The sequence below is a fragment of the Homalodisca vitripennis genome, chromosome 1 (genome assembly GCF_021130785.1).
Source record: "Homalodisca vitripennis isolate AUS2020 chromosome 1, UT_GWSS_2.1, whole genome shotgun sequence".
In the NCBI taxonomy this organism is placed as follows: Eukaryota; Metazoa; Arthropoda; class Insecta; order Hemiptera; family Cicadellidae; genus Homalodisca; species Homalodisca vitripennis.
Window position 1 is genome coordinate 153464227 of NC_060207.1, and position 121896 is coordinate 153586122.

At 33.8% G+C, this 121896-nt stretch overlaps 1 protein-coding gene across 1 annotated transcript; it reads right to left on the reverse strand.

Moving 5' to 3' along the window:
* Window positions 1-70417: 70417 nt before the first annotated feature.
* Window positions 70418-120790, reverse strand: LOC124374137 (claspin-like). The gene is made up of 21 exons (XM_046832416.1): window positions 120575-120790; window positions 116862-117230; window positions 115880-115948; window positions 113558-113623; window positions 111621-111704; window positions 108602-108798; window positions 107135-108322; window positions 106108-106340; window positions 105680-105892; window positions 104075-104194; window positions 101563-101705; window positions 100285-100360; window positions 97245-97369; window positions 95053-95132; window positions 93897-94006; window positions 91149-91446; window positions 89201-89319; window positions 88915-89039; window positions 86692-86862; window positions 83760-83933; window positions 70418-71030 (listed from the first exon to the last, which is right to left on the reverse strand). The coding sequence occupies exons 2-21, from the start codon at window positions 117222-117224 to the stop codon at window positions 70908-70910; spliced, it is 4077 nt and encodes a 1358-aa protein (XP_046688372.1). The 5' UTR covers window positions 117225-117230; window positions 120575-120790; the 3' UTR covers window positions 70418-70907.
* Window positions 120791-121896: the final 1106 nt, after the last annotated feature.

The following is a 121896-nucleotide window of genomic DNA, read 5'->3' on the forward strand; positions in this document are numbered from 1 at the left end:
ATCGCTGAAACTTCAAGTTCAAAGATGTCGCAAGCTACAGAAACTATAACAGAAGATTCTTCCAGGCCGTTTGGAGGCTACGGACACAGCCTGAAAAAATCTCTTCATACAATATAACTTCTTATCATTATATAACTATGACAAAAAGTATTCTAAATATACCATTCAATTATATACATGGCGTTTTATTAAACGTTTAATGTGTGAATGAGAAATAAAAGAATTGTGAATTGGTTCTTAGAATTTCCCCCAGTGACTTACAATAATGTGTCAGTGTATTAAACAATGCATCGAAAGAAAAGAATTATAGGTTAGTTAAAGATGTTAACTTCACACGCATAAAACTAAGTAAAACATAACATTTCAGGTTTGCAGCATATACAAATTATCATTATATATTTTGAATAGTATTCATGCGAGGAAGAGACTCATACATACAGAACTAATAATAAATAATATTTAATAATGATTAGTTTGTTGAAGTACATGGAACCCAAAGTTACACTCTTTAACCAAAACAGCTTGAAATCAAATGGTCTAAGTTATTGTAATTCGTCACTGTGTTGAGCACTACGTATATTTACGTTTCCCTTATTAAAGTGTCAAATATTTCAGCCTAGAGATGTACAGTTCAGGTCTATCTAATTGGTTGGTTACATCAAGGGTTTTTGTTGGCTTCCTACGGACAATCCTCCTAATTCGAGTTTCTACTTTGGTAGTTGGTACCCAAGTAATTATTACTTATGAGCTTAAAGGAAATACCGAGGAGTATAACAAGTATGAAGTATTGATAGTACTAAACATCTACACATTCATAGAGGTGTAGGTATACTCCCTTAAGCTCGCTACCGTTCATTGATGCTGGCCCAGGCTTCCCCAAAGTGTTTCTACAGCATATCAACACAACAATGAAACCAATAAATAAAAATCATATTGAATTACTAAGCAATAAAAACAAACCACACGACTAAAAGACTGGAGATAACTGTTCCTATCTCGATGTAAAAACACTTGGAGCAGCATCTTCCGCCAACCTACCAAGCCTTTTTTTTTCTTATTTTTAATTATTTGTCTTTAACCTTTAACGTTACATATCTGAGAATACTCAGTTTTACTTGTGGATACGTACTCCAAGGACGTAGCCAGCGAGGGGATCCGAGAGGTACGGATCTCCCCCCCAAATTGTCAATTACTTTTGTAGTAAACGATTATTATTATTTCAATAATTCGGTATTACTGATATGCACTGCTAAAAGATAGAAACGGGTCAAGAACTTTTTAAGGAACAAAATGGGGCCTTTCTCTGTCCACTACAGCAAAATATTAGTTGTCTGGACCCATCCCCCAACATTTTTTCCTGCCTACGTTCTTGAAGTAATCCTTTATTTTGTAAGAAATCAACAGGACCTGTACTTGTAACATATTGACTCTCCTTGTATTTCCGTATGTGTTTGCATTTATACAGAATTTCCAGTAAGTCGTGTAAGTACAAGGGAAGCTTAATTGTATAATTTCATATAAATCGAGTAATACAAATAAAATGAATAATTTGTCCGCAGTCCATCGTGTGTGTAAACCAGTAAACCATAGTGGGTGGCATCACCAAAATAAAAGTTTCAATTTTCAAGGTGTAAATCAAATATAGGCGAACATTGTAGCGTGTCTAGAGGTGGTACGATGTCTGTCGCCAGCCTGCAGCCAGCCGGCTAGTCGCCTCGCCACCCTACGCTGCCGCCGCGCTGCCGCGCTGGTCAATTATTTACCTACACCGGGCTGTCATTAACAATCCGCTCTACTATTTATCAAAATTAGGGGTTTTCCAATGCATAACTACTTTCCACGTCTTTATATGACCAGTCTGTTGTAGCGGTACAAAGTCTAAGTAATACATATAGAAAATGGTCAGAAAATCAATAACGAAAAATAAAGAAATATTGTAGATCTTATCATATGACAGTGAGGATCTGTGGAGCAGGACTATACAAGTGTTACGGACTTTGAACTACTGATTGTTGTAGATTTCGCCTTAATAATTTTGTTTGCATCTCCTTTTGTACCTTAAATGTACCTTAGACGTCTGATTTCAAGAGATATTGGCTCTTACTACGACATGATTTGCATTGTGGGTTTGTTTTGTCAACAGCATTTTCACTTTCTCCCTTCCTATAGAGGAATAAGAAAATTTGCAAATAAAATATTTTTTACTATTTCTTACAAAAAGTGAGTGGCAGGTCTCCTTTTTGGCCTATTTATGCCTCTCCTCGTGGGCCATAGGCTTTTATGATGATCTTATCAAACAGAAGAAACGGTACGATGTCACAATCACTGATAAAATGTGCACAGACAGAATTTAAATTTGCGTTTTCTCCCACTAACGTCTGAAGTAAGGTACGACTCTTTGAACCGTGAACACCGACTCTTTAAAAACACAGCTGCAATCTAGTGTATTGTTGGTTGACACTGCACCAAATCAATTTCTCCCAAAGAAGTGAAACGGTGATTGTCACAAAACTACGAACGATCAACCCTCACCGAACTAATGACTCAGTAACTGCGTGACTCACAGATACAGGTGAAAGAGTCGCGACGCCAGGTATTGCCCTTGACGCGGACAGGTGACGCCCTTGTGTCCAGACGCTGAGGTGCCACCGCTCTTCTCACTACTGGACCTTCCCCTGAGTGTCACCGCCGGGCCGCCCCAATGTAACTAATGTAAATGGTGTGGCCTTACTGTCCAGGTTTGTGGAGGGTCAAATATTTAGGCTTAATTCCCTCTATCTATTATCATTTAATAATATAATATAATAATGCATATCTTCTTTATTTATTTATTTGTTGAGTACATTAAAATAGCTGCATATTTAACAATATTTTAATTGGAATAAAAATATAATTGATTCTAAAGCCAATCAGAAGTGTCTATAGTGACAGGGCACTTTATCTTGTTGTGTAAGTGTTATTTTGCAAATCGTAATAAGTATTTTCGAGACTTAATCCATAAAATATACAGAAAATGTCTCAGTCAGAAATTAGCTAAAGTTAGTGCCACACATTAAGGCTATTTTTTTTTAAATTGCTGTAAATTCAAAGAAATTTAACACAGAAAACGTAAATCACTCAAGGACTACAGCAACACAGGTCACATAGCTGTCTACGGCGAGACCTAGAGACTACCATTATATTGGATATACCGCGATACTAGTAAATGTTGTTTACTAACACAGGCCTTAGTGAGGCATCTAGGACTGGATTGGTTTTAAACGGCTGCAATGCTTGTTTTGATAGTCTTAGCAGTTACACAATAATTAGACAATTTGAAATATATGGTACTATAAACAACCATTTTGACCAATTCACCATTACAAAAATCCATCAGTTTGGTAGAAACTTAAGATTTCCGTCTGTAATATCACCTTTGATTCTGATGTATTAGAATAAGTATTATTAAATGAGTGCATTTTCAATAGTTCTTACAGAAAAGTGTTATTCCGAAGTTTCTGGCCCTAGGTCTACTACGCCCGAAGGTGCTCTTAGTATGACGTGCGTGAGTGATGATGACGTCACGGTGAGTCACCACGCACACCTGCCCCTCCCCTCCCCCACAGCAGAGTAGCTCCCCCACATTACACACCGGTATTCAACACTTCCCCCGTACCTGCCCTGCTGGCCGCTTTATTGCACCGATTCCGATCCCTTATTACCTCGCCCCTTGGCGAAGCCTTCCTTCTTTGTGATGTAAGTAAGATACCGAGGGCGGGGTGGGGTCGGGGTTAATCAAATAAACCGGATGGGGCCAGGTGGATGATTGTTGCACACGGTCAAAGGTATTCAAATAATTACTCGGTTATCAAAGGCCTTTGAGCCCCTGAATGATTTTTACATGTTACTGATTTCTTTATAAATAATGGTTCGCAAATTTGGAACATAACAAATCACATTTTGAAATACTCAGGTGTTATTGTATGAGTGTTGGCTTTCTGATATTGTTAGAGTATACTTTGCTTGCATTTATACAATACTAACCTATTCAGTAGCAAACTAACGCTGAAATTATATACGGTGTTGCAAAAGACTTACTTAATACTACTGATTATTCAAATAATAAGCTCATGTGGATAATTCAAGCTTATAGCGATGCAAAAACGTTTATACTAAAGTTCTCGTTCGAAGCATCTATAAAGCTATACTCTGTTTTGCAAATACTTATCAATATCTCACACATGTATGTACTTACCACACATTCCTTTTGCATATACAGTTTTGGAAAACAATGTTTCTGACATGTGAAGATCGGTAGACATGATGAGATAGTAACCATAGTTAATATATTCCGTTTGAATAATAAGATAAAATATATATTTTCAACTGAAATTCTCCAAATATATCACATAGTTTTCTTTTTTCTTTGACTGTGAGAATGAGGTGCAGTATTTGGGTTAATTTTGCAGAACGTTGCAGTTTTAGTGAATTTGTTTGTTTGAAAGTTTTCTAATGAACCTTTTTAAATAGAAAATAAACATACCTTTTAAGACTTGAAGTGCATTTCTGGGAGGTATGATTTTGTAAAAATTTAAGTTAAATTTTATAACGGAAAACATAATATTGTCTTCTTCACGCTAGACATCTTGTTCGCATTACCCATCTGTGATGGTAAATAATTATTAATAACACTACATTAAATTTTGAACAGTTTTTCTGTCCCTTAGTCCGATACTACTTGGAAGATAGTGTTCATACATAACCAATATGTTTCAAAATTTGCTCAATTCACGTCAGTGTTTCTCAGCTACAAATCGAATTATTTGTTGAGTTGCACTTGAAAATTCCTACTTGTTACATACAAATTTACATAGTATTACTATGTTTTTGTACCAGTATTTTAATATGGGCGATACTTTTTAGTATTTCCCAATTACGTTTACTGAACATAATACAATAATAAATAAATATCTCCTGGAAAAATGCATAACAATGATTTTGGGTTATACTAAGAAATAATTGTAAAGTAATTGGAGAGAGCTACAACTATATCTTAATAATATATTCTTCAAGGTGTAAGTATTCTTTAGTCGCAGTTTTATTACTTCCTTGAACGTAGCTTTGGTAGGAAAGGTTGATTAAATTGTTTTGTTGAATTTAGCTCCAGTTTACCTTTCTTTTATTTCAGCGCCTGCTATATGACTATGTTTCAGACTTGACTACTGTAATCTGGAGTAATGCTCGACTGAAGAGACCCAAAGAAAGTCGGCGACGAAGAAGCTCAAAACGGACCTTTACATCGTTTCGACATCAGAGACACTTATAAATAGACAGTAACAGAGACGTGCGCGGAGCCTTGCAACCGTCACGTATGCAATACTGTGAGACACATTTGTACTCATTTTGTCTTAGCGCCTGCTAACTTAGCGTGTGCAGTAAGTAAGCAGATAAGTAAATGTCTCACACACATCATACTTCGACAACATAGGTCTTCACTGAACAAGTTATGTTGACTCCTTTCGCCTGGCCTTAAATAGTTCAAGAGTGAAATCTCAAGAAAGAAACCAATCAATTACATTGAAACTTTCAAAAGCAATTCAAGTTCTCATCCCAGCAACTCTGCCACAGTTGTCTAAGATACAGTGGATTGTATTATTAGTAGATCTAGATATTATATATTATAAGGCAAGTAAACGCAAGAGAAGAATATTCTAAGTGAAGCGTTGGTTAGTAAAAGTAAGACGGCGTTCATACATTAATAGCGTATGCTAATTGAGTTGTAAAACCGACGACTCGTGATTTAAGTAACAAAATAAATGTTTTATATGTAATTAATGGACATGACAACTCCTATTATCTGAAAAAAGGTAATAGCAACAATTACTCCTAATGAAAGACTCATTGCAACACCAAGATATATGAGGCATTCTGTTACATATTCTAGGGATACGTTTTCAGACATAAATTCTCTGAAAAAAGTTTTGTTCGTGATTCCGACATATATTTCTTAAATTAAATATCCAATTAATTTAAAGTGGTTCCGGAATATATTTCAGTGAGTATCACTTACCTCAGGAGTGTACTGCATGCTACTGCAAGCCACAGATAACAGCTATAGTGTTGCAAACTAACATTGTTTATTTGTATTTTATTTGTTATAAAATTGATGTTATTAATACAAAAACAGAATTTACCGTTATTACATTGGCGAACGAATGTTAAGTCAAGGATATAAGTACCCCATGGCAAGATGTGTTAAAAAAAAGAAATAAAGCTGTATTTAGGAAGCTGAAAATAGTGTATAAACTAATAGATTGTAGAGACAATTACTTAATACGTGAAATATGCCAGGCATTAAATGTTTAGTAAAACATATTTATGTCCGCTAATTTATTTGATTTTAATTCCTCAACGTTGCTGAACACAAAATGTTGAGCAGGCGTTAATCGGCAATATAAGTACATGGCTGTGTCACGAGTGTTGCATATCTAACACTAACACGGCGCACGTCTCACTGAGATAACTACTGCCAGACATCAAATTACTCTAAATAGCTAGGTATAGTCCTAGCTCTCTAATTAGTTCTGTTTACCTCATAGTCTAAGCAAAGTGTGTAAATATAAAAAAGTCAATATAATTTTACATGATATACAAATATATGATTGAAGTCATATATTTAAATAATTGTGCTCACTCTGGAATATTATTCAGGATTATGGAGAAGTATGGAATAAAACAAACTTTTTGGTCGAGTAGTTAATGTTGCGTTTTAAATACAGTAACAAAAATAAATAACATTATAATTCAGTATACTGGCTGTTACCCGCGGTTCCGCATACATTTTGGACTACTGAAAAATAGAGACATATATTCTTTTAAAATGATATTCTAAACACTCCTGAGATAAGTGATAGTCACTGAAAAATATACCAATATTTTGGTAAACTTAGGATTTAAATTTAAAGATCAATATTTTGGGACTCAAGTCCGTGGTTTTGAGCTTCAGTTGGTAATAGAGATTGCGAATGACTTATTTTAAACTTTTCGCGTTCAGTACTCCTAGTTTGAATGAATTTTTTTCCCCGACGCCATATCACGGTAAAATAATGGTGATTGTCCGAGTGACGTCACTATTGGAGGTAATATTAAAAACTCTATTCTGTGGTAACGGGAGAGGGTTAAGTGTGGGGATTGGAATTTTCCCAATCATCATAAGATTCTACATTAGGATTCCAGATAATACTAATGTAGGAACCACAGTTTTTCGTATGACCTTAATTTATCTTATAAATGCTAGGGAATATATTGTCATTCATAGTAATGGTCCAAGTAACTTGCCTGATAGAGCCAATGTTGAATCCGTCTGTAGCAATAAAAGAGGGTTTAGTGTTTAGACAGGAATTTTTCAAATCAACATTTGACACGTCAGAGTTGCTGTAGGAAGCTTCTCAAGTTACATCGGGATTCCAAATGAAGTTTATCTAGGAATGCTTTGAATTACCGTCGTTCATACATACTAACATCTTGAGTGACGTTTCTATTGGAAGCGATGTGGAATCTGTCTTAAAAAGTAAGATAGGCGAGAGTCCAGAAAATACACTTCTCGAGTAAACATAGCTGTGGGGTAAGCTCCACAGACACTTGGGATATATTTCTACTTCCACTAGGATCCCTCCTAGAGGCGTTTGAAACTTGCCAAAAAGGGCAACGAGATGAAATAAGTTGTAGAGAAGTACGTTTTCAGCAATTACTGTCATTTATCTCATGGATGCCGAGAAATACCTCAGTACAACAGCAACGAATAATATTAAAGATTCTTTGTAGTTTCGGAACATATGTATTTGTTTTCCTAATTACAGGAGAAAATACACACCATCAGTAACTGAATATTAAAACAAAAACATAGTTTTCAAAATAAAACCAAACCGACTTCCATGCTTGTACTAAAATCAAGGAACTAAAAAGGAAAGTTGCTTCAAGCTGATATCACACAATGTTGTTGGGGCGGCCTCAAATTTGTCTTTTGTCTGTCGAGGGACGTAAAAATTTCTCTTTTTTGTACGATACATGTCTGTCTATCTTTCCGCAGGACGATTCGAGAATAAAATGAGCTATACCCTTGAAATGTAGCATGCAAGCTCAGCAACACCCAGTAACGTGACACGATGTGTGGCGATGTCCTAACCTTTTTTTTCTTCATTTTTTTTTCTTCACGTTTTTGGACTACGCTAATAACATTTTAATTTAAAGTAGTAAATATTATTCCGTATGTGTAGGTATTGAATGCACAATCATATCACACGAAGCTTAATAAAAGAATGGCGTTGGCTTATTTTCAGTATAATTTTTAACTTTTTACATGTATGATCGGTCTCTGGGAAAAAGCACGAGACTTCAGTTATCCCTCATTTCGATACTTCAGTAATTTTCTTACTGATAAGAAATTATCTATGTCTGCCATGTTATGATGCAATTTGTTTAGCCTATATTATCTATTAACCAACGCAGTACATTGTATAACAATTTCCTACAAAATTGACTAAGCCAAGGCTTCATGACTGAAGGGTAGTGCGTAATGTTTATTGCAGACCGGTGGCGCGGCGCGGCGGCTAACGGTCCGACACTAGAGGTTCACCGGTGACGCTATTACAAAGCTTTAGCCTGCCTGCGCGTTACGTCCCTCGGCACTATTTGTCTACACCCTCTCAGCACTATTCAGTTGTGTGCCGGCGTCGCGACGCGTGTTCCATCCCCTACACAAAGCTCCGTGCGAGCACTCGCGTTCCCACACCCCCACCTACCAGGGGTGCGTCTCCGACCGTTCGTTGTGGTATTTGTGTTGTGCACGGTGCCTTATCGGTGGGGGTGAGGGGAGGTATCTAAATGGTTTCTTTGTTTGAAGGTTAAATGGTTTCATGGCTTTTGCCTGAAAATCTACAGAATTTAACGAATATATTCTTATTTTAACTGTTTGAAATACACATCTTTACTTTGCTTGTGGAATGTGTGCGACATGTCAAATTCAAGCTGGTATTTACAGCTGGACACTTAAATATTAAAAAAAAACTTGTTATCTCTCTCCTTTATCACACATATTTAACTAATAGTCGAAGATGTTAAGACAATTCGAAACGCTCTCAAACCTGAAATTCTTATATTTAATGCTGTAACTATAAAATAATTCACAAATACAATAATGCAGTGAACAGAATGATCTTTCATTCAAAGCACCTCTTGGTTTAGTCTTTGATTTATATTTTTGAGGAATGTAGGATTCTAGAACTAAAGTATTAAGTAGATTATTACTTTATATAAATCTGACTACTACAATGCCTGCCACATCCGTATGTCCAAGTCAAAATACAATCATTCAACAACTCATCACTTTTTATAGACCAGTGCGTAGACAAATTGAGTTTAAGATCCATGGTATTAAGTTTTCAAACTTAAAGAAGAGAGTGTCTGTAAGATCACACAAAAACATAGACAAATACGACATAAGGCTTAGTAGAAAATGATAAAATTGGTCACCATGGCCGATCTGAAATGTGTTCGCTTATTCCTACTCTCCTCCGAACCCTCGCCATCTTGACTTTTGTATGTTGAGATCAACGAATATTGTTGGTTGAGATGCCGCCTCGAGTCGACCCCTGAGATTTTACGCGAAATTGTGAATGGATTTTATTATGTACCTTGCGCGTGTTTGATCACGTCTGGTTCGAATAATTTATATTTCAAAGTCTTTAGTTGAGTTTTCCAAGTTGCTCCGATAAAGAAATATATACATACGCAAGTGTGAGGAGCCTACTTCGGTCAAAAAGAATATACTTATGTCAACTGTAACTTACTCTGGTCTAAGGTATTTCTGGTGACATAGTTGAGTTTGCTTTGTGCACAAGCCAAGAAAATTTTTACATTCGCAGGTCTGAAAATTCCTACTTCTGCGAAAAAAAAATTCAATGGGTTTAAAACAGTCTTTTAATCTATAGCAAATTAAGATAGTAATTTTGAGTGAATGTTGAGTTCAGCCTCATTTCACCTTCCGCTGAAATCTAAGCGTCTTGACTCCTGGAATTTGGAGCCCATGTCCGTCTGAAGAGTAACTCTGAACTCAACATTGGCATTTCACAATGAATCAACCCTTCCCGCCATAGCTAAGTATTTTTTTGTCTGATATCTGTGTTACTCTACTGATAAAGCATTTCATACTTAATATTTAAAATGTACAGATAAAAGTGTATTTTAGCTCAAACTTTTTATTACAATTTTAGGTACTTATGCACTTTACGGACCCCACCTATTTTTTTACAAATTAGGCACAGTTAGAAGGAAAAAAACATGTTTAGCATGAATATGAATATATTTACAACAAAGAACAGGGAGAAAAAATAATTACTGTGCATTGGCATCATAAAAGAAGGCCGCGATGTCCGCTAGCAACGCATCAAATCTATCGCCTCCGGTCTTCGCTACTGCCGACCGCCACATTATTCCGCCAAGTAGGTAACCAGATGATACCGAGCATTTCCCCTTTGGACCTTATTGCGCCACTTCGCACTATCCGACATTCCTTCTACACGCTGCGTGTTGGTCCCAGTTTCGGGATCTACGAAGTAGTAGCTGTGGTTGACCGAAAAATTTTAAAATCCAGCACTATCCAGTTCACCGGTTTTGTATCCTTTCCAGCAGTCAGACATAATCATACGTTCAATATGCTCTAGAATATAAGCCATAAGTGTAGCTGCACAACGGTTCGGTACTTTAACCAAAAATCCCGCATTAGTTTCCCTGCAGAGTCCGCCAAGCACCCATTGTTCAGACAGAACACGACCAACATTGCTCTTACGTCTGGTAAACAAGCTCTCGTCTATTTCAACTATTTTATTGGTACCACCAATGTTCCCAACATTATTATTTATAATAGATTCAATACGTACCTCTAATTGAAAAATCAACCTTGGTGTTGGAAATATAATAGAACCAGAGGTACGTATACACGCAAAGCCTAAAATAAGAGCCATTAGAAATCTTTTATTATCTGAAACTGTTAACCACAACCACTAACATAATATGTATCAAAGATATAACCACATCCATTCCTTCACTACACAGAACTCTACCATCACATAATTAAATGCTAATGCCTTTAACTTAGAGACTCCTCCACATTGGCAATAAAATTCGATTGTTGTTGAAATCGTCGAAGAAATTAAACAAATTATCGTGGAATGTTGTTTTAACAGGAAATTGCGTGCAAAGCCGCTGGTAACTGCCAGTGTAACCTATTGTGTAGTCGCTTATTAATGATAACTAAAGGCAATATTATGGCATGAGATGGTTGTTTGACTGATAACATGTATGGGACCCTTTCATAACTGCGATGTGTATAAATTAATTAATGATGAATAATTAAGAGTGTATTATTTTATTCACACGCTCAAATCAACGGCATATAACGTTTAGTATCTCTGAATTACAGTACTGAGTAGAGACTAAGCCCATACAGTTTGCATAGTAAATGCAACCATCACTTGAGAGTTTGTTTAGTTATAGTATAGTAGAGCGATACAGTATGTGCGCACCTTTGAAACATGAACACAATGGATGAAGAGCCTCTTATCTGACTGCGGAACGCTGATGACAAATATTAAAGGATCTCCTTCATCAACGGCCATCAAGGGATCTCTTCACAATACCCCGGAGACGCGGAGCGCTCCAGTGAATACCCGCAATCTATTAGCGGACAGCGGCCCGGTAACGCGAGAGGGATTAGTGGGCAGAGCGAAGCGAACGAGTGTGGCGTGGCTTCGCTATTAATCGGCTCCCGGCCACACAGTCCCGAGGGACGCGTGGGAACCGGGGGGTCTTGCGGGGGACACGGGCGGCAACTCGCTGTCTGCATAGCTCGGGACACTGAAGGTAAACAGTTGGCAAAACCTAAGCACATCGCACTTCGTTTCAATTTGTATCTGCCTAGTAAAGCTTTCAAGAGTATGCTAATTCATAGTATTCAGAAAGCAACGTTAAAACAAAGTAACTCTACATCATGCGTTTAATAATGGTTTAGAATCGGGTTTTCAAACTCTACGCCTATAATTTACGTGACAACTTCACGGTACGTAAAGAATCGAATCAAAAACATTACAAGTTACCCTGCTCTGACAATCTTAGTGTCACTCTTCCTGCTAAGAGTCACTTTGGAATATGGACGACCTGAAAAATATCCTCTTAACAAAATCAAAGAGAATATTTCATGCATGTTGGCAAAGCTGCAAAATGTTTTACTCTAGCTTAGGTTAAAATTGTATATAATATACGAACTGCTTGATTTCTTTTCCGATTTCGCCAAGAAGCTGGAATTTTTAGTGCACTAATCTTCAGAGTGAGAGAATATTCAGGATGGGTAAGGTTTAGGTAGGGGCCGCCTCCTGTCGGTATCCTTCGAAAATAGATAGTGGACATTATATCTCATTCATGTCAGCTTAGAAGCAGGGTAGACCAGCTCTCTTCCTGCCGCTGCAATCAATGCGGGAAAGGTACAATGCTCCTTCACGTTCAGGCTAGCCACAGCCTTTAACACTGAGGAAGCACCACCTACTCCAACAGTCACCCACCAAAGTGGAATAGACCAATAGACCAATCAATTCGCCCTTCTACCCAAATATATCAACATTTTCGGTGCCGCTCATGGAAATCCATAAGGTTTTCAGATTTAAGTGAATCGCCGGTTTTTGCTGCACCCGGTGTAGATTAAACTGGAAGGTATGGACCAACCAGAAGTGAACCTTTCTTCTGGAGATTGAATTTCTTTGAATTCCTCCACGTATAATATGTCCTTAAATCATTAGTCTCCATATCCACTAATGAAGTATTCTTAACTTAAAAGTCTTTTATCAATATCTCGAAATGCTGTGTTTATGTCATGATTGGAGATAAGAATAAAAGTTTTTTAAATTCCTTTATTAGAAAAATTTAAAGTCATAGGCAAGAGGATTCGTCACGTATTATGGCTCAAAATAAGTCGTAAGGATAGCAGATCTCAAATATAATTTATAACTTAGACGATGAGTAAAATACTAAGTAAGCTATGTGCTTTAACACTCTGGGGTTAGATATACACACTAGTATCTTGTAGTATAGTACGATAAGTTTAACACTATAAGTTTTCATTAACATGTTTGTAGATGACTAAAAGGATTTGTGCTGAAGTACTAAATGAAGAGAAATGAATTAAGGGTCTAAATCCTTTGACCCTTTTCGATGAAAATGAGATGAGGAAAACTCAAAAAGTTAAATTTTGTGTAGTAGAACAACCGCAATAATCTACGTCTATAGTTTATATATTACAAACAAATAATTACATTTGAAACTGGGAACTTGTGTATTTCAAATGTGAATCATGATCAGCCAATCGATATTTAATCCAATTTTTTTGTTTTTACAACAAATGTTCTCCATAATACTTCCTTGTAATACCCCAAATGATATGTGTCATCTCGGCAACAAAGGGTACTTTGAGCTTTTAAATTACGAACATTCTAAAGTTTACTTAATCTCACCAGCCCGTAGGACCACTTTCTAGATTCTAGCTATGTCCTACTTGTAGGCTAAACGTTATCGAGCGTTCCTCACTCTCGACATGCGTTCCTCAAACTACCCTCTCATAATACAACTTAGGTAATAGGTTTGGGCCCTCGAAATCTAATCCTGTTGTATAATGTGTTATCAATTTCATTTCCATTTTTCACATATTATAACAAGTGGAGAGTGTACTCGTACTTGTGCTAAATCTAAGTTATCCTTTAGAAGGTTTGGGGGTGTGGTCGTTATAGAGATGGTAACCTTACAAAATTAAGAAATATATCATACAAAAATGTAGATGTTGTAGAAAAACATAAAGATAATGGCCGGGTAGTAAGTAGAATGGAGTATATGGGGGGAGAGCGCCGAAATAAGTTCTTGCACGGATTGAGTTTCTATTTCAGACTGGCTCTATTCCATGGCTTTTGGCAAAATGTGGTAATGAGGTTTCATTACTTTCTATTTAAAATCTAAATGTTAGTGGAATGTAACACTGCCAGGAAAAACAGTATCCTATCCTCATTTATAAGAAATGCCAGTGTAACACTCCACTGGTATCCTTCGTCATTGTTAAGAACTCTCTTAACATGTTAATTAGTCCAGCAGCGGTCTTAAATTGCTATAAACTTATAACATTATTTGGCCATTCATAGTTTCTTGTGGATCCCGAAATCTATGTATTCATTCTACAATCATCAAATCCATGGAAACTAATTAAGATTAATTATAAAATATTTTTTATCTTCCAATTTATTTCCAAGGATACGATTGTCCTTCAATAAATATTTGCTCTGAGTTGGTCGATTCATCTTTTGCTCCAGATTTGAGAGCATTTAGAAGAAAAAAAAACCGTATTCGAATATGAGTTACAAGTAAGTACCTGACGAAAAGTAAGGACACATTTCTGAGCATATACAGAGAAGCCAACAGCAACCACCTTTTTGTTTTATCCAGAAGAAAAAGCGAAGCTTCCGCCAAGAAAATCTCCAGTACAAGGTTCAGCCTCTTGAGTGTACAATGGAGATTTTCTTTCTAATAATACTTCGCCAGGTGACAGAGTAATGGGAGGACTTCAGATGGTGTCCCATAGATCAAGCAATCTCTCTATGTAAACACATTATTGATATGATATTGAATTAAAAATGTTATATAAATTTGATTTTGTGATTTATAGAAGCTGCCACCTATCTATCTATACATTAAAAAAGAGGAAACACCTGGAACGTGAACAGAAAGTGTTTCATAATGTTATTAAAACGTCCAAAACTGGAGTTATGCCTTCTTAATGTTTGGTAGTATAAAAACAGACGAGATATTATTAAGAGGCGCAATATTAAGAGCCATATGTACTAGCAGCTATCATACTTGTATCCCTATAAGAGCAATGCTCTTATGAGTCGTGAAAGTTTGGTAAATGTTTCATTTGAGATATAATCATAATGCATCCCGATGCTGTTTTAGATTTTTAAATATTTTATCGGCTTTTCTCAAAAAATCTCAAACATGTTTGTACTTTATTGCATACTAAGAAAGCATACACTCTAAAAGAAAAAAAGTGGATGTATATTAGTCACGTCTTTACGATTAAACACCAACAATAATTCTACAACCAAAAGTATGGACGTGCACTATTTAAGGTTTAACACGGGTCTTACGGGATGAAATTCAAGGACATTTCAGTTGTCATTACACATATTTCACATAACCTGGAATCTTAATAACCTGACGATGTCCCCTGTAGTTATTGAGCTTATTGTGCTAAAAGGAATCCCCGTCCTTCGTGCACCTCATCCTCTCTCAATATTACACGAGAGTTTTCATGTGATATCTATAGGAACAGTTTTAAATCCATTTATTCGTTAAATAAATCTGTTAATAAATCCTCAAAATTTGTTCAAGTCACCTACAGGATTACACACATCGTGCATGTAATTCTACGTATTGAGTTATGAAACTCCTCACATGAATACTATTGAAAGTTGTCGAACAATCGAATTAACTGATTATGCGTCTTACCCCGTAACAGCCCAGCTCAGTGGTACCATGTGGGCACATCGGTACACACGGCATTTTCTCTCACGTGAGTGGAACTCTAACTTCATTAACTAAAAAAACTATCTAGAAAAACTTATAATCTAAAGTAAATTTACGAAATAGTATGGTTATAGTTACAAGTAGTTATAATAATAAATGTGAAATTTAATATTTCAAGAATAAATGGTATTATTAAAAAATCTCATGAGATTAATAATCTGAAGAGGGTGTTAAATCGGTACTTTTTCAGCATATTTTGCAATTATTTTTATTAAACTATGGAGCCGTATATAGCGTTTTCAAAATATTACTACATGTTTCGTTATCAATATTTTAATGCTATTTATTTATCTTTTCTGTTAAGACAAGAGCTTATAAATTTCACATAGTTCTAAAAGGACCTTTGCGCTGCTTCTGGAATGACACGATATTCTGTATGTGTAAGGTTATGGGTAGGGACCATCTCCTGTCGAGACACTTGAGGAAAACTTTAGGGCATTAGTCTCAGCCATGTGCCTTCGGAAGAAGGACAAGCCAGCTCTGAACCAGCCTCTCCAGTCAAAGCAGGTGGCGTGACCTTATGTCTAGGCTAGCAAAAACTTTTAACTTTTAGGGAAATCCGTCAACTCCAAGAGTCATCTCCCGCAGTAAACTAGACCCTCGAACTACCCTTGCACTCCAGAATCTCGATATTTGCGGTTAGTGATGTGCCGCTCCCGAACACCCACATGGTTGCCGATATTTAAGTGACATATCGGTTTCTGCTGTGCGGTTTTAGACAAAACACAATAATAATTATGTGGATCTAACATTACATGATCATTATTTTTCTATAAATACTTAATTCCTTCGAGCAAAATTTAAATCATACTTAAGTATGATGAATACATAGTAAATTATTATGGGAAGATATAAAGAATCAAGCAGTTGAGTTGGCGATAATGTAGACATCATGTGAACCAATTTGTCATCACATCACAACTTAGTAAGTTGCACATCAATCGGTGAATGGCCTATAGTATAATTGTTTCGGAAAGCACCTGCATTACAGGCACTACCTTACTCCTGTGTTCTGAAAAAGTAGATTCGCCAATTAATTCATTTCCACCGATCCACTCTCTTCCAGCTCCCGCTTGGTCCCTGTCCGCGGTTTCAAAGTTGAAAAAATTAAAAAATACTGAAAGATCTTAATAAAATCAAACCATGTAATGCTGTGTAACTGTTGCGTCATATTCAGGAGACCTCTCCACAAATAGTTCAAAATCATAATTCAATCCTCTGACATTTATTTATTTAAAAGTGATAAGTTTAAATTACTTACTTCTATCCACAACTCTAAGAGGGATCACAACCAATAGCTTCAGCGACGAGGTTTTATGTCGTATTTCACGACTTTGGACAGTCTATATCGCCTGTGTCTGGCCTATCCCTAAATACACTGTCACTCCCGTTTTACATCTGAAGCCTAGATAGATACTTCACTATTATATGTTTATGACACATAAACTCGTGGTTATATTAAAATAAATAGGCGTTCCGATAGTTCAGGTCTCTTACTTAAATCAATTACAGAATGACAGCACGTAGAAGAGGTCAATGTTTCGTGAATGGCTAATAGAGCTTCGGCCGCGCGCTCAGATCCCTTGGCACATCCGTACGTAAACGATGAATTTTTCAAGTAAAGAGTCGTCAGAGTTTTCTGAGACCTCATTAAAATATTTTGTGTGATTTATAAGAGCACTACATGTCAAAAGAGTATTATTTTTTACATCAGCTATATCATATTTACAATATAATATTTCCAAATAGTAAAACATTACATCTCATACTATCTGTGTTTAATAAACTGGCAACGTAAAGTCAGCGTAAGCCTGCAATCAGACTATCTTAGCTTTACATTGGACACAACGCATTACGCCACATCCCAGCCTTTCTCAGTTATTTTGGGTTCGATTCTCTGAGGTTGAGGATATAGGGGAAAGTTTCCCTCGCGTTGTGCGGAATTTTTCTCTTGTTAAACATGCATTCTCTTCTTCTACTGCCAAGATACAGTCATTAACAATCTGGTTGATCAGAGCTTCCACATCAGCACTTTATTCTCCTGACATCTTTATGACAAACCTTCACTAAAGCTTATAACCAAATTTTTTTAACAACTGACACAATAATTTAACTTAAAAAATAACAAAATAAAGTATGAAATAATAGAAAATATTAACAACATTATAACTCAACATTACTATTTAAAAGTTTCCAACAGAATGATTTTCAAAAAGTCAAAAGTAAACAATAATGAATATTATGATGCTGGTCAAACTCTTATCAGCTGATCAATGTACTATGTGTACATCACTAAACTCTCTAAACGCCATGGATATTGAGTTTTTATTATGACTAGTAATTCACAATGTATTAAAAGAAATTTCTAGCAAGCTTTGACATGAAATAAGTTTAAGTTTAGAGTTAGTGAGTTAGTGAGTTTTGTTTCTGCACCTTTGTAATAAGCTATTAATACGGTATATTGTTACTTCGCAACATTTACCCCTATAGAATAATAATGATGCTTTTGTTTAATATGGAATCAATCAAATTGATATAAATTCGTGGGAATATTTGCTATTCTTTGAAATTTAAATACTTCGGGTTGCATTATTTTGAATTTTTAACACCGTAGATGCCCAAATTATTCATATAAATGTGTTATGTATAAAACTAATTTGCTTATTTATTACAAATTTGTATTTGAAACATTAAAATGTGATTTGTGTTGCAATACCAGATACTTCCTCCACTTCTAGCATACTATAACCGTGTAGTGTTCCATTATGTGAAATTGTTCTGAGTTGTCAATAACAAGTTGCTATGCTTCAACATTTTACAATACTGTGTATCAATATATGTGTAACAAGGATTCTTATTTAGCTTAAAGTACTTTGAGTGATGCAATGTTAATTGTTTGTTGTTGTCTTTGTACGCCAATCCTTCACAAGTGACAATTTTATCTGCATATTAAATGCGGTCTGTAGGTCTTCCTTGTCAGTTCCTTGAATTATATAACTACGAGGTCCAATCAAAAAGTATCCTACCTTTTGGTGCAACGTAAAACTGAAGTTACCTGAAAAAAGCTGGCATTAATTTTCTTCAAAATAAGCACCCTGAGAAGCAACACAACGATTCCAGCGACGTTTCCACTTCTGGAAGCAGTCTTGAAAATCACTTTTCGGCATCGCCATGAGATCAGCCGTCGTTTTTTTCATAATTGCTTCTCGACTTTCAAAATCTGGTGCCTTTCAATGGTTTTTTGAGGTGGGGGAAGAGCCAAAAATCGCATGGAGCCATATCTGGAGAGTACGGAGGCTGAGGCACTTGCGGAGTGCCGTGTTTTGCCAAAAAAGTTTGAATGAGCTGGGAAGAATGAGCTGGCGCATTGTCGTGGTGTAGCCGCCAATTTTGAGACGCCCACAAGTCAGGGCTGTTGCGGCGAATCGCATCTCGGAGACGACGTTGGACACTTAAATAGTACTGTGCATTCACAGTTTGACCCTCAGGGGCATATTCATGGTGCACAACTCCACGGTGGTCGAAAAAAACAGTAAGCATCATTTTGACATTGCTTCGAACTTGCCTTGCTTTTTTTGGCCGAGGATCCTGGGGAGACTGCCATTGTGATGACTGAAATTTGGTCTCAGGGTCATATCCATAGACCCAACTTTCGTCTCCAGTTATTACCGATGTCAAAAAGTCCGCATCATCCTCACAACATTGCAGCATGTCCTCGGCAACATCCAATCGCCGTTGCTTCTGCTCGTCTGTCAGCAATTTTGGCACAAATTTTGCGGCTACCCGGCGCAATCCCAAGTCATCCGTTAAAATTGCTTCAGCTGATCCGAAACTGACATCTAACTCAGTACTTACTTCCTCCACAGTCATTCGACGATTTTCACAGATCAAAACTTTTGCTTTCTCGATGATTTCCGGAGTTCGACTTGTTTTTGGTCGGCCCGAACGCGCGACACTTTCTGCCGAGGTTCGACCACTTTTGAAACGGTTATACCATTCTTTAATCTGCGTAACACTCATTGCCTCATTTTCGAATGCTAGCTGAATTTTCCGAATGGTCTCACTTTGTTTTTCTCCGAGTTTCACGCAAAATGTAATGCTATAACGTTGTTCCACTTTTTCCGTCATCTTCACAGTTAGAGAAAACCGATACGCGCACTTGACTTATCAGTACATACTGACCCGTCTCCGGCGAACCAGTCGGGGGATCAAGATAAGACTTTGTACCTTTCCTTATCATAGTAGGAACTATTGTCGCAACAAATCTTATCTCATTATTGGCAGCAGAAGCCGCGATACACAACGAGGTCGGATACTTTTTTATTGGACCTCGTATATCTTTCTGTTTGGTTTGGAGGCACAATTTATGAAGCTGATTAAAAAACCTATACCAAGGTGTTTAGTTAAATAGAATTCGAATAGTTCGAACCTATATAAATTATCTGATTATTAATTTACACACATAGAAATTCGACATGCTTTACATTACATACATAGATGTAAAGAAACTCAAACATAATAGTAACATTACATGCAACAAACAAAGCATGTAATTAATACTTGTCTTACTTTCGTGCTTATTTTGTGTGAAATGTTTTCATGAGTATGATGACGGACAAAACTCGTTCCAAAACAACAAAATCTGTTCATCATTCTCTCCATCGCATAAACTGACTCTTCAAAATTATCAGAACTTATACACAGTTCATAAACTCATATTATAAGAAACGTTCTTTACAATGTGAATATTCCGTTTTGGCAATAAATATTTATTATAAATTTAACACAACCGTCACATCGATTTTAAATTTTAGACCATTAGACCGATTAAACAAATTTTCTGACCGCGTCGATACAAATGGAAGGAGCTATTCTACTAGGAAAAAGATTCTAATAATTAGTTTTAAAAGTGTTTATGGGGTGATAGGACTATCATACAAGAAAACATTTTGCACTATTGAAAAATCATCTTTAAGATTGGGGGCGTAAGAAAAGGTTTAAATAAAAGCACGACTACGAGGTAAAAAATTTATATTTGTTGTATTTTTTATTATCTTGCTTAACGTACATCTCTAACTTTTCATAGAAAGACTGACTATACTTACGGTGCGATTTTTTATCCACTTCCAGTCTTAATAAAATATGCCACAGATAAATTGAATGTGTCGTTTTTAATTTTTGTTGTCGCTTAGGCGGGTTTTTATTTCAACCCTCCCATACAAAGGATAAATAAACGTGATCACAATAATCACAAAAACCCTGGAAATACTCATATGGTGTACCTTGTTGATGCAAATAATTATGAAAACATTAACACGATCCTGGTAGAGTGTATAGGAATAACCTTTAGGCACAAAACAACAATTAGCTTCAAAAACAGAGCTCAAAGGCTCAGACAACAGATGGCAGGGAGGTGACAACTAACCCCCCTCCCACCAGCACACTGCCAAGGGCGAGGGGCGGCTGTCAACTGCAACAGATGATTAGCGCCTGTCTTGATTGGCCTGGTGACACGAACAACAATGTAACACCCCTCACCACACCCCTCTCTCATCTACCACTCGCTCATCAGAGTATCTGCATCTTCCGTACACTTTAGTGAATGTTTTTTTCCATATGGAGATTTTTGCCTCTATAAATTACTGGAATAAACCATTGGTTATTAATGGGTGAGTTAAAAATAGTGTTTTTTTTTAATAAGGTTGCACCAGACACGAAGTATGTGGTACCGATTAATGGAAGCCTTACATTTACATGTCACTGAAGCATTACAATCTGTTATTGAGTGACATAGTGGATTTTATGTTTGTATAAATTAAATCTAACCTGTCCGCTGTTAATGCAGGAATCCGCACTCACTCTCCACGCGTTTCTGGATGAGCTTCCACCAATTGCCAGGAATAGGGTCTAGACTCAAGAGGACAGCGTATTGTAACTTGCTTTAGAATCGATGTCTAAGTAATTTGTGTTGGACAGTTTCAAGCAAGTTTAAACTCGTACAATTACTGAATTTATAATTTACATTTTTCAGAGGGAGAAAGGAAAGTGTATAATTTTCAGTACCTCTATAACATGGGCCCAGAAAATAAATCTCATTAATTTGTTAGACCTACCAAATTAATACGTTTGAACAAAATCAATTTCTTATTTTATGGTATGCAAGCGCGCTACGATTGCACTTGTCATGGACACAGATTTGACTGTTACTTTAAAATTCCACACCAATCTAACTGATTACGTTTTGAAAAATTTGGTTGTTGCGAATAATCATAGGACAATTTGAATGTTCTCAGTCCAGAAAAGTCCTCAAACAATGGGACTTGTCGGTAAAAGCGCGAAAGAGAGAATTTGGTATTTTGAATGTTGTAAGTATTAAATCAATCTTGTACTAAAATTCATTTGAGGGCTCTGAAATGTCCGTTAGAAGACAAATCACTGGCACAAAAATTTGGCAAACGTTCTTTAATGTTGAGTGTAGTTTATCAACACTACTGAAAAACTGTTTCTATTAAATGTTTATAATTTCTAAATATTCGGATATAACGTAGCCTATATTATTATGCAGAATTGTTTTAGAGGATTATACAAGTCTAGGACATACAAGGAAAGTAAGCTTTTAGAATTTTACTAGACATTTCTTTAACGTCTTAAACTGTTTTTATTTACTTCTGAGTCAAGTGGAGTTTGAAGAAAGTTGTAATAGGTATAAATATTGAATGAAGTTAGATATAAAAACAGAAGGTTAGTAGTATTATTGCTGACTGTAATCCATTATTATCTCCTGAAGTAACAAGATAATGAACTTAAAGACTGTATTTACTTTAAATCTTTAATATCTTAAACTAACGATCCAGATCCAATATTTCCGATCAGTGCTGTCGGCCTCCGAGTCCAGTCTCATAGGATGTGAAGAATTGGACACCGCGACAGTAAGAGGATTTGGGACATAAACCGGCCTATATCCCTATTGTACTGCCCCGCCTTGTCGCCTTTGACTTCCTTATTCCTTTCGAACACCTTCACATGTTGATAAAATATATTAGTCAATCCGTAAACACACCTTTTCGATTTACATCATGTGGGGCGTTGATTGACGCTGTACTTGTAGAGGCACGTTATTTGCTGTCTGCATAATATTTTGCGTTCAAATATTAATAAAAAGTAATTAAATTGTTGTAATAGCAGTTTATATCACTATTAGATATATTAATCTCACTCGTTGTGGAGTTTTACAGATAACGCTCGAAATTAGAAACATGCACGAAGCTGTCCTTTTCTTGAGGCCCGGATGTGGGTTGGTCAGTTGTGCCTACACTTTTCTTCTAGTTGGTGAGAGCTTTTTCTCCTTACATTGGACCTAGACATGGAACGTTATAGTTGTTAAAAAAAACTTAAAACCCGACTGTCATACTCTCCTTTTTTCCTCTCTTATTGGCCACAGCTGGCCTCTGCGAGGACCTTGTCAAACAGAATAAGAGTCAGTACTGTGTATGGCCGACATATACGATTTTCAGTTGCGCCATGTCATTCAGATCCGAGAGAGTCCCAAGTCCGACTCCCTAGTCTGTGCAACAACTGGTCTGTCAGCTGTAATTGCAGACAACATAGGCTAATCCTTGTAGTAGTGTCTTGTTAGGCCGTTTCCTAAGGTATTCTTTTATCATTCCTTTCAGTTATGAAGAAAATAACGTTTTTAATCTACCGTCACAGAAGATTCAGTTCTACCTAATGACTGTCTCCCCCAAATTTATCTATTAGCAGATCTCGTTCATTTATGTGTAGCACCTAGCGAGATTGAGTTTTTCAACTACAAAAGGACCTTCACAATAAGAAATCTAAATGGGGTATGCTAAGTTAATTGTCGCAAAATACGAGATGAACGAAGAGATTCTTGCCCAGAAATTCCCAAAGCGAGTATGAAATCTGGAATATGTTTGATGCCGAAGGAATATGACAAGATGGTGCTCATTTAGATCGGACCTGTCCGTTCCCTGTCCGCATCGAGGAAGTGGCTTACGACCTGGAAGCAGGAAGATAGACCTCTTCCTTTTCGTCCGATTGCTTTCAGAGTCTATCTTTGGCATAATCGTCTCTCGGATGTCACTTCTGATGAAGTTTTTTACTGGTCCCAATTACTTCATCTCACTTTTGACAGGAAAGTCCTCTAATTTGACCATACATGCTCCAAAACTGCTGCATAATTTTTCCTTCTATAATACGGTAGAAGAATAAATACCGATGTTTTTTAGTTTTATTTATTGTGTTATAAATTTATGTCGTAATTTGCTAATTAATGAAAGCCAGTGAAAACAAATTGGATAGTAGAGTGAAACGCCGCCTACCGCATCAGAATACGACGATCCAGTCAGAAATGGCAGCGCATAATGTACTTCACAATGTGTACCTAAAACATCCCGCCATTTCTGATTGGATAAACCTTTTGAGATGCGGTTTGCGGCATTCAACTCTACTAAGTGAGCTCTTTCAAATAAGGTATCACTCGACCCATGCTTCAATTTAAGATTTCCATGTTTTCCTCTATGGGCCGTCCCCCCATGGTTGGCATGTCATGGTAATATCAAGGAAAAATAGTTTACATAGCCATATGACACTGTGCAAAGTTTATAGATGTTATCTCCTATGGTTTTTAAAATATTAAGCCGTACCTATACTTTTCAAACACCCTGTATAAGTTTTGTAATATTGCACCTTTTATGAGTTATGGTTTAATACATACGTAATGAAAAATAACAAGTAAAACAAATAAAATAAAACTTTTTTTGGAGTTAGTCACATTGGCAACTGAACAGGAATAAAAAAAATCCAGATATTTTTGATAAAACCTATTTTATTGAATTAAAAACTAAGTAATAATAGCAAAATCAGGTAATAAACTCCTTCAGATCATAATACACTTAGCAAAGTAGTGTTACACTTATTTATGGCCATTTGAACAGAAAAATATAGTGATATTCACACAATGAGTGTTAAATTTTTGTTGCAATCTGTTTTTAGCATTATTTTAGCAATGAATACAAAACTGTGTATTCATTACCTTTAGTCAGAATACAAGAAACACTCATCATCAGTAGGTGGTTCTGGTGCCCCTCTCTCTCCAGCATTTAGGTTCTTGTTGTAAGTATGATGAACCGGGGGAATGTACTGTAAACAAATCCATCATATCTCTTTTTTTGCCATTTTTATGGGCTTTCCCAAGGGATATAGCTTTTCTTGAACGATGTTTGACAGATTCAATACTGGACGCCCAACATTTTGTTTCTTCTCAAAATTTACCACACTGAAGGGAATGTCAGCTGAAAAAGTGGTGTTGTACTTTACTTTTAGTGGCTCTGCTTTTCCCAGTCTTATCCACCTCATCTGTAACCAGTTGACACTATCTTTATCTTTATTTTTTTTCTCCTGGCGATAGATTGCTCTAATGATTCAGTAGAAAGAAAGTCATCATGATTCATTTCCACAAGAAAAAACTTATTCTTATTTTTACTTTCCAAAATAATATTATACCAATCACGTGGAGATAATACGTCTGTGGTTTTCTTTGCTTTCTTTTCTATTAAGGTAAAATCTGATTCATTTGGTAAGTAACTGTGACCAGACACCAAATACTTGAGCTAAATAACCTCGGCACGGATCTCTCCACTTTGCAAAAGTTTCATTAGGCTTAAAACAACTTTGATATTACGGTTTTGGCCTGTGCAGCTGTCAGAAAATGTGACAATATGCTTCACATTTTTTGCATTCTCAGTAATGTGTCTTTTCAAACAAGCTGCTATTTCTTGGGATCCCCTTGAACCCTCTGTTTCTGGCCACACATACATAAAAGCCTTCTCATTGTTGAGTAAATGACAGCCAAAATTGTACACATATAAATTACTTTTGTAATAAGCTACAGAGGTGCTTTATTTGGAGAATGCAAGAGCCTTTTGGAGGTCGCATGTGAAGACATAGTAGTCCTCGGAGCATTTGTTTTTGTCATCTGTCAGACTTTGTCGATCTTTTTCTGCTTTCCTTAGATGAAGTTCTCTTTCACATTTAATAGCCCGTTTTCCCTCTTCATTTGCTTTTAATAGCCTATTTTAAAAACTATCACAATATTGACAAGTGTCTTTTCCAGGATGCTTAAAGTGCAGATTGAACTGGCTTGAAAAAGACGTGGTAATACTGCTTGTATTCCATTGTCACTGCACCATGATTTGTACATATCAATCATTTTCTTTATGGTTAGGTTAGAATTTAAATATTTCCTTCCTGGGTTATGTGTTCAGGTGTAGTGGCTTTTGTAGGCTGGAAAAGACTTGATGTGGTTGATTACATCAATTACATCAACTTTGTTGCCTGGTGTTTGATGACCTTTTGAGTCCAGTACCAGACAATTGTTGTAGATCCTGCCATCTGAAGTCTGGTAAGTCTCTCTAAAATATTTCTTACACACACGGATGTGATTATTTTTCAAACGTATGAAAAAAAAGATAAACTACGGTCTCTGGGTGATTTTGACATATTCACAGGACGGTGTCTGTTTAATGCAGATGTTTTGATACAACCACGTAAAAATAGGTTTTGCCTAGTTTGATCTCCCAGGCTGTAGAAAGCTTTGATTGTAGCTTCTCTGTCTGAACAACTTATTTTAGCATTGCAACCCCGAGCACAGTTGCATGGTTTGTCAGAAAATATTTTGGCACCAACTAGTTTCCCTAATCTGGTTTTATATTGCTGACCTGACAGCCTTTTTTTAATTTCTCCGTTCCTAAGCCAGTTTTCTGTGTTTCTAGGGCGTTTCCGACCTTTAGGTTTCTTGGGCATACCTCTTATTTCAGAGTCTGTTTCATCTGTTGAAATATTATTTTGAACATCACTTAGGTTTGCAGTTGTACTGTTTGTAACAGCTGAGTTACTGCTGGTGCTAGGCCTGGAATCAGTTGAAAGTAGATTCACTACATTTCCTGCATTCCCAATGTAATTAGGTCCTCTACGTGTCAATGGGATATTAAGTGTAGGCCTACCTGTTTGTTGGTTGAGGTTAGGCGTATAGTCAGGATCAGAGTCCGTGTCATCAAAAACATCACTTACTTCTAAAAAGTCACTGTTACTACTTGTTTCAGAATCCATATTTATCTACAGATTCACCACCAACTAAGATAATATTTGTATAGATACACACGTGTGCAAAATTATCAAACAACATAAACAAAACAATGTTTTGAGGTTCACTGGAGTTAATCACATTGGAAACTGAAAAAACGAGCTGATTCATTCCATGTACAAACAAAGTAGAGCATTCTGGTGGCCAACTACTGAACTATGGAGTTAGTCATCTTCACCACTGAAAAATATTGCTATTCATTCCAAACCCAAGTTCAGTGTTAACTCAAATTATACAAAAAACTGAGTTAATCAGTTAGGCATCTGAACGCCTCAACTATATAACAATCGGTTGTTTTAACATAGAATAAACATTTATCGTTAATATTAATCAAGGGGATATATAGAGATATAATTTACAATTAGTTTACAAGTATAAGAACGATAACCGAACTGTCTTCGTAAAGATAAAGTAACTCAGACTACAGGCAATAGTAATGATAATCTAATCGTACTTAAACGAATCATAAACCTAGATCTCATTTAAACAGACAGATTTGACCTGTAGTCTTTATATTTTTTGTATTTTCTGTTATAAATCCCATATCAGATTTACGAAGTATTTCCATCTCGATTTGAGTTTTGGACTATTGTGGGCCTTCAATAAAAATTAGAAATATCTTTATTTCGTATTGTCTTTTATAAAAAGTTAAATATTTTACTGTATAATATCATTTAAGAAAAGCTAATGCTTAACAAATTAACTGGTTGAACAAGATCAGACTCTAGCAAATGTTGTATTTGGTTTTTTATCTTACATATTGCTTATTAAGGTTTCTGAGATAAATTTTGTCCTCATAATGAGCAAGACATACGTTTGTTTTTAATGTGTATGGTTTCTATGCGTACCTAAAAATGTGACTTAAGCAGAAATAAGACAAACACTCATCAACAACATTCAACAAACATCATCGGCGCGAGATGGGAATGTGTAGGGATGAGCACCCGTTCACACTTATAGATCATCCCTATATGACTAAGCGTTATTGGGTCATTAAAACCACCAACTCTGATGGTTGGAAAAAACTACATGTACGAACGATATATTTGAGATGAGCGTTTAAATTCAGTGCACATGTGCAAGTTGCTTCAGGTATTTTTGTTCCAGTTATAATTTATTGTATTGGGGATTGCCATTTACGTGGGAACACACTGATGTACAAAGCGTAGATCAGTGGGTATTAAATCGCGTGAGGCAATGAAATTTGACCGACATTGTACAAAAAGAGTATCTATTTAAATGTCTACGGGACATATCATATTTTATTCTATTGAATTCCATTTTGACAAAAAACTCCCCTTTCAACAAGAATTATCCAACACTTTAGTAATACATTATAGGTACATCAAATGCACAGTGTAAACAAACGAGTAAATTCATTTTTTAATTTGACTTCTTTTGCCTTGATGAAAACCACTATATTATTTTGATAATCCACTAAGAGGTCTCCTGGAGTGTGGGTATACAAAATAGGCATACGTTGAGATAACAATTAATATTTAATATAATTAATATTAATATACAAGATAGGAATACGCGTAATAGGCACATGTCGCGTAATAGGCTTCGCTGGGTTGCATGTAAACTGTCCAACCAACAGGTCATTTCATTCTCGAGATGTCCTGCGGACAGATAGACAGACGGTCAATCACAAAGAAATATTTACACGAAGGAAAAAAGAAACTGTGTCAGTCTTCTGAGTTATGACGCTCAGCCAGTCCTGAAAAAGCACTATCATAGAAAACATTCTTGTGCATGTATAAAGGAAGTTTCAAACAAAATTCAGTCAACAGATGAAATCTTATTCGAGATATCTTACCTTATGCATTCCCTTTTTTGTTCAGGTTTTATAGCAGTGTTCAAATAATAAAAGTTCCAGAGAGCTAAGGAGGATACAACAGCGAAAGAGTGCACTGAAATCAAATCTTGTCATTGAGTTTTAAGATTGACTTTATTTTTACTCTATGAATAAAATTCACATGTTGAAATCTCAAATGACTGGGTTCAGTTTATTTACAAATTTACTTATTCCGCTTTTTCTTGTTACTCAAAAGACCAATGTAAAAATATTCGCTAACGCTCAGCCAAATTCCATGGGGTGACATGTACCATCATCGAACCGAGTGTTGCTATTATACAAATGAAGTTTCATGCAAAATTTCAAGTCTGTTACTAAGTTTTCGGATATCGTCCGGGCAGACAGATAGAAATGAACTCTTTCTAGCCCCACGAGTGAAGGGCTTTGCTAAAGCTCAGCCAATAAGTATAAGTTCTTATTTTCTATTGTGGTACAACTCAGGTACAGCCGCATATTTGATGGAGTTTTAATGCATCTCGAGTCGCATCTCGCCGTAATCCGCTTACTTGAGAAAACTCCATCTCTCCACCGAGTGCTGTAAGCCGCCTGTTGCGACAGGAATATTTAATCAAACGCTGATTAGGATTTCATACAGCAAATCTCTTCCAGGACCCTGCGTCAAACTAACAGAAGAGAGGGTGGGTTTTAAAGACTTTATAATTCATGAATCTTCAAGAATAACGTGCTCTACAAATGGAGGTTGATGGCCCGGTTTAAGCGACTTTAAAATACGTTTTATCACACGTTTAGTATTAAGTTTAATATTTATTTAAAGCGCAACAAATAAATGCTCTCTACTTATGGCTAAAATAAAGATTTGTATTATCTCAAGATTACTCATTTTACAGGCACGACATACAAGGCATTTAACTGTTTTTGTAATTTAATTATTAACATTGTTTATTAAACAAATTAATTTGAAGAAAAACTCTCAACTATGAAAAGTAATTTACGTAGTCTACTCGATTAAGTACCATAGAATGTACCATGGCCGACGACTGAGATGGGAACAGTACGTTCAAAGTTTGCTTTAAGCATTTATATTGTGCTCAACATATATTTCTAACGTTAGTAATCTTGAACTATTAATCCAAGTGCGAGTTGTTCAAGGCAATAACTAGAGGTAGGATCTACTTTCGGGCTGAACAACACTTAACGACGGTGTTTGTTCACTTATCGTGCCAAGTTTGAGTGAAATATAGTATTGCTTTAAAAGTATATATTCTCTAAGGTATATACGTTAGTTAAAGAAGAATTAGATTATAACTCTTTTTACTAAAAAAAACTTCATTTCTCTTATTGTATATCAGTTCATTTCATACTTGCAGTATATGTTTAAATTACACTACTACAAATAATAGTTTAAAGTAATCTAAATACATAAAACAAAGTCGGGTTAGTTACACCATTTCAGCTCAAGAATGGCTGTACCGATTATAATGGTTTCTGGTTTGTTGAATCGCCTCCACCCCCATTAGCAGAATAACTATTAGAACATCGAAAAGTTCATAGAAAAAATCAATTAAATAGAAAAAGAAAAATAGTGTTATATAATAGAATAAATTGAAAGGGCCTGTTAAATGTAAATAACTATTATGTTTAACCATTGATTTATGACAGCATAACCTTACGTTTAATTAATGTAGCCTAACCACTGTTTTGAACTAGTATTCTTGAAAGCATATCAATTCTATTCTAATACTTGTAAGCTGGATAGTAACACACTTCTTATTACAACCTTTTCTGCAACCATTGTTTAGCACAGAGTAGGATAGTATCCTGATAGCGAAAATAAGAGTTATAAAAATATACTTTTAACTGTAAATTTTAGTAAATATTGTGTCCAGTGCTTGGTCAGAATTGTGATGCAGATATCAAAGACAACGTTTACTATAAATGTAAAGACAGTTATAAAACTCATCTTAGTTGTCTTTTTACAGAAGTAGTTGGTCGAGAACCGAGACGAAATCAGCTATGGCACAAAAAATACTAAGACCGGAATAAATTATTACAAGTGAATAAATATACACTTTTTGACATATTACTTTGATTGAGGAAACAAGTCAAAATCAACTATAGCAAAACAATAAAAAAGTGCTTAATAATAAGTTCTGTTAATACTTATATTATTTTATGGTTGATATGAAACTATCCCGGAACTGTATAATAGTAAATAGTCTAAGTTAATAGATACCACATTACCTCGGCAAGGCTGAATGATTGAATTTGCGAGTTTGAAAATGCCGTTCCTGAACCAGGATTCGAACCGGGGTTTCTGGGTTGTAAGCTACTGTAAGAGGCTAACCACTCAGATTATATGAACAGCAATAACCTATTCTTATTATTTACTAAATAAAAAGCATTAAGAATTATGATTTTCATTCCTAAGACATCACACTATTTTAACCCTGTGATATCACTATGATTTGTTCAAATATCGGAATATAGGTTTGATGACTAAACAGTTAAATTATGGGTAATACTGAAGCCTATTGTAGATATTTCATTCGGGCAGTGACAAATGCCTAAAACAAGTAAATGTTGTTATCCAAAAGCACATTTAAATGGGTGAACATCTAACGATAATTTTGTAAGCGACAATATCAAGAAGGTACAAGGAGGGACAAGGCAACGGGAGGCCTGTCGGTAGCCAAGGTGAAATATTGGACAACCATGTCAATGTAAGAGGATTTCGCTCAATCCAATATATTGTGTCCACTGCTTTGTCGCCTTTATACGAAATCAACTGGCAGAAGTATAACCTCCGTTGTTCGGATTAGTTTTCGGCAAATTAAGAGTTTCATTACAATTTATGACACAGGCGGAACCAACTGTTCAGAAGTGAACAGTAAGTTTTGAGAATTTAAAAACCAAATGTTTATTGCTTCTCCTCTTCTAAAATTATTGGAGTTTAAAAAACAATGTTGTGTTTTTTAAAACGTAGAAAATAGTCATTGGGTTATACAAGGAATCCAGCCATTATCAAGTTATCAGCAAAAAATAATGGATTAAGAATGTTTTACTCATATTTTGAAATTGTAAAGACAAAAAATGTTCTTTCCGGATTTAGTTTAAATGAAAACATAAAGGCTAATTATATTTCAACTTTTGTTTGTCAATGAATGCTTTACTGCTTTGTTTTTTCCGAAGGGATATTCAGAAAGGAAAGCACAAAAACCAAAACACTCGAGTTTTTACACATTTATATTTGTTACTTTTTAGAATTTAAAAATTAAAAATAATATAAAAACCACTTTCAGTTTTATTTCACAAATAAAAATAAAAATTAAATTAATTTCTATTATTATATCATTATTTTGGTTCTTTTTTTGCGAGGAAGAGGGCTTAATAAACCACCACCCATGGTTCTTAAAAAGATTTGGTAGTAAGATAGTAATTCAGTAATCAATGCCCTAATGCATCGTGCACATAGATTTTTAGCTGTACTACCATTTTTATATAGACGAGTTCAGTACTTCAGATCCTTATTGAAAAGATGAGATTCTTTTGGTTAATGATAAAAATGGGCCTTACTTTCTTCTCAAAAATATGATAATCGTTGTAAATTTTCATTGTTTATTTTATCAAAGAGCTGACTTTGAATGTATTGCCTAAACACACGCTCTTGTAACACTTTACACGTCTCTCAAAAAATATTAAAGCATAAAATATAGTTAAAAATTAGATCTACACCTCATCCGAAAACGAATATTCTGTGGAATGTAATTTTACATCCAAATTTAATGCAAAGAATAAATTTGGTATTTTTCTGTTTTGCAGATGAAGAGGGGAGACAGGAAAGAATTAATTTGGTGATAAATGTTGATAACCTTGGTTACTCTTGTGGGAAGGATTCGAATCCTGCCAATATCATTATTTTGTTTGTCACATTATCAAATTGCGGCACTCTCTCAAATAATCACGTTTAACCATGTAACATGGTCTTTTTTGGGTTCTCCAGGACCTATCCCTGCAGTAAAAGGGTGTAGAAGTAAATTAAAACTGGGGACTCCTCCCCTTGAAAAGTAGCCTTTAATATAAAATATTAGAAATGACAGTTAATACTAAAAGAATTCAACAAATGCTTGGAAATTTCGGACTACAATTTGTTATTTCACATACGACTTGAAAGTAGGCCCTTTCACTTAAAGAAACGGTTTTACTCTCCAACTCGAAAGGCAACGACGTGATGGATTTCCGATTCTTGTATAAATACAGTACAATACTTAATTGTGCAAATTATTCCATTCAACTGTTTATGTAAATTAACTAAATCACTCAAAATATTTTCTTGGTGGCGTGATTTTTCTATTCTTCATACTCATCAATATAATTTACTATTTAATTTATGTTGTAATTTTAGAATAATCAGTTATTACGTTATTTCATAACGCCACATTCTAGGAAATCATGGAGAGAAGAGTGAAAAGGGAAGAATCCAAGTAGTGTAGACCATTTAAAAGTTTAACGGGAACACTAGGCTTACTATACAAATTTTACCTCTTCGGGATGACACGATTTTATAAATGAATGGTTATGCAGCTCAAGTTGCAGACTTAATTAAAGATGATTTCATTGTAAGATTTGGGATTTAAAAAATAGAACGTATCCCAAATTCCGCGTCAAAGATCCACCTTTCCGAATAGCGGTGCTTTAAATCATGTAACAATTGAATCAATTCTATTACTTTGTTTTTTTCTGGATTGTTGTAAACTTTGTAACGACTTATTACTTGCAGTGAAGATTTGGTGAGTAGCCTAAGTTTATTTTGGGTATTGTCGAATAGAGGACGAAAATTGCCTCATAATATGAACAGTGGAAGTTTGTTGCGTATATTATGGAGGGCACAGAATGGGTAAATTTATCTCTAGATACAGAAGCATTAACACATTGTCCTAAAATGTATGACACTAATAGTAGTGCTCAATTTAAAATATCCGGAACACGTTCAATATAATAGGAAGCGATGAAAATGTTAAATAAAGTTCACTTGTTGAGTGAAGAAAACCGGTCGTATTATTGAGTGAGCAAAAAAAATTAAGTATATAAGTATACTTAATACACTGTATACTTAAGTACCAAGTATACATTAAATATATCTTTTTAATGGCTCTCAACTTCTATTATTCAGCATATACGTCAGGAACATCGTTTTATATTAAAATAAAGTTAAAAAGTGGGTATGGGTTTCACTCTGATCTATTTCTTGGCTTATTGGTTCCTTATTTGTATGCAAGATGGGGTGACACCACATTATGGGTAAATGTTTTGAGAGTTGCAAAATAAAAACATTCCATGAAAGTGAATTGTGTACGAGGCTGTTCACATAATTTTCCTGTAGGCCTACGGAGTCAGCATGAACCCTCACTGCACTATTTGATATTAATGTAGCGAAGGGCAACTTTACGTTTCAAATTAGGAACTTGCTATAAGAGATGTACTAATGATGTCATACTAAATTATGTTCGTAAATTTGTTGAATATGTTGAAAGGAAATAAAGAAAATGTATTATCTTATCAGGTGCTTACGTAAGGGTGTAATTTGTGTATTAAATAAATTGTAGTAATCCTTACTTAATGTTTATACTTTCTAGAACAATATAAATATATATATATATATATATATATATATATTTGTGTGTGTGTGTGTGTGTGTGTGTGTGTGTGTGTGTGTGTGTGTGTGTGTGTGTGTGTGTTTGTGTTTGTGTTTGTGTTAAAATAGGAATTTTATTAGGCCGTCTTTTGGTCTTCTAAAATGCATTGGTTGAGAACTACACTACTAATTAATTTTTTTAACTTGCTGTTGTATATTTTTTACCATATATAAATTATTAGAGATTCAACATCCTCTTTGCAACAAATAGATATAGTTCGGAGATAAAGTAATAATAGAAGGCGTTGAGGGATTCTTCCAAGGCTTCTCCCATGAGGGCAACCTCGAGCTCGTCCCATAATTGAAAAGCGGTTCCCCCGTCCACTTCTGACGACGCCTTTTTGTGCCTTTGTCCGACACAAAATTAGTTTTGACCTCCTTAAATAGCGCGATCTTTGTTCAGTAAATGGTATGAAATCGAGTTACATTTGAAAAGAAGATAAGGAATATCTAATAACAAAGGCGACACTGAACTTGTAACTGTGACGTAATGTACACGTACAGTAAATGTTTTACAAGATTTGTAGAACATTCTTCAGCCTACAACACATTTTTAAGAGAAGTATACTGTATTTTGAATTCTTAAAAAAATAAACAATTTAATTATATCAGATAAAAATGAGAAGCCTAAATCTTGAAAAACCGTTAAAAACTCGATCAAACATTGTATGTACCGTACATTAACGTAAGTAGTAAACAAATCTCCCTAAAAAACTCATAGAGTATTTTAGTAACACTGCATTAACGTAGCGCAAAGGTTTTTTTAGTTAAACATATTGTTATCCGACTTCTTTTAAGATGTCTTTGCTAAAGAAAAAACACAGAAAAAATAATTTCACGAATAATTTTAGGAATTCAACAAGTAATATGCAATACAATTATTTTGGCCGCCTTCTCATTAGAAACGGTACAGAAAAACGCGCAAGGGAAGGATATACGTTTTTACAGTTAGATCAATTAAATGTGGCAGTAGGGATTAAGCTGTTTTGTTATTTTTAAGGAACATTTAATTTTCTTAAATTAAATTGATTAAAAAAACACATGCAAATTGCCAAATGCATAGTTTATATGTACACTAAAAAACAAATATTTGTTTTTATCTTTAGAAACTTTTGTTGGGCTTTGTTACAAATTGTCCTGAATGTGCTAAGAAATGCCGAGGATTTCTTGTACAGTGATAGAAAATTCTATTTTCCCTGTCTTCGAGGAAGGTATCTATGAGTTGTAACTTGAAATAAAAAAAAAAACTAATCCAACGAAAACCCGATCACGCCACCTTAAAATGTATATACTCGTATATATAATTAATTAATGAAGAATTATTTAACAAATACTTTAAGGTGGAGTGATCGGGTTTTCGTTGGGTTAGTTTTTATTATTATTATTATTATTATTATTATATATATATATATATATATATATATATATACATATTTATTTATTTATCAATAACGCCAATGGTCTGCATAAAAACAGTTATAAAAATGTTTATTCTGATTCTGAATATGTAAAAAATTTAATCAAAAGTTAATATTGTCCGATAACTGTTATAATAATTCCCATAGAGGAAAATAAAGTATAATATCCAGAAATAACAGCACTTTTAATATTACCTGTCCGGGAAGTGACGCCTTTACTATGGGCCTAACTTAGTTCATTGTGGAAATCAGGTTAAAAATTAGCGCTAAAATATTAATATATAAATATTATATTTTTATTGATATCTTCCGAACCAAACAACACATTTACAACGTGAATTTAACACATCAAGCAATTTTGAAACTGGTATTTTGTGTTTCAAAGGATACATTACGTTGTCAAGATTGGAGAATGATATAATTCATAATCTAATAATAAACATACATATATCATAAAATCCATTTAATCTTAAATAAGTGAGTATTTTGTGGAGCAAAAGTGCTGATCTACGAATGTAAGAGATGATAGCTAAACATATCAATATAGTTTAATAATTAAACTATATTGATATGTTTAGTTGTACAATAATAATTATTATTGTACAACTAAATTCTTTTTTAAATATTACAATTACCTGTATATACATACACATATGGACTTAAAATAATGTACACATAATTAAAGGAACTTATTACCTATTAAAACCTATCTGGAACTATACACGATCAATCATCTTTTTTTAAATTCTACATTGAATTTTACAAGACTAATAATTCATTCAAGAGTGTCCCATCAATCATAGGATGTCCATTATTGTTTACCTCACTTAAGTGAGTTTAAACTTAACTCGTGTTATACTCAAATGTGATTTTCTTCCGTACTATTCGTATTATAAAAATACACAGATCTGGATTTAAAAATATACCATGACAGTTTCAGTGGTATACTTGGAGATATTTTATTGTCTATTTACTGTTTCAGGTGGTGTACCGTTTGTGACTTGCAAGAAAACAAGCTATGGAACCTCGTAGATGAGGTTTGATCCAATTACAACGAAGCCAAAGGAAAACTTCAGTTATTTGACCTGCAATAACTTTCCTGTGTGTTTAGTTTGAATACATGTTAAAAATAACCACACAAGATCTAGTTCGGTACTTTGTTACTCACTGTTTTTATTAGTATATAGCAGGTACATACATACGTACGTACGTATTACAGTTATAAAAAGTTAAAGTTAACATTTACGAGCGTTCACGTGATCTGAACTTGAATTTAGGTACCATCTCGAGGGTGACATCCAGGTCGACCAACTTTTCCGACGTCAGATCACAATAAACGATCTGATCTAGCACGTGATCTGAGGTCAGTAAAGTACAGATCGGAAATGCTCCTCGATACAGTACCCAAATCCAAGCTGAGATCATGTTAGTGCTTGTAAAGGTTAAGTTTAACTTTAGTACTACTAGTAACATATTTATGATAACCTAATTTAAATTTTGTTTTACCTGCGGGATATTTCGAAATCGAATTGAAATTTTACATGAACCTTCATTTCTACATGCAACAACTTAACAAGATCGATGGAGGTGTCTGCTCGTCATTGAGATTTTGTTAAGTGTTAATCATCTCAGGGTGGGATATTTCGATAGCGAATTTTACGTGAGATTTTATTATTTTCTTCTAAAAATATTTATAAATTGTACTATGTATTTTAAATGTCTTAATGTCGTATCCAAGTAGTAGGCGTTAACGTTATTAGTAAATTATACCAAGTATACGATGGAAGAGATATTATGTAAAAAATACAGAAGGAGTGTGTGAGGTGATAATGTATTCAATGAAGAAACTAAAGGAAGCTAAAAAAAAAATGAATTAACGTTTGAATATATCAGATTTATAAACATCTGAACCTTAGGTAACACATAAACGTTTGTTATGGGTTTACTATTCTTCATTTTAGATAAAGATAAAAATAACTGCATTGATATGTTTAAGAAATAATCGCACGCCAGAATCATTATGAAGGCAGACAGTCACAGTTAACTTCACAAAAGCTACGTGTACGTTGACTAACAAGCTAACATTTCTGGTAACGCGGCTGTTCTTTAGACAAAAATGAGGTTATGTTCTGATACAGTGTGACGCGCCAATTATTGCAAAGGCGGCAGGATTTCACAACAAAGACTAACAAACGCAAGACAAAGACATCCACAGTTACAGTCCACTGGTCAAAGCCACCCCACTTCACCACATTGTTAGCCTTATCGTTATACGCTCTGTTCACAAGTTTATTACTTTATACGCTGTTACTTTTAAAGTTACATTTATTGAGAAACATACCAAATAAAATCAAATGAAAAAGACTACTTTAGTTTTATTTTTATTACATTTGTTGGGATCAAACATAATTTTTAACAAGATTTTAATTCAGTAGCATGTCAAAGAAAGAATATGTATTATTCTCGCTTTTGTTATAAAATTAAATATGTTTAAAATTAAAAATAATCCCTTTCTAAAGGTTTACGAACAAAAATGTCAAAATAAATATTTTATTTAAGAGGCATTTTGTTTGTAGTCCAAAGACAAAGATAGCTTCATGTTTACCCCTCCCAGTAAAATGGGCCTAAGGGGATGCCCTTTATTAGGATAACTGAATTCCCCCTGTCTAGTGATTACACATTCAACACGGCGTAAATCAAAAGGGTGCTGCTTCTAGCCAATAGACTGCCGTCAGTGCATTAAATGGCAAGCGACCCGTTTAAACATCCCAGAGATTGAGAGTGGAGACTGTAATACGACCAATCAGAACCCGGCTTGTGACATTTATTGAATGAGCAAGTGATGATGATGGAAAAGCGGGTGCTGTGCGTTGGAACATGAAATACAAATTGAAATGAATATGTTTTTAGAATATGGGAATAATTGTGCATGAATTCGGCATGGTTTAACCTAATTTTAGGAATGGTAATTACCTAAAAGGCTAAGAAACACTTGCGTATTTATAAGAGTAAAGACTTTTTAGTAATTTACAACACTAATACCTCTCCCCTTCACCCACAATTTTCCTAGTGGTAAAAGCATGAGAAATTGGAGGTTTTGCTTACTCAAAATACTATTAGTGTGTAGTTGATTTGATCTAGATCAGTGAACAAAGAGTTTACCTCATCCTTCGCTCAGTTTCGTGAATCAGTCCTTAACCAGTTAAGGTGTCCTTTCATCCTAAATACCTTTATTTGTAATATCGTTCTTTTGTGAATTCCAGGTGAAAAGAAAAATTATAACACTGCGAATAAATATGCAACCACCATCATGGGAAATTATTTCACTGGTCCCTCCGTAATTCTTCCTAGTGGATAGCAAACAACTAAGCAGATGTAACTAGTAATTGTCAATAAGTCTTGCCGTGTGGAATTATTGTATATCAATATTAGCATTCTTTTAGTCTTTGGAGTAAGCTCGAATTCTTTCCTTGTTTTTAAATAATAATAGCTTTATTGCCGTAGACAATTACAATATTGCATGGCATGCGTCATATCGATTAAAATATATAAGAATATAAGTAAACTTAATAAAACAAGACAAATAATAAACAAGTACCTATCTATCAGAATATAAAATTCAATTGTATAATTGGTTGTTCCACTAAGTATAATTCCATGTATTAACGCTTTTCCGTGTATTTTAACGCTTTGTATGAATTTTTGCAATCTTAGATACCGTGCAAATTTAGAAACCGCTATAAATAGCTTAAAGAAGAATAGCATACAAAATATATAATAGAAATTCAAAGTTTTAATTATTCAACAACAGTCAATGAAAACATCTGTTGATACTTTAAACGTTGTGTTCCGCTCTTCCGCATTATCTTGCGGTAAATTAAAGAAAAAAATCATATTTCGGTAAAGATTAAAACCTGATTTATATGTGTGTGTGTCTATTCTTATTATACATTCTTTTATAATATCACTATATATATATATATATATATATATATATATATATATATATATATATATATAGTATAGTATAGTGTACACACACAAGTATTTTACAAATACTTTTTAGGAAACGACTTTTAACATTATTCCTTGATCTGTTCCATAGTATATCATATTCAAAGAACCAATATTTTGGAAAGAAACTAGATTTCCCAGAACAAAATATACAACGGACTTCATAAGGAATTGAATTTTTTTACTAATTTATGAACCTTAAAATCCAATTATTAAAACTGTAAAGACATACTGTAACAATCATTTAATGTAAATGTGTGTTTCTGTACGTACGTTGGTAAAGTGAACCGGTGGAACCTAATAACACATGAACTCAGTAAGCTATGAGCAGAGAATGAACATTAATAACTAATCAAGTGACAACCACAGCTGGTTTGATTTCCTCGCCGAGTAATTAATTATTGTCGTCTCTGCTCACTTCGTTACATGCACGATAATGATATTGCTGAATGACGCGTTTATTTGCTCACCATCTCGCTGTATTAGTTATGAACTTTAACCAAGGGTTGTCGTTGATCACGGAATCTTCAAATTACGATGATACTAATAAATCAGATAATTGTAAATCAAACTTCTATACAATTTTATGTTTATGTTACTTTGAGATAAATATACATAATTTATCTTAATGTTTGTAGTAATGTTCTTCATAACAAGTATGAAGATCAGCTCTATTTTTTTTATTTCCAGTCACCTTCCAGTCGTCCAGGCGTTGCCAACTCCTGCCAAGTGTGTTTTGTTAAAACGGTAGTTAGTACTGCTGTTTGCTTGGATTAAAAAAGCAAATTGTTGCAAAAATGGAAAGGGCGTATTTACAAGTTTGGTTTTATAAAGTTGTGCTTTGTCTTGGTTGCTTTGTTGACTAACGTTAATGCAAACCGTCCATCTAGATATAAAGATAGATATTGTTGCGCTGGCCGCTACGATCCCTTGACAACACATTTTTTTCAGATTTCATAAATTGACACTTGCCACAAATATTGACTGTAAATAAATGAAACCTTATTTTTGCACCATTATTTTTAATAACCCTATGTAATATCGTGAGTCTACAACTAAACTAATGGTTTAATAAATTATCAACAAAATTAATCATAACAAAATTGAAGTTAAGAAATATATTATACCATAATATAAATTGGAAAATTTTTAAGACTATCTATTTATAACAGAATGATGTCAAATCTGCTTACAGAGAAAAAATATTTATATTTTGTAAATTGCAGTAATATATGTTAAAATATCTTATATTCCTTTCTTGTTCATGAAACACATACACGTGTCATCAGCTTGCATTGTATGAAATTAAATAATGTCAAGCTAAATTGTTGGCTGATAATTTTTGAATACTCAATCACAGGTTTAAAGAGCTCTATAAATATTATGAAATGTACTTAGCATGTCTTCTTAAGAGTTCGGACATTTGCCACCGTTACATGTTACCGAATGTATTACACTTCGTTTCGCGTATTAAAATCTAGGCTCTTCTTCGGGTTTAAAAGAGGTATCTACCTGATGATGAAGGTATTCAAATTGAGATGAAGATATTATATTATTAGTTTCAATAAAGCAGTTCAGTATAGTAATGAATTTAATTAGTGTACTGTAATACAATAATGAACATTAGATTGTACGCTATGCAGGTGTGTACAATTTTCTCTTTTTGGAACAATGGGAATAATATATATTCGCCTGAAACTTTTACGTTTTTTTTTTAGAATGGAGATTTCCTTACTAATCTTCAAACCATTTGTGAAGACACCTCAATTGCTAGAGGAGTTGAAAAAAGTCCAGATAAGGGATAGCTAAAACATGTTTTTTGGTGAGTCAAGAAGACAAATAAAAATAATCAGTTGTAATGCTTCTTTTTAATCCAACTGAATCCACCAGAGGTTCAAATAACCGGATTTTGTGAAAAGACTTTGAATTTTATACGTATACTAATTATTAATGGAAAAGTTTACAATATTTATGATGAACAGTGGTAAGATTTGTTGTTTGCTGGAAGAAGAGGATTTAGATTTTAATATAGCAGAGTTGCCAATAATTTACTTCTGTATAAATTTCTTTGTGATCTATCATGCATAATATTCCAGCTGAGTTTCAACTCACCCACCTCATGGTCAGATGACGGAGATGGTCATTTAAAGTTGTTGATAATATTCTAGGTTGCCCTCACAGGATTGTCATCGGCAACAATCAAGTCCGTGGCATGGTTGTTTTTTACTCTAGCAATAAGTTTTAATGTTCAAACTTCTTTAATTTATAATAATTATTCAATTCTGTTGGTCACGTACCTGTAATGTATAAAAATCTTGAAGTTCTTAGTATAAACATGTGTAATGTAAGTGTAAAGTGTAATGTATAAACATTTGTTATAAGTTATCTAATGTTATGATTAAGCAACTTTAGCTTGTTATAAACTGATATTGCTTTGTAAATTTTAATTTACATTTAATGACCTATTTTTTCTACATACGTTTGATTGAAAACACAATTTCAATATTCTAATTGCAATATTTTGGTAAAGTTTTGTATAAATATCATACTACAAATATTTTATTTTTTAAGGTTTAGCATACTTTATACTGAGGAAATGCTAAATAAAGAGACTTTGTGGTTAGACAAGCAAGATGGAGAGTTTCTAAATTTTGTACCTGATACGGATTGATTGATTTATCCTATATCAGATCTCAGGTTGATGCCTGTAATAGTTTGTCTTAAAATGTATCCAAAATGAATATATAATATTGTATTCCAGTATTTGTTAAAATTACTAGTAGGATAACAATAAAATTTGCAACAAACAAAATATACTACTGTAATTTTCATTTATTTATATACCAAATCAATATGTGGTTTCTCATTATTACGGAAGTTATTTACCGATCGTTAACATGTGTTTAGTGTCGTACTTTGTGCGTGTAAGCCCGAAATTACATAAATAAAGTAACAAAATATCGTGTTTTGTAAATAATATTAACTAGCAAGCAGTTCGTATTTTCTATGTCTATGTTTGTTTATCGCCGCACCGTGCGTCTGCCACGTTTATGAATTGACGTCGATCTCTCTGTGGTAGAAAATAACGCGATTACAAAATTTCATGTTTCACAAATTAGTGTAGTTATACATACAGTAAATAGGCTATATCTTCTGTAAAAATGTATGTCGGTTTATATGCCAACATTTTTATTATATAGGTGACATGGTTTGAAATTATAAACATTTAAATGTAGGCTACAATACATAATTATTTTTTTCATCTCATTTAAGCCTCAGCGTCAGCTATGCCGGCTTCGAAGTGCACTGGCTTTTATTTTCAAAGTACAAAGTACATGATTGGACATCCCCGGGATTTGAACCCGTGATCTCTCGTTTAGAGAGCCGAGACTATAACCATTAGTCTACGGAGGAGGACCATAATTATTTAAATAGTACAAATACATGCACATTTTCAAGTAATAGACTTAACTTATAGTCAATAAGCCCATTTTAGAATCTATAAATTTAATGTAGAGGATGTGACTTGTAGTTTTTAAGGTACAACCATTTTTTAGAGCTTCTATGAATCCATTTAAAATAGCGCTCGTCGTTTTCGTATTTTTATGGGTTATCAGGTGATCTCCAAAAAGTTAAATTTTTACTTAATTTATACCAGAGTAATATGGTCTCAGAAGGCTGTCAAACTTTAAATGTTTAATATCGTTAGCATGTAAACATATTCCTGAGGGTTGCCCCTGGCCTTTGTTTGATTGGGAGGTATGGAAAATTCCATATTTTCCGGTAATGGTAAACCCCTACATTTGGTCATCCTAGGTCCTCCTATGGATGTAACGTAGCTCTAAACAGTAAATCATAAGTTAAGTTAAAATAGAACAGGATCGTCGGTAATCCAATGGTTGCCACTTCTGGAATAAAAAAGAAATTTGTTCTAGTTTTTAACACTACATTGTTTCAAAATTATATTATTACCATATTTTAAATATAGCATGTTATAAAAGATGATCCGGCTGTATAATTTCAGATTCTTCATTCAGTCATAAGTATAGCGATTACTTTTAATTCCGCTTAGTCATCCTTTTGATTACAATAATTTATGGTAGGATGTCAAAAACTATTGTTAAGGCGGCATCTTAATGTCTCATATTGGTCTATCAGTAAACACATTAATAAGACCAAGACGTAGCTATGGTAGGGAGGGCGTCTGATATCAAACGCTCTCTCAGACTTGACTCCTGGAATCTGGAGTCATGTTCGTCTGAAGAGATCCAGACAAAGTCGACGGCGAAGAAACCCAAAACGAACCTTTACATCGTTTCGATATCAGAGACATCTGTAAATATATGAAGTGGCAGTCTCATTGTCACATCAGGTGCATAGTTGAGTGCACTACTATGTTTCTGCCACGGTCTCTAAGCACAGTGTTTAAGTCAAATAAAAGGATGGTGGGCTAAAGTAAACATTAAAATTGACACAACCCTTCCTGCCATACCTACGTTATATGTCTGAAACTCGGTTGCTCCACTGAAAAGAGAATAAAGTGAATCAATGCTATAACTAGTTTTTTTAATTATTTGGTTTAAGTTAAATTATATACTATTATTTGTTTTTAAGCTTACAAGTTATTACAGAGATATATCATTGTACGTGTGCATAAACTGTGATATCGTCACTGTGAAAGCTGGCACATTCTATAAATTATCAAAACCATTTCGAATGTTGCAGAGAAATTTGTATATTTCATTGGTACTAAAAAAAATGGTTTCATTATCCGCTTCAGAGCCCCAAAAACGTTGCTGTTTAACCTAAAAAAACCCACTATTCTAAATGGATCAGGAGATCGGAATACTTTTCATATTTCATAACTGTTTTTCAGGTGTGTTTATAATCCCATTTAAAAAGGATGTGCCTGTGTCGTGCCTTTTATGCAATAGGAAATCGCGTGCAAAACCACGGGTAACTGCTTGTAGACCTATCACATTAATATAACTAAAGTATAGGAAGTTAGCGTACCAAATAAAATCAATGCGGACAATGCCGCGGAATGTCAACGTATGTGAAACAAGTACACCAAACACTCACAAGTACCTACCAGACGGGATTGTCCAGCCCCTTGTAACTGGCCGTATGCTAGTCAACGTTCAATTGAATTCAGGCCCAATTTTCCGGACTTTTAGTGAGCCATTTAGTAGGTCAAAACTAATTTTAGGGCTGTGAAAAATATTAAAAGAGCTTTGTAAGAGGTAGATTAGGGGAGAGCTTTCCAATTTGTTAGGAGCACGGGGGCCAACCCTCCAGGGACTCGCCGGAGTGTCGCCTTGGTGGGGGAGGGGGAGGGGGGGACATTTTCAGAAATCAGTCATAACTTCCATTATCCTTTCAGAAACAATATTTGGACTTTATAAGAGGGTGATTGTTTCAAGTATATAAATCTACTCAATTGTTACAGAGCTGGACAAACTTTAGAAATAATAGCGAATAAACATTACATTGACATTTCTTGTACACGTTCATTAGGTCATTTATTGTATAACATAAGTATCTCACTCTACAAATAAGCTAATATACTATATAGCCTATGCAAATTATAGTTTTATTTACCAATTACTCAATCGTCTTTATTAGTAATGTTGTATAACCTTTTACAGATAACGTTTTAACATTTTATATTTTTAATTAAACGATAATCCATGTACTTGGATATTATACATCAGAATCAGGGAAACTGAATATTATATATACGATACAGACTTAATTTATTGTTGGCAACAATGAATGTATAAACAGCTGACATGATTAGTATCAGCTATTACATCAACTCCGGGAGAGAATGAGTCAATCAAGCAGACGCGACAGCCGACCCAGCTGACTTCGTTACTAGTAACACAATTAACAACCCCTTCTATACTCTGCAGAGCTCAACGGGAAATCGGACTTAAACATAGAAGAGTATAACAGATGTAATTAGAGATTAAATAAATAATACGCATCTTTTTTAATTCCTTATATTGTTTCCCATATTGGACATAGCTTTTGAACTTTATTGAGAATTAACTGGGTACATGTTTCATACTGAATCAAAGATGGAGGCAAGAATTTAATTGTTCGGGGGGGGGGGGGGAAAACATTATTTATCTGCTTTATGGAAACTTTGTTATATTACAGTAGTCCCAGGAGGTTGGAGCCGATTTGCACCGTATAAGCATACAACCTGGTTTTCTTGAAATCTATATACAGGGTGTAAATTAAGTCTTGATACGCCTGGATATCTTAGAAACGGATTGATATATCGATGTACAACCTTTACCATTTTGAAATATATCCAGGCGTATCAGGACTTTATTTTAAACCCTTAGATGGAAGGGGTTATGTCCACAACTTTTGCTAGGATCGCCGTAGAGATATTTTGTTCATGTCATTGTGTTTCTTTTGAATTTACCTTTCAAATGATATATCACAATGTAGGGACTGCAATTTGAAAACTTCAAGTGACTCCCTTTTCCCCCCTTTGAAAGGGAGGGGGATATTTTTATCCTTCATAAAGTCCAAAAAAGTATTTTAATAGGTATGATGAAGATTTTACATCGATATCTCAATCTGTTTGGAATATACCCAGGCCTATCAGGAATTAATTTACACCCCGTATACATTACCCTAAGAAATAAATCTATTGTCAGCAGCCATTGTTGGAGGTCGAAATGGGAAGTTATGGACAGGGTTAAAAATGTAAACGATTATTTTTTTCTACATATCACACTTTTCTTCGCTTGACATACTTAAAAAACTAACGGTCAGAAACGTAAATGAATATTAAATCACAATCAGGTGACTATATAATGGCCCTTGAAGTGGTGGCTTTGTCTTATTGTCTGGCGGTGCTACAAACTATTATTTACGTGCTTGACCGTCAGTCGGTTTAATTGCATCAAGGTAGAAAGAAAATAATCCGAGAAACAAAATCAAAAACATTTTTTTATATTTTTAACGCTTTTTATACCATTCTATTTCGACCTCCTCCAACACTGACGTAGCTGACAATCTATTTCTTTCTTAGGGGAAAATTTATCTACCGATTAAAAACAAATCGGGTTGTGCTTATACAATATATATTGGCGCTTGGCTCCTAAACTATAGGTCTTGTAATCTGATGAAATTTGATAGAATAATTCATTAACACAATGTATATAGTCGATTTTATTATTAGTGAGATGAAAATTAGTATACTTGCAAACATTATGAACAATTTACAATAATTACACATGTGAACAACTTGGCAAATTAATTAGTCGTCTCTGATTCAGTCTAAAGGACACAAACAAATTCGTCTCCGAGTGTATTAAACGTCGTCAATAATACGTGTAATGGAAGTTAAATAAACAATGACAAACAACATATTTAATTTAATTGCGAAAAATTAACGTTTTCTTTGTAAAGTTTATTATTGATGATTGAGTGCGTGACTGTATTGTGCAGTGACGTGGTTTGTGCTTCTGACTCTTATCTGCACTGTCAGGGATCTGCTTAATTTTTTCTCAATATCCTGATATTTTTGTGTTTTGCTACATAACGTGGAGGTTAAGAGAAATGCTAACAGTACAATTAAACTTCCCTCTGTCAGCCAACTCGTCTGCCGAAGGCGCCACTGACGCCCGCACTGATGGTCATGGGCATTTCCGATCGGTACTTTCCCGAATTCTTCTCAGATAGTTCAACGTGAACTGACGTCGGAAAAGTTTATTTATGTTCTAGTGTATTATATTTTGTTTGGGTTTAGAGAAAATTACGAAAATGGATTTTTTAATGAATAAGCGAAATAGCTAAAGGATCAAATAAATTCTGCATTCTTTGAGCAATTCGGAAAAATATTTACAGATTGTGACTACATTCCTACCGATTTTTGAGAAACACGTTATATTTATTAGCAATTTTTTAGGAACAAAAGAGCTCTAAATTAAATAATATTAGGCTATATTTTATTTTATATGTATTTTTGTAATTCATAGAGTTTTAATTTAGCTAATTTTAGAATAATGTGTCAATTTAGGTCAGTGATTTCCAAAGTGGTCCAGGTGGACCCCCAGGGGGGTCTACGTAGGCGTGAACAAATAATGGGGGTCCATAAGATGTTAATGGGGGTCCACGAAAAATTATCTGCTTTTGATAGCAAAGAGCAAAAATGTAAGCATAGCTTTTAAAAGGGCCTACCTACATTGTTTTAAGTACCTAACTAAGCAGATAATATTTTAATAAGGCAAGTGACTGTTACTTGTCCAAACTTGCGTATTCGATATTACGTACAATTTCGTGTAGGTACATGCACAGACTTGCAAAGCGCTATCCGCCCGACAATGCTTAATGCTTATTCAGACATGAACTTGATCACCACTATTATAAATACTTGATGCCAAAGGCAAACTCATTCATTTGTTTCCGGATTTTCGAAAAAAAGGTGTGAGAAAATTATATCAGTGTTTACTAGTGCCGGAGAAAAGTAAGTACATACCTTTTTTTGTTATAGTACTTAAGTATTTTGTTTACGTGTACTAGTCGGTTGATCACAACTGCTTGTATAGATAGGTAACTTAGGAACTTACAGATATTTTAACTGTCCTCTTTCGATTTGAAGACAAACATAGCACGTTTTATTCAATCGTTTTTCGTGAGAGAAGCACTGCCTCTCTAAAAAGGCCGAATAAGCAATAGCAATTAATTTTGTAATTTTTCTTGCAAATAACTACTAATTTTATAAAACAGTAATTTCACAATCATTTTGAAGTAACTATTTTATCAAAACTATTCCTTTTCGGAAAGAGCGAGCGGTGCGCGGGCGACGGGAAAAGGGCGGGGCTAGAACTTCGATGCCAGTTTGTCACGTTTTAACAATGAAGCCGCAGACAAAAAATACGCAAATACACGGAGCGCGTGAACTCATTGATTTGATGAAATGTTAGTTATCGTTTTTATGGACAATTTTGGGATTTCGACTTTTATTTTTTCCTACACAAATATGATCAGTATTCGATACTGAGTACACCAATTTTTATTTGTACTATTACAAATTAGTGGTAAATTAGGTACTTTAAAATTGATACCGTTCTGTATTTGTCTTAGCGGTTTATTAGTTGGCCCCTTTGCAAGCCGTAATTCTATTTCCGCGTGCTGACAAAGGCTGCGGTGTGATACCGATATTCAGAAAAAAACTTGGTTAATAAAACATTTTTTTTACAGGTAAGGTAACTGACACGAAACATGGCTACAGCAAAGAAAAAATGTCGACAATATAGTGTCGATTATTTGAAATATGGTTTTGTTCCATCAGAGGCAGACAAACAATTAATTGCCCATGTGCCTATTATGCAACAAAGTTTTGAGCAATGACTCTATGAAACCATCAAGGATCGCAGATCATCTAAAAAGGTGACATACTAATAAAATAGGTAAAGATTTAAAATATTTTCAAACATTGAAGGAAAAATATGAAAAGAGGCTTTTCCCTCGTCATACCTTGTTGAAAGGAGTTTTAGTGCCGTTACAAACCTCTTAACAAAAAAAAGGGAGCAAATTAAACATCACAGAGCGGGGGGATTTGCAATTATTGCTCACAAAAATAAAGCCAAACATTGATCGTTTGCTGACACTTCATCAAATACATTACAATTACATACATATATTACATACAATACAAGGATCTTCCCATTAATTAAAATTATGACCTGAACCTATATTACCTTATTAATTTTTTCTTGTAATTATATTCTTTTAATAAATAAAGTGTTATAAAATGTAGCATTTTTAGTTTTTATTTTACCTATCGGAATATAGGGACAGAACTCAGAAGCGACACAATTTTTATTTTTTGGCGACTTTAAGAATGTGGTAGAAATGTAGCAGCGGGGGTCCACCGAAACCAGTAAAATTTTGAAAATGGTCCACGAGAAAAATAAGTTTGGGAACTACTGATTTAGGTGAACAACCAAAGCAGTGAGGAGTTGGCAACAGCTATAGATGTATTGGACTCGTTTGGGATAAAAGAGAGGCCATAGAGATGCAACATTGGTCTACCAACCTTGATAGAGATGCACGATGTTCCAAAACCGTTTCAGTTCCAGATATGTGCAAGAAATGCCTGTATAGCTCCTCCATACGTAGATTTAAAAAGTAACTAGTTATAATTGGCAATTTTAGCTCTGTGCAAAAAGTAGAGCTTCATAATTTATTAATAAAAATATTTACAGTTTGTTTTGTTTGTAAAAACATACTGAAAATTAAACACAAAAATAAAATAAGCAAAAATTTACTAATGTAGTATTTTAAGATGAATTTTACAATTTGGTGTAAAAGCATGACTAATGAAAAATTTCTCATTCTATTAATAGAGTATTTATTTAAATGTACAAGTAGTTTTAAACATTACCCCAAAAATTAAACACTTATCTTTAAAAATAAAGTTTTTAGTATTTGATTTAGAAAATATTGTAAATCTCGATTTTTAAACATATGACTAGAAAGTGTGTTGCCCTTAATAAAAGAAATGTATTGAAAATAGACTGAAAATAAAAAACTATATCAGTAAATGTTCTTCAGTTTAAAAGTACATAATAGAAAAAAAGACTATTATAGTCCACCCTTTGTATAACTTTAGCATAAGTAAACCTACTGACACTTATGAAATAATAAACAATATGGGTGAAGCTCTCTGTTTTACAAGTAGATTCCTTTTTTCTCGCCGTTTTAGCCTAGCAGCACTTTTTTTTACAGAAAGAGCAATTCAATTCTTTTTTATTTGGAAATTTGACCAATTGCTACAATTTATTATATTATCTATTTATTTCATTTATAATACATTTGACTAAATATTTTTTTTTTACGATTGGTGATTTATACATATAGATACAACAAAAATTTTCCGTTTAACTAAGTTTTGTTTTTATAATTTTATTTAGGAGACTGTGTAGCTAGTCGTTGGCACTTCTAGGTCAACATCCTTATAATCAGACATTAGCATGATTATTAGCTTGCCGATGAAGCTGTATTCACAACACTTTGTTAGACTAGTGAGCTAGGCTTGCCGATGAAGCTGTATTCACAACACTTTGTCAGACTAGTGAGCTAGGCTTGCCGATGAAGCTGTATTCACAACGCTTTGTTAGACTAGTGAGCTAGGTTTGCCGATGAAGCTGTATTCACAACACTTTGTCAGACTAGTGAGCTAGGCTTGCCGATGAAGCTGTATTCACAACACTTTGTCAGACTAGTGAGCTAGGCTTGCCGATGAAGCTGTATTCACAACGCTTTGTTAGACTAGTGAGCTAGGTTTGCCGATGAAGCTGTATTCACAACACTTTGTCAGACTAGTGAGCTAGGCTTGCCGATGAAGCTGTATTCACAACACTTTGTCAGACTAGTGAGCTAGGCTTGCCGATGAAGCTGTATTCACAACACTTTGTCAGACTAGTGAGCTAGGCTTGCCGATGAAGCTGTATTCACAACGCTTTGTTAGACTAGTGAGCTAGGTTTGCCGATGAAGCTGTATTCACAACGCTTTGTTAGACTAGTGAGCTAGGTTTGCCGATGAAGCTGTATTCACAACGCTTTGTTAGACTAGTGAGCTAGGCTTGCCGATGAAGCTGTATTCACAACGCTTTGTTAGACTAGTGAGCTAGGTTTGCCGATGAAGCTGTATTCACAACACTTTGTCAGACTAGTGAGCTAGGCTTGCCGATGAAGCTGTATTCACAACACTTTGTCAGACTAGTGAGCTAGGCTTGCCGATGAAGCTGTATTCACAACACTTTGTCAGACTAGTGAGCTAGGCTTGCCGATGAAGCTGTATTCACAACACTTTGTCAGACTAGTGAGCTAGGCTTGCCGATGAAGCTGTATTCACAACGCTTTGTTAGACTAGTGAGCTAGGTTTGCCGATGAAGCTGTATTCACAACACTTTGTTAGGGGTGCGAAGTGGCGGGGTCTTCATACCCCAACACATGTGCCAAGCCAGAGCGTCCACGAAGCACACGCACAGCCACCTTCTCTCTTCTTCAGTGCTGTACTTTTCGGCGCGTGCACCTGGGAACTGCCTGATCCAAATCTTGTCTTCTTTGATAATTCCGATCAGGCTGAGCTGATCTGGCGGGCTTTCTGTTGAACTATCCCAATTTTTAACTTTCTTTTCCTACTACTCTCACCTGTCGGGTAATCTTCCCAACAATCTATCTTAAACTATTCTAATTCTAATTTTCCTTCTGTATCCAAGCCAAGGTGGAACAGCATATGCCGAGGGCTGCGTGATCAAGGGAGAGCTTGGTCGTAAATATGCGAACTCTGGATACCTGGCGACCTCCAGTTTAAACCTAGCCTTCCCCAAGTAGAGCGGGACAATGCTTGGGGTGACCTTTAGATCTCCGCTACTCGTGGGAACACAATGAGTACAGAATTTAAAGAAAACCAAACAAAACCAGAGAGCTCTTGTAGCACTCAAAAAGTGAATGAAAATTCACGAAACACAGAGGGATTGATGATGGGCTCTGACCCTAGCAATCCTGATCAAACCCAAAAAACAGGCGGACTTCCTAGTAGAAGTCCAAAAGCCTCCGACTCGGTTAGAGTCGAAACCGATGAAGAAGATGCGATACTGGAGGGCGATCACCAGAAGGAAGAGGGAGCAAAAGTCGAGAGACAGCTCCCAGTACTGCCTAAGTTATGTGGAACCGCCAGGAAACGCATGGTCTGGTTCCAAAAAAGAGGGTATTCCCAAGAAGAAGCCAGGGAATTGGCCTTAAAACCAATCCCAGAAGAAAGAAATAGAAAAATTGAACAAACAAAAGGAGGGAAAGAAACCGAAAAGACCTCACTCTGATGGATACACTCCGGAGGCCCATCAGAGGAAGAAAACAAAGAACGAAGGAAATCAAGGGGAACACAAGGAGCAATCTGGACAACCCCAGAAACCTTCCTACAAACAAGCGGTAGCTGGTATAAGGGTAGGGGTTTTGCACTCCAACTTTCCCGAGACCCTACTCACAACCGAACAGATGGAGAAGATCCAGAGCTTCATCCTGGAAGCTATCGTGGAAGAACAGGAGGGTCCCTACTCTCCAAGATTCTACGGTATCAACAGGAGACAAGGGGTTCTAATCTTCACCTGCGAAAACACTGAAACAGCAGAATGGCTCAAAGGAAAGCAAGACTCCCTAAAGCCTTGGGAAGAGGCCAGTCTAAGGATAGTACCAGAGGAAGAAATCCCTCGTGCGAGAATTGCGACTGTCTATCTTCCTGATAGTATACTCGATACAACCGAAAAGATAATGAAGCTCTTAAAAGGACAAAACAAAGAGCTATCTGTCGGAGAATGGAATGTTCTGCGGAGAAGCGACGAGGGGAAGTCTGTCCTACTCACCCTGGCAGTCGACTGCGCTACAGCGAACAAACTTGAGAAGGAAGGTCCATGGATCGGCTACAAGTTTGGGAAAGTTCAGCTTAGACTGAAGAAGAAACATCAAGGAAACATAGAACAACCCACAAGGGAAGAGGGGACTACAGAGAAATCTGAGACGGTCACCCCAGAAAAAAGGACCGCTGAAGAGATGGAAGTGGAGGAGGCCACGAAGGTGTCAGAGCAATCTGTACATACCTTACCTAAAAGGTCTACTCCACAAGCCAGTGCAGCGGTCGAAGATGAAAGACCAACATGTTCTCTCTTCTTGAAGAGGGGACCTTCTCTCAAAGGACCATCCGTCTCGGCTCGAGGAAGAAAAGGGGACAAAGTCTCCAAGCAATCCAAAAGAAGAGACGGGGATGGACCACCTGGGGGAGGTGGAAAAAAGGCGTAAGTATGCGCCTAATACAGATAAACCTACACCATGCAAAGGGCGCAACTGACATCTTGGGAAGAAGGTTTATCACAACAGGCCTGGATATCGCCCTAATCCAGGAGCCTTGGATCAATAGAGGTTGCATCAGAGGACTGACAACTCAGGTAGGTAATCTCATTTATGATCGAACAATTGAAAACCCAAGAACTTGTATTCTAACTTCAAAACTAATAACAGTCTTTCCGATTACAGATCTAATAACAAGAGATCTGGTGGCGGCTACAGTGAAGGTGGCTTCACTGCAAGGGGACAGAGAGGTTACTATAGCCTCAGCCTACTTCCCCAACCCGTCAACAAGCTGCCCACCGAAAGAATTAGAAAGACTATTGCAGAGCTGCAGAGACAGAGGCTCGGCCCTCATTCTCAGCTGCGACTGCAATGCTCACCATACGTATTGGGGAAGTACGAACACAAACAAGAGAGGTGAGGAACTTCTACAGTTTATGTTCAGCAATGATCTAGTGTTAGAGAATAGAGGGTCAAGCCCAACCTTTATAACTAGAAATAGGAGAGAAGTCCTAGACATAACCCTATCTACAGGACTCAAAAACTTAAACATAGTAAGGTGGCACGTCTCCAAGGAGGCCTCACTATCGGACTACTGTCCAATTAGGTTCGACATAGAGGAGATAGGTGAAAGATACGTGATCCACAGGGTTCCTAAATCGACCAACTGGAGAGGTTACAGAGAGTCCCTGGCAGAAGAGTTGGAAGAAATAGGACCCTTTCAGAAAAATGAATTTGAATTAGAAAGGTCTGCACAAATAGTAGAGCAAGCTATAATAAAGGCCTACGAGAAAAACTGTCCTCCCAGGCAAAACCGGTTGAAGAGGGATGTGCCGTGGTGGACTGGGAGGTTGGAAACATTAAGAAATAAAACGAGGAAATTATTAAAATGGGCAAAAAGGACAGACGATTGGCTCCCTTATCTACAGGCCCAAAATGAATATAAAAAAGAACTTAGAACGAATAAAAGAAGAACCTGGAGGAATTTCTGCAAAAATATTAACAGTCTTCCCGAGGCATCCAGGCTTCAAAAAACTCTCCAAACGGAGCATACAAATCCTATGGGGACTCTAGTAAAGGACAATGGAGACCTAACAATGAACAGGAAGTAGACCTTAGAACTACTTCTGGAGACACACTTCCCGGGGGGTCAGCTAACTCGTAATGAGGATACGTATTCTCTATATGGGGGGGATCCAGTCAGGAGGTGGCAAAAGCCAGACAGTTGTCTAACAGACTATTCACACACGAAAGAATTAAATGGGCGATAAGATCCTTCAAGCCATTTAAATCCTGGGGCGGATGGAGTTTTTCCAGCCCTTCTTCAAGAGGGGCTGGACATTCTATTAAATACCCTTAGCATTCTATTTAGAAGCAGTTTCGCCCTAGGATATATACCAAAGAACTGGAGGATAGCACTAGTGGTGTTCTTGCGAAATAATGACAGGGATCCAACAAAACCCAGTTCGTACAGACCCATAAGCCTAACCTCCTTCATGGTGAAAACTATGGAAAAAATAATAAATAGACACATAAGGGACGTAATATTACTGGATCACCCACTTAGTCCCACACAACACGCCTACATAGAAGGAAAATCAACCACCCGAAAAAAAAGGAAGCCCTAGTCAGCGTCTTTATGGACATTGAAGGAGCTTTCGACCGAGTAGCATATCAATCCATGAAGACTGCGATGGAACGTTTTGGAGTTTCCCCAGACGTAGTCAAATGGATAGTAGCCCTCCTAAAAAGCAGACAGGTGAAAGCCAAGTATGGGGACGAATCGGCTGCGATCATGGCCCAAAGAGGCTGCCCCCAGGGGGGTCTTATCTCCTCTCCTGTGGGCGATGGTAGTGGATGATCTCCTAAGAAAAGCAGAGAAGAGGGGGATAAGGCTACTATGTTATGCGGACGACCTAGTGCTTATGATTAAAGGGAAACACATAGGCAGGCTGGAACGCCTAATACAAACAGAACTGAACTTCATAAGCAACTGGTGTCATGGGGAAGGTCTGCGGATCAACCCATCAAAAACTAATATGATTACCTTTACCAGGAAAAGGAAATTCCAGCTAGCAAAACCGGTCCTGGAGGGAATCAGCATTAACCAAACAAAAGAAGTGAAGTATCTGGGTTTAATCCTGGATGAGAAGCTCACTTGGAACTCCCATATTAGAAACAAGACATCCAAAGCAATAATGGCCCTTGGGGCCTGTAAGAGACTCTTTGGATTTAAATGGGGACTTAAACCCAAAATGATATATTGGATTTATGAAACCATAGTAAAACCAATGGTCACATATGCTGCTCTAGTGTGGTGGCCGAAGGTCGAACAAACAACAGCTGCAAGAAGGCTACAGAGTCTTCAGAGGTTAGCTTGCTTAAGCATCACGGGAGCAATGAGCTCCTGCCCAACACTAGCAATGGAAGCGGTTCTGGGTTATACTCCTCTTGGCCAGGAAGTGATGAGAACAGCTGCGATGAGCGCAATGAAGCTTCTAGGAACAAAGGTAATAAATGCTACCTCCCTAGAAGGCCACATGAAGATATTGGAAAATTTTCCTGAGGCTGAAATGCTAACCAAAGTATCTGATACTATGGTTAAGAAATACTCCTTTGAAAAACCATACACGGTCTCTATCGGAAGTAGGGAGGAATGGATTAAAAGGGAGGCCTTCCCAAAAAAAGGAGTCCTGAAGTTTTACACCGATGGTTCACTCCTAGATTCAAGGGCAGGATATGGAATACATGGACCTGGAGTTGACATGGCTGTGCCCCTACGAAGACATGCCTCAGTTTTTCAGGCGGAGGTCATGGCAATAGATTCATGTTCTAGAAGACTCACACAGTTGGGGACAAAAGGATTATCATACCTAATACTCTCTGATAGTCAGGCTGCACTGAAGGCACTGGATACCTGTTCGATTGATTCGAAAGCGGTCTGGGAATGCAGGAATGCTCTAGCAGAGCTAGCAACAAGTAACAGAGTAACACTCGGATGGGTGCCGGGTCATGAAGGAATTCATGGGAACGAAAAAGCGGACATCCTCGCCAAAAAGGGAGCAGAATCCACATTGGTGGGGCCTGAGCCAGGTTGTGGAATATCCTTCTCCAGCATTAAAGCTCTGGTTAAAGATTGGGAAAAGAGGACAAGATACAAGAATTGGAGCAGAGCCTCGGGTTTAAGAATATCCAAAATGTTTATCTCTCCTTATGCAAAAGGGTGGACAGCTCTCCTAGACCAGAATAAGGAGGATATAAGACTGATATTAGGAATGTTGACAGGACATGGCCCTCTGAGGAAGCACCTTTTGAAGGTAGGCCTTAGTCGGAGCACGAATGTAGACTCTGTGGAGAAGAGGAGGAGTCAGCAGAGCACATTTGGTTGGATTGTCCTGCCATCGTAGAGACTAGGAAAAGATACTTGGGACCATATCTCCTCAGCCCCAAGGACATCAGAGAACAGGAGCCCTTGAATCTGATTGGTTTTTGCAAAAGCCTCGGTTTTTGAGGGCACAAATAAAAGTAAGGGAGACGCAAAGGTCCTTTTAGGACTAAGTGCGGGGACAAAGTGTCCTCTTCCCTCAGAAGGAAAAAAAAAAACACTGTTAGACTAGTGAGCTAGGCTTGCCGATGAAGCTGTATTCACAACACTTTGTCAGATTAGTGAGCTAGGCTTGCCGATGAAGCTGTATTCACAACGCTTCTGTTAGACTAGTGAGCTAGGCTTGCCGATGAAGCTGTATTCACAACACTTTGTTAGACTAGTGAGCTAGGCTTGCCGATGAAGCTGTATTCACAACACTTTGTCAGACTAGTGAGCTAGGCTTGCCGATGAAGCTGTATTCACAACACTTTGTCAGACTAGTGAGCTAGGCTTGCCGATGAAGCTGTATTCACAACGCTTCTGTTAGACTAGTGAGCTAGGCTTGCCGATGAAGCTGTATTCACAACACTTTGTTAGACTAGTGAGCTAGGCTTGCCGATGAAGCTGTATTCACAACACTTTGTTAGACTAGTGAGCTAGGTTTGAGGTGAAGTTGTATTAAAAAAAAACTTTGTCAGACTATTAAGCTAGGCTTGCCGATGAAGTTGTATTCACAACACAATGCTAGCAGTTGGCCGCGGCTTTGTACGCAATTTCCTGTTGAAAAACAGTACACTATATTCACGTATTCTTTTTCTATCACATTCTAAACATTCCTGAGATAATTGATAGTCGTTCCTTCGTGAGCTTCTTGGGCGCATTATGAAGGTATGTACCATATTTCCTGCCTCTATCTTTCGTGGTTTATGCTAGTTGTTAATAAGTTATCCAGTACAATTAATGTATATGGATGAATCTCAATAAACTAATTAGGTTATAAAGAATCAAATGCGGTCTGTTAAAATTAATTTTCTGTCAGATATTTTAGAATACTGAAAATATACTGATAATAAGATTTTGCCTTGTGCTCTGATCAAGAAAATGTATCAACGAAAACTAATTTCAATCATAAAGCATCTTCTTTTGGCTTATTTCATTTACCTTCGATCTAACCAAATTCGATTACCTTATGTGCAAACATTCACGGCTTTGTACAATGCGGTTTTTATTACATTAGATAGTTTATTGATCATTAGTGCAATCTAAATTAAAAATTAGGCAATAACTTCTTCTATGCAATCTGCATTACACTACTAATCAAGCACATTACTATAATTTTCTAAATTTTAAATGTAAACAAATGTTTCTGCCTCCTTGGCGAACTTCAGCTGAAAGTATTAACAACTGTTAAGTATCAGTTCACTTTATATTACATTATTACATGTTGTAGAGCAGTCTGCCGGATCAAAGGTAATCAACAACTACTTAGAAATTAAAAATTAATAAAAAAAAAACATTCCAATGGACCAAATTGTGAATCTAAACCATTCTTGAATCCCCTTCAACACACACACAAAATTTCGTCAATATCGGTCCAGTCGTTTAGGAGTTCAGTGACACACACACACAATATATATATAAAGATATATTGTTTTGCACTTCTCCTGACTCTGGTACTGGCATATATTTGATTTTTTACTTTAAATTTCTGGTATCAACTTTAATTGGTTTTTGCTGCTGAGGCCAGTGGGTGCCACTTGAAGCTAATAAAATATTTCATAAGACTGGTGTAGGGCATACATATGGGGTAGGGAGTCTGTCCCAATGTACTAAAATCGCCAATTAGTGCTCAGGACACCTGCTGTCCCATGCTGCATTGATCTGTTCCTAATTTATTTATTTAACACCAAGCCAATAAAACTTTTTACACCAAGTTATCACTGTTTACTTGATAAAGAATTATATTTTATTTTGAAAAGTAATTACATATACTATGAGAAAACATCCAATTCAAACCAATTAACTAAGTAATAAGGAGCTAGATGCATTCACATTCAACTAGAACAATGTGGGCCGAGATTTGTGCAAAATCTAGCCGGGTCTGTACAGCTCCGCTACTCAGAGGCAGCACGTCAAATACCGCGACACCAAAGGGTTAAGGCTGGAAACATAGAGAGAGGCTTATTAAGAAAAACTAGATTTAATTAGCAGCAGTAGATGAGACCAAAAACTTTCCAGAATTTTATGTGTTACTGACTAAGGAATGGGAGAACGTTTACACCAATCATGTAGAACGTTTTTAAATAGCAAGGGATTTTAATTTCAATGAGAAGTAGAATAGACCTCGCGTTATATGAGGGTTGTGTAACATAAATACCGTGTAATGAGAGGCATTTGTGAGATGATGCTTAGATATACCTTACTCAATACTTTGCTTTGATATTTTGATTGTACAAGATCGGTTCAAAAAATATCGCAACTTTTGTTTTTTTTTTTTTTAATTATGAATTTATTCATCAATCTCAATTTTAACACCTTCAAAGTGATCCCTATTAGATATTATTCACTTGTGCCAATGTTTCTTCCAATCCGCAAAGCACTTCAAAGATTCGGTTTTTGTGATCTTGGTCAGCTCCTCCTATGATGCCATCTTTATCTCATCAATCATAGTGTAGCATTATCCTTTCATGGACTTCAGTTTTGGGAACAAGAAAAAGTCACAGGGGGCCATATCTGGGGAATGTGGTGGTTGCGGCATCATAGTGTGTTTGTTTTGGAAAAAATTGCGCACACGTACAGGGTGGTCACACTTCTGAAAATTTGAAACTCAATGACTTTTCCAGACTGATTTGAGTACAAATCCAGGTCTTTGGAGAGCCTGTTTTGACATTACGACATGTGGATATGCAACTGTATTGTAACTGAAACAAACTCTTCCACACCACTTATATCTCCAAATAATAAATAAACTTAAGATTTGAGACAAATAAGGTTTATTTCTGATAAAACTTCAACATAAAGTGAATCAACATCATCAATCTGCAAGAAACATTTTTATTAACACCTACAATAACAGTCATGGCATATAAGACAATATTCTTTGTGAATTACAATTTGTCAAAAAAAAACACTAAAATGGTAGTTATTCTTATCTAATTAAGAAATTAAGACAGCCATTTTTTGCATATCTTGACTAGATACAACGTTAATTGAGTTTTTAAATCTCAATTTCTAGCTGGAGAGCTTCAGCCTCTTGTTGTTTTTCCACTACTATCTCAGCCCTTTTTTGTTTTGTCCTGGTCTCCTTCTTATCAGCGGCTGCCACATTTGCCTTCCTTAGGTCTGTGAGGTATTCTTGACACTCGCTCCGGGCCTTGCATTTCATGATCATCTTCTTATCAATGTTGATATTATTTGCTCCACCAGCTGTCTTGATCCCCCCATAGACAATAAATAAATGGCGCTGGAAAATAAATGACCTCTGTAGAAGGTTATCATCTAAGATTTTTTTATTAATTGAAAAACCTCGCTCCACGAAAGCATTTCCATTACTTAAAATTATCTTTTTCATTAAAGCTTTAAATTTGTCGGAGGCATTGTTTTTCCAAGAGAACTCTCCTCCAGAAATTGTTTCCGTGCTCTGAGCACTTGTAAGCTTTGAGGAGTTTTTTAATGTTCCTTACTGTCTTCACCTCTTTCAGGATTCGGTCACATGTGTTTGCCTTGATCTAATTGCTACTATGCAATATTTCAAGAGCACTTTTCAGTCTCTTTAGAGCAGAGTCGGTTTTGTGACCCAGAAGGGATGGGTCACAAAGTGTTGCAGCTAGGCACAAGTCACTTAGCGGAGATTTAAGTTGAAATTTTGTGCACACTGCTTTCAGAAAGTATACACACTGACTTAAACTTAAGTAGCTCTTGCTTATCACATTTCACTTTCTTTACTTCAGCTTTCATGCCAAAACTAAACTCAAAATTGTTTGGTTCAATCAAGATGTTTTCGTGTTTTAAATCTACATTGATTGTGGAGAGGAAATCTCGGAGAGAGCTTTTTGACAAACATACTTAAAAAGCCGTGCAACAGAACTGACAAGTCGGTGTAGAAAAATGGCACCAATGGCTCAACAACTTGGTACTTCGTTAAAAATAGCTCAACAAGACTAGAGATGTAACTGAAAAATGCTAGTTTAGCAGTCAATAACTTATCATCTAGTGTCCTAGTGATAACTTTATAGCTATGAGTATTAGGTGGTTTGGGAGCACCAGCTTCTCCAAATGGGTCTTGTATTCATTCAAGCGAGGCACAATTTTGATAGCTTTTTCTGCTGCACACTCTCCACTCATCAATCACCTTATGGCACAAAATTTGAGGGGCATGATGTCTGACTGTTACTTCTACATACATCCCCTCCTGGCAGGAAAATCTTAAAAAAAGATAGATAGCCCTAAGAAATTGAACTGGATTCAACTTAGCCCCATCCTTGGCTCCTTATTTGACCACATTGTTCAGGGTGTGCAAACCACAGGTGCCCATACACAAAAATATAGGATCATCATCATTATTCTTAGTCTACTCCAGATCTTTTACAAACTTTAGATTTACATTACGTCCATCGATAGATAATGAGAAAAGTTTTTTATTCTACATCTATGTACTTTAATTGACTTCTGAAGTTCAAAATCAAGTTGCTCTCAGTGCCTTTAGTCAAAAAAGCAGAGGAGAAATATCTTGTGGTCACTTCATCACTTACAGGATCCCAATACCTTAGTGCAATATCCATTTGCTGTTTCTGGCTAACTTTATTCATGCTTTCGTCGAACATAGCTACACAGGCAAATGATTCCTTTTCCCTCTCCAGTAGGTCTCGAAATTACTCAGCAATACAAAAGTTCACCAAATAACCAATTTTGGTATGCTGAAGTAAAATTTTTCCTACAACTTGAGTATTCAGAAACATCGACTTAAACACTTTGGATGCATCTCCTGCTAGCAGGAAAACCAGCCTAAAATAGCTACTGCGAAGTTTTCCATCACCGACAATTTCAATAACTTTCTATCACCTTTTTTATTTCCATGACTTTCCAGGAATTCCTGAAGCGTAACCACCCTGAAGTAACAATGTGTGAGCAGGGGCGTTAACGTCGTTCAAAAGTCAATTTTTGTTCTTCCACAACTTCGTCAGGTATGAATGTACAGGAGACGGTTTTTTCAAATAGTAAGAAAAAAAAATAAAAATATGTGTGACCATTTTGTAAGTAATAAAACAAATCAACTCAATTATTTCACAATAAAAGGATATTATTTAAAAGAACACTTATACTTCAATATTTTTTATTATAAAAATACAAGATTCATTATATGATTGTAAGTTAAAGCTTAATTTCTCCCTTCACTTTGATACTCTTTATTTAAGTGGTAACGTTTATTTTATTTGCTGATTATAATGCTGTACGCTGGTTACATTTAACATTATACTGTTTACTATGATTCTACTGGATATCATTGGGATGTGCTTAACTAAGTTTTTAGATGCAACAACCAATCAAATTATTTCATTTTCATGACTGTAGCTAACCTAATTTTTGTTAATTGTTTGTTTTGCTTGTCATGAGCCAGCAGTTCAGCTGTGTATTGTATTGTCTGACAGTTTGTTTAGATTATGCATAATGATGAATTTTGAAAGACTGTGATTCTGAAATTTATAAAGTTTTTTATGCATTAAAATTGTGAATATAATTTAAGTGACAGTGATAGTGAACAAAGCCAAGTGCTGCTGCACCTTGAAAACATTGTTTTAATGCTTTTCATACTAAATTACTAAAGAAAGAGCCGAGAACCATGTAATGTTCCTATGTATTTACTATGAAAAGATTCACTGTGTGTTTGATAACTTTTAAAAATTCAGTGTTGTAAACTACGAATCTTGATATAGAATAAAATAGTCACTGACTTTTGTATAGAATAAATACTCGGTGAGAATAAGTGGTATTTACAATGTTTTCAATCCGAAGTTAAAATTTCAGGTATATATATAATTATTTCCCTGTGTAAGAAAACTATATGAACATACAAGATATTAACTCAAAAAAGTGTCTTACTTTTTATTTTGTTTTGTAAACATTTATTATATACATAAAACGTTTTTAAATCAAATGTGTTAGTTTAAATTTTATGCAAGGTGTCCCAAAACTCCCTTTCTTAGCATTAGATTTTCAAAATTTGGAAATTTTAAGTAATCATTATTACAACAATAGTACCATTTTTATTTCAATGATTATATACTTTATCTATTCATGAATCATGTGAATTTATGATTACAGTAATACTGTTCCTAATGCTTTAGTGATGTTCACAAAATGAGTATATTATAAAAGATTTAGAGAACCTCTGCATTAAGTCCAAAAATGGCCTTGCATTCAGAGCATTTTTAACTGCACTTCTAGGGTGAAACATGTTTTAAGTAGTTTTATCAATGTTTAAATTTGTTTGGTTTAATTTATCATACCAAAGTATCAAAATACGGAGTCATACACTTTTTTAACAAATTATAAATTAGAAACACTCGTTAAAATTAGTTTAAAGAGAGTCACAATAAATTGTAATACACAAATATTTGTATAAACCTTTTAATGTATTGCTTTTAAAGCAATTAACTTTGGATTCTATATTAACTTCTAGCAGTATAAAGGTAACTTTATTTTGACTTCTATGGCTCCTTTCTTATCTCACAATAACATTGAACCTACTACATTCAGATCATGAGAAAGTCATATTAGCCATACTAGCTCAGAAGATGTATGTTCAAAAATAAAATTTCTCTGTTATTATTGCCTAATTTGTAAATATTATCTTCTGCTTTTACTTGTGTAATTGGTGACGGGTCTTTTACACTACTAATCGTTGACTCAACGACCCTTTCTGAGAAAATAACAAATAAGACAGGGTCATTTAGTCTACAGGTCGTTGAGACAACGACCCCATTTTGATATTTAAGATTTTCTACATAGGTTCGTTGTGACAACGACCCAGTAAAATGAATGAAAAGGGTCAATTACTCAACTGGGTTCGTAGCAACAACGCCACTTTTTGCCAGTTTAGTTTAATATTTCAAAAGATGGGTCGTTGTCTCAACGACCCTAAATTATATTAAATGCTTATATTGAAAGAACCAGGTCTTTTACTCAACCATTCTTTGTGTCAACGGACCAAAATGGAGAAATGTATAAGCAATGTGAAGAAGGGTCGTAGCGACAACAACCCATTTTTAACTCAATGGATAAAATATAGTAAGAGGGTCGTTGAGACAACGACCTACTTTTAACTGTTCAGAGGTTCTTTTAGTCTACTAGGGTCTTTGTGTCAACTGCGTGCAGCCGGACATTGTGGCGAGATGTTACTGCGCACCAGTCGTACGGCGCTGAATGTTGCGCTCGTATTGATGTAGCGTACATTATTCTCTTGCCACTATAAATTTACAAATGTAATAATTTGTTTTGTATTCATTTAAAATTATATTAATATAAACCCCTTTTACCGGATACAGATATACTTTATAAGCAGTAATGATAAGACATTACCAAGTAAGAGTGATAAAAATGGAATGCAAATAAATATTAAAAATGGAAATTGTAACGATAAATAGCAATTCTAAATATCAAGAATATAGATCAAATTAATAATAGTAGATAAAAACCTGGAATAACAAAAACCTTGTTTCTTTTATTTATGGTTGGTAGTTGTTAAAATAGCCATATATATATAAACAAATAAATATATATACACACATATATATATGTATATATATATATATATATATTACATACATTTTTGGTCTGTAGTGGTTATGGATTCTGGGGGTTGTGATCGTGAAAATCCTAAATATCTCCCGGAGATTCCAGCATAAGGTAAATTGCAACTGTTTATTATTACATGCACCTAAAAGTTTCCTTACCACCATTTTGTATTCTATTATTTTGTATCAAATGTTTGGTCAAATTTTTAAACATTTGTATCTGGTTTGAAAATTTTTAAATTTTGAAATAAAGTTTACTGTGCTGTTGGTAGAACACTTTTGCAAAAAGAGTTACGGGACAGTGTTTATATGCGGCTTGATAAAAATACAAATACAATTTATAGGGAGATAAGAACTTCCCAAAATAAAAGCATTGCCTTATTATTTACAAAGATAATTATATTAATCTTTTAAATGTACATAAGTTTTCGAGTTTTATATAACTTCGTTACAAAAATACTTTCTGAATGGCAGTTGAATTGAAATATGGCGATATTCAGAGATACACTGACATTGCGAGTGACATTGGGAGTACTCAAAATAATTTAGTATATTGAAGGTAAAGGTTAGCAACTTGTAAAGGCGTGCCTTTGATCCGATTGTTTGCTTTATATGAGGAAATATTAATAAACTATCAGAAACACTCTACAACTAATGATATAATGCTCGGTGGCTCACACTGGATTTAAAATTGTAACATAAAAATCTAAAAATACAGACTGAAGGTCGTTCGGACTAGCGTGCGTTCGGATTACTGTGGACACGGATTCAAAGTGGACAGTTATTGAACGTTTAAAATGTTGATTGTGGGTGACACCATAGTGTGTACTGGCTAGCGATAGTACTAAAGATTATTTAGCAAGCAATTGGTATAAAGGTGCTAAAATTAACAGGATAGTCAACTTCTTAATTTTTTATTGTTGACATCAGTAACTATGGTTATGGAAAGTGAAACGTAATTTCATTCAAAATTTAAAGTCAGACCAAGCTACTGTAAAATTTTCAAAACTGCACTTCAATAATCATCATTTTAAATAAAAACAGTGGATCAATGTATTATCAAGTAAAATTTCATGCCTACAACTTTAAATCTTGTTTAAACAAGAATGTCATTCTCAATCTTCAGTAGGAAACAAAACTATGATTAAATCCGTACCGGCTGCCACAATGCCTTCCAAGGACCAAGTCATCAGTGGGAACAGAAGTTTTGAAGGATAAAATTCTCCGAATCCTTGTCGGTGACCAGGATATCTTCCTAAGTACCTGAAACCGTAAGTTTAAATAAACGTTTTCTGAAAACTAATAGTTGAATATTTTGCTAGCTGTCTGGATTTCATTACAAGAACCTAAACTCAAAAGTATGAAAATTTTAGTGGAAGAAAATAGTTGTGATGGATTTTCACAGCAAAATTCCTTGTCGACAGTCTAGATGTCAAGTCTGGACCTGAAATTCTCCGAGGCGGAACAACTCTGATGGACTGCCACAGCAAAATTCCTTGTCGGCGGTCTAGATGTCAAGCCTGGACCTGAAATTCTCCGGGGCGGAACAACTCTGATGGACTGCCACAGCAAAATTCCTTGCCGACGGTCTAGATGTCAAGCCTGGACCTGAAATTCTCCGAGGCGGAACAACCCTGATGGACTGCTACAGCAAAATTCCTTGTCGACAGTCTAGATGTCAAGTCTGGACTTGAAATTCTCCGAGGCGGAACAACTCTGATGGACTGCCACAGCAAAATTCCTTGTCGACAGTCTAGATGTCAAGTCTGGACCTGAAATTCTCCGAGGCGGAACAACTCTGATGGACTGCCACAGCAAAATTCCTTGTCGGCGGTCTAGATGTCAAGCCTGGACCTGAAATTCTCCGGGGCGGAACAACTCTGATGGACTGCCACAGCAAAATTCCTTGTCGGCGGTCTAGATTTCAAGCCTGGACCTGAAATTCTCCGAGGCGGAACAACTCTGATGGACTGCCACAGCAAAATTCCTTGTCGGCGGTCTAGATGTCAAGCCTGGACCTGAAATTCTCCGAGGCGGAACAACTCTGAAGGACTGCCACAGCAAAATTCCTTGTCGGCGGTCTAGATGTCAAGCCTGGACCTGAAATTCTCCGAGGCAGAACAACTCTGATGGACTGCCACAGCAAAATTCCTTGTCGGCGGTCTAGATGTCAAGCCTGGACCTAAAATTCTCCGAGGCGGAACCACTCTGATGGATTTCCACTGCAAAATTCCTTGTCGACCACAATTTCTTATCAAAGATCTAGATGAGTAGCCTGGACATTAAAGATCTCAGTGGAAGAAATCAAATTTTACGGATTGCAACAACACAGTTCCCTGTCAACGGTCGAGATGGCAAGCCATGACCTGAAATTACTAGTTGAAGAAAATAATTCTTATAAATAGAAATACCGCCATTCCTTCTTATTGGCTTGAATGCCATTGTAGGATCTGACATTCTCTTGAATTTATGAATTGATCCAACTTACAGTAGTTACAAATTCTATAACAGCTTAGTAGTCTCAGGTACTGTCTGTACTTGGGGGGGTGGCGGAGGGTCAATTGTGAAATAAAGTTGTAAATGAATATGAAAATATTTCTTTTTATTTCAATGAACGATAAAATCCTTAGTAATAGTTTAAAAAGATAACACACTATTGTGAATGAGCTGGTTTTAATGTTCAATAAAACTTACAAAACATTCTTATTCTGGCTGCATTTCACAAAGCTAAAATAGGCTGCATCTTATAATTTTGTCTTTTAGGAGACTTAAAAAACTCTATTGCACTTAAAGAAATACTGTAAAATATATAATCTCCTTTTCACCTATAACAAAATTATGCAGTGTTCAATAATATTTATCGTCACTGTGTTAAATAGAAGAAAATAAAAGAACCATTTTTCACTTTTATATTTCAGGGGATTTAATACCGTCTTCAGGAAGTTTTAAATTAAGTTAATACAAATCTATAAAACGTAAACAAGAATCATGAAATGATAAATTTAAACACAGTGCATAACATTTGATAAAGTCCAGCTGACGTAAAATTTTTCTTATTTAATCTTGTTCGAACAGTTGATTTTTAGAAAGGATGGAATAAAACTTTTAATTTTTGACAAATTTTTAATCTTTAACAATAATTTAAATTTATGTCTTTAAAAATTTGTATTAAATTTAGACCAAATGGGTTTTTTTGTCTTCAACATGATTTAATGAGTTTGCTCTACGTGCTTTAGTTTTAATCTGTTGTAATTTTCATCAGGGAATGGTGGTAGTTGGTGTATTCCTTTTAATGTAAAACACTCTTGTTTATGTTCTAGACCATGTCTTGCTAATGGTTTTTCTTTATTTTTATGGAATATATCAAACCTATGCCCTGTCATACGGATTCATAAATGGTTAGATGTTTGGCCAATGTATTGTATGGAGCATTACTTGCAATTTATTTGGTATATTAGATTTTTAGAATTACAGTCATTGTTGTCAATTATAGGATGGCTTTATATGAAAAATATATATCAAAGGGAGATGTTGCGGCAAGCCAATCAACCTTTTCACCAAAACTACTTCCTTTTAATATTAGTATTTTTAAATAATTTGTTTAACTATTTTGCTACCAGGCAACTTATTTATAGAAAGGTGTGTCTCTGATGTTAAATTTCCAAAATATACATGTACGTATATTTTATATACGTAAACTCGAGACCGGTTGCAATAAAACTATTGCATTGTCTGCTAACGACACCATTTTGAGGAAGGAACCACCTCACCCGAGCCTTTACCTGAGACTACCTCACTGTTGTTTCTGTAGTTGTAGTTAGAATATTTAAGTTTCATTCCATTGATATTTGACCATAGATTAATTTAAACTGTTAAAACTATCCAATGCAAACAAACCTCTTTTAACAACTTATACATGTAATTAACAAATCGATTACATGGTATAGTTGATACGCTAAATATTCTACAGTTACACGATGGGATTAGCTACTGAGTGGTAAGAAAGTTTTGATATCAGATGATGTATATAGTGTCGACTACAGTAACTCACCTAGACTTATAAATGAACTCAATCAGATATAATACAAATAACATACGGGTAGTGGAGCGCACAGAATTCAAGTACGTATATGTTACAATATACCTAATATATTACGCTCAGCCGAAAAAATGAGTATACATGCGCCAAAATGGAGCTCCTTCTTGTCTATGTATAAATAAAGATTCATATAAAATTTAAAGCACACAAAAAAGACATTTTTAGAAATATCTTGCGGATGGATAGGGTACTTGTGTTACCATGCCACATCTAAAAATGTCATATGACTGTACACAGTTTGCTTACAAATTTATTTCTTCTGCGATTTTCCCGTCACTGTACGGTTAACCGCAATAGCAATTTAAAAGTGATCGCTATAAATCAGTAACCATATATAAGTCAATTCGTTTTCGATATATTGTGCGGTCATACAGACATACAGAAATTAAATCTTTCGTCCTTCTCAGATGAGTGGCTTCGGCACTGTCAATCGAATTCCTCATAGTGCATGTTTGGAGTTGTAGTTGTCAAAATTTAGTATTAGTGTTTTCATTTGTTTGCAATGTTTTCATTTTAACTTTAATTTGAACGTTGGGTACTGTTTGATTAACCATTTAATAATAATTAGAAACCTCAACCTGTTTCCGACAGAAGTAGAAATATGAATGACAGTTACATTATTTCAGTTTATGTACATGAGTGAAATATATTTTAATACATAAACAAGAAATGGGAATCATAACTAGAAATGTATGTCTTAAAAATATTTCTTATATTTTATAAATACAACTGTTACCAGACTTTAAATCTAGTTCAATAATATATACGTATAATAAACAAAATATTTAGATATAATACTTATACAAAGTATTTACCCTTATATCAGATGTTAGGACTAAACTCGGCACAGACGCAGCGCCTTCATGCCTACCGGGCTAGGAGTTGACTGATTGACCCTGTTTCGTTTGAAAGTGCTTGTTTGGGACGGAGGGGCGTTGAGACAACGATCAGTTGAGTAAACGCCCTAGAATGTCTTATTTGAGGTTAGATGCATTATAGGGTCTTTGAGTCAACGACCCCTTAATACATATATTTCAACTTATTCTGAAACTAGGTTGTTGATTCTACGAACCTTTTTCTACTTTTCAACTTTTAATTTATATTTGGGCCGTTGATACAAAGATCCGTAGTGTAAACGGCCCAATTTAATGAATTAGATAAAAAATATAGAAAAAGGGTCGTTGTGTCAACGAACCCACTTGTAGTTCTATTCTTATATTCGGTATATGGGTCGTTGTGACAAAGAACCATTGGATTGAACTTTTAGTGTTCTTAGTAAATCGGGTCATTGTCACAACGCTTCGTAGAGTAAAAGACCCTCTGTTATTTGTTATTTTTTCAGAAAGGGTCGTTGAGTCAACGATTAGTAGTGTAAAAGACCCAACACTGATATTGCAAATATAAAAATAGGGTCGTTGAGACAACGATTCGTAGAGTAAAAGAGCTGCCCCCGTGTAATTGTTTCAAATGATATATCACATAACATGTGATAGTAAAAGATAAAATAATACACCTAGACCATATTTAAAGAGGTTCATATTATATTTTTCACAACTCTAATTACATGTTGGAAACAATTATACATTTTTAAACGGATAAAACACATGGAAGATGACATTGTTGTCCTGAAATAGATTGGGAATCATCTCAGAGACTTTCTATAAACACTTAAACTACCATTAAAGTATAATTTGTTGCACCATGAAGAAAACCACAGGACCACTAAGGGTCACAGCTGTAGGTGACTTGGTGAGATTCTGGAGTTGCCAGACCAACACAGTTGTTCTTGCCAGCCAAAATGTATGGTCTAGTGAAATCACATGACATTTTATGTAATTGCTTTTCAACTGCCAGTACAGTTTAAGTTATATGATAAAATTTACAAAACTATCTAAAAAATAAAGTTTTTTTTATTACAAAAGTACTCTATAAACTACATCCAAATCTAATATTTACACATTTACATTTAAATTATACAAATCAACTATGTTAAAATTGTTACGTTAATGTCAACTTTGAACTTTTGAAAGTGCTTCAAAAAGACTTTTCTTGTTGGCTGTCTTTGGTTTCTGGACACACATCTTCTTGGGTATCGGCAGAGGCAACTCTAATTTCTTCCTTTTATTTGTTGGCTGAAAACAAAAATAAATAGTTATTACTTTTTACAATCTCCATTACTTAAAAACATACATCCTTACACTGTTTTCTTTTCAGTGGTCAGTAAGTAAGAACGTTGGTGTCACTTTGTTATTTAATGGGCTTTTATGTTTTCATGGTTGATATTTAACCCCAGCATCCAATATATCGGGTAGCCGATGTCTGCGTATAATGCCTAACATCCATTACATTTGAGGTCTTCATATTTTAATATAGCTGGTTTATGAGATTTCCAAATGTCACTACAGTAGGTTTGGTATAGTGATACAAAAACCATAAACCTTACTACTGGCATTGTTTGTAATTGTCAGTCAGAGTGGTCAAGGTTTTGGTGTCAGCCATCAAACGGGTTCAGCGTGACTCATCATGTTGAATGTTCATCAATTGTTGAGTTTGCATGTTTTTAATATCTTGGTATTATGTTAGTTATTGTTTTTAATTAACCAAAAATATAAGAAACTGCAGGAAAAATGTCCAGTGAGTTAAAATAAGAAAACAACAATTGGTTTCAATTCATACTCTGTTTGCATATACAGTAAATATTGTATGATTTGAATTCACTATATTTTTACCTTTTTCAGAAATGTATTAAGTATTAGTGTTATACAATACATGTTTTATAAATTTCAAAGGAGTATGTAGGCAACAGGTCAAGGTTCAAAGGGTCAAGGTCTTTATTGCACATTACATTTGAACATTATTACAATTTGTAATACTAACAGGGTGCCATTTGTCATAATTTTATAAAACAATGTTAAAATTTAAAAGTAAAACAGTTGAAATTTCCTAAAAGTAAGACAGAAGTATTCAACATACACACTTATTAATGCTTGTGCATGTTCTGGGATGTTTATATAAAATTTATTTATTTAAAATATAAATTGTTCTTGTCATTTAATATCTCATCTGTACTATAATAGGCTTTTTTCAATATATATTTTTTTAAATACTCAATTATGAAATTGAGCTTCTTCAAGATGTTTTTAATGGTTGTTTTGGGCCCCCAAAACTTATTGTTACACACGAATACCCAATTATAATAAAGGGACTTTTCTCCTTAATTAATGGGTAGTTTATGAATTGGAAACAAACAAAAAGATCCTTATGTCTGGTGTTATTAGGTATGCTGGTTTGTGTTATGAACTATAAAAGTTTTGGATGTTTGTGGAACCAGATTTAAAATGTCCAATATTGTATAAACATGGCAGTGTAAGTATTTTTGCTTTTTTAAATATAGGGACGGCAGCTTTTCTCTGATGGGGGGGGTTTGCTCCATCATTGACTGCTTACCACTGCTTTTTTGTGCCTATGAAAACTTTTTCAAAAATTCAGGAGATGTATCCCCATATTTCTATACCATACATTAAGAATTGACTGGAATATATGGCAAAATGTATACATTTTACATGTGGTTTATAGGATACGGATTCTACCACAAATCTTCATTGCAAAATTCGGAGACGAACTCAATTTGTTTACAAGGTGGTTTACATGGCATTTTCCAATTTAAGTTTTTGTCCATAATTTTGATACCTAAAATATTTGTGGAAGAGTCCCCACTAGATTATATAATCCAGAAATTTTCTAAGAAGCTAATTACCATTGTTACTAGGTCTGAAAATTTTATTATATTGGTTATAGTTTTTGATTTAACAGAAGTCCAGTAGAATTACAACCATATTTTCTAACAACTGAAGAGTATCTTGTTATAGATTCCTCCCATATTTGAAAAAGTTTTTATCTGTAATAAGAAAGAAATCATTTGTATCATCTGCAAATAACAATAAATTGTTTGTTTGGTATGTCGATTGGTTAAATTATTTAATATATATAAGGAAAAAGGGTAGAGCCCTAAAAATTAGGAGCCTTGGAGGGACACCATAAAGAATATTTTTCCCAATTCTGATGTGAAACTCTATGCGAATTCTCATTGATAACTAAATTTGGTTCTTTGTTTCCTGTCTATTCTAGATATGATTGCAGATAATCCAAAGCTAGGGACCCCTAATTCCAATTTGATATAATTTTGAGAGGAGCAATTTAGTGATTTACGCAATTTCAAATGGCTTTTGATAAAGTCACACAAAATATACCTGCGGTATTACTTTGACTGATCACATGGAAGTTGAAAACACATATTTACAAACGGAAAACCATAGGCTAACTCTGTATTTCTGTTCTTTCTGAAAACCATAATCTGTCTCTCATCACATATTAATTTGTTTTCTTTCATAAAAATTTTGTTAATCTAGAAATGTTACCTGCCTTTTCAAAAGGACTTTTGAAAATGTTGCTCAATAAAGAGATAGGGTCGATAGTTTGAGGATGTCCTTAGGGGAGTCTTTCTTTTTATTATACAGGTATGATTTCAGACAACTTTAGTTTTAATCTGGTGAAATGTCCTAAGAGGAATGACTACAGTTTATTATCCTGGTCAATATATTGGGCTATATTATTTTTGGACGGAAAGTTTCAGTAAAGATATGGGTATGCCAATCACCAGCCACATGCATTTACTATTGTTTGAAACCAAGAATTGTCTTTTTCTACCCTCAGTAAACTGATACAAAATGAAGAAAATCTAATTCCGGTAGTTTAGTATGTTTACTGAATCCTAGCCATTAATGTTATGTGTTTGTACTGTTGTTTGGTAATATGTAGCGTATCAACAACGTTAGCAAAATGGGCATTAAACTGTTCAGCAAGTGCCACGGGGGTTTCTTATCTCATCGCCTTTTAATGCTTAAAATTGATTTTGTCATCCCTTGCTACAATTGTACTCCTAGCTCTTGTTTCACAATGGCCCAAGTGGCTTTTGACTTATTTTTTTGCATTGAATTATATTAAACTTTTCATTTGCTATATAATTTTTGCTTTGTTTACTACTTTTTTAAAAACAGCTTTTTTGTAGTTCTTAAACATAGTTTTGGAATTTTGGATCTTTGTTTGGTTTTGGCCTATGTACCATGTAAACTCTCTTTTTCTCCTCTTAGCAGACTGTTTTTATTACCTTCCGGTAATTCCATTTGTATTTTTTTCATATTATTTACTTTAAACAAGTCTTTAAAGGATATGCCTCATTCATACAAAAGATATAAAAATTTATGGAGAAAAACACTTATATATTTGCTTTCTACACAAATCCAGGAAATGGAAAATTCATTCATTTCGCGGTCTTAGTTTTATTAAGAAAACAAACATGAATTGTCTCCATTATATATTCTTGATATTTTTTGTTGGTTTTTTATAGATTTTGAGGAAATTGTTTGAGTGATGGTAAGGAAATCTGGATAAGTACATTATAGTCTGAGAGGGGGACACAGGGATCTGTGTTGAGTACACTGCTTACTGCCCCCATTTTAAATCTGGGTTAATATCTGTTATCTATACAAACTCATTTGTTGTATCAGTTATTCGAGTAGTGAGTTGGTTTCTCTATTATTTATTCTTATATCCAAATTGTTTTTGCTAAATCCTGAAATGATTCTGAAAATTTTATCATTTTTTGCGTAAACAAATTAATATTTAAATGTCTGAAAAGCAATAGCTACAAATTTTGTTTTTGAGTCCCTTTTCAAGTATTTGCATTAAAAGTTTTTTAATTATATATATAAAGAGGTTAGTCAATGAGTAGCCTGGTGTTCTGTATATTGGCCACAATTTAATAACCCCAATTCAGAGATATTTGATTTCTGTATATGGGATCCTTCAAAGATGAACTCTTTCATTTGAGGATTGAGAGAATCCGGTTCTAGGAGTTACCCCTGTAAAATGGTTTTTAATTAGAATGCAAGACCCTCCCCTAGATATTATATTTCTAAAAAACTCTCGTCAGTTAATTTAAAAACCATTTAATTTATTTAAAAAAAGTTTGATTAGAATTTTTTATGTTGTGTTCATTTAACGGCAAATTATTATTTGTACATCATAATTTTACAGTTTGTTATTTAAACACACCTTCTAGTTCATCAATTTTGCTCTTAACACCTTGGATGTTGTAAATGTAGACACAGCGGGGACATTTATTATCCTTTATTTTTATACTACTGTTTATCTGTTTTTCCATTGATAATTAGATTTCCTTTTCATTGATGTTTCTACATTTTCTAATAAATACTCTTATCACATATCTAGATTAGGGACATACAGGATTATAGCAGGAAATGCGTGGTGCAGTTTGAAGGGGTTACTAGTCCAAATTTCCAGCAGGGTAGTCAGTGTTTTGGAGGAGAATGGGAGGGCCGAGATTACCTTACAACTTGTGGAGTCGTATAGTTGCAGTCCAGAGTGGAGCGAGGAGTATTTGCCAAGTGCCTCTCAAAACTTCTTCAAGCAAATTTTTCTTTTTCCTCTTTTGTTGCTGTTCTGTGCATACCAATGGTTGGTATAATAGATGACGTGGTAATAGGATGATAGTTCCAGTAGTCTAATGTTTGTGTCCGTATTTGAAATCTTTGGTAGTTAGTTCCGTATTTATTGTATCAAATTTTACTGTCTAGTTCTGGCTTGTCATGACGCATAGGCAAGGGTCGCAACAATGAGATTTGTTTTCTTTGTACATTCCATTAACCTTCCACAAACTCTTCCAAGATATGCTTTTTTCCCAGTGCTTTCAACTCATTGGTTTGTGCCTCCTAGTACAAGAATAAAATCATCTTCATTGAAACCACTTTGAAAAAAAGTTTCCTCTACTTCTTTAATTACCCCATTTATCTTTGCACCTGGCCTTCACAAAACTGCCAGTTTACATTTAAGGTTTGTCTTTTGACTTGCACTAGATTACTGAGATTTGTCCCATGGCTATCAGCCAAATTATTAGTTAATTTGGATTTTTGCAAGCCCAGAGATACAGTGAGTATGGAGGTATGTGCAGAGATTTTCTTCAAATATGTTTATTTTCCTGGTTATTATTTACATTTTTGGGTTCTTTTACCTAAGGGAGTTTTATGGTATCAGGAGTGTTGGGCTGATATTTCATTGCTTCCTCTTCACTATTGTCCTCAGGGACAGAAACCTCAAAAACTGTTTTGGCAATAAATTGTGGAACTATGTTTTTCCATTTGAACTTTTGATGTATGTGTAGGTTTTTGCCACAATTCATTTGAAAGATTAGAATTAGTCCTGACCTTTGATTCTAAGCATGGAAAGCAGTTTAAACATTTAAGTGTATTTTCTCTTGTATTTTTAAATTTGTTTTCTAGGTCAGTATAATCCTTTTGCATCATAGCTATAACAGTTTTTAGGTTTTCATTTTCTATTTTAGTTTCTTTGAGTTCCCGTATTAGGATTTGGGTTTGAAAGTCTTTTGTATTATGTTCCTCTTGTAGCATAGAAGATATTTCATTCATTTTCAAACTAATTATTTCATCTTTTTCTATAATACTTTGTTCTAAGCTTATACATTTTTCAGTCAAAGCTTCTACTTGAAAATTCAGATCCATATATCTAGGAGTGTTAACAGCCTTATCTTCAAAATTTATTTCGTCCCTTCCTACATTAGATAGGTTTATAGAGCTTTGGAGAACAGGAGTTGAGCACCGTATAGATGCACTATTATTACTTATAGAAACTCTCATTTTTTGTTTTTTATTGATTTCCTCCTCAATCTCTTTTATTGCTAAACAAAAATCTTTGTTATTCATAATTTTTCCCTTTGAAAATTGTTGTTTGCTTTCTCTATAATGAGTCAATTCACTTAAACGACATTTGCCCGTTTCTTTAGTTTTATAGAACATAACATGAAATATGGACATATTTCCCTTTTTTTCAACAGTTTGTATTATAGCAGGCCAGGCTGCATGGCCCCTTATTTTGGCAAAGACAAAATCACCTTCATGGAATTTACTTGCATCCATTTTTAATATTTTTTCCAAGTTTTGTTAATTTAATTAATTTTATGTCAACATAAAAGAGTTTGTGTTAAACAAATATTATTAATTTCTCATCATATTTTATTATGTAATATAATATTACCAATCAATTAAAATTTAGAGAAAATTTTATGTAGGTATTATTTTTTTCTTCTTCTTCTTCTTCTTTTTTAACTGTTTTATCCTTATATTCAAAATTGATTTTATTAAAATAAAAATAATGATGTAAATAACGCTTGAGGTTCTCAGTTAAATATAACTTTTATTCTAATCAATTTAAATTGATACTCTTAACAGATGTATTCAGCAGACAAACCCAACAAACAGCTGTTGATCTGGATGACCTTGACTACTCATTGTACAGGTGTATTAATTGGAGTAACTGGATCAGTTTTAAACAGGAAATCACTAAACTAGTCAGGTTCAATGAAACCTTTCCTGTTGTACATAAATTATGAACTCATTATACTAAATCAATTGCACAGTTCAGTCTATTAAAAAATTATTAATTACCTGTTTTGCAATGTATCAGTTTAACAAAAATGTTTAGTGTAGTGTTTTAATGTGATTAACACCAAAAAATAAAAACCATGTGGTTGTATCATACAACATGTAAGTACTATCGTTTAACACTTGCTTTTCACTTAAAACAAAAAGATAAAAACGAAACTAATTATTGCAATGTACTTTGTAACTCAATAAACAAATTGTAACATAATTCACCAAAAGTAAAACCTTTAAACTTACTAAAATTTAAATATTATAGCACTGTTATTAAATGAAAAAAATTCTTCTTGGTCCTGTCAGTCACTCTCCAGCATTATTAATATATATATATATATATATATATATATATATATATATATATATATATATTTGAGAAATTCTATCCAGAGCACTACAGTGAATAGGCATAACTTCCCATTTTTATTAAAAAAATTCTTACAATTTGTTGTACATCTTATAATTTATATGTTCAAAAAATTTTTCTATTTATATAGACTGTGTATATATATATATATATATATATATATATATATATATAATACATAGCAGAATAATACATATATAACTAGTATATGTAAAAATTACTCAGTAGGAGGGAAATGTTGGTGTTGGGCGGAATGCTAGCATTTGGTAAAAATGTATATAAAGCTATGTTTGTTGCTTAAACATAGTCATATGTATAGGCCTATTTAGGGAAAGGTAAAATCATGAAAAAAAAAACAAAGCTAAATTCTAGTCATCCATGTAATTGTTTTTGAAATAATATAAAAAAATTGTAAAATAAATTATACACCAAAATTGTCACTTTTACCCTGTAATGATTGTATACTTTTATGTTATAAATAATTGAGAATGTGCAAAATTTCACAAATAGATTGCTGAAAAATGTATTATACTGAATATACGTATCTTATTTTCTGTATAACATGTTAATTGTTATAACTCTTTGTTGTTTAAATAACTATTTACTATTATAACATAAAAACAATTACACAATAACACTTAGTACTTATTTGTACTGACCGGTTCACAATTGCTGAACAAAGGTCACAGCAAACAGAAAGAACAAGCTGATGTCTACAAATAAGAATGTAATAATTCTTTAACCCTTTTAACCCCAGCCATTTTTGCATGGACTTGCCAGAAAGCCCATGGCGATAAGGGTCCGTAGTGCAGAATTGAGGAAAAATACATCTAGTTTTCTTATTTTTTTAGGTATAGATAACTTTTAGGTTTTTGTTTTAAATTGTTCACAAATAAGTGTACTCTTAGATGTAATAGTTAAAAAGTACTTTTACAGAATGATTTGTTTTTTTAGCGTATTTATACATAAAAAATTATAATTTTTTTAATTTTGTATAGTTTGGACATACTTAAAAGGGTAGAAAAAAAATTGTAGCCCCTGAAAAATGAAACAATTTTGTTGTACACATATTTCTTACTACACAAACAAAATTTGAAGAACTTTCCTTGATAAATGCAGGAGATATATCCAATTAATTGTATTGCTGCATAAGCACTTCTTCATATATTTCCACATACACGTCAGTAGAAGTATACAGATATGTCTTGTTACTTGTACACAAAATTCCCTTCTGGCAGGAACATCTTCAAAAAAATTGTAGAGAGCCCTAAGAAATTTAACTAGATTCCACTTAGCCCCTGATTTGAACACATTTTTGAGGATGTGCAAACCACAGAGGTGCCTATAAATAAAAAGTATAGGATCATCATCATTATTCTCAGTCTGAAGTTCCTACTCCAGATCTTTCACAGACTTTAAATTTACATTAAGTCTATCGATAGACAATGAGAAATGTTTTTTTTTACATTTATGTGCTTTGATTGACTTCTGAATTTTAAAATCAAATTGCTCCCAGTGCTTTTAGTCAAAGAAGTAGAGGTAAAATATCTTGTGGTCACTTCATGACTTACAGGATCCCAATACCTTAGTGCAATACCCATTTACTATTCTGGCTAACTTTATTCATGCTTTCGTCCAATATAGAAACAAAGGCAGATGATTCCTGGACTTCCTTGACCAGTAGGTCTCGAAAATACTCAACAATACCAAAGTTCACCAAATAACCAATTTTAATACGCTCAAGTGAAATTTTTCCTGCGATTTGACTATCCATAAATTGACTCAAACACTTTGGATGCAACTCCTGATAGCAGGAAAACCAGCCTAAAACAGCTACCACAAAATTTTCCAGGACCAACTTTTGAATTTCAATGACTTTCCATGACCTACTTTATTTCCATGACTTTCCAGGAATTCCAGAAGCGTGGCCACATGTATGTATATTGCGATAGAGTTAAATAATTACAGAGTTTTGGAGTTAGACTTGCATCATAACTGAAGTAATGTTAAATCCAATTTACTTCACACTGATCTCCCCACAAATCACTTCAATTTCAAAATCGATAATTAATTATGAGAGTTTACAGCCTTATATATGGCATTTATCTTAGTCAGTTGAAATATTTAAGAAACTTATTCTAGAAATCAAAATAAAACATTGTCTTCTTCAAAGCCTTTGTCCACCAAATCACCGGAATCATGTTCATGACCAAATTCAGCCACAGAGATCATTGTAAAATATTCGTATTTAATATGTTTATTATGTAATTGTTGAAATTAGTAACTATGGTTATTACACATTCAGCAAAATATCATTCTAAATTCCAAGTTAGTGTGACCTATACATAAAATCTGAAGTATTAGTAAAACATTCACTGGAGGAAAAAACTACAGTCCACAAGACATATACTACACCTATAAATGTTCCATCCGGGTCTGAGATATTTGTTCAATATTTTGAATATTCTGAAATCGGCTAAGCTGAAACGAACACTTTAAATGTCAGTGAGCGGCTGGGACATCAACCCATGCAGCAAAAATTCTCCGTTGATTAAGAAGATTTTAACGGACACCAACACTAAATGTCAGTGAGCAGCCGGGACATCAACCCATGCAGCAAAAATTCTCCGTTGGTTAAGAAGATTTTAACTGACACCAACACTAAATGTCAGTGAGCAGCCGGGACATCAACCCATGCAGCAAAAATTATCCGTTGATTAAGAAGATTTTAACTGACACCAACACTAAATGTCAGTGAGCAGCCGGGACATCAACCCATGCAGCAAAAATTCTCCGTTGATTAAGAAGATTTTAACGGACACCAACACTAAATGTCAGTGAGCAGCCGGGACATCAACCCATGCAGCAAAAATTCTCCGTTGATTAAGAAGATTTTAACTGACACAAACACTAAATGTCAGTGAGCGGCTGGGACATCAACCCATGCAGCAAAAATTCTCCGTTGATTAAGAAGATTTTAACGGACACCAACACTTAATGTCAGTGAGCAGCCGGGACATCAACCCATGCAGCAAAAATTCTCCGTTGGTTAAGAAGATTTTAACTGACACCAACACTAAATGTCAGTGAGCAGCCGGGACATCAACCCATGCAGCAAAAATTATCCGTTGATTAAGAAGATTTTAACTGACACCAACACTAAATGTCAGTGAGCAGCCGGGACATCAACCCATGCAGCAAAAATTCTCCGTTGATTAAGAAGATTTTAACGGACACCAACACTAAATGTCAGTGAGCAGCCGGGACATCAACCCATGCAGCAAAAATTCTCCGTTGATTAAGAAGATTTTAACTGACACAAACACTAAATGTCAGTGAGCGGCTGGGACATCAACCCATGCAGCAAAAATTCTCCGTTGATTAAGAAGATTTTAACGGACACCAACACTTAATGTCAGTGAGCAGCCGGGACATCAACCCATGCAGCAAAAATTCTCCGTTGATAAAGAAGATTTTAACTGACATCAACACTCTAAATGTCAGTGAGCGGCTGGGACATCAACCCATGCAGCAAAAATTCTCCGTTGATAAAGAAGATTTTAACTGACACCAACACTAAATGTCAGTGAGCAGCCGGGACATCAACCCATGCAGCAAAAATTCTCTGTTGATAAAGAAGATTTTAACTGACACCAACACTAAATGTCAGTGAGCAGCCGGGACATAAACCCATGCAGCTGAAATTGTCCATTGATAATGAAGATTTTAACTGACACCAACACTCTAAATGTCTGTGAGTGGCTGGGACGTCAACCCATGCAGCTGAAATTGTCCTTTGATAAAGAAGATTTTAAACTCACCCTCTAAATCTGTCATCAGGCCCGGACTTCAATGAAAGCACCAGAACTCATATCAATAACATATTACTTGCACGACAAACTATGTTTTCCCCAGTGTAAACTTTTCACTAACCCCCTAAAATTTTGGTAATTTACTGTTTATAACTAATTCTTAAATTCTGTAATAGCTTAGTGGACTCAAGTATTGCCTGTACTTGGGGGGTGGCGGAGGGTAGCTCGCAAATAAAAATGTTGATAATATTTCTTGTTTTTATTTACAACACTAGTATGAAACTAAAAATGAAATATCTGAGTTTAATGAACCAAAAATTTAAAAAAATTAAATATTACTATAATTAGTGTATCCAAAAGTACGTGAAACTAATTTTTTTACATTCTTGCTGTCTGAATATTGCCAATGGATACGTGACAGTTTGTTGAATCGTGTAAATATAACGCATATACCTTCAAAACCCTTTAATACTTTCTAGAGTAAATATATATATATATATATATATATATATATATATATATATATATATATATATATATATATATCGTCAGTAGAAGTATACAGATATGAATACTTGTTTTTGCACTTTTGAAATAATAACAATTGTAAAATAACACAAACTAATTGTAATGGTTTGTAAGACTAAAACTTGTTTAATTTTTCAAAAAAGTAAATAAAATAATATTTACAATATATACATTTTATATAAACAACTCAATTCATTGTCTTCAAAAATAGCACAATCACCACTAATAATAGGGTACTTTGGGATTATACCGACCACACCAGTATGAAGAACACAAAAATATAAATTTATAGAAACAAACATGATAGAACGAAAAAACAACTCTTTAATTACAAAATTACAAGCATTTCCAGGCATTGTGATTGGTATTGTTGTCGCTGTTATCTTATCTTTCTCGAGAATCCCGATTACGACAGGCCACGCGGCATCACGTGATTTTCACGGTACATAATTGCCTTTCCATTACAATTCAATTTATATTTCTGATCAGATCCTCTAGAATTTGATATTTTACTGATATGTACTATCTCGAGGGATGTTTTTCTTTCGTTGAGATCAGCGCGAAGGCATGGCACTCGCATTTGGGTGGCGGAGTGTGATCAAGAATAAAAACAAGTTTTGAGTGTTTTTTCAATAAAGAGTTTAGTTTTAGTTTGATCATGTTTGTTTTTATTGAATTTTTGTGTTTGGAGAAATGTAGAGGTAAAACACGGAAGTACAACAAAGCGACGCACCAGCTGAACGGGCGGCGAGACTCTGCAATCACGTTATCTACTACACCGCTCGACTTTGACCTCTGTCTAAGGATGGGGAGGAGTTTGCGATAAGACAATTCCTGTTTTATATTGACGAAATATTGTTCTACGCTAATCTAGTAATCAGTAGAAGCAAAATGTCAAATAACGATTCATGTCTGGGTTTGGTCGGTATAATCCCAAAGTACCAATAATAGTGTTTATCAAAGTGTTTTCACTCACTGGTAACTTTTCTCTACGACGTTTACTCATGTTTTTTTTTACTAATAATACAATAAATCACACGAAAAACAACCGCTTTCAATCACGCAAACTAATTGAGGTTATAAGTCAGCATACAACAACAATGCAACTGAAGTCGTCTGACAGCTGACATCGACAAATAAACTACGCTCAATGACGACGACATACAATGCCAATTGGAAGGTTTATTGTTTTTGCATGTAGCCCGTTTCTTCACCGACTACTATACCGAAACTGATGGCATTTGGACATATTATTAGCCAGCTACATTAAATTATCGAGATGTCCGGTATATCGGACGTTGGGCATTTTAGCTAGACCACCTCTGTCCGATATATCGGACGCCGGGGCTAAAAGGGTTAACTCATATACACAGCACCATTCTCCTGCTATTATTTGGCGTAAATACAAAAACAAACATAAAGATGCAATAAATACAATCATCTACACTACGTAGGTCAAACAAAAATATTACTGAAACTTATTTCTAAATTATATTATTGTAGGATGTACATTTTTATGTTAGATATTTCTGATCTTGCTACTCAGTGGGTTAACTGATACTTAATAAAAAATAAATATAAAAAAGTCACTCAATTGCATTTTAATAATTACTTCATGATTACCTGGATAGGCTTGGGTTCTTCCCCTTTATCTTTGGTGGGGCTGATGGAGGCAAAGACAAAGTTGCGGGAATTCTTCGGTTGGTTAACATTGGTTGTAGCATCTGAGCTGGCCACCATCTGCGCAAGGCGAGACAGCACCTGCTCCCCTCTTGTCAGGAACGAGCCTCTCTTCAGCTATGGCATTCATAAAAGCAATTAAAAATCTGTTTTCCTAATATTACAATAATGTCTAGTTCAAATATAGTTATCTAAAAAGCTAACATTATTCACACAGATTTGCTAGTACTAGTTTTTTAAGTTAATTGAATAAATGAATTTATTCCAACATCAAATGTACATCAATACAAAATTATAACAACTTGGAATTGACTAACCACTTTTGTTTTACTTCTCTAAAGTAATTGAAAAGCTTGTTCTTAATAGGATTTTAGAACATTTATCAATGAATCAACTTTTGACTCCACATCAACACGGTTTCTTACCAGGTAGATCAACTACAACTGCTTTGATAAGTCTGGTAAAGTTTTTAGCTGATCAACTCGAAGATGGAAACACTTCCACAGCCATATTCCTTGACTACAGCAAAGCCTTCGACTGCCTTAGCCACGACCACCTGCTATCAAAACTAGCCACGCTTGGAATACGAGGACAATCCCTGGAATGGTTCCGAAGCTATCTCACAGGACGACGCCAGATGACAGAAGTGAAATACACCGCCAAAGGAGTTACACACCAAATATGCTCAGGACTGCAAGCCATCACTCGAGGAGTGCCGAAAGGCTCTGTTCTTGGACCAGTCCTCTTTATCCTCTACACAAACGATTTTCCTCAGTACATGGAGGATTTCAGCAGTACACTGATGTATGCTGATGATACTGTGCTTCTGCTCGGGAAAACGAATCAAGACGATTTAGAGATAGCTGCTTACACGGCTGTTAATATGGCAGTGTCTGGCAATAGTAATATTGTATTAAATTAAAATCCACTACACATTTGTAAATATATAATGATATACGACTATTACATTAACTTTAGAATCTTAAACCCATTTGTGCCATCATCATAGAGCAGTTTCACAGTGGCTGGAACAGTTCCAAATTTCGCATTACAGAACCATTCCGTAATGAGTTACAAAGCTATAAACAGTTTATCAAGATTCTCTGATTATAGTTATTTAGATAAAAAATCTTGTTTTTTCAAAAATATAATTGATATAATAAAATAATAAAAAATTAAAACAAGAAATCTATGGAACAAAATAAAATTTTCCATTGTTTAGTACTAATTTGGCTGTTTAATTGATCATTTGTTTGTTTATTGATTAAAAACACACATATTCCTAATAATTATGACTTTTATCAAATGAAGTTCAATTTATGATTTTTTGATTGAAAGTAACACTTCACAGAGAGGCCAAAATATCTCATGGTTATATTCATGGTTATATCTCATGGTGTAGCAATGCTCTGATACAGATTTCATCCGAAAATCTTAGAACATAGTCATCATGTCCTTCATCCAAGTCTAAGAATTATGATATTCAAATTTGTTCAAATTAGCTCTAAGAAGAAACATAAGGCATTCAAATTGTATTAAAATATCTTTTTAGATAATTATTTAAACAAATATTGTGGTTATAATGGGTAGCCTGATACAAAAAAAATGTAATTACAATACCAATATGGCCTTGATCATCAATTCTGAATTCAATACAAATTTATATGTGATTTGTAACTAAACATACAGGTTTATTTAAAATATTGTATCACCATTTTAATGTGTAGCTTCAACAAAACTATCTAGAAACTTCATGTTTTATACATTATACCGTCATTACAATAATTGGACCAAATGGAGTTATAAATAATAAATGCAATATTAATTTTTTAGTGAAATAAATAAACATTTAATTAAAATGCATTGCAGTTAAAATAATACCTTGTATAGTTATAGACTACGTGTATAAATTCTCAAATTAATTATATACATTTCTTTGTTTGTTTAAAGTTTGTTATTGACAATGCAATGTCAGAAAAGATAATAGGATTTCAGATATTAGCCAGGTGTTATACATTTTATAACATAATATAACAATGGCAAATGTGTGAAATCCTATGTACATTTGTTTTAACTTATAAGTTTTTTGTTGAAACAGTTTAAATAAATGTGCTCACATTGTACAATAAATGGTATATACTAATTTTTTTTCATAATTTATGGAACTACTTTAACTCTAGAATAGCTGTATAGTATTAATTTCTATGATTCCAGCAAATTTCACAATAAGAAAAATCAATTATGATTTTCATGAAACTTGTAAAGCATTAATAAAATGTATATTTTTTAGATATTATTTTTAGTAATTTTTAGCTGAAAAATGTAACAAATATATATTTTAACAGAAAATATGCTACAAAAATGTATATCTTGAATTTATAATATGGTTATTTTGAAAATTCTAATAATCTTTTGATTATTAGCAATTTATAAGCAATTTAGTAAACATCTCTAAAAAGCAAAATTCTGTCTGCCACTTCTAGGGCTAAACCCCAAGTTATATACTTGATTATCATCAAAGCTGTTTATTTATGCCTTTATACATAAATAATATCCTTGACATCACAATTTTTTTTAAACTTCTCTTCTTCACTTTGAATGTTCTTATCCTTCCATGATATTTTAGACAAATAAACAACCCAAAGCTGAAATTTCTTACAGCATTTAAATGGGCAGTTAGACCACAATAGTTAACCGTTGAATAGCCAAGAATTGTACTGATTACCCTGTTACCAATCAGACTCTCCATACTCATGTTTCCACTTCAATACTTTCATTCAACTCTAATAATTCAGAGATACTTACTTGAACTTGAGTACTCTATATATTAGATACTACAGTATAATAATAGAACAATATTTTCAATATCACCTACCAACTGCTGGAAGGGCTTCTTAGGGTTAGGTGAGGCCAGTGGGTCCACGGTGGGAGTAAGTTTGGTCTCTTGACTACTACTGCTCATTCTCTTGAGAGCTTTCTGTCCCAACTTCAGCAGCTGACTGTCTGATTCCTCCTCCACCACCAGCTCCAGCTGCTCCACCTTTTTCTGTCAAAAAAAATTCCAATTATTATTTATTGTCAGGAGATAAAGAAACTGGATTAGGCTGTTTATCTACTTATGGGTCTCTATCCGAACATCAACAATTAACGGTCCATCTCTACCATTACTTAATGCTATTCTACTTTCTTCTATCAACAGATAAGATAAACACACAGTCATTTTAATGGAATAGTAGTTTTATAGTACTATCCAACTGCCAATTTCAATACTACCATTATCATTGGATCTTGCAAAGCCTAGTGACTAGTCATAGTTACTTTACAGTGAAACATCCATATAGGCGTTGTGTTTGGTATTATATCTTAATAATTAATGTTTCATGGTACCAAGAATAGTTTACTACTGTTCATCTGCATGACATTTTTTTGAACAAAAAAGCCATCAGTACTTGCTTTTGGTTAGTATCAAGAGGTGATTAACTCTGGAGCTGGCAGTCTTTTTTTTCAAAAATGTCAAGGAATTTTCACAGCTATTCCCAAGCTTTTACTGACAGCATACAAACAATACATAAAAAATAAGTCATTCAATATTTTAATAGCTTTTTATTAAATATTTTTATGCATAAACTTGCTTGTGAAAGGAAACAGGATTTTTCCGGACATTTGCCATCGTTCAGTGAAACAAGAAAACAGTAACACTACGTTTCGAGATCTGCAATCTGATCTCTTCTTTAGGTAAAGAACTAACCTAATACATAATTACAAACTAGGTTAAAATAAACAAATCTTACTAAAGCGTTGTAGCACGCCTAAGTCAGGAATCACAACCTACATGTTGTTTGTCAACTTCACTAACTCTATAGACATGCACTTAATACAAAACACTAATCATTAAAACTAAACTACGGAATACAGGTCACGTCTTCACTCGTCTACTAACCACCTACGACTGACCATAGGGACTAGCCAATGGTAATCGTGACGGCTGGTTAAAACAAGATGGCGGAAATACAAGGGAAGGGGGACAGGAATGGGCCCTTTCGTTATTATTGGTTCATGCGAGATGAACTTCTTAAAACCATATTGTGACTCCGCATTGATTTATTACAAATATCCGATCCGTTTGATACTTTTGGTTTTCTCTTTAGTTCATGTTTTAGAATTGGCAACCAAAGCGGCCTAATCTCGACTGATGGTTGACTGATTGGTTGGTCTGCCAATTTAATGTGTGTTGCCTCAATTAATTTCCTTTTGAAGAAATGTAGTTCCCGATGTATTATGTGGGCTTCATCCCAATTCATATGATGGTCTTCGGACCAACAATGGTGTGCAATTTTTGACTTTTCTGTGAGACCCTTTCTCGTGTTTTCTTTGTGTTCTTTTATCCTTACGTTTAGTGGTCTTTTTGTCTCGCCTATGTATTCCCTATTGCAGCTACATTTTATACTGTAAACACAGTTTTTGGAATCCTGTGTGCCATATTTTGGTTTTGTTTTTACGAGACTTTGTCTAAGAGTGTTGTGTGTTTTAAACGCGGTTCTAATGTTGTACTTTGTACCTACTCTTCTAATTTTCTCCGATAATCCCGGCACATAACGGATTGACATAAACGCAAATTTATCACAATTCTGTTTTTCTGACTCAGGAATGATTCTTCTGGTTCGTTTGCACTTATTAATTACTAATTGAGGGTATCCATTGCTTCTGAGATCCGATTCAATTTTCTTAAATTCTTCTTTTAGTCCATCTTTATCTGAGCACAAGCTCTTTGCTCTATCAAACAACGAGGAGGCTACTCCTTCTTTGACAGATTTTTGATGGTTGGATTGATAATTTAAATATTTTCCTGTGTGTGTTATCTTTCGAAAAACAGTTGTCTTAAGGACATCCCTTCTCTTAATACACACACATCCAAAAAGGGAAGCTTGTTTTGGACTTCCACTTCCATTTAATGACAATTTATCCCAAAAATAGTGTGATTTCTGTGATATTATAGCAAAAATAAACAGTTAACAAAAATTATAAAATAATGTTATAACTTCTTAACGAAACTTACAAGTTATATAAAAGTTATTCTAGAGTTTAAACAGATTTTTACCTTGTGTTCCTTAAGATATTGTTCTCTTTCATGTCGTGATCTTCGCCAACTCTCTTCATCTTCATCCTCATCAGCATTGTCGTCATCAGAGTCTATCTGGGCTTTGTTATCTTCCTCTCCAAAAGCTAGATAAATGATCACAAAAAATGTTATTTATTAAAGTTTTAATAAATATTTTCTAAATTTGTACAAACTGTTTGTGAATTTTCCATAGTTGGAAGGAAGTAAAGAAAAATTAAATGTTAATTTTTTAATAACATCTAGTAAGATAAGTTAGTATACTGACTGTTGTTGGACCATCGGAACAGTCTCTGCCTTCTTCCTTCTGAATGTAGTTCTCCATCCTCCAACAGCATCTCCTGCAATAGTCGGATGTCTTTCTTGTCCTCTATCAGCATCTGCTTCCTGTCAGACAGTAAATTACATTGCATAAGTAACTGGTTGATCAAAATAAGAAATGCTCAGTACAGTGTCATAAAAACCAATCTATTAAAAATTATTGATAAAAGGAAAGAGATAGAGTAAAACCAAACCAAAAGAGAACAGTTACAGATACACAAGATGATTCATAAAAAGTTCGTAATACTTCTAAATATCGTTGAGAGCATTAAAATTCATAAAATATATATTGCCTTATTTCTAATATTTGTCCCTGTCTGTTTGTAGGTTTTGAACAAACAATGATTCATAAAGAATAGATTTTAAGTTACAGCACTGTAATTTTGAATAATATACTAAAATCTAACTTAGTTTTAAACGTATATTTTAAAATAGTTTAACAGTAGTGGTAGTTTTAAAATTCACATATTACATTTTCTAAAACTGACACAACAAGAACTCAGTTTAAAGCAATAAAAATAACCTAAAAAGGACACAAAGTTTAGTATTTCTTTATGTATTGCATAAGAAAAGTTAACAAAACAGACATTTTTTAAGACCTAACAGAACCTTCTTAAAATTGTGTTGTTCACCTGCCTGTGTAACAACTCTTAAGAGAAAGGTCCTAGAGACTTGAAAATTGGAATATAACTTCCTCTTGGTCCAAGGAAGAATTTTTTTGACTTTGTGGTCAAAAGGTAAAAGGGTCATCCGACTGTCTTTTTATAAGTGATAACTCTTTAATTACGGTTCATTCTGTAAGGTCCTTCAACACTCGATTGTAATCTTTTATTTGTTATGCAAAATATAATCAAATATGAATGAATATATACAATTTTAAAATTTTAGAAAATACCTGGTAGTTTTTTATATACCTGATTACTCAGATATTGGCACCTGGACTTTAAACATAATATTGATATTCTAATAAAACAACGTTCGTACCTTTAAATGTTTTTATATGACAAAAGAAAAAATTATTGAGGATCATAAAGAATATTCCGGAAAGAGAATAGATAGACTTATTTTCAGGAAACTGCATATAATAAATTTGCATTATGATTTATGACTTTGCAAAGTGTATACATCTATTGCTTTCTAACTCATGTCAAAGACATCTTAGTGACCAGAGACGGAGCATCGTACCTTCGTATGTTGTCCAGTTGTACACGAGAGCCATAGTCAAAAATTTAAGTGTGAAGTGTATGATGTTACAAGTTTTTTGGGCAAAAAATCACTCAGTAGCTGAGATTCATCGTAAATGGTGAGCAGTTTATGCCCCAAACTGGAGTTAAGGTGTAGTCCATCAATGGGTGCAATTTTTTTTAATTAGATAATTTCTGAATAAGCCTTGTAATACTAGATACACGGATTTTGTTAATTGTATTCTATTTAATGCTTAAAAACATAGTGTAGTAAAATGTTTGAAATTTAAATTCTTTATAACTTGTAATACTTTGTCATTTTAAGGGTTACATGTTTTGTTCTGTAGACATCTAATTAAATATAATAATAGTGAATATATGCACAAATGTAACATAATATCTTGTCCCTTCCCACGACAAAAGCACGAGTCTACACATATCAACATTTTATTAATACTGACAAGTTGAGATGTTATTCAACCAGTCTACAAATCCTGTTTTTACAACTACCAGAATGGAAATAAAGTATTGCATCTATTACTAATGTTTTTATTGAATTTTATCACAATAATTTATACATAATTATTCCTTGGATGTGGACTAATTTCAATAATTATTCCTTAACAGGTATTCTGACTAACCGAATATATGGATTTGTGGGTGTTGGACTAGCACAAATCTACTGTGTAAGTGTAAATAAGGCCTACTTACATGTGCATCTGGCCCAACTCTCGCTGAAGTCGCCGCTGGTCTATGTGCTCCCGATCTGCTTCCTCCATCTCCAGAGTGTCCAGACCTCTCTCGTCCTCATCCTCACTCTCCCACTCTTCCTCTGACAGTTCTGCCTCCTTGTCCAGGAAGTCCCCGGCCGTCTTGACCACTTCATTCTCCTCAGAATCATAGTCCACTTCCTCCGCAGGCAAGTTTACTTCACCATCTTCGTCTTCAACATCGCTTTCCGCCAAATTGCCCTGCCTCTGCTGACTGTTTTCACCTTCATCTTCATCATCTGTAATGCAAGTAATATACTAATGAGGATTTCCTGATGTTAAATTTTGAATTCCTGATACGGAGCATCCTAATTTTTTTAAAATATTCAATCCCAGTTATAACTTTGTGCCATGTGCTAATCTGGTTCAGATATCTCATTTCCACCCATTCCCAAAGATGTAGTTCTTATGTTAACACCTACTACTGAAATGCCTTCCACGTGTAAAATGTTCTAGTATTCTTTATGGTACCGGTACTATTTTTTATTAACCTACTGATTACTATATTTAAGTTATGTAAGTGCTTTAGTATAAGTGTTATCAATCACTGTACAATACATAACATAGCTACAGTTTATCAAATACAAATAACAATAACCATTTCAACTAACTGTAACTGCAAAAATATTAATCCTAACTGAACATTTACAAAATATCTGCAAAATCATCCACAAACAATATTTCCTTAGCGAGCATCGAACAGAGATCGACTACTCATTTTGAAACTAATAAGCACTGGACGATCATAAATTTAATTTTCTGGTTGTAAAACTATTTTTGCTGTAGGCTTTATAGATAGTTGTAATTGTAATTAAGTAACAGTGAGGTAACTACACAAAGTATGACAAAAAATAATTGGTAATTTACATAATGCATGTTTATATAAATACAGAGAAATACTAACTGCAGGCAAAGTATCATTTACAAAACAACAATAATTTTTTAATAATTAGGTTACCTATCTATGGTTTTACAGACAAAAAGGAAGATATAACATACTGTAGCAATCAGTAATTTGCATGTACTGCCAATCTACCATTATTCTTCTAATAGTTATGTTCCAATGCACACACATAAACTTAGAATATACAAATTTCAAGTCAAATATTGTTTAAAAAATCAAGATATTTCCTTGTTTTGATTAACTATCTACTATTTTTCCATCTAATGTTACTAGCCAGATGACATTAACGCCTCAGCACAAGCATTTTGTAGCCCTTTGCCACTATTGATCAACCACCAAAACCGGCAGACAGCAGAATACACAAGAATGGGTGCACTGCCTAATGTTATATTTTCTACTAAAAATAATAATTATGTTGGAACTTTGAAATAAATCATAATTTAATATATACATTCAAATTTGATAACTATTTTAATTTACATGGCACTTCATATGCAATAATTCAATTTTGTTCAAAATGCTAAATATTTTTATTTCACCATCACACAGCAACTACGAAATGAGGTTAGATCTTACTATTTCTAGTGGCATCTACTTGTACCAGGTAATTACAGGTAACCAAGACCAAAATGTACTCGTCCTGATTTAGAATCATATGTTACAGAGCACTCTTAAATGGTATAGGTACATATTCCACTTACTTTAACTACTACACTAGTCCGAGAACTTTGTACGAGGAAGGGTGGTAAATGTGTAAAGTATCTATATCGTAAAAGTACCTGTAACAGTAACCAGTCCAGGTACATCGATTTGTGGACAGACGAGTAACTGGTACAAAGTATCTGTTACAGTTCTCCAAACATGATCAGTTGTCACAGTAGTGAGTAAGTTGCCAAGCTACACCCAGCAGGGATCACTCCTGACTGGTTTATACCTTCCAGTTGAACCTAGCACTGGACACAGCAAAAACCGATGTCACTTAAATCTGGGCAACCTTATGGATGTCCAGGAGCGGCACTAACCGCAAATGTCAAGATTCTGAGGTGCAAGAGTAATTCGATAGGTCTAGTCTACTGCAGGAGATGACTGTTGGAGTTCGTAGGGTTCGTTCCCTTAGTATCAGAGGTTCTTGCTAGCCTCAACAAGGGTGTGCCTGCTTTAACTGGAGAGGCTGGTTCAGATTGAGATTAGTGCTCTAATTCTTCCTCATAGATCTCGATAGGAGGCAGCCCCTACCCACCCTGAATATCCTACCAGTACGGAAGCAGCCCTAAGGTCCTTATAAGACTAAACGCAATTTATAAGCTTCTTGTCTTAAGAGAACAAAAAAAAAAAAAACATTGCCATGCTCTAATCAGTTCTGTACACTGTGGTGCTCATTCATTGTCATGCTACATGTAGTTACACCCTTATAATTAAGAATAAGAGATCCATTACGCAACCAGTGCCGAATTTTGCTTAACACCCAGTCAAATATAAAAATTTAAATGGTAAGTTAAATAACTTTATTTTCATAATATTTTAAAATTCCAAAATTAATGTACACTTGTATCCATCCTGTATAAACATTTGGATCACAAATTTCCTAGATATGAGTTTTTAAACTTGCAGTTTGGTTGAAATGTGCTGAAAACAGCTATTTCATCGTTGTTATTGATATACAAACTGGAAGTTATTGTTATTAACAGTTTAATACATTGCCTAATAAATTTACATTAAACATCTGCAACCTGATAAATTACACATATTTCTAAAATGTATTGTATTTAAAATTGAACAAATTACCTGAAAAGATGAGTTTCTTCACTTTCTTATTCACTAATGTATCAGCTAACTCTTCATCATCATCAACCAGCAATGATCTCATGTCATCTTTCCCATCCAAACTCTTCCTCCTGTAAAAGAACATGTTAGTATAAACCTGACCATAAAACTTGATTTAACAATAACTGCAACCAAGTAATAAAAAAATATTAAGCAAACCAAAGATGTACAAACCATTCTGCTATTAAAAGAACTAAATTTTATTTAGACATACTACTTTCAGACTACTAACAAGTATAAAATTCAGAAAATATATCTGCAATATTACTTGGGCGTTGTGATTTTTGTTATATGTATAATGACTTGTTCACACTAAATTTATTTTAGTAATAATTAAAGATATTTTAATCACTTACTACACTATATTTACTTAACTATGTCATAAACTCATTTAAATTATTTCAAACAATACCTTTTGTAAGTTTGAACAAATGTAACAAAAAATGTTTTTAACACTAATCATCTACTTGAAATCACTAGTCAATTTAAAATTAAGATCAAATAATTGGTTCTTTTCAAACACAATATTATGTGTAAATTAGTACAGTTTGACTTTGAAAAGTCCATTGCCATATATTGGTTTATACTTTTTCTTACCACCATGGACCTCAGTTGTATGCTTGAGACTTTTACGAACATGTTCTGTTGTCAAGTTTGCATTTGGCGAATCCATTGCCATATATTGGTTTGTGCTTGCTATACCTTGTGTTTTTTTGATGGATTGAATCTATCAAGAAGATGACAGATTCCAATCCTTAGATTGTAGTGTTCTATTCTTAGAACATATAATGATGGCAAAATTCCAAAATACTTCTTCAAATCATCTATCGCCCATAATAAGCTATCATAAAACAACTTCTTACTACGTATTATAGACATGGTATAAAGTAAAATGTATCCTACATCAAAGCACATCTACCTTTAAATTTTTTGAAGATGTAATCATGGCCTATCAGTAACTCTTTTAGAAAGTTTGTAAATACTTAAAACTGCTTAATTACACATATTATGGTAAGATTTCCTTTCACATTCATTAATATATGATATGTCTAGTCATTAACTTTGCTACTAGACGTAAATACGTAAACATAAATCAAGTACTAACTGATCTACTTACTGGGCTTCAGGCAGAATTTTCACTGGAGTAGCATGGTCTGGTGGAACTTGTGAGTCCTCTGCCAGAAACAGCTGGAAATCCTGAACATACAGAAACTAATTTAATTTATTACAGACAAACTCTACTTGATGGTAAATACCATCATGTTAACTAACTCTTTCACTTTATCAATGTCAATGACGGATTTACAATTAAATCTTGTTTCGGTTTAATGTAAAAGTTTAAATCACTAAGTGCAAGATCGAGATTGTGGCATAATAAGACTGAAGAAGCTATCCAAACTGTTTTAAAAGTTTGTTTACAGTACAAGCTATATGAGGACTGTCATAATCATGCAGCAGGCACAGTCATTTAGTCAGCATTTCCCAAAGTTTATTCTGAATTCCGTAAGTAACTTTTTGGTGTTTCACAGTGAATTAATGCAATTATGGTTTCATGTCTTTCATATTTTGTGTAAAGATTCAATACAAATTCGCCCCCTTTTGATACAAATGCTTTTTAATGCAATGATATTTAATGTAGACAATTTTGTTTTGTTTTTTTTAAAGCAGAAGAATGCATCAATATCTCAAAATGACCGTGTGATGTGGAATGCCAGCAACAAAGCTCATTGGTCCATATCTTCAGTGTGACACTACGAATGCTGATCGCAACCTACAGATGCTTCGAGACTATGTGTGGCCTACAATATCACGATGGGTAAACGTTGATGACCACATTTTTAAGCAAGTTGGTGCACCGCCCCACTTTGTTCACGAGTGGTTGGACTAAAAATTTCCTGGGCTTTGGCTGGGAAGGCTTAAACTGAAACAAAGGAGGATGTATACTAGTCCAATTCTCATACATTGGAGGAATTAGAAAACAGAATTTAAGAGGTTATTACCAACTTCCATCAGAAAAGTGTAAATTGTATCTCTTTGTGTTTGAGGAAGTTAAAAACACCTGTGTCTTCGTTGAGATTTAACTTATTCCTATGTTTGCTTATGTAGCGAAACACGAGTACATGGTTTCTTAACCCTTCCCGTGCTACGGCAATTTGGACGCACCATACCCAAACGCTACATATACCTCTAAATCTTTTTTCCCATAAAGTCAACGCTAATGTTGTTTTTGAGTTTGCTACCATATAAAAAGACTTTTGGGGACGAAAAAAGTATAATTTTTTTAATACGTTTATTATAAATACACAAAATTTAACGAAATTTTACTATCGTGTATAATATTATATTATAGTATATTATATGTATAGTATGTATATTACAGTTAAAATAAAACATTAATGGATATAAAAAGATCTAAAATTAGCCATCACAGTGTTCAAGGTAACGTCAACGTGTGGTACGTCTTGAAACACGTATCCGGGTGCAGGTTCGGCTGGGCGGTGCGTGTCTCGCACACGTAAATGGTCTCCTTGCGTAAACCTTGCGTGACCCTGTCCAAGTCGCTATCAAAAGCTTCATCATTCATATTACTGCTAAATGAAGTATTTAGAGCACGGAGTACAAAGTCTTGAAAATCTGGGTCGTCTGGGTTTTCCATTTTACAAAAAAGTACACTGATAAAAATATCAAATAAATCTAACCCAAAACAAACAATACACTAACACTATCAAAATGAAACGCACATTCATAAAAATATAATATAATAACAAAAAACCAATTTGACAACGTACGCACAACAGTTCCACTCGCAGTCCGCGAACGAACTAAACCGGCGAGTTAGTTTGTCAGTAGCACTAGTGTCTGGCAAAACAGGCAGTGGCATGGGTAGTGCGCCGCCATTTTGCAGCTTGGAGAACAACCGGGAGGCGGGGACAACTATTACTGTGTTTTTCTATTGAGGGATTTATGCTCCAGCAGCTGCTGCACTCCACCGGCAAAACTGGGAACTACTTACTCCCAATAATAAACTCAATGTTTAAAAGCGAATATATATGTTTATTTTTTTTAATCATACTTCTTTGTTTAAGAACTGAAATAAATAAAATATTTGATTTTATAAATGGATTCACTGATAACTATATTTTTTTAATTCAAGGAATTTTCTAAATTTCTTTCTGTTTCTGTTAAATTTTCTTCTAAAAATTATAATGATTCAGTTTGAAATTTTGATTCACTTCTATAATCTGAAAACATAACCTTTTCTCTTACACATAAAAATAATTAAATATTTTTGCACGTAATAACAGGTACCTGAGTGTTATTCTCCTCTGCATCGTGTACAGGCTGTGATACAAATTGTCCAGAGCAGAGGTTCTCCAAGTCTTGGGAGCCAACAGAAGGAGATCTCTCAATCAGCTGTTGCAAAAGACCTCTCACTGTAACATCCAATCCATTAATACAATTAATATTACATCCACTCGTATCATCATATCATATTGTAATTGAAAATGTTTTTCCAAACATTGCCATTAAAACAAAAATATCTAATATAACTTTAAATGAAAGAGGAGTAATTCTAATATTACTTGTTTACTCTGACATTTATATGATATCTTTATGACAATTTATGCAGATTATAATGTAAAGCAGTTGTTTCATAAGAATAGCATTCAAAAATAAAGGTGTCATAGAAAATGTAGCATCAATTTTACATGCAAAATGTACACTATCACCAAGGAAATAATAATACAATAAATTTAAATTGATGCCAAAAATATACAAGGGAGTACCCAAAAGTTCCTGGAATACCTGGCAGGGCTTGTGCAGTACAAACTTTTGCCACTAGGTGTCGGTAGTGTAACTCATCGCCATTCCTGTGCTACCTGGATCCTCAACCTGGCTCGTACTGTTTTTCTATAGTGAGAGTTTCTGCTGTCGTTGTTTTGTCCTTTCCTCTTTTTGTAATGGTAAGTTTGAGTGAACAGCATGCAGCTGTGAAATTTTATTTCCTGCTTGGTAAAATTGCTGTTGAAACAGTTTCAATGTTGAACACAGCATACAAAGATGCTGCTATGAGGAAAAACTAAAGAGTAGAATTGGTTTTCTCTTTTTAAAAATGATGACAAGTCCATTTATGATAAGCCTCGTTCCAGATGTCAAACTATCCAAACAGATCTGTGCCAAGTTTTTGTCTCTTGTTCTGACTGATAATCAAAAAGAACGTTGAGTTGAAAAATGTTCTGATTTGAAAGAATAACTTGAAACCAATTCTGATTTAAGGTCATTACTGACAATGAGACATGGTGCTACGGTTATGACCCAGAAAGAAAGCAACAATCAAGCCAGTGAATACGACATTGTCACCCCGTCCAAAAAAGTTATCAAGTTAAATCAAACATCAAGACAATACTCATTTATTTTTGTTGTTGTGAGAGGAGTACTTCACTCAGAGTTGTTCCTCCAAGCCAAACCTTTAATAAGGCTTTTTATTTGTAAGTTTTAAGAAAATTTCTCAGTAGTGTTTGTCAAAAAAGACCCAATTTGTGACAGACTGGAAACTGGGTCTTCATCATGACAATGCACTTGATGCACACACAGACATCACTGTTAACCATTTTTGACAAATGCTGCTCCATGCACCTTACGCACCTGACCCTTTTTTTCTTATTTCCATGCATGAAAAGAAACATGAATGGACTGATTTAACAATATAAACAACATAAAAAAATGTGAAGAAAGAGCTGTCAGCCATTAGTGAAAATGAGTACAAAAGTGTTTCGAACAGTGGAAGCACCTATTGGACAAATATATAAAGTTTAATGGAGAGTACTTTGAAAGGGGATAAAATTGTCATATAAAAAATTAAATATATAGCTTTTGAAAAGAATTCTGGATTGTTTGGGTACCCCATCATATACAATAATGTAGTGTACCCCTTTTCAATACTAACTGATAAATAACATTAATTAAATTCACTATTTAAGTAAAGTATTTGGAACAATGATTCTAAGAAAAATAAATTAACAACTGACTTAACAAATTAAGTAATTTGCATATTAGACAGAAATTATTACTCATTATAACAATCTAACCAAGACTTGTGTATTGTATCATTAGCTGTCAGTTCATTTTAGTAAACATTCTTTAAATTTGTTAAAAATCAGAGATGTGAAAAGTTGAAGGGAATGAATTTTACATATACTCACTAAATGATTAATATTATTGTTACACATCAGACAGCATGTTACTAACATTCTTACAGGTGTAGAATACTAAGTACGACAGTTTGAACGCTATCTGATTCAATTTCCTGCATTTCTTTTGGTGACAGATGTCAAGCTTAAACTAATCAAGACTTTCACATTCTGAGACACCCGGTTATACATATACCATGTGATCATTCTACATAAGTAGATACATCCACAATACCAAAACACAAGTTCATCATCACACAAGAAATGCAAATAATTAATCTTACAAATTAAGTAAGCCTGTAAATTCTAAAGTCATAGTAACGATGGCTCAAATAAAAACACCTAACAAAGAAGTGCAACAAAATATCCATTTAAAAAACTTTAGTCTAAAATTTTGTATGGTAAAAATATTACACAATATTTCCTGAACAGAAGACAATTACAAAATTATGCAGCAAAAAGTGTATTTTTCTCTTAATTTATACATAAATGTCACAGACTAACTAAAATCAGAAAAGTAGTATGAATTTAATTTTTTTACAAGAGATAATTATTTAAAACTTCTTAAATTTTTCCCCATATTAATAATTTTTTTTAAAATTTATATTTCAGTGTATTACAAGTGAAACCATCATATAGAAATAAGCTGACATTAAATTGGTTAGTGGATGTTATAACCAATCAACTGATAATGAGTTTTTTTATCATATTTAAGTCTCAGCGTCAGCTATGCTGGCTTCAAAGTGCACTGGTTTTTGTTATTATTACATTTTTGGGACCTCCCCAGGATTTGAGCCCGTGATCTCTCGGTTAGAGAGCCGAGACTATAACCATTAGTCTACAGAGGAGGACAAATAATAAGTTGGTTAGTGGATTGAGAAAACTGCCTAAGAAACACAATAATATGTGTGATTTAATAATCAACTGGTTTAAATAGTGATGGGGTGATTCCAAAAAACTCAGTCCTAACGTTTCTGTCTATATTACAGAGAAACCATGGGTTTAATTCTATTTGAGCACTTTTAGAAAGAGTGACTATCTCCTGCTTTCTGTTCCTTGCATACAAATCTGTGAGAACGAGTAAGAAAGAATTAGCAACCTTTCAAACAAAATTAATTACAAACTACCATATAAAACAGTTAAAATAATAATCTTACCGGGTGTCACAGTTTTCGGACTGAGAAAGTCCTTGCAAGGTGTAGTGGGTGCACTCCAGTTAAATCTGTTCACATCCTAGAAACAGATAATGGTCAATAAAAACTGTGTTTCAATAGTTGGCAAGCATAACCTGTAGACTGCATGTTTAAGTTAACTCTCAAAAGACTAAAAGTTATTGTTTTCCCACAAAAAATCTCACACTTGTAATGGACACAATGCTATAAAAAACAGTTAACTATATAAAAATTTATCTTAAATCAAATAAAGAGATTTTTTGGCAGGAGATTGTTTATTATTCCTCTAATAATATTTCCGAATTCAAATTAACACGTTTGACACCTTATTGTACAGCTGAATCATTTCAACAACTATAACAGTCTGTTTACTCATATCTCATATCTGCATTGAAGCCAAAGTTTATTCCACATTTTCTTAAAATTTTACAGCACTGAAAATTGCATCCTTTATGATATAAGGCGTCCAAAAGTGTTTTACAAACATTGCATCATTGGGTGAAAGTAAACGGAATTTCACAATATATTACACAATAGACTCTTAGATATTACTTTAACAGCAACAACTTGTCAGCTACAATTAAAACCTGATCCAGTGGAGATTAACTACTGAAATGATAAGACATAACGAGGAGGTGTTAGTGTAAGGTCAATCACATATTGCCCAGTAGCAAATGTACTCATTCCATTAAAATGGAGTTTTGTCACATATTTTGATGAATGTTGTATCGCTACACTAATTCAAAATGTTAACAAAAAAAAAACAAAAAAAAAAAACAGTTTAGGCTGTAATATTTAAACACAGTTTATTGTTACCTAGCCTTATAGTGTCATTCACTAAATAGTTAGAAAAAGTAAGACAATTATTTGGGTAGATTTGTGCGTATCTTTCAACATAAATTACTTACTCAATTATACACAGGTGCAAACACAAAAGCTGTGTTATACAGCGAATTTTGTCCAACTAAGTTTATATCTACTTCATTGTTAAGCCTTTCACATAGATATATTTAAAAACCATTCTAAAGTTTCTGCTTCAATTGACTATTAAAATGTTGCCACAAGAAGGATATAGCTGAAACCCTGACCAGGAATCTAGTAAGAGAAAACTCAAACTGAAAACAAACCTGTTCCAATGCTTGTAGCACTTGGTTATTTTCTATTGCACATCTTTACATCTTGGTCAACAAATAATACTTATTAAATAACCAAATAATAAACAAAGAAAATATTTGTACTATAGATCATAGGTCTTTAGAGTACCTTCCCTTCCAAGGCTGTCAACTGGAAGGCAGGGGAAGGACACACGGAAGAAGTCTCAGACCCTTCCATCTCTTCTGCCTTCTCTTCCACAGGACGTGGCTTTTGGAAGGATGGAAGTTCCTCTTGAAGTTCATCTTCCTCAACTGAAAATAAGTACATTTTAAAGATTATACACAAACATTCATACACTTACTTATGCCTATAAAATAGATTAAACTCTCATTAACATTTTATGAGAATAACACAGGTAACTTAATTTGCATCACATGAGCGTGCTACTTACCATATGTTACATCAATAATAAAATACACTTCTAAGTGCATTTGCTTAAAAAAAATCTCTAATAATAACATTATAGATAAGTACAAGAATCAAGCTCATTTTTACCATTAGACAAGTGAATACAGTAGAAACAATAAAAAACTTTATAAAATGATAAACTTGGTTTGTTATTCATAAGCAGTTTATACAATTCAGTGTAATGTTATTACATGAATGAATGAATTACCCAACAAAATTCTATAGATGGTTGACCTTGAACATTAAAAATTGTTACAGAACAATTTGTGAACTAGAATAGTCCTCAGAACATCACCAAATATCAACACTACCATAACTAGGTCCCATGTAAAATACAATGATACATCATTGCTCTAAGCGGAGGTCTATGATGCAATGTCTCTTTGTTGCTGTTTTAGTTCCAGTGTTGATTTGTGAAAATGGGAAAAAATAATCAAGATTTGAGCAAAAAAGTGTATGAAAACAATATAAATTCATACAGATTTTCAAAACACACTGGGGGACTCTGTTCGTTCATACTCAACTCTTATCTGGTGGACAAAAAAGTTAAATTTACAATTATCTGCATATTGGTTGCCAAGATGTGCCACACCTCATATATTATTGCAAAAGTGCATAAAATAGTCATGTACTATCCTTGACAGAAAGTGTAAGAAATTGCTAAAGCAGTAGGAATATCATCCAAAGAGACTTGGTAGGTACCACAAATCTTAACACAGGATTATAAATGTATCAAGAGTGTAAATTTTCAAACACAGATAGACCCATTTTCGGAGCAACCTGCTAGAATTTTAATAACAGTTTTAGCCACAGTTGAAATATAGCTTCACAATATGCACAAAATGGAACAAAAGTCAACCCAGTGGAGATATGATTCAATGCCATAAAAAAGCAAAATAAGACCGGACAGAGAGGTGATAATGTCAATTTTCTGGAATGAGAAAGAGATTCTGCTGATAAACTATCCCCACTGGTGAAATAAATAAGGAAAAATACATGTCAAATTTGTCTATTGAAATGTCTTCTAATCTTACTCGTATCCATACTCACTGATAGAATGCTTAAGAATGATATTGACAGGACTTGATCCATTTTCTGTCATTGGTGTAGGAAATAAATTAAGCAAAAGCTCTTAACAAGACCATTTTCATATCCCCACTGTGTTAGAAATGTTGGACTGTAGACATGTGGAAATTATAAATTATGTAGGCTGGTGACTTGCTACAACAATTGCCTAAAGAATGAGGGAAACTATGTTGGAAAATAGTTTACAGTACAATCTTTCGTGTAAATACAAAATTATTTTAAAAATTTCACTGAAATTTTAAAATGCTACTTATTTTCTGTTCACATGTTATATATTTAATTAACAAACAAGCACACGACAGCAAATTTAAGATTGATGTACAAAAAATACTTGTTCTAGTTAATTCATTTTTGATACTTTCACCTCAAAATTAAGCACACACTAATAATTGTTAATTTTAACTAAATTTGTGCTCGTTCCTTTATTGTTATAGCTTTTTTATAATAATAGATGTAACCCATAAAAAATTCAATGCTTCATTAATTAAATTAGTTCCTTTTCATTAAATTTAAAAGTTAGTTACAACTAGTTTTTATTTTCAGTTTTGCTTGTTTCACATGGTTATTGTCCCAAATCCCAATATCAAAATATTCAAGGTGTGGCTAGAAAAGAACCGGACTGAGGCAGAAAACAGATTTCACTTGTAGGTATTTACAATTTGATGTTATCTCCTTCAATGTACTCCCCTTCTTGATCTCTACACTACTTCATGCGAATTTTCCACTGTGCCTAACAATGCTGCAGATCATTTCCCGTAACTCTGTTCATGACTTTCACCACTTTTTCTTTTACTGCTTCAACAGTCTAATATCTCGTTCCTTTCAAAGCTGACTTGACTTTAGGGAACAAAAATCAGTCACAGAAGGTTAAGTCGGATGTGTAGGGTGGATGATCCAAGACAGGGATTTTGTGTTGACCAATGTGCTGAGGGGTGAAACGAATTACACCAAGTTTACCGAAATTGCCACCATAAATTCCACCTTTTTTGTATCTCCTGGTAGAGCAATGAATAATCCATAAGTAATGTTGGATTATTCTTTATTTCACTAACCTCAATACTTATAGCTAATATTGAGCTTAATTCTACATTTACTTACTTTAACATCTAGATAATAAAATACTTACTACTGTTAGATGATTTTAAAAGTTCCTGTGATAAGAACATGTCTTCTGTATTTGTTCTCTTTAGTGGTATTTTCTTTTGAGCTGGTCTCTTGATAAAAGAATCAGACGATTCTTCTTCGCCTATAATCAATTCAAATTAAAATAAAGTCAAAAGCAAAATAAACATCTGAATTAAGAGGATAAGGGTTTTGGATATTTACCTCAATTATATGTTACAAGTACTAAGATTCAAGGAATAGAAATCAACCCCCTTTCTCATGTGTATAAAAACTTACTTTGAATTTACATCTTATTCTTTTTCATGACCTACATAACTTGAAAGTGTATTGATAAATTAAGCATATGTGAGTAGGATTACTTATATTCAAATCATGTACTTTATTGAGACTTAGAACTTTTCTACATTAAAAGTTAAAGGATTCAAAATCTTATGCTGCAAAAGGGAACTATTAGTAACTAAAATAAATATTTAAATAATTAAATTAGTAATGCACAAACTAAATTATAAATTTATAAAATATAAAAGAATTAAACTCTAGAATTAAGCTCTACATACTACTTCTTAAAACACTATTTAAGGGGAAAATAGGTCTAGTTTCTTAATCTTTGAGAACCAACAAAAAATTTAAATTATTAAGTTAATTTAAAGTTGATTTGAAAAGAAAGTATTTCTTTAATTTCTAGAAGCCTTATGATTTTGTTTTGTTTATTGTATAGCTGAAAAAAATATTGACACCAAACCTTTGTTATATTCTTAATAAATTATTTATTGAAAACCCATTTTTAGGCTAACAAACAAATAATACGAATTTTAAAAACTAAAATAACAATAATACATTTATGCTTTCTGTTGTCCATATGCTTAGTTATAAAATGAAGTGAATACAACAATATTGGACAAAATTCTAAAACAATGCTTTAAAAGACTTCATATCAACTCATAAAAGAAAATAAAACCACTGCATTCCTTTAACTTGAATGTAATATCAGTATCATTTACACCACTGATGTGAAAAATTGCCCAATGTCTTTATTCATTTACAACTTTCCTCAAAAATCATTATTATAAAACAATTACATTTAAGTATAGAATTAACAATGATAAAAGCCTTTTTCATGATATTAGATTAGTCAAATTAAAGAAATTACAACATTTTAAAAGTATAAAAGTAGAAGTAGAAGTAAAATTCATAACTACAGGGCTACAGAAAAATATTAGTTTGATTTTGATCAAGTAGATGTGAATAAACTAGAAGTAGTCGTTTAGTTATAAGATAATCCTGTTACTCCAGAAGCAGTGCTAAAGTTCTTATAGGACTAAGTCCAATTTATAAGCTTCTTGTCCTAGGAGAAAACAAAATCTGGAGTAAAAGTTAGATATTAACTTTGCATTTGCTACCTGCATTACACTATAGATCAAGCACTGTGCAATGAATTTTTTATAAAATTTAAATGTAAACCGTTATTATTGTTTCTTTGTGTCAGATTGGGTCTCATCTTCCACAACTCCAAATTTAGATTTGAAAGTATAGAAAAATTAGTAAAATCATTCAAAATCATTATAAATGTAAATGTATAACTTAATTTACTATTTGATCTACATACCATCTTTCACAACACCATCATCAGATTCTTCTGCTTCATCATCAACAAATGCACTCTTTTTCTTATTTTTCTTATCTGACATGTCAATATCGTCTTCTTCTAGTTCTTCTTCTTCCTCCTCCTCCTCCTCCTCTTCTGACTCTTCTCCATCACTTTTACTGCCATCTTCATTATCATTATCCTCATCAAGAGCATCACAAACATCCTTTTCCCCTGTGAAATTATTAAAGTAAACAAACGTTAACTAACACTAACAATTTTTTTTAATGAACATTATTCTATTACTCTTTTTTATATTTGTCTACCACAACTTTATATTTTAAAGACTTTATTCCAGATATTTATCATAATATGAGGTCAAAAGAGTACAAATCACAGATAATTTAGCTTGTTTAAAACAAAAGTCAGATCAACAAAACCTGTACAACCTTCATAAATCTCGTCCTCGTACAAACGCTGCTCCTGCTGCTTCTTGCTCCACTGTTCTTCACGTTGGCGACACATCTCGGCCCGTAGGTGAGTCCGTAGTCGCGCCAACTTGGCACCAGGTTTAGCCAGAGTAGGATCTTCCTCTGTCTCCTCACTCCCCACCAGCACCTTCACAATCTCCTCCTTGATGGCACTAACATGGCCCGCTTTATCTGTCTCTGCACTCACAATACTGTAAGACATACGTACAGCATGACAACTACATATACGAGCTTTTAATAACATTAAAAGAGACTCTTAAAACATAAAGTAGAGTAGTATCTGTTTTTTAACCAAGTCAAATGCAAAATTGTAAAATATCAAAGGATTAATATTATTACCCTAATTAAGTTATTTTCATAAGCGATTTAACAAGTTAGTTCATTGATCTTATTTTGATTTAAATTATAGTTCAAATGTGTTTCTTGACCAATATTTGCTACAAAATTAGATGCTGATTTACTTGAAAACACAACCATTTCTAAATTAAATAATTTTCACAGATGCACCAAATTTATGACTGAAATCATAACGTCGCACATGTATTTTTTTTGTTCAAAAAATAGCTAAAAAAATATTCTTGATAATTATTTTCATTTTTTATTATTTAAACCTAAACAAATAATAGGGCTATTTTCTTTTTCTTGCATATTTTTAGTAAATCATGAGAGTTAGTAGGTGGAAAACAGTTATAGACCAGATTTGTGGAATGTAACAAGATAAGGACCGATAGATACTCACAGAGCACACATGCAGGAAAATGCAAGATGACATCAAATGATATGAGACTGCATCTGGATTCCAAAAGACTAAAGAGGAGGGACTTTACAACCCATAGTAGACAGAGACAATGAGAAGAATGGACAATACTTTGATGGACCAAGAATTGATATTATAGATTCAAAAAGAAATAAAAATGTTGACAAGAATATTTTTGATCTCAAGATTATGACAAAAATAAACCACACTAAAATACATTTACTATACCTGAGTTCAAGGGATGTCTTCTTTTTAACAGGTTTTTTCTTGTATGACAAATGTGTATAAAATCTCTCCATGAGCCCATCTACTCCAGGTTTCACAACTTTGTCTTCTAAATCAATCACACCATCTTCAGCACCTGATATTTTCGGAGCACTAGCGACTGGTATCTTTGGTTCATAGTTGTATTTCATTCTAAGTTTGTACTCAATATTGTCAATTTCATTGGTTGTATTTAATAATTTATTTGAATCAATATTTTCTTTCATGTCATCTTCTATTTGTTTTTTAAATTCATTATTACACTGATCATTAGAGTTCACTTCTTCATTCTGTTCATTTTGACTTTCACTTGTCACCATTCCACTGATACTTTGACCTTCATTCTTTTTATCTTTATCCTCTTCTGCATTATCAACTTCCATTATTGAACTCTGGTAATTGTTTGGACACTCAGTATGATTTATGATTGGATTTTCATGCCTTTCAATGGTACTTATATTAATATATTGTTCATTTGATTTTGATAAAGAGTCTAACTCTGATTGAGATTCACTTAACCTTAAACTAAATTCTTCTGTGTTGGGTAAACTGTCTACAGAATTTAAATTGCATGAGGACATTTTGTTGGGTTCATCTACTGAAGATTCTTCCTTTTTAGTACAATAGTCATCTTTGGAAAGATCACTGTCTTTTATATCATCATTGGCCAAACTGTCTTTTTTGTTTGCACAACGATGTATTTCACCTTCCAATTCTTTCACAGAATTTATGTGATTTACTTCAGTTTCTTTATGAGCACAGTCTTGTACCACCTCGCTATTAATTAGAGAAGTTTTCTCAACATCTAGGTCACACTTTAGATTATTGCTTTCATTATTCTCTGTTTTATTACTAAATTCTGTTGCAAAACTTTTACTATAAACTGAAGCTTCTGATTTTCCAGCAGAGTTGCCAACATTGTTCTCTAATTTGGTTAACTCTGACCCTTCACTACACTTACTCATGTCTTCATGTTCATTGTTTTGGTCTTGAGTGGTCAATGAAATAGTTTCTTCAGTAGTTTCATTATTTTTCAAGTCAGTATGATTTTCCTGCACATCAATACTCCTTGTTTCCTCTTCAACCTCGTCCTCTGACGATTCTGATTTGTAAAATGTTTCTGCTTCTTTTTCTCGTTGCTCAATTGCTTTCCTACAGTCAAAAATAAACATTGTTAGTAAAGTAGCAAGCCTTAATAGATCTATAAAGTGTTTGATCCCAAAACATTACATTACTAATACTTTAATTTAATACAAACAACATTAAAATATTGTTTGTTAAAATATTCTTTAATGAAATTATTTGTTTAACACATTATAACACACATAATATTTATGAAATCAGTGGATCATAAAATGAATAACAGAATTCATGAAGAATGATATACATACTATGAACTAGACTTGTACAAAGACAGCAAAAGAACCTCACCAGGCAGTTACCAGAAGATCAGCAGATGTATGAAGTGATATTTTCGGAGTAGCCTTTCTCCTTTCTCTGAACTCGGCCAGAGTACGTTGTCTTGGTCTATGATATGGAATTGCTACCGGAGTTTCTCTTATCATGCGTTGGGATTCTTTCCGGATCTCTTCCATCTCATCAAGTGCCTTTTTTTTGGACTTCCTTTCCTAGAATTAAATGAGTCCTTATAATTACGCTAACTTTGATTATACTGAGTTATGCAATATAGCCGCCTTATCAATAGCCATATTAAAAAATAATTATTTGTCTCTTGCACATTTTGGAAGAACAAGTAGCCACACTCACCAAACTTTCGACAATTTCTAGAATTTTGATCCGTTATGTATAAGTGCTAGGTATGTAGATTTTGTGATATCTGCTATTTTAAAGGATGTTTTTCTTTAATTGCCATCAGTACTGGGTAACATCAAAAGAAATAATGTCAGCTCATTTGGAATCTAGAAATTTTTTCTATTTTTCTTCATACTATCATAGAGACTGTGTACATTTTTGCAACATGCTTATACAATAACTTCATTTATTAACCCTTTCAGGGCCAGGAGCAAATATGAGATGTTGCAAAATTTTTCACATCTCATATCCCCTTGTGACTAGTCAAAAGTGCCAGGCTAAAATTGGTGATTTTGCAGTCTCTTAAATTAAAATTTATAAGTTTTCATAAAAATTAAAGAATGACCTAAAAGTTACACCAAATTACTAGTATAGATATATACTATCAACAAAAGAAATATATATAGATGTACTTTTAAGTAATTTAAAATTTAAAAAAAATGTTTTAATAGATTACATAAAAAATTTTATTTTTGTATTTTTTTGCAAATAACTAAAAAGGGAAAAATAATTGTACTGACTGAAGCTATTTTATTATATTATACATTTAGAAAGGAACAACTATACAAAATTTTGTGTTATTTCTCTCATAAATAAACTTTTTATGACACATTTTGTATAAATACGCATAACTGTACTTCGCAACATTTTATAAGTGTTAAAGCAACTGATTCTTACATTGCAAGAAACTTAAAATTCACATTATGGATGTACCGGTAAACAGATGATTGTAGGATCCATAAACAGTTTCAATACAGTTAAAAAACATTACACTTTTTCTATTTACAATTTCACTCCTATGAGATCGCAAATAAAATTATCAGTCATTGTAACTACTACACACAATAGCTAAGCACGTAACAAATAAAACTACTAATATTTACAACCACAAAATAAAATAATGAAGAAGAATCCAGCATACAATAATACGATTACTCTAAAGCATAAAGAATTAACAACGAAAGATCGAGTCAGCTGATAACGTCGTATAGTGACAATTATGAAATAAAAATGCATAGACCTCCAAAATAAAAATGATATTCATATTAATTATCTACAAATATACCAAAGAATAAAAAAACATAAAACTTTAATCATTTGACGTTGTATTTATTTAAGAAAACGACGAATATCAAGGAGACTATATATTACCGCCTGGCGCTTTTCGCATACGTCACCGACGGCAATATTTTGTCACCTGGCACTTTTCAGACATGATCTATGGCGGCAATATATTGCCGCCTGGCCCGGAAAGGGTTAAATACTCTTTTCATAGAAATTTAAACCTTTCCTTTTTTTTGTACACTTCTTAAAAACAAAGTTTAGATATTTAATTGCTGTGCAATAATATTTTAGTGTAATATTCAATATGTTTAGATATGGTCTTCGAACAGCTTTAGCTTTATTTATAAAAAACTGTTTCATAAGGGACATTAATCCAAGTTTGGTGATACTACACATGCATGATACATTCTAAAATGTGTATATAACAAATATTTTTAATATGTTTAACTCCATTCATTACTTTTAAACAGATTCAAAATAATTAGTTTTTAATTAGTTCTCACCTCTTTTGTAAAATAAATATTTTAATTGGATTCTTCCAATACTGATTAATTACATGTATTTAAAAACCTCTTTATTAGATTCATACCACAATTCACCTCCCAAATGACATATTCCATACGTGTATTCAGCGGAGGTATTAGGTAGATTTCATAGAAATCTGCATATTCCAATCACACTCATGATGGGATTTCATGGCCCCCAGAATCCAAAACATTGTATCAAGAAATTTATGTGTGCATGTGCGCACGTACATGTGTGTGTGTGTGTGTGTGTGTGTGTGTGTAAGCTTATGAAATATAATGTAAGCTTGTGAACAAGACAACTGTCATAATCTTTAACAGATTCACACTAAACTTGGTGCAGAAACACTACTTGCACATAGCTTGGATGAGTTCCTTCGCCAGGCTTGACCACTTAAAATTTAAAGATGGCAGCCATTCACATATGTAGAAAAAAATGTTACTCTACTAATTCCCAATATGGACCCAAAATGACAGCTTTTAAAACATTTTAGGTAGTTGTATACTATCTTTTTTCTTGTACTTTTTTGATGTTTTAGAATTCTCAAGTCATTTACAATAATGTTTGTACTTACGTTGATTTGTATACCTCTTAAGATCTTCAATATCATGTTTCTATGTTTTTCTGTGTTCTCTTGTGAGAAATATATATATCTCCAGAAATTAACAAGTTTTGACATGGTGCAGCAATGGAGGGGACTAGGGCCACCAGTTAGGCCACATTCAAGAATATCAACAAGAATCACTCCCTCAGCGTCTCAAAACACAGTAGCCATGATTTGTCTTCCTCCTCATTGATTTTCACCAAGAATTCATCACTCTCAAGACTAGGCCTACCAATGCAATGTTCATCGTGAACACTGGTTTGTCCCTTTTTAAAACCAATGCACCACTGCCTCAATTGGTTTTCACTCGTTATTACTTGACTGTACACATCATAAACCTCGTGATAAATTTCAAGCCTACTGTGAATGTTACATCAACTCAACTAGTCTGATTAATACAAAATTAATAATTGTTTTTAACTATAAACCAACAGAATATTTTACCTTTAGGGGTGAGGTTGGAGGAGAAGGTGAACGTCCAATGGTTTTTTCCAGTTCAAGTTCTTCATCTTCAGAAGATGCATGTTCCTAAAACATAAACTATTGTAATTGATGAACTAGAGAATGTATAATTGTGTATGTGATGAGATGAGATAGCAGAAGTGTTCACTTCTAAAAAAGGAGAACTACCAGAATATTGTTACGTAGTTGTACATGGATAAGAAGGATGTCCAAAATTTCTATCTGTCCTCAGTCCCTACTGTGATTCAATGCTGTATCCTTTGATTTTCCCTTATAATGGGTTGGGAAGGAGTAAGGATTGTGGTAATTTGGTACAATTTTGACAAGTACATGTTATTGAGTTTCAAAAAAGATGTTTACCTGATTACCACGCGATTTTATTACTTGAATATAGAGCTAATTTTCAAGATTCAGAGGATTTTTATTATTTAGTTTGCACAGAAATACCCAATCCGCAAAAGTCTCCAAAATTTAATGGAATTGTTTTAAGGACAATGATTCCTGGCCCATGTGGATCAAAACATACAATCACCATTTATGATAGATGGTAAAAGTTCAAAAGACTATCCAACGACATTTATGATGACACTGTCTTAAATAATGATAGTTATCCAAAATACCAAAGAAGAGATATGGAATCTACATTTTTGATAGAGACCTCCAGAGTGCAGTTGAGGGAGGAGCCTATTTGGTGTTTGACTTTGCAGCAACCAACGAGGACTGAGCTAACTAATTAATAACGATACTTTGATGTTTGTACAGTACAACACTATGACAATGGTCACCATGCCAGGTGGCAGTTGACGTGTTGTGCCAACTGTGATCTTCCTTGGCCCCTACTGTAATGGGAGTACATCAATTGGATAACCGTGATGTTGTCATACAACAAATACCTTCTTTTAAAATATGATTTGCACATAAATATGGAGGTATGTTCACGCATATAAGTATCAAATATTAGTTTCAATACGTTTACAGAGGTTAAAAAAGTGACTAACATGGCATTTGTGAAATAATGAGTTATGCGAATATGAGGTATGTAAATGCTCATGAATGTGTTTAGGGACTACATCAAAACTAAATGCAAGAAAAATAAAAAAAATATGCATGGCTTTACATGAAGAGGGATTGTATAATGTTTATTTCAAACCTGGAGAAGAGATCGTGGCTCTTGAAACGCCCCTAACAAATACACAAATTCAACAGCATGATTTTAGGTTTAAACAATAAAGATCATAAATTTCATCAATACCTCTATACTCAGAAATTTATAATCATTACACATTAAAAAGTAACAAATGACCTAAAAGAGAAATAGGCGGAAACAATATTACAAGGTGAATACATGCTGTTGCTTGCTAATGATGTATATTGGATTAACACATTAAATTTATGGATGAGGTTTAAAGAAGCCACAGTTAAATTTTTAGATTTGAATATTTAAAAAGTTTTAAATATACAAAGTGTATTAAAAAGAAAATGTTTTAGACTGCTTAAAGGTAAACTTGCTGGTCTCTTCACCTACAGTTTATGATACCAATGTGCAATTTTAAAGTGTTGAATGTTCATATATAGGAAAATAAATGTATAAAATATTGAATGCTGGAATGCTGAACACAAATATATTGTTGACAATATTTTATCAAACGTTACAGCTACTGATGACGATAATGATTCGAATTTTGTGCATCAATGATTCTATTACAAAATAGAAAGATACAAGGAAAAAGAAACAATGGCGACAATAGTTGCACAAATAACATTGTTTACCAAGAAGTACTATTGTGATTCTAAAATAATATGTATTAATATTTATTTAAAAAGATCAATGTAATTAAAATTGTGTTTATGTTTAAGTTCATTTTATAACAGTAAAACGTAGCAGCTGCCACTACTAGCCACTAGTATTATTTATTTACCTTGTCATGTGAAGTAGCATCATCACTAGAATTTGCCCTTTCATCTCCGCTGCCTTTATAAGACCCCTATAATAAAACAAAATATCCTTCAATGTAAATTTATAATAAATGTAAAATTTTTAATAATAAGAGAAATTTGATAGACTGTATGAAATTCAGGATAGTTATTTGAAATTGTATGAACATAATATATCCACATCATCAGATGAACAGAATACTCTTGTTAAATTAAAGAATAAATATTACAGCAGCATTCAATAAATACAGCCAAATACATGTAAAATAAGCCAAATATTTTAAACATGTCAAAGGAACAGAGCTCTGTTGTGACAAAGATTAAATACGCACATGTTGCACTTAATTACTTTCTATTTGTGTTTTAACATAAAGTACTTCATACAAGTGAATACATGACTTGAGCCAAGTCTTTAATGCTATATAACATTCCAAACATGTATAATCAAGTAGATTCATTTACTTCGTAGACTATAGCTTAGAAGGATCGCCTCTAAACAATAAAAACATTAAATATATCTCGCAGCCCAATCACATATTGAGACTAACTTTAAAAGACAAATCTCTTTTGTGTTACAAACTAATAATTGCGTTTTAATGGCCAAGCAAGGATGCTCAGATATATTTTGTATATTCAACTAAACCAAAAAAATTAAGTAATTTAATTTTTACATGTACCACTAAAATATAACAAAGTCCTTACAGAAAGTTAATTAATCAACAAAGATAATTTTTGTCAGAACTATTTACAGATCATTCAGGCTGTCATGTGATGTCTGACACTTGGCCAATCCCCCACTACGCCGCCACGTCCCTAACGATGTTGGTTGTGTGGTTATACTGCTATGTTTGTCACTATGTTAATCAGTAATGCTACTGATTATGAACTGTGTTCTGTTATTGTTTTAAATACAACAACTCTTGCTGAAATTCACTTCCAGCATTATGAAATGGTACATGTGTTTAATAAATGAAGGACAATATTCATGATCAAGAATGATCTGGGCCTATTTCATGAATGAAGTCTTGAAACAAAGAGATGCAACTGTACAATTTTTATTGGGGATTACGGAACTATCCACCATACAGCCCTAGCCCAGCACCTTCATCTCTTCCCATAACTTAGGAATTTCTTGATGGACTGTGATTGGAAAGAGAAGACCTGTTGTAAGAAATTATTACTAACTGATAATAATTAATCAGGCAACAGTTCTTCAATGAGGAGACCCAAAAGGTGATGCCACGGCCACCTGTTAAGTGTAGATATAAATGGTGACTATATTGACAAGTAAAAATATTTTAGTTTATAATTAAAAATCATAAAAAGTTTCTCTTATTACATTGCAAAATTATTTATGTAAAAAAAATTACTCTCGTAATCAAACAAGTGCAATTAAGATTAACTATAAAAAAAGACACCATGAACAAACCCACTCTTATATTTATAATTTATTCTCACATATTCTATTTTTATTACTTAGTAAAGGGTTTTACCTCACAGTTCCTAACTGTCAATAAAGCCAATAAGCCAATTAAAATTATGAACGTAAGAGACTAATTTATTTTTATTTACAAATATTGGACATTTTAAGACCAGAGTACTGTGACTTCAGTGCATTAAATAAATCAAGGGTTATGTAACATTCATTTATATATAGCAACAAAATTAGTGGAGGCATTTGAATAGTTGTAATGATATACACAGGAGTTCAGTGAGCATTAGAATAAGAATTTGAATTATATTTGTACTGAATATTACATGAACCCTGCATAGTAGAAGTAACAGGTGTCTCGTTGTATGTATACGTTAAAATTAAAGTTAACATAAAATATTAGAACTTACTAAATATAAATGGTTACTAAAACTAGGCCAATTAAAGGTAACAAAAATTCTCATGAAAACTCCCTGTTCATTATGAGATAGTTACACCATTTCTTGCTTGTAAATGAGCCAGTAAAGTATGACAATACGAATTAAAATATTAACATTTCTCTATACATACAGTACCGGTACACCATTTTACATCTTTAATGAAAAACGTTAATGCACAAGCAGTTCTCACAGAAGAGTGATGATAAAAATGATTCAAGCACTAAAAACCCACTAGCTCTGGCACTCTCCCCAATGGTGTCACTTCTAGATTACTTCAACCCTTACCTCTGCACTGCTGATATCGTGTACCTTGTTACATTGCATAACCCATAAGAGTTGTCTAAAAACCCTTTAATATTACTTACCTTATAAGTAGATAGAACGAAAATTAATAAAGTAAATCGAACTGATACTGATTTTAAAAATTAGCTTACCTTCTTTTGAACATTATCTTCATCAGAGCTTTCATCTGTAAATAAATCACTGTTCTTGTACCACGAGTTCTGAAACAAGAAAAAAAAAACATTCATGTCTTATTTTATAATATAAAAAACTTGTGAGTTCATAGACAATATGGTTAAGACAAAACCAGGCGAATACTATTTTCTTGCAATATTTCAACTTTCCAAATTGTTCCTAGTCAATGTAATTTAATTATTTATTGTTTTAGATAGATTTTGTATTAAAAAATCAACCTATTGCAATTGTCCTTGTGGTAGCACATAAAAATGTCTGCATAACTTCACCGAAAGTGACCTCAAGAATTCAAAACTCCTCCACTAGTTCATCTCATAAAAGCACTTTCTAATTAACCAAGAGTACACTGACTCTGTTATGTATATCAATCCTTCATCTGTACTGCTGATATCTTGTACCTTGAACATTGTATAACTCATGAGAGTTGTCTAAAAAAAACCTATTACATTACTTACCTTACTTAACTTCACCAAAAATTACCTCCAGAATAAAAAACCACCTCCTCAAACCACTTGTGATTTAAATTAGAACTGACTCAAAAAAGCTTAAACAAGTTAAGATTAGTACAAAAATGAATCTTGTAGATATCCCAACTAAGTTAGTTGGCCAGTTTAGTAAGACATTGTGTGTTAATATAAAGCCATTCAAATTTAAAAAAAATTCACATCTCCTTTATTTTATGGACCCAGATAAAAATTTTGTTGGAATACTCATAATATTTCCTAAACTTTATCTAATAAACAATTTTTTTTATCTCAAACAGTTTTTGAGATATTGAGCACTGTACATGTAGATTCTATGAAAATAAATTAATAATATTAAAATTGTCCCAAAATCTATCTACTTCTTTCAAATGAGCCAAAAACATTATTTACTTGCTAAAGACTACAATCCGATTTAAAAATTCTACAACACAATCAATACAATTACAGTACTTACCTTTGACAGTTGTGTTTCCTTCATTCCTGATAATACTGATTCATTATTACCACTTGAATGATTCTCCTCCTCTTGTGAGATGTCACCATTTTTAATAGGTGATATATTGGAAGTTGAACTATGTTTAACATTCTTTAGTATTGAATCATTATCATCATCATCACTCTCTGAGCTGCTGCCAATAGTTTTCAACCTCCTAGTTTTCTTTTTCTTCTTTTTTGGAGATTGATATGATGTATCATTTTGGTCATTACTATTATCATCTAATTCCTGCTTTCCCACATTTTCATTTGTGTCACTCAAATCACTGTCAACCACATATTTTTTCTTCCTCACTGTCAAAATCTCTTCATCAGAACTCATTCTATCCTGTGAAACATTAAATAAAAAAAATTAACTCACCACAGTAAAATAAATTACAAAGATTATGTCTATTTTCCCCCATTATTATATACTTTACTTCTTGTGAAATAAAAGTCATATATTTTTAAGTTTACAGTTGATTCAAACTAATGATTTTGCTCTATTGGCCACAAAAGAAAATCTAAATCTACATTAAAATAACCTACAAACCAAATTACACCTTGGATATAGGAATGTTTTGAATAATGTATTGGTACATGTAGAATAAGTTATAAGAAAGAATATATTACATATCAAAATTCTCTACCAAGCACAATAATATACAATGTTAACATTATTACAGTAAGTTAGTGTATCAGTGGCTGATATTGGTACTGTATATGTAGTATACTCTCCTACTGTAAGTTCTGGTGGAGAACAGGTTATATATCAAAATTCTTCTATCAGTAGTAAACAATGTTAACATTTTGGCAGTAATGTAACAGTGACTGATATTGGTACAGTATATGTAGTGTAGTCTGTTATTGCAAGTTGTGGTAGAGAAAATGTAACATTCCTTTGTTTGAAGTTTGTTTTTGTTGATGAAAGGATTGTGAAGAAATAGTGTTACTAATTTTTTTTTATTACTGAACGATTGAAAAATGTCTGGAAAAATCCTGTTTCCTACACATGTTCCATGTCAAAATTCTCTATAAAATATAGAAGTATATAATGTTAAAATTCTGAAAGTAGCATATGGAGGGCCGTACTCTACTTTAGAGAGCACCGGATAAGATATTTGGCCGGACCCCATCATGTCCCACCACCGCCCGTTGAAACTTTCCCCTAAAATAGACATGTGGCGAGGCTCAGTCCGGGCCCCGGTAAAGCTGTCTGAAAAAACCAGTATGTGTACAGACCTGAGTGTATCAGTGGCTGTTATTAATAAAGTATATGTAGAATACTCTGCTACTGCAAGATGTAAAGAACATGTTATATGTAAAAATTCTGTATCAAACACAGTAGTATATAATTTTAACAATTATATAATTATAGTTAATAAATTTGAACAATTAACTTTGATCATATGGTTCTACTATAAATATATTTTAGATTCTAAATAAGATACTGGTATTACTTTAACTGAATAAATGTGCCACATGTATGCTGATGACACCACGTTGATCCAAAATGATGTAAATATTCCAAATGTACAAGCAAAACTGAATGAAGCTCTTATACAGGCAAAAACATGGTATTTCTCTAACAAATTGTTTATAAATGATGATAAAACAGAACACATCATATTCTCTTTGAAACATCACCTTAACTTGGATGATAGTATGTTTAAGCCGGTAAAGCTGCTCGGCATATATCTAGACAGTAAGCTCTGTTGGGAGGAACATGTCAGTAATTTATGTAAAAAATTGGCAAGAGTGACCTATCTCTTAAGAAAATTAAAAACTTGTGTAAGTTCAGAAGTACTAGTTATGTGCTATTTTGGATTGTTCCATACTCATCTAATTTATGGAATTAGACTCTGGGGAAATCTTCCAAAAAAGCCTTTGTATGGCAAAAAAAAGCGATAAGAGCAATTACTGGATTGTTTTCAATGGAGTCATGCAGAAAGGTTTTCCCAAATCTTAACATTATGACTCTAGCTAGTGCATATATTTACTGTAACCTATTCTATGTAAAAAATAATATAGATGATTTTAAAGAAAATTCTTTAGTTCATAGTTACAACACAAGGCAAAAAGAAAATTTGTTTAAACCTAGCATTAGACTCAATAAGTATTATAAGAGCTATAAATATCATCAACTATTATTATTCAACAAGTTGCCAAATTCTGTAAAATCTCTACCACCTAAGAAATTTAGTATTATGGTTAGCAAGTGGCTTAAGATCAAAGCCTTCTATACTGTTGAAGAGTACTTGAATTGTAGTGACATGTGTGATATTATCATTCGGACTAGTTAAGAGTTTTTATTTCATTATTGGGGCTTGATTGACGATGCCTATTGTACTGTTTTTTGTATTTAATGGCAAATAAATCTCTTGATTCTTCTTGATTCTCTTGATTCTTGAAATATAATAGTTAACTTAGAAACATAAATAAAATAATACTAATAGTTAGGTTAAATTATTATATGAGATTTTTACTTTCTGTTCCAGAAGCTTGTTTTTATTATTTATAAGATGAATATGTCCTTGTATGGGGTAGCGTACGATAAGCGGACCCGGTTCTTTATATCGAAGAATGTAATCATCGATACCTAATATTCGCATCTCAAATCCTAGACTATCAATCGATAAAAAAGTATCTATAGTCCGCAACAACAAACATGTGTTTAACATTAAATTGTGAATTTAATATTAACAGTGACCAATGAAATTATTATAACCTATAAATCTATAAAACTGAAGACGACCATATTTGCTAATCTCACAGTTACATTTGTTTCTTTCCCACAAATTTCACATAATGCGTTTTTCGGTACGAGTCCTACATGTTGAAGCCACGAAAAACATGTCTTATCGTCTTTAAAAGCAATGTTGTGTAGTTTTCTAAAATTGACTGCCATTCTTAATTATCAAATGTTACTTATTTAAAATTGAAATATTACCTTACGTGTATTATTTGAAAGTGTTTACAGCTGTTGATATAGATTATTTAAGTTAATTGTTCAAAATAATTAGTATAAATTTATTATATCAATGGTTATGATTGAGTAATATCGTTTGCCAATTTCTATATAAAAAACCGGGTCCGCTTATCGTACCCTACCCCTTGTATGTATTAAATTTATTCTTATAATTTCAAAATGTGATTTTATTATTTGGTATTTTAGATAGCCTACATTGATAATAAATTGAGAAACATTAGGTCTAAGTTTTATTAAATGCTTATATAAAGCGATACAAAAACAGAGTCAAATGATCGTACTGTTTGTTTTCCTACATAGCTTAATAGCCTTATTAGGATACTTCTTGATATAATTATTCTCCAGCCTATTAGTCTTCCTGTCTGTTTTTTTTTTTTTTTTTAAGTAAAGTTTTTTTATTACTTTATTATTCCAGTTAGTGATCCCCAGTAGTTCTAACCTACTAAAGTATTTACCAGACATTCAAGTCATATGATTTATAACATATATTTTTGTGTGATTCAAATTTAACCAAAGATATCACATAAAGCGAACAATTAGTAAGGATTGTAGCATAACTTATTTAGATATACTGCACCTAACTTCTGAAATAAAAATAATACAATATCAACTTAGCTATATAATATAGGCTACATTCAAGGCTTAACCTCAAAATTGATATTTTTTAAAAGTATTCTACTTAATTTAACTCAACATTAGCTTACCTAATATTTAGTATATGTGATCAACCCTTCTTCAGTGCATTAATAATAACAATAATATTAGGCAGTGATTGTTTTATGTGCTCACTCAGAATCCAATCCCATAATTCTTTCACCTATAATCATGTATCACTCAACTAACTTTCGTTAACTACAAGCATAACCTAATTCCTAATTCCACAATTTGGCCTATGGTGTTTGAGTCTTGAGTGATTGATGAGTATATGTAATGACTTCTACTTCCCGCCAAAAATTCCAAGACGGGCATCACAAAGAGACTAGCAGAAAATCAACTACTTGTATATGCACATATTGTAATGGAAATGTTATTTAATGTAAAACTATACAGTATAGAAATCCAATTAAAGACTATTATCAATAACTATTATGAAACTTTCTTACACTGCTATAACAAACTGATAACTAAACTTCAACAATTGTGGTTAAATTTGTATATTGTAACAAGTACAATATTTTTACGTAAATAAAAATAGTAAACAACAGAAAACAACAACATTAAGATCTAAAAATGAAACAATTCAAGATAAATATGAAACAATTGTAATAATAAATATAGGAAGAAAAGAACAAGTGCCGAATTTAATAGTCAGAAACACTGCAAACTTGGTAGAAAAACTCAGCTTTTAAACTTCCTCATTGAAGAACTTACAATAATTCCCAAAGAAGTTTTTAAGGGAGCCGATGATACCTTCACTCTATAAAGGCATGGACATTCTCCATGGTTCGTGTGACACATCACATACAGATCATATATTACATATATAACGAGTTTCTTAAAACTTTCTAAGGTGCTCTGGGGCATTTAGGGCATTTGGGCCATGTATGATTTACTTCCGCGTGCGCGCGCGCGTGTGTGTGTTTGTGTTTTGTGGGGGGAGGAGGAGAGGTGTTTAAGTAAATTTGGTTGAAACACTTGATTCGTATTGTTTATTTATTTAGAAGACAATAAAACCCTCTTTTATTGCCATTTTGTTTCTGTAAGATTCAGAGTTAAAAATTGCATCTTCAAAAATGTTGAACAACGTTTTACATTGCCAGTTTTGAATACGCCTATAAACTAAACTATAACTACTTTTGTAATATTTAATATCTGAGAACAAATTTAAATAATAGTTTTAGCTATTAATATTGATATAGGCTTCAATCTTTCTGTAGCCTTTCTAAATATTTTTGATGGAGGTTGTCTAGTTACGCCAGAAAATATTTAAGAAATGAGGTGAAGACCATGGAAATGGAGTATCTGGGTTTCCATGACCCTGTGCTGACATCACTTACAGTACCCTAAAACATAGAATAAAAGGAAT

What these genes read in the sequence shown, in the direction of transcription:
- LOC124374137 (XM_046832416.1), bottom strand. Translation starts at nt 117,224, where the DNA reads ATGAGTTCTGATGAAGAGATTTTGACAGTGAGGAAGAAAAAATATGTG. An exon ending in TGACAGCCTTGGAAGGGAAG is followed by an intron (nt 100,361 to 101,562) that starts GTACTCTAAAGA and finishes ATCTGTTTCTAG; the next exon opens with GATGTGAACAGATTTAACTG. An exon ending in GAAGAAACTCATCTTTTCAG is followed by an intron (nt 91,447 to 93,896) that starts GTAATTTGTTCA and finishes CTTGCATTACAG; the next exon opens with ATGATGAAGATGAAGGTGAA.